Source organism: Melospiza georgiana, chromosome 5 (genome assembly GCF_028018845.1).
Source record: "Melospiza georgiana isolate bMelGeo1 chromosome 5, bMelGeo1.pri, whole genome shotgun sequence".
In the NCBI taxonomy this organism is placed as follows: Eukaryota; Metazoa; Chordata; class Aves; order Passeriformes; family Passerellidae; genus Melospiza; species Melospiza georgiana.
The window spans coordinates 33,395,807-33,512,738 of NC_080434.1; the positions used below are offsets into that span (position 1 = coordinate 33,395,807).

General features: G+C 42.2%; 5 protein-coding genes across 11 annotated transcripts; 2 read left to right on the top strand and 3 right to left on the bottom strand.

Moving 5' to 3' along the window:
- Nucleotides 1-2,701: 2,701 nt before the first annotated feature.
- On the top strand, nt 2,702-11,138 carry NOCT (nocturnin). The gene is made up of 3 exons (XM_058024423.1): nt 2,702-2,882; nt 7,924-8,193; nt 9,022-11,138. Exons 1-3 carry the CDS (start codon nt 2,702-2,704, stop codon nt 9,855-9,857), a joined length of 1,287 nt encoding a protein of 428 aa, XP_057880406.1. The 3' UTR covers nt 9,858-11,138.
- Nucleotides 11,139-15,277: 4,139 nt separating this feature from the next.
- On the bottom strand, nt 15,278-43,623 carry ELF2 (E74 like ETS transcription factor 2). 6 transcript variants are annotated; one of them, XM_058024772.1, is made up of 9 exons: nt 43,537-43,623; nt 37,821-38,016; nt 36,709-36,874; nt 22,612-22,725; nt 21,467-21,640; nt 20,419-20,505; nt 17,937-18,129; nt 17,222-17,575; nt 15,278-16,990 (listed from the first exon to the last, which is right to left on the bottom strand). In XM_058024772.1, the coding sequence occupies exons 2-9, from the start codon at nt 37,890-37,892 to the stop codon at nt 16,363-16,365; spliced, it is 1,788 nt and encodes a 595-aa protein (XP_057880755.1). In that variant the 5' UTR covers nt 37,893-38,016; nt 43,537-43,623; the 3' UTR covers nt 15,278-16,362. The 6 variants fall into 6 exon arrangements, with proteins under 6 accessions (XP_057880755.1, XP_057880757.1, XP_057880756.1 ...); XM_058024774.1 differs by lacking the exon at nt 43,537-43,623 and adding an exon at nt 42,999-43,047; XM_058024773.1 differs by lacking the exon at nt 43,537-43,623 and adding an exon at nt 39,994-40,084.
- A 7,079-nt stretch (nt 43,624-50,702) lies between these two features.
- MGARP (mitochondria localized glutamic acid rich protein) lies at nt 50,703-70,516 on the bottom strand. The gene is made up of 6 exons (XM_058024044.1): nt 70,356-70,516; nt 68,856-68,959; nt 67,680-67,782; nt 63,281-63,562; nt 53,373-53,421; nt 50,703-51,844 (listed from the first exon to the last, which is right to left on the bottom strand). Exons 1-5 carry the CDS (start codon nt 70,438-70,440, stop codon nt 53,375-53,377), a joined length of 621 nt encoding a protein of 206 aa, XP_057880027.1. The 5' UTR covers nt 70,441-70,516; the 3' UTR covers nt 50,703-51,844; nt 53,373-53,374.
- A 1,011-nt stretch (nt 70,517-71,527) lies between these two features.
- Nucleotides 71,528-74,235, bottom strand: NDUFC1 (NADH:ubiquinone oxidoreductase subunit C1). 2 transcript variants are annotated; one of them, XM_058024286.1, is made up of 4 exons: nt 74,116-74,226; nt 73,277-73,380; nt 72,389-72,468; nt 71,528-71,691 (listed from the first exon to the last, which is right to left on the bottom strand). In XM_058024286.1, coding segments are annotated over exons 1-4 (246 nt in total). In that variant the 5' UTR covers nt 74,177-74,226; the 3' UTR covers nt 71,528-71,690. The 2 variants fall into 2 exon arrangements, with proteins under 2 accessions (XP_057880269.1, XP_057880270.1); XM_058024287.1 differs by lacking the exon at nt 71,528-71,691 and having other exon boundaries at nt 72,388-72,468; nt 74,116-74,235.
- A 448-nt stretch (nt 74,236-74,683) lies between these two features.
- NAA15 (N-alpha-acetyltransferase 15, NatA auxiliary subunit) lies at nt 74,684-109,611 on the top strand. The gene is made up of 20 exons (XM_058024061.1): nt 74,684-74,802; nt 88,006-88,090; nt 88,922-89,026; nt 89,665-89,822; nt 91,570-91,704; nt 91,879-92,032; nt 94,355-94,474; nt 95,129-95,224; nt 95,359-95,465; nt 95,868-95,940; nt 96,641-96,810; nt 97,276-97,428; nt 98,970-99,098; nt 101,560-101,773; nt 102,556-102,749; nt 104,379-104,487; nt 104,856-104,954; nt 105,642-105,785; nt 106,221-106,318; nt 108,147-109,611. Exons 1-20 carry the CDS (start codon nt 74,749-74,751, stop codon nt 108,345-108,347), a joined length of 2,598 nt encoding a protein of 865 aa, XP_057880044.1. The 5' UTR covers nt 74,684-74,748; the 3' UTR covers nt 108,348-109,611.
- The last annotated feature ends 7,321 nt before the right edge of the window (nt 109,612-116,932 follow it).

Genomic DNA, 116,932 nt, shown 5'->3' on the forward strand with positions numbered 1-116,932 from the left:
GGATATCACAATCTTTCCTTTGATAATCAAAAAGGAAATGAGTAACAAAGACGAACAGATGAAATTACAGATGAGAGTAACAGAACTAGCACAAGCCTCCAGGGATGAAACTGGGATGCAATCAGTCAGAGCCAAGAGGGTTCAAACCATCAAAATGGTGCAAGGGATCAAATCCAGCTCTAGAAACGAGACAGCAAAGTCTGAACAAGGAAGCAAATCAGGTAGAGGATGGGCAGAAAGAAAAGCTACTTCTGTCATCCCAGAAGACTCTGGATATTCTCCCAAGTTGTCGCTGAACCCCTAACAAGCCCTTCCAAAATCTGGGCAAGAAGAGTGGTACCAGGTGGCAAAAGACAAACAATGCACCTGCCTTCAAAGGGGAAGGAAAGTTCTTTGCACTATGAAAATTGTCATGAAGAACAACTTGACAATGACAACTGTGGCTGGAATGGAGAGTAACACAAAGACAAGCAAATTTGTGGTGGGCTGTATACAGGAGCTGGGGCAAGGAGAGACTTGAGGAGACAGCAATAAAGAAAGATTTAGAAGACATGATGTGAAAGAAGAATGTTTATTTTTTATAGGGGAAAACAAAGACCAGGCCCATGAAAAACAGTCTGCAAGATTAAAAGACTGCTAGAACAGTGACAGGGATTAAGCAGTGTGGCCCAGGCCAAGATGCACCTCCTGCACTGGGGAAAGCAGGATCAGCTGTATGCTTGGGAAAGATAAGCACCTAGAAAGTCAGAGATCTTATGACATGCCAGGGGAAAAGACAAGTCCCATCTTTCTGATGGCACCTTGCATTTGCTTCCAGCCCTGGAGGCCAATTTAGTCCCTGGAAAGGTCAGAACTGCTTTTCCCCCGTACTCAGAGGCATGCCTACATTCCTGCCCAAAACCAAAACAGACCAGAGTTTTCTGGAAGCTCAGGAAGGTTGTGAAATCCCCTTCACTTGCAGCTCAGAACGAGGTCACACGTCACACACACAGGCAGCCTGCAGGTAATTAATCCTGAAAGCGCAAAGAACAGAGGAAAGATCCTCTCCAAAACCTGACCTCTGCTCAGCAGTGGAGCCCAGCCTGTCACGCTGCTGAACAGAGGCAACTTTTCCGAGGTGGCTCTGGAATGGTCTTTTCCAATGCTTTCACTATACTTTTTCATCCACTCAGCTCCTGAACTGCCTGGCAGTTGCAGAGTGGGTTGTTGGCTCCCTCTGGTTACTGTGACAGGACTGGAAGCATCCTTAGCCTCTCCAGGGCCCCTTTTTCTGGGTGTCCCCATCCTGTTGAACAGCTGGTGCAGTGGGGGGCTTGAGAGCCACCAAGAGAACACCCCCAGCACCCAAACAAAACCTTCCACCCCGATGATCCTGGAGGCTTTCTCCCACCTAAACGCTTCTACTGCTCTCTCTTGTCTCCAGAGGATGGCTATAACCAGCCTAAGCCCAGCAGGCAGCAAACTGGAGAAAAAAACCTTGACAGCAGGCACTGAACACCAGAACACAGGGATCAGCTGCTGTGCCCGAATGCCATCTTTCTGTCAAGAGAAAGCCTGAGAAAAAGAGGGATGAGCCAGGGGCGCTGAAGCAGAGCCAGGTGTAATGCCATGCTGCCAGCTTGTCCTGGTTCCTGTAGCAGCAGCAGCAGCATCCCTCACAGAAGGCATCTGCTTCCCCTGGTCCCCTCGGCAGTTTAGCAAACACATAAAGAATCAAGTATTTCTAGGGAAAAAAAAAAAAAAAAAAAAAAAAGTCCCATTTTCAGCAGGAAGCCCGTTCAGGCTAGCTGCGGGCACTGCCCTAATTCCAGCGCAGGAACTCGGGGCCGCCCTTGGCCCCTGTGGCCTGACACAGGGCGCTGGGGCAAAGAGGCCACGGGAAGCGGGGGAGACAGCAAACAAGATCACCCACCCCCAGCTGCCAGCTTTGGGGCCCAGACCCCCCCTTACCGGGGGCTGTTCCCCGATACTCCCCCCCAGCCCAGCGCCTCACAGGCTCCCACAGGGCGGGGTGCCGAGCTGAGGGAGCGCCCCGCTCTCCACGCGGTCCTGGGAACGTGGCGGGCCTGGGCAGGGGGATGCTCGTGTCCGAGGAAGCCATCCCAGTAGAGAACAATATATCCCCAGCGCTGCAGGACCCGCCCGGCTGCGCTGGGAGCCCGGCGGCTGCCGAGCCCCGCTGCTCCCCCAGGGCCGGGCCGGGCCGGGCCGGGCCGAGCCGAGCCGAGCAGGGCCGGGCCGAGCCGAGCCGAGCCGAGCCGAGCCGAGCCGGGCCGGGCCGGGCGGGGCAGCCCCTGAGCCGTGACGTCTATGGGAGCAGTGGGCGCCCCGTGCTGACATCACCGGCGGAAACCTCCCCCGGGCCAGACCACTCCACGGCAGGGTAGGGGAGGCGGGAGCGGCCACGGAGCGCGTCCTTCCTACCGCAGCGCCCTCCGCCAGCGACAGCGGGACGGTCGCGCAGCGCGGGCTCGCCGGTCTTTGCGGGCGGGCTCGGTGTGCGGGCGGCGGTGCCGGGAGGGTTTGTTTGTACCTTGTCACCCCCCCCCACGGGTGAGGGTGGTAGTGCCCGAGGTACGCGCCGCGCGGGGCGCCGCCGCCTGTATAAGCGCGGCCGCGGGGCGGGCACGGGAGCTGCCGCGCTCCTGATCCCGCCCGGTCCCGCCCGATCCTGCCGGTGCCGCTCCGTCCCGCCGGGAGCATGTACCAGAGCTCCGCGCGCTGCCTCTGCTCGGCCCTACCCGCCCTCTGCTGCGCTCCCGCCGCCGCCGCCTCGGCCTCCCGCCTGCCGCGGCCCCGCTGCCAGCCGCCGCCCCCCGGCCCCGCCGCGCCGCGGGCAGCAGCGGGCGGCTCGCCCGCCCCGGGGACGCCGCCCCGCACAGGTGAGTACGGGCCGAGGAGGGGGCGCAGCCGCCCCGGGATCCGCGCGGGGTCACAGCCGGAGGCTGATGCCTGGTTGGTGCTGTTGGAGCGGGATCTGGGCTGTGCTGCCCGCGTCAGCGTGTCTCTTGTCCCCTGGCCGGCCTCCTCTCCGGGACTGGACCGGCCCTTGGGCTCTAAGGCAGCGGCCGTGGCGTTCTCCCAGCCGGTGAGAGCGGGCAGCATCCCGCGGCACCGCGGCAGGCGCTGCCGGAGAGCCCGCCGGAGCTTTGGGCGTTTCTGGCTCGGTGCCCTCCGGGTGAGGGATGGAGCGCCCTGTGCCCGCACGTAGGCTGGGTGCGGGAGTCAGCCCGGTGTCGCTGCGCTGGCCTGTCCGTGAGCCAGAGCGTCAGTGTCCGTGTGCCGCTGTCAGGAGCCTGCTCTCGGCTCGCTGAGCTGCCCTCTTTAGCTGCACTTGGTGTAGGATGAGCTTGACTCACTCGAGGCTCACTTTTCCCTCAAGGCAGCGTGTGGGAGCAGCCCAGGTTACCCTCTGGCAGGCAGCAGCAGCCATCACGTCCCTATTTGCCTCTACCGTCAAATAATTACAGCCCGTTCTTCGTTCCCCACATGAGACCTGAAAAGTGCCCGATGCCCTCGGGTGCCTGTGCGGACCCCACGCACCCCTGAGCTCGGATCCAGCCCTAAGCCGCCTCTGTTGGCTCTGGCCGTGGCTCAGAATGCCATCCGGAGCCATTCCTGCTGACAGCTGGGGCAGCATTCACCGTGCTCCTCACTGCTGCCGTGGGCGATAAGCCCAACTCCTTATCATTGAATGGCTTGGGTTGGAAGAGGCCTTAAAGGTCACCTGGTTCCAGCCTTCCCTCAATGGGCAGGGACACCTCTCACTAGCCCGGGTTGCTGAAAGCTCTATCCAGGCTGGGCTTGGACACTTCCAGTGATAGAACAGCCACAGCTTCTCTGGGCAATATGTCTGAGGCTGTATGACACATCTGGCATGCAGGAGATCCGCTTTGCCCTACCGCCTTCAGCTGGGGCTGGGGTGAAGAGAGTTCCTTCCCTGTTGCTGCTGTGGCAGGAGGAGTGTGGAAGCCAGGCTGGGGTAGGGTGCTTCTCTTGGTCCTGTTGATGCCAGGCCAGGATGCCATATGGCAGGATCGAAGCTTCATGGCACTGCAGGGAAGAGGAGCATATGCATCTGAGAGCTGGCAGAATCGAGTTCATGATTAATTAAGCATTCATGAAGATAAAGGTTTCCAGAGCTTGTGATTCCCTGTATTACTGGAGGCAGGATTTGAGGTTCACTCTTCTTTCTGGTGTTGCCTGTTGAGAACAGGCAGCTTCTGCCTTCCTCTGGTGAGCTCTCATTGCTGTCCCAGACAAGGTTGTACATGTAGTATGATACCTTGGTAGTGTACATTTTGTCACATGGGGATGGCGCCTGTCATGTTGTTCCTGGAACTGGGGTTCCAAGGAGGGCATTTCTGGCTGCTGCCAGCTCTAGGGCCGTGGAGGCTGATGCAGCTCCAGACTGTGGTGTGTGGAGTCATTGACGTAGCAGGGAAAGCTTTGTGGTGAACAGGGTAGGGCTTCTGCCTGAGAGTGGTGCGGGGAGGTATGACCTGAAAGGAAGGGAAATGGGAATGTTGTTCACCTTACCCAAAAGGTCAGGGTCCAACACCCTTCTGCAGCCCTCATCTCTGAAATAAAGTATCTGATGGCTCATTGCCCGAGATCCTAGAAGTTCCTCTCTTCTGTGCTGGATGGAGCAAGAAGCCTGCCAACTTTACACCCTGTTCTAACATTTAACTGTCCGTTTGAATTCTTCCCTTACCCTTACTGTGCTGAGGTGCCACCCTTGCTGAGGAGAAGGAACTTTTGATTTAATCACCTTGCATAGTAATTGCTGAGTTGGTGTTCCCTGTTACATAACACCAAGAGAATCACTTTCATGTTTGCTATCCACTGCTACAGTGCAAGCTCAGAAGCCTGCTTCCTTCTCAGGGAGGAAAAAGAGCTTCAGTCTTCTCTTGAGGGCCCAGAGATGATTGTGTGAAAGAAGGCTAGACTGTAAATTAAACACATTCAGTCCTGGCATAGGTGGCTTGAAAGTTCTTGGCTGAAGCAGGGGGCTCCTTGGGAAGATTCCAGCTTGAGATGACTGCTTATCTGCACAAGTCTGCCTGTGCCCCCACCAGCACCACAGTGTCACAGTACTGGCAGCACACATTGTCCCAGCAAGTTCACTTCACTTGCACTGTGAGATTGCAGAGTGGTGACCTTGTGCCTGTATTGTAGCTGGACTGCTGTGGACACGGTTCAGCATTGCAGAAATAACAAAAAATGGATCCTGTGTTTGGAGTTTTCAGGTTTGGGTTGTTGGTCTGGCCCCTGTTCTGCAGAACACCTCAGTCTGTGTTGTCAGGATTCCAGCACTTTGGATACAAAGGACTTGTGCAGATAAGCAGTCATCTTAAGCTGGAATCTTCCCTGCTTCAGCCAAGAACTTTTGAGCCACCTATGCCAGGACTGAAAGTGATTAATTTACAGTCCAGACCTCTTTCACACAATCATCTCTGGGCCCTCAAAAGAAGACTGAAGGTCTTTTTCCTTCCTGAGTCATGACTGACTTTAAAAGCTGTCAGATCAGCTCTGGGCCACAGTACAGGCTGGGCTGTGCTTTACAGCCCATAAAGAGCTGGATACACCGCAATCCCAGGGATGATGAGATTTAGACAATGCTCTGGCTTTGTTTGCAGCTTGGCAGGTGGAGGCTGAGCTTAGCCTTGATCCTGCTGTAACAGCTGTAAGCTGCTCAGGGCTTTGCCAGCAGGCCTGTGACTCCAGCTGTGTTGCACCTACCTTCAGCATCATCCCTCTGACTCAGGTCAAAGCCACAAGCAGCCTAAGAGCTTGCTGATGGCTTCTTGGAGGGTTATTATTATTATTATTCCTTTGGAGAGCCCCGCATGAGCCGTGCTCCTCATCCATGGCACGGCACGATGCAGGATGCATGTCTGATGCAGCAGAAAGCACTGTGCTTATCTCCACTTGCAGCACTCAGCCAGGGCTTGTACCTGTCCTAAAAATAGGTGAGTGGCTCCCTGTGGAGCATCTATTAAAAGCTCTACTGATTTCTTTGGGTTTCTGCATGGCGGCCTGGCAGCCCTGCTTGTGTGTAATCTGCACCCTTCTGTATCCAGCACAGAGCGCGCTTTCATCCCTGCTCCCACTCCCCTCACAGCTGTGGCAGGATCCTGCTCAGGGATTTTGTGTTTTCCGTCACTATTAAGGGCACTTCTACTACTTCAGCAGTACTTGGCTTCTTGAGAAGAAGTAAATTTCTCTGTAAACTGAGAAAGGCTGCAGAAACAGAAACACTACACATAGCTGCTGTGGAAAGATGTGTGTGTGAGCTCAGAATCGCATCTCAGTTTGAGGAACTCCTATTCCTTTAACTAAAAGGACAGAGATGAGGAGAAATGTCCTATATCTAATCTAAATTCCCATTTCACAACTTTCTTGGAACTGTTCCATGGGCTTACACATACAAAACACACATTAAAGCAAGTAGTTTTTAGTATCTTTTAAAAGAATCCATTTTCCTAAGTACAAGGATGTGGGGCTTATACTGGAGAGTATTTCTTTTCCTCCTGAGTATGTTTATTGAACTGTAAGGGTGTCCATCTTACTGCCTGCCCCTCTAGCCTGTCATTACTGTATGTCTGTCACCAGATCTTAAAATTGGTGGTGCTGTAGTTCAGTCTGAGCATGCAGGTGTGTTGGGTAGCATGCCAAGTCTTCTGCAAGATGTGATCACAAGATGACAATTTCATCCTCTTCCTTTTTTAAGTAACTCAAATGTACAAATAAACCTACTTAAAAACCACTGTGGGCCAACAGCAGTGCAACACTGAAGTTCTTTTGCTCAAGATTCCCTTTGCAAAAGGCATTCAGAGTAAATAAGTAAGTTGAGACAACAACAGAACTCAGTCAGCATTGCCTCTTATGCAAGTTGCTGTGGTGCAAGCACTGTCCTTCCTGCCTTTGCGTTTGAAGGAGCAAAGCCCTCCCTCCCTGAGACGGGGCTGGAGAGCTCTTGCACACACAGTGTAGCAATACCACAAAATGTGCACAGGGACAAAACAGAGCAGGGACACATGTGCATCCCCATCCCGTGGCAGCTGTGAGCCCGTGTGGGATGGCGAGCCCTCCCTGCAGGAGACATGGGGCTGGGTGAGGGCCAGCTGCGTTAGCAGGGAGAGCTGGAGACAGCAGCTCGTGTGGGTGAGGTGGCCACAGGAACAGGAGGTGGCTGGGCCCAGGGAGGGCTGAAAACTGCTGAGCTGGGGCACAGCACAAGAGAGTGAGGAGACAAAGGGAGAAAGGAGGGTGGGGGGAATGAACGTAGGGATGTGGAGCTGGGAGGCACCACCTTCTCCACTCCACATCCTGACGTCTCAGCCAGCAGAAGCATCTGGCTGCTTCATGGCCATGACAGCATTACTGCTTTGGGGATAAATGACACTGATCAGACACTGCTGTTAAATACCAACCTGAGGGTCAGTCAGGTTAACTGGAGTCTGCAGCCTGGAGGCATCCCATATGGACACAGGGTGCCAGGCCATACAGAGTGCCCTCTCCATCAGAAGCAAATGCTGCGCATGAAATAAGGAGCAGGCAGCATTTGTCCACCTGCTGGGCTCTCTCCTCTGTGAACAGGGAAAAAGTGTGCTCTACTGTGTTTTCTACAATATATGCAGAGTTAATCTTAGCCCTGCTATTCTGGTTGAAAGAATTCTTTGTTGCCTTAGAAGACAGCAGCATGATGCCTTAGAGCAGGCTGTTTGCAGGCTGCAGCCCCTGATGACAGGCAGAACATGAGGCTGCACAGGACTAACCCTCTTTTGCATCCTTCTTGTTTTGCCTCAGACTCGGGAACGGGCTCCTGCACAACCATCAATGGCTGGCACTGCAGAGAGGTACCCAGGTGATGAGGAGAGCTGTGGTGGACCATCTCTAACGGGAGTTTTTCCCTTGCAGTGTGTTCCATGGGAAACAGCACCAGCCGGCTCTACAGCGTGCTCGCCAAGACGCTGAGCAGTGGCGCCGTGTCCCAGCACCAGGACTGCCTGGAGCACCTGGACTCAGCACAGCTGGATCCCATAGACCCCAAGGATTTGCTGGAGGAATGTCAGATCGTTCTGCAGAAGCGGCCACCCCGGTTCCAGAGGAACTTTGTGAACCTGAAGAAAAACACCGGCAGTAACCACCGCCCCATCCGGGTCATGCAGTGGAACATCCTCGCCCAAGGTAGGAGATGCTTGTGAGCTCAAGGTGTGAGCTCGAGATCAAATGCAGCCATGAAAACCCTGGCAGAGCAAAGGGAGAGAGGAGTGAACTCCTCTACATGAGACACAACTGACTGAGGGCCAGGGGGGAGTATTTTGAGCACTTGAAATAGTGGCTTTCCTTTTGTCCCACAGGAAAGGAAAAAAAGGTCTCTCCTTGCAACTCTGATGCCAAAGGTAGCCCCAAATTCCCATCTTAACTGAATAGTGTATTCTAAAATCTGTGACCCATCGGTTTTAGATGGTTGTTAACCCCAGAGAAAACCAATCTTTTTCCTAAGTTTTATTTGTGACGTTTCTCTTCAGTTTCTGATTACCTTATTGGTGAGCTGTCCATAAATTCAGAGCTGCTACAGGAATTCTTGATGCTTAAAAATAATTTTAACTGCTGGTTTTGAATCAAGGCTGTAAGTTGACGACTGCAGCAGCCTCATCTTAAAATCTTTTGGGTGTGGGAAATTTCCCTCATAGGGACTGCCTTAATCTTCTGCAGTCTCTTTTAACCCACTTCATTTTATTTTGGCTTATGCTGCAGCAGCCACATGTGGGAGTACTTGCCCTTGCGTAGTGGGCAGAGGGGGAGAAAGTCTTAATATATCTTTTATCTGTAAAAGGAACTTAATTTTTTTGGAGCAACTCCATTGACTTGAGATGGGGTTCTCACACCTACTGGCAAATCTGGTACCCTTAGAGTCACCAGCATGTAAACTGATAAAACCTGAAGGATGACAGGCTGTTTCAGCTATCATTAACTTTTGGGTTTTTTGTTTACCCTCCCTGCTAATTCCAGCTCTCGGGGAAGGCAAAGACAACTTTGTCCAGTGCCCCATGGAAGCTCTGAAGTGGGAGGAGAGGAAGTGCCTCATCCTGGAGGAAATCCTTGCGTACAAGCCCGACATCTTGTGCCTTCAGGAAGTCGACCACTACTTCGACACCTTTGAGCCGCTCCTCAGCCGCCTGGGCTACCAGTGCACGTTCTTCCCGAAGCCGTGGTCGCCGTGCCTGGACGTGGAGCACAACAACGGCCCGGACGGCTGCGCCATGTTCTTCCTCAAGGAGCGCTTCGAGCTCGTCAGCAGCGCCAACATCCGCCTCACTGCCATGAAGCTGAAGACCAACCAGGTGGCCATCGCTCAGACGCTCAAGTGCCACGAGACCGGCCGGCTCTTCTGCATCGCCGTCACCCACCTGAAGGCCCGCACGGGCTGGGAGAGGTTCCGCTCTGCTCAGGGCTGTGACCTCCTCCAGAACCTCAAGAACATCACCCAGGGAGCAAAGATCCCCCTGATTGTCTGCGGGGACTTCAACGCGGAGCCAACCGAGGAGGTCTACAGGGAGTTCTCCAACTCCAGCCTCAATCTGAACAGTGCGTACAAGCTGCTGAGCCCCGATGGACAGACGGAGCCCCCCTACACCACCTGGAAGATCCGGCCCTCTGGAGAGTGCCGGCACACGCTGGATTACATCTGGTACTCACAGCATGCCTTGAATGTGAACTCAGCCCTGGGCTTGCTGACTGAAGAGCAAATTGGGCCCAACAGGCTGCCCTCATTCAATTACCCTTCTGATCACCTGTCCCTTGTGTGTGACTTTAGTTTCAATCAGGACCCTGACAGACTGCTGTAATGTCCCAGAATGCCAGCTGCTATTGCAGTGTCTGAACTCTCCAGTCTTTTATTTTAGAGAAAACCTTTGAAGCTAGATGCTGTTGAAAGATGAGGAAATACTGTTGACTAACCATTATTTCAGGCACTTGTTTGGAGTTACACTTGCTGTTCAGCCCTCCTTAATGTGCAGCCTTCGAGGGAGGAAGAAGGAAGCCAGTGTTCTCATCGTACTCTTCTTGCCGCTTCAGGGTTTGAAAACTAAAAGGCAAATGGCTTTATTCTTTCACTGAGCCCCCTGTTTTAAGGATTTAATCCTCTAATGAATGTGGAGGCCTTAGTATTTAAATCAAAACATTGTGTCTGTAAAACATCTTGCCCTGACAGCATGCTGATTTTATTTATTTCTTATTAAGCTTCTGCAAGTACCAAAGGGAGTGAGGTTCAACTACCCAGTGAGATTACCTTAAATCTTTTTCTGTTGCAATACGAAGGAAGTTTAATGCAGTTTAGACAAAAAGCTAAGCTCATAATAGTGTGGTCTTGTCATTTTTCCATGACTTGAGATGACAAATTCATGACAAGTGTGAGGAAGGACCCCTCCAGTAAGAGCAGGTGAGGAAAGAGAGGCTGACTATGACCTAGAGTAATGCCCTCACTTTTCCAGAGCAATGTGCATGTATCTGTCACACACATACAGCCTCTAGGCTGTCCAGTGACTGTACCTTCATCTCTTCTGTGCTTCCCTCTGGAGGACACAACTAAGCAGGGACTATTTCTTCCTCTGAGTATTACTTTTCTAAATGGTTTAAATTTGTAGTCTTGTCAATCTTGCTGTTTCAGTAAAAGGCCAGTCTTAATATTGAAAGATTTTCTTCTATTTATCTTCAGAATCTAAAGCTACACTGGAACCTGTTATAAGATAAAATTTATTTATTGAGAGAAGTTGGTGATCCTGCATCTGATTGGAAAGCATGGAGTGAGAGTGTTCAGGAGCCTCTTCCTGTGACCCAGAGAAACTCTGGCAAAGCATCTGGGCTACAGCAGAGGTGTGTTAGTGCAGTAACTCCTGTGATGCTCATTGCTGACATAGGAATTGCATATATGGGTTGTAAACATGCCATTATGCCAGAAAATAGCATAGGAAGAGATGGGGTAAGAGGGACAACAGTTGGAGTTGTGCTGACACTTAGATAGTTGAGGAAGACATGGCAGGGCAAATAAAGCAGTATTTCCATGTGAACTAGAATGCATAGTAACTCTTAAATGTTCCAGCTGTTTGTTAATAAAACTCTTTGGAAAAAAGTAATGTCTTGGCTGCTGTCTTTCTCACTTTGCTGTCCCAAGTTCCTGTTGCCAGGGAGGTGACCTGTCTCAACTAGTTTGAGCTTCAAGTTGGTGCTGATGCTTCCTCTTCCAAAGCTCTTTTCTCCCACCCCTAACCCTGGTCTCAGAGTGGCATGGCTGCTTTGCCTTCACAGCACACACTCTTTCTCCAGCTTGGAATGTCCAGATTTCACAAGTCTGAAAGGAAGGGAGTTATGCTTAGCTGTTAAGCTGCTCACTCTTCTAGTTAGAGAGGAAACCTACACTGTATTACTGTAAATATTCCCCTCTCCATAAGTGTTTGTTAGTTAACATCTGTAGTCATCTGCAGCTAAACACTTCTAAAATCAACATCACAATAAGACCTATAAGATAGTACGTTGAGTAGGTCAAATCCTTGCTCATCTACCACAAAAAAACCACACCAGAAGCTGGAGCTTCCATCCAGACTCCTTTTGGCAGTTTCATTTCTCTGGAAGAAACTATACTTGTGGTAGAAAGCCCTGACTTGAGAGCAAATATCAGGTCTGTATTTAAAAACAAACTACACCATAGTCAAAAAACCCCACCACTCCCACCAAACATGAAATCACTCCATGATTTCATTTCACTTTTGTACAAGCAGTTTCATTTTCCTCAGGCCAGCCAAGGTGTCCATCAGTGTGGCCCCTTTCCCACTTCCAGAGCATAGAGCCACAGACCCGATTATGGGAGGCTTTTTACCAGCAGGAGCTGAACTATCCCAGCTGCAGAATTCCCACTGTCACTCTCACAGTGGAGTATATGGCATCTATGATTCTTAAGACATTTTGATTTATACCCTTGCTTGCATCCCTTGCTTAATTCTCCTAAACAAGAAATCAAACTGGTGAGAAAGAGCATGATTTGTATGGTACTGCCATCACTGCAGAAGCTCTGATGAAGTGGAAAGGGCTGGGATTCTTCTTCGTCCTGGACACGTTACAGTAGATGTTCACTGCTTCAACTCCTTAAAGGGTAATTTTGAAGGCAAAGGGGGGGTGGAATAACTGAAAAGGCTGGAGACTCTTCCCATCTCAATGCAATACTGTCCTCTCAGAAAATCCCTGCTACAGTGCAATGTTGAACCCTTTCTGCTGCATTTTAATGAAAAGGTAGATAGGCTGGAGAAATTAACTGCTAAGTTCCCAGGCAGCTTCACCCTTTTATTCCAGTACATGCCATAATTTATTTGGCAGACTCTTTTGGAAAAATTAAATGGATTATTGCTTTTGCTTTGTTTTATGCAGCGAGAGACAAGCCTGCAGCACTGAAATACTTTTGCCAGCTATAAATATCAGTACACTAAATATTTTTCAGAAGAAGCAGAAAGGATGTTTTTTTCCTGTGTAGCAGGATGACTCTTAACAATAAAAAATGTCTTCCAAGCTCTCCTTGTGAATGTATGCCTTATAAGCACACCAAGGCTAAAAAAAAGGCTCCACAGATCCCTTGCTTTCATCTTGAATAAAGGCTGCCTTAGCTTTAGCAGTGACACTTTTCCCTCACTCTCAGGCAAGCTGCAGGAAGAAATGACCCACTTGTTTAATTTGTGAGAGGCAGAAGCTGCTGCAAGCTTATTAAAACACTATCTCTCCTGGAGAACAATTAGATCCCAAATACATAGCGTCATTTGGATCTTCCTAATAAGCTTAACACCTGCTATTTGAATTGTCTCTACAAGGCAGAATTGCACTTGGCTTGTTCTGGCAGTAGCAATCTTCACATGTAGCTGAGATCCCTGCTGCACACGACGTGCTGAGTACCAGCTTGAGGCTTCAAGTGCCTCTCCATTTTCTCCTCAACTTCTGACTGCCACTGGCTCACTCATCCCTGATCACCTCAGATGGAACTCCCCAAAGCCCTAAAGTTGATGAAATCAATTAGCAGAGGATCCCAAGTTCAGCCTTCCTTTCAGCACACTCTACCCAGAGTTGTGCCAAGGCCCAGGCCCCTTCGCTGGGAAAGATATGCAAGAGAGAGCTAACAAAACCAGTTGTCTCTAGAATGGGATTCTCCTCTCAACTTTTCTCATTTTTGATACTCAGACATTTATTCTGAGATACAAATTACAGCTGAGGTATTTTTCCCCTCTGGATTACACACCACTCTTTTAATTCTGTAACTTAAAACAGTGGGCTTGAAAAATAAAAATAGTTCTTATCTGCAGAATCAGTGGTACCAAGTCTGTGTGTCTCAATGCCTTCTGTATAAAGCATACTCACTTCACACAAGTTTCATTCTACCCACACATCTACGAGTTTCCGCTTGCCAAGGATGAGTTAAGCCTGGCCCCTACATGAACCACCAGATTCAGATGTAAAAGGGAATCCTGCTTTCACCCATGTACCAAACAACAGGTTTTTCAATGGGATTTCAAAAGCCTGAGAGTACACATAGATACTAAACTAACCACTTCAATATTCTAGTGTTCCTTTCATCTGTTTCAAATGTCACAAACCCAACCAAGGCTCCCTCATCCTGAGGTCACGTCCTCCAACACCACCAGCAAAAACATCCCTATTGACAGGATCAGGGTAAGCCCCCTCTCCATTTCAGTTACAGCACATCCTCACACAGACTGAGATTCTCACAGCACTGCATGAACTCCAGTGTGCCACTCGCTGGTGGCCAGGGGAGAGAGCCAAAGGACCATCACTGGCTCCGTGGCAACACGCAGCACTGGCAGTGTCTCAGAGCTGCCTACCCCACCAGCAGGGGAGCTGGGTGCCTTCATTCCTCCAGTTTTTGCCATTACATAATGAAGTCTTGGCATTACAAGGAGGTCATCAGCTGGAGATCCTTATCTGATTCCAGGAAGACAGTTTGTCCCCATTTGACTTCCACTGTATCTAAATTAGGTGTTGGAAAGGTCTTAATTACAAATACTCGACATAGATACTTCATGCTCTGAGATACAATCAAGTAACAGCCATCTAGAATTGGGTTTCTTAGAGACTGGACTTGCAACAGAAGCTTTAAAAACACTGGTTTCTCTCATCTTTTAGCTCAGATCTGTACCACCACCTGCCTCTCTTTACACTGCTCCATTTCCCTTTACTCAGAACATTAGTGCCTCAGACTGTCAGATCAATCGAGTGATTGCCCAGCTTCCCCTACTTCCCTTTCCTACCTTTCTTAGGAAAAAAGTCATCTTCTCTCTCCATGTCCTTGTGTGAAGGGCTATTAGTCCTCTACCCCATGCCAGAAACACAGTTCATGTGTAAGAACTTTTGATTCTCTGGATTGCTGCGTTACACTCACTTTTTAATTGGCTTCAGCTTCATTTTGCTCCTCAACTCCACTTCCCTGCTGAAGAGAATGAAAAATAATTGTTTTTCCAGAAGCCTTTAGTCCCTCCAGTGCTGGCCTGGCTGTGTGGAGATATTTCCACTTTTCTTACCAGTTGAAGGGGAGAATGGGCCTTGCTGCTTGAACTCAACAAGTAACCTGCTTCTCAGCATATAAAGTAGTTAATTCTGGTGTCTCTCAGCATTACAGAAGGCTTCAGCTCCAGACAGCTGTTAAAATTGCTCCGACAGCTGTTAAAATTGCTCCTCCAGGCATGAAGTACCTAGATGATGATTCAGACTTCAATTAAATTTCAAGATTACCCAAGTTCCTGCCCTGAAGACTTTTCAGCACATATCACTAGGAACTGGGGGTCCATTGGCTACCTGACTACTCAGGTACTCATGTGCTGTGACTACCATGACTACCCACAGCCTGATGTGCCAGTGTGGTGCCCCTGAAATCAGGGTAAGCTGTGCAGATGGACTGGAAATACAGAGCCACCATCAGGTGTAGCTGGAGGAGCAGTTGGGTAGCTCACAGAGCCCATGTGTATGACCACCATAATGAAAACATCAAGGAACTGGACCCCTGCCAGAAGTTACCTCACCAGCTACTGCAAGCTCCACAGGTATTTACACAAATGAGTGAGAGAGCTGGTCAGCCCTTTGAAGCAGGGAGGAGTCCCAAAATTTCACACTGTATCATCTATATTAGGATGAATGCCTGGAAGATTTCAAGTAAGAAAAAAGGTTAACAGGTTAGCAGAAAGGAAGAAGGAAAAAACAAACAGCACACCAAACACCATTAAATTTTCTGTCTGTATTTCATTAAAACCTACTTGAATACACTTTGAAACAAGAGTACAACAAAATAGAATATACTTCAAATGTTGAATATACAAACTATTATAGTTCGTTCTGAACACTGGTACTTCCCTCTTAACTTCAACTAAAAAAAATTTACAGGTTTAGAACTACCTGACAAAAGCTCATGCTGGGCGTGACCTTTGAAGTGAGAGTAGAGCTGAAACTGAAATGTATGCACAGATGTCAAGGCTACGTGAGAGAAACAGGCATGGTACAGCAGAAGGCAGAAAACCTGCTGCTACTTTGTCCACGATTAAGAAATTTAGACAGACTTTTAACTACCATACAAAATATGTTACATGTTATTCTATAACAATACTGTGCTAGGTACAAGGTTTTTAAAAAATTTGTTTTAATAAAAAAGCTTTACACAAACAAGCCATTAGCTTATTTCAAGAAAGATAACTGAAAATCAGTCTAAGGCTTTCAATTTGAATCTGCTTAAGCTGTATGATACAAAAATCCCTCCAGGCCTCTGTCTTCTTTTAGAAGCTCTTTAATCTCCTTTATTTCACTTCCTACAACACCTAGTAGCATAGTTTTTCACATAGCACCAGTTGAGTACTGTGGGCACACAGTAGTAATCGCTGGTATGCACATAAAATGCATCAAATTTGCCATTTGTGTAACAATGAGACTTTCCTCTCCCCCTGAAAACTAAAAACCAAGGCAAACCTCTCACACAGCTCTCTCTTAGTGTTTCAGGTCTTAGTGTAGCTTGGTAACCGGTAGCGTAGTGAAATTGTTTGGTCCCTTTTCAGTCCCTCTCTCTTTCATTCTCCATAGGTTCAGCTGTTTCCCAACTGGAAGAGGCAGTTTGTAATCAGTGTATCAGCGTGCTTTAAGTCCCACTGAAACACGGGAAAATAATTTTTTTCCAGTAAGTCTTCAACATATGCATGTTTATTAACATTCCACAACTCTCCTTTATGACTTGGTGGGGCATCCACATCCCTCCCCCAGTCACGTCAGTATATTCAAAACCGTAACAGTCAGAAGTCCGTGCTGGAAGAAACCTATTCTTCATTTTTCACACGTGATGATTCCTTCTGTTTTCATTGTTACAGGAAGGGCAATGGCTGAGGGTGTACTAACTACTACTACGTGGGTTACAGTCTTGCTTCCATCCACTGGCTTCTCCTCCTTTACCAGCTGCAGTGTTTTCACTTCACATTCCTGTTTCAAGGCGGCCGTGTCTGATTTAACTTCTGGGCCTTTGAGAAGGGCACTGATCACCCTGGGCGGAGTCTGGCCCGAGGCCTGCTGAGCAGGAACCGACAGTCTCATTACGGGTGTCCCATGAGCTATGGACACGGGGGTCAGTGCTCTAACAGCCAGCGGGGCTCCCACGATGTTGATACTCCCTGACCCCGACAGGCTCGTTTTTGTTTGCAGCTGACACTGCGTGAGTTGCGTGGCAGGGATCGTGATGATTTTGGTGGGCTGCATTGTGATCTTGTCTCCATTTTCAGCAGAGGTTGGCATCACAGTAGGGATTGTCTGGATTACTACCTTTGGGGTTGTTGCTGTGGTTGGACTCGTGTTGGTTATTAACGGTGACCCTGCATTTACTGACTGCACCGCCACAGTGGAGATTTTCTGTCCCAGAGAGGTCATGACAACGGGCACTTGCATTGCCACTCGAACAGTCCTACAAGATAAACGTGTGTGTTTAGGCCAAAACACAGGGCACCATCACAGATGACAACAAGGACAGGCAGTTCCAAGAGAGACAGGTTTTTAACTGGTTCTTAAAAAAAACCAAACCTAACCGTAACAAAAAAATGAAAAAGCCAAACCAGCAAACAAAGAGCCCAACTCCAAACCTTTTGCACATCTAGCAACAGGACTTTGTAAATTTAACAGGTCCATTAACACAAACCTGGGAGCTGATGTTGCTGGGACAGTAGCAGTGGTAGTAGAAGGATGAGATGAGGATGTGTCATGAGCTGGTGAGGCAATATTCACAACTCTGGTGACTGCTTTTTCTGTTCTGGTACAGCTTAACTGAGAGGAATTTTTTCCTCCACGTGCAGAGGTTGCTGCTTTTAAAAGGTTTTCTGCAGATAAAGACACTCTTTCCAGGGACTTTTCATCTGTAGGCATTGATAAATCTTCATTGCAGGACTCACTTTTGTCATCATCTATGACAACTATATTTTTTGGCATCTCCTTAAACTGATACACAAGCCTCTGTCCCTCAACCTTTGCCAGGATTCCTCTTTGATAGTAGTATCTGCAAGTAAAGTACAATTAAGTATTAAGCAACATTTTAAAGAAAATGTCATTCTGAGCTAACAAGAAAACCTAAGTAATCACAGTAAAATCTACAGTGTAAGGAGGTATGGAAAGAAGTTCTTAGAACACACTGGCAAATGATCTGAAGGATGTACCTGAAAAAAATCTTGCCTTTCAAATACATACTTCAGGAATTAAAATTGCGAATTTACTGGTAATATAAAAAGTTACAGGGACTGCAAGATGAAGGCTAGATCTGCAAAAGGGCAGTTTTTAAAATTTCAGAACCTTTATATTTCTCTGGGCAAAAATAAGATTTTAAACTGTAATAGATAACCTAAGGATCTAAGAGTTTTTACCTGAGAGCTCTTCCCATAGTCTCATAGTTCATGTCAGGCTTGTTTTTGTGTTTTCCCCAGAGTTTGGAGACAGCTTTTGAATCCACAAGTTTAAATATTCCTTTCTCTCTCTGAGTCCATTTAATATATCGAGGACATGTATTTTTGTCCTGAAGAAGGTCCAACAGGAACTCCCATAAGTATGTTGTATTTCCTACAATCAGAAAGCATTTTTGTGTTAGAAAACCACTTTTAAAGATAACAGAAAGTTCTCCATATGACCTGCATTACAAGCCATGTTACACAGAGGATGTGACCTGCATATAGTCATTCACTCTGTTAAATTTAATGAAGTTTCCATAAATATTTACATTCTGAAAGAGCTAATCCAAGTGATTAACTATACAACACAGGAGCCTGCCTGTTCAATCCAATACCCATTTTCTTGAAAAGAAGTATGGGAGGGTGTTCCAAGTCAGTACCTATCTATGCAGCAGGACGAGCGCTAGAATTTTCTTCTCATATTTGATTAAACAGGGCATGAAATGCCAGTACATTTTATGACACTGCAAACCAGGAGGATATAAATATCTAATTTTTAAAAGGCATACAACCTGCAGCAACAAACCATCTCAACTGTGGTTAAGTTTGTCAGGGATCTGGGACTCTCAAACTAACTGGTGGCACCCCATGTTCTAACCCTTCCCAAGAGCTGTTGCAAAAACGTAAGTGGGCTTCAGGATTAGAAAGCAAACAGGAACTTCAAGAGAATAAATAAGCTGTAGGGCACAATTAAATCACATTTACAGCTGCCTAACTTTGCACCAGAAAGTATCCAAAATGCACAAAATAGGAATGTCAACAAGGGATCCCCTTTCCAAATGTGCACAATCATCTCTCATTCTCCATGACTTAACTCTGATAGTACTAAACTGTAGAATAATTCCTGATTTTCCAAACCCATGCTACATATGAAATAGCCTACCTTTGCAAGTGCTTTTTAAAATAAGTAACAAAAATTAAATCCAGTTAAAATATATTTTGTAGGACATCAAGAAAAAAAAATTAATTTATTCCACTTGTAGTATAAAATACGGAATGAGACACTTCATGAGAACAAGAGATATATGTAGTTCATTAGGAAGTGCCAGAGAAATAAAATAAATTTAAAAGAAAGCTAAAAAATCTCCTGAAAACCACAGAGCAGTACCATATCCCACTTTATAAAACAAGAAGCTATAGAGCTGAATTCACCAGCACAAAAAGGAGAACAGAGAGAAATACAGGCCTCCTTTTTCAAATCATTTGTCCAGGAAACTAGGACCTAGGACAACTGGAAAGTACTGTTCAGGTAAAAGAAAGCTGTAATACTAAAATCTGAAATAGAAAGAAAGACAAGGATTCAAGAAGACTACAGAAAAAGGAAATAATTAAGCAAGAGGTATTTTTAAATATAGCAGATACAAAATCTGTCATCTCCACTGAAGTCCACTGCTACACCAAATCTAAAGCAACTCTGGGCACTGTAGGGAAGTTTAATCAGTGTTTGCACTGGTTTCCATGAGCAAACATCTCCATGAAGTCAGTCCCATTCTTCCTTGCCCTATTGACAAAGCTGATGACTCAGGAGCTGTAGCCAGATAAGGAATTATGTAAACAGCAGAGACCTTGCTTTTAACCAAATGTCAAAACAGCAGTGGAGCTGACCACCACACACTCCTTCAGCTGGCATGCTGCTACTCCAAGTCACTAAGCTGTTACTCCCAGCCACAGCAGCATCTCAGAACAACCACCAGTGCACCAAGGGGAGGCAAGATCCAGATGTGTCACCTGCAGCCAGGGAAGAGCTGATACATGGCACACCACCCCAAAGGTAACCTGTGAGCTCACGTCTCAGTCTGTCTTCTTGCTGAATGTGGCAGGGGCTTGGAGCCCAAGAAAGGAACCTCTATTTATCAGGAGAAACATCAGAACTCTTCTGCACATAATGCTCCACTCAACCAATATAGAAACACATCATCATTTGTTTTTCTCCTTAAACTAAACTGAACCTATATTCCCACTGAAGTTTGTCAATTAAATAAGAAATCATATTCCCAGCCTTATTACCTTTACTTCCAACCATCACCTTACTAAATGCTCATGTGCTGCTGTCTCTACTTGAAAGCAAGTCTTACAGCAGTAGCTTAATAAATTATGTTTGTAGCACTAAGTTGAAACATAACACAAAAGACATCACGAGTCAATAACCACAAAGTAAAGCAAATAAATAATGAGAAAACCTATTAACTGAGGAGGGTACTAGAGAAGACGCCTAGAGCACATCCTAGATACATCCTTGAGCTAGATCTTGTACAAACAAATTTAAAGACATTGAATAAAACTCTAGTAAAATAAGTACAATCTCATCCATCACATTTTTAAAGATATGTACATTTCCTGTGATAAATACCATGCAGATACATTGCTTATTTTTAAAGACTCAATGAATGGAAAAATATACCTTTGCCTTCTCTAGGTTTCTTCTTTATACCTAGATCTGGAGAGCCATCAGATAAAGCTGATTGCTGGGTCTTGGGTTTACGGCCAGCTGCACATAACACATGGGGGAAAAAGAAGCATTAATCATATGCAGAGTAAATTTTATAGTTTGCCTTTGCTGAAAAAAGCAGTTTGTGTATTTCCCCCCTGCTGTTTCCTTGCCACAGATATGGATAAACTTTGATTCTTAGATTACTACTGCACATCCAGTGCATTTACCATTCGGTTGCTTACTTCATGGGCAGATTTAACTCAATTGCAGACAAGTTAAAGTGCATTTTTATTAATTCTAAGACTCAAAGATCTTGGATTTGTATCATTTTATCAGAACATTGCATTTGTTTCCCTCTAAATTACAAGTAAATGTTCTATCTCAGCATGTCTGGAAACTATTAAATCAATGTTCCTAAAGCTATGTGAACTGTATTGATGCCTCTAACAAAACTGCTAGACCAGAGAGAGCAACCTTACCAAGTGCCCACCTCTTATGTGACAGCAAAATGCTTAGAAATCAAACACTGTTCTGAATTGATTCTCCTCCAAGACATGCCAATTAGACAGGAAAGAGAAAAATTTCACAAATAAGATCTTATCATGATTTTGTAAACTGATTTATGTTTTTTTTTAAGTTAGAATTTACCCTGATGCTTCATTGCATGAACCCCAAGTCTACCATCTCACCAAATATACCCACATTTCACACAAAGTGGCTCCCCACCACAAAAGTCCTCTTTGAATACTCTACCCTTCCTCCACTTTGTGTTAAAACACAGAACACAGAAACCATCTTCCTTCATGGCTTGTCAAAGCCCACACTCTCGCTCCCTCTTTTTTTCTTGATGCAGACCCATTTTTCTAAGAACTCGCATTTCAGACTCCCATCAATCTGTTTGTAAGAGCAAAGAGATCAGACCATCCAATCCATCCTCCCCTGTATCAACTGCACCATCCATGGCAGTGGACAACAGAAGAAAAATTTTGAGATTGCTCCTATGAAAAGCCATATGTACCCTTTTTCTTTTTCAGTGGTTCATGGATATCAGGGGAAGTTGGAACAGGAGACACATCCATTTGTTCAGATTCCTCTGTTGATACTTCCACCACGGTTTCTGTGATCACATCAGGTCTCATGGCTGCATGGATGAATTCTGGGGTGGACACACAAGGAGGGACAAAAACTTCCACTACAAGAGAAGAAAAAAAGAATATCTGATTAAGTTTCTACCTGATTTTATTTGAATGTATCTTACATAAAATTATTTTAAACAAAGCATATGCAACACTGTATAAAATTTCTGCTCCAAAATCCTGTCACCTTGAAAATCAATCCAACTCTCCGAAACATGCACACTTGTCAGTAGTTTTAGGCAAAAACAAGTACCACACCAATATTCTTCAGAACCAAACTCCACTTTGCTTTAAACAAATTAGAGCTTCATCTTTGATCATTACTCTGATCTCCACTTCCTATTTTGTAGCTCTTGCATTTCAGTTTGATCATTATTTCATCCAGCATATATTAAATAACTTCAGAAGGGACATCAGTTAAAGTAACCATCAACATTAAAGTTTGGTTTTTCAGACTGGTAACACTGTGCAACACATTGGTTTTGGGTATTCTTTATAAAATGGAAAGATGAATAGAAATACTTTTCCCTTAAAATAACTCTATTTCAGCAATTTAAAATGTCAGATTCACAGAACCCAGAAGGGCTGGGGTTAGAAGGGGACCTGGTCCAACTCCATGCTCAAACTGTGCCACCTAGAGCTGGTTGCCCAGGATCCTGTACTTTTTAGTATCTCCAAGGATGGAGTCCCCATGGCTTCTCTGGTCAATCTGTGCCAGAACTCTGTTACCTGCACAGTGAAAAAGTATTCCATGATCTTTAGGGGGAAAAAAATTAACTTTAAATATGCTGTTACTCAGCTATCTCTTCCCAACAAACCCTCTCAGATAAATGATTTTATCTGTCAGTATACATGTTGCAGGGTGGAGAAATCATGTAAAACTCAAACAAATCAGTAGTTTTTAAATATGCAGGCAAATGTTTAAACAGCATACAGCTCTTCACAGAAACAGGTTTCCCATTTTGCTTGTCTTACTGATTAGTAGAAGGAGAAATGGCTCCCAGAGCAGAGACTGTGGCTGACATACCAGGACTCCTGGCATCTCTCAGGCAGGTAGGAGACTCCATATGAAGCAAGGCCTCTGCAGCTTCAATTGTCTTATCTGTGCAGTGCACATTACTGCCATGAACTGATGCTTCTACTGCAGAAGGATACAAAAAATTATGAGAACAGGTTACTTATACAAGTCCACATGTATCCCTGTACAACTACATTCTCAATCTTTAACACAAAAACCACAGGATTATCAGATGTCTTCACACCTTTTATACCTTCCTGTCAACAGAAATATTTAGGGAAGACATAAGACAAGCAGAACTGACACTGTCACTTCCTAGATTAGATTTCTAGTTCACAAGCAAGCTACTCATTTCCATGAGGAGTTCAAGAGCTTACAGAAAGAGACTGAGATTTGTCTTCTGCCTTCAAATTAACCAGAAAAAAAACAGATGAGGATGATTACAAATTAATGCAGCAGAACAGAGAAGCAGCACCATCTCCAACTATTATCCCATTAAAATCTAAAGGTCACCTCTTCAAATTTTCAGTCTTTTTGATAAATATATACATATACATGTCTATGTATATACATATATGCAAATACAAGACTAGTTTCCAAAACATATATCCTATTTTCTGACATTGAAAATAATTTTGAGTTCATTTTAGCAGGTTGGTTGTTAAAAAAAACACAAAGCACAACAAACAGTATAAAGACTGTGCTTTATGCAAAAACTAAGGGAAGAAGGTAAAAAAAAGTTATTTTTCCAAGTTCTGAAAATTTAGGAGAACTAATTAAAAATAATGTAACTTCAAGAGAGCACAGTTAAGTTTGACACAGTGCAGATCACAGCACCAACACAAAAAACCCCAATGTACCATGCAAAACCACAATTCTATGCAAAGCTAACTCCATATTCCTCACCCCTGTAAAGGTTTGGAAAAGTGGTGAGTGCAGAAACACCTGTTGCCCATTATCCACCCTCTGGCCAAGGTAGCTGTCTCTCTTCAGTTGCTCTTTCCATTTATGGCCATCTGCTCTAAGCTGAGCCACTCCAGCCAGGCAGCCGGCAACCAGGAGATCTATCTTTAGCCTGAGCACAGTCACCTATCTCTAGTATCACAGAACTAAAGAAGATTTGGGAATAATTCTCCACAAAAACTTCAAGGCACGGATGCCGTTACTGAAAAAGTCTGAGAAATACCTCGAGGTTTGTTTAGTGAAAAGCAGGGAAACACAATGCCAGAGTTACCTCTGACTTAGGGAAACACCAGACACACAGAGATTATTCCCTGCAGGCTCACATGGGGAAGCCTTCCAGCATACTGCAGTTCTCACGAATGCAGGGATTAAAAACCTGAAAAATTTACTAGCCAGCAGATTAAACATATCAACCAGAAGCTGAAAGTGGACGAGATGTGGAAGATGCAGAAATGCAAAACTACAGGTGACAAAGTTCTTGCTGCCCACCTGCAGACTGGCTGATGGGATTCCCACCACAGCCTGTTAGCCATGGCCTGGGATGCTATTTAGAGGGCTTTATCTTTTGGAACAGTAGATGCCTGTTAAGGCTGGCATTCCAGCACTGCTTCACCCCAGGCTGTGAACAATAAAACCTGACCTAAGAGCACAGGAAAATCAGGGAAGGGTCTTTATTTTGCACTCTGTCATTGGATACCCAGTGGCCACCAGCAGGAATTATGCACCATGAGCCCCTTTCCCCAGCTGCAAACCCTGGATGCTCCCCATGCTTGGCCAAGTGTTTCCTTCCCAAGCAGCTGTTTGGTTATATCCAAAGTCCTAATCACCTGCACGGTAACAGAACAGCCCTCCTGCAGCAGGAAACCCTCTGACTAAACATTTCTCTTCCTAAACAAAAGTTTCAGTGGCACAGAACTTGATTACTAAGTTTCCCTCATCTACCTGATAAAAATTTTCACTGATTATCAGAATACAGGAACAATATTCAGATAGTTGATAAAAAATGTGTAAATCCTACAACACTACTGAAGTTAGAAAATTCAAATCAGTATTTATATATGTTATTATTTTAATGCATGCAATAAGATTCAAAGCATGTCAGTAAAGCTTCTCCAACCAGATAGCTGCTTCTGTGCCATTAGGTTCAGTATATAAAGGACTTTTGTAAAGAAATTCAAACTCAGATGACAAATTTCAGTTTTAAGAGGGTATTGAATTCACTACCTCCTAAATGCTTAAAAGCATACAAAACTTTCCTACAGAGAACAGTTTAGATGCTGCACCACAACTAAGAGGTACTTAGCAGAGGGCAGGAACCAGGCAAGAAACAAACATAGCAGAAAGCCACCTATGTACTTTTCCAGCACTAGGACATTCTGCTGAAGGATCAGAGGGGAGGAAAAGGACATACAACCAGCACTGGGGACTAGGACTGCAGAACTGTAACAGAAAAGCAAAGGAGCCACTCAACCTCTCTCCTAAGCAACCCTTCAATGTCCAATAAAAACAGCACTATCTACTCCTCAAAGCCTCTGACACTTGAAAATACACACTTCACAAATGCTTTTCCCATGGGAGCTACTTGGGACTCCACTAAGACTGTCACCTAAAACATATCAAGCAAAAAATAGTAACACTCCTGGCTTTGGCTGAACAACACATGCTGTCTGTCTGTCACGAAGTTAGCAAAGTAATCTAACATTGCCAGAAGGACAGCTATTAAAACACTTACTAAATTCAGTTCTATTACCAAGTTTAAAGCCTTCCCAGCTAACTAATTCTCCTTTACCCAGTACATGGGTTTTAGCCTTAGAGGCATTTGTGAACATCAGGAGTTTGCATTTCCTCACAGGGAATGTTTGCTGCACCAACACAGTGGGAAAGAAAAAAGAGAAATTTGTATCTAGCATGTCAGAAATATATTTATGTAAAATACCTTTCTGACATGCTAGAAAATGTCTAACAAAAGACAGCATGTCAGAGTGCTCAGACAGAAGACATGGTACCCAAAACCAGCTAAAACACCCATCCTAAAAGATGAAGTGAGGGAACAGGCTCTCTCAGAGAAGGGACAAGAAAAAAACAGGCAGCTCTCCTTGCAAATGACCAGACCAAGTGTCATCAACTAAATTATACTTGTAGCACAACAGTTCTCACAAAAAAAAGATGGAGAGAAAAGGAAAACAAAACAAGTAGGATTCCACAATTAAAAAAAGACAACTTCCCAAGACTTTGATATACAAGTATCACAGTTCTAATTAAAGACTGAAGTGTGTCACCCACTTCTCTAAAAATGCCCAATTCTATTTCTATTATATTTATGCTATTAACTATATTCAAGACCTCCAAGCTAAAATAGACTGCATTGTTTCAGTAAACAATACAAGGGGAAGGTCTGTTATATTTTACAATCATTTCAGAAAGAACTGTAACTCGCCCAAATGAAGCAAAGTAGTTTATGTGGATGGAAGCAAATTTTCCACACTTCTGTAACTGAGTAATGAGAACTGCCATTTACTCATCTAGAACACACAAGAGCTTATCTTCCATTCTTTAAAATCAAATCTCATCTTACTGCTTTTATTAAAGACTCTGAGTCCTTGGCACATGATTTTAGAATATTTAATTTAAAAATTTTGATCTATTTATAGAAAAAAAACTCAAAAAACAAATTCAGATATAAAGTGTAAATAGATAAGTAGGCTAGTTGATATCTGTCTTCACTGTTGGCCTAATGTTTGCTAACTCCACTTTCTACCCAAATAGTGTGTATAGTAGATTATTCAAGGTTCTCAACAGCTGTTACAAAATACTAACCTTGGTAATTAAGTCTGAAGGGCTGTACTTTGGATTTACAGAAAAAAACTGTGGCAACATACTCATTTGGTAACAATGTCCCCCCCTTTTAACATAAGGCTAACAAATTTATTGAAAGCAATTTATGAGAGTGAAAAAATGGATTGATATTTTCAAAATGGTATTCTTTTGCACTGCACTGCAGTAGCACCTGCAATAGCTTACCCTTTAATGCTGTCAGGCAATCAAAGCAACATTTTATTGAAGAATTCACAATTCCAAGCATGGAACTCAGTAGAGTGACTACCTATACACTAACAGACCTCATTAAAGTTTACTGGCATTCATGTGCTTGTTTTATTTCAGCATTTAAAATCAGCAGTGGAAGTCAGCAAGAGTGCTCAAACAACATCTTAATTAAAAGCAGTTGAATTGCCTCTATAGGTAATACCCAGAAATCTTTCTGTATGCAAAACCTGACTTGGAAAAGAAAACATTCTTCAGTTTACTGCTTGTTTCAGCAGACATTTATTCAGAAACCAAAAACCAATTTCTTGGGTTTTTCAATACTTCCCTAAGCCTGCCTCTGCTCAAGACTCTCAGCTGCACACAATGTAAGGATGATGCCTAACCCACTGCATAAAGGCAGATCAATAACAAAGATGAGAGCAACCATCTCAAAACACTTGTTTCACTGTGAGCCATATGTTATCGGCCCAATATTGACAGAAATATTAACTACAAAGCCAAAACATAACTTTGTAAAGTAATTTAGGAGTTGCTCTTACAACAGGCAATTAAGAGAACTGTAAGCAGTAATAGTTTTGGTCCATCTTATTTCCCACAGTTATTAAACACTGAAGTTTTGTCAACACTGAAACCAGCAGCCATGGGAAAAAGCAACATGTAATTATTATAATTCCTTAGGATAAAGAATTCCTCGCTTAAATCCACATGATAGCTACATACAAAACGAAGTAAACTGAAATGGTATCTTGATAGTATGATGATGGGAATACTAGATATGCATAGGAATCACTCACTGCAATGCAAATATGGAAAAAAAGGAATAAATTGGTTGGGCTAATGAAATTAGTATGACAAAGGACATCAAAAAGAGCAATGCAAAGGCCATTCGTTATTTATCTAAGGGCTGGCTCTCAAGCAATCTAGTTACAGTGACTTAAGAAGGTGTTGACACAATGACCAGCTACTTAAACGTTCTCTATTCACGGACAATCAAAAGTAAAAAACAACTCACTGAGACCTGCAGAAATCAAAGTTGTTCGGCTGGCAAAGTCAAGCTATTGCTCCATCTCAGACCCAAGTGTCAAAATGCTTAAGACCTACTCCGTTATGCAGCACAACAGTTTTTCACTGCTTTGTATTGTATTTTTACATGTCTGGGGTGTGGGTCATCCTCCTCCAAAAAACCCTGGGTATTTTTCCACATTGAGTAAAATAAATGATGATGATGATGTGACTTGGCCCTTTCTGAAAACATGTCTTAATACACTGATAAACGACAGAGCATTTATCTTTAGGCCTCTAGAAACCCACTGCCATGTCAATGCAAAGCCAGTATTAAGCTTGACTCTCTCTGAAAACTCATGTGCAGCTACTGCACAATTTTCATTACCGATAATGCCATGCACTGTACTGTTTATGGTTCCAAGGACTACTTTTAGAAGTTCAGATTCATGATGTAAAGGCAAAAATAAAATCAGATCTAGTACAATTGCGGTGGAGAACTGAATGCTTGACACTGCATTTGAGCTTTGGGTCAGTGGTAACCTTGCTCGTTCTCCAGGGCTTTACCACACTTTAAGACAAGTTTGCGATCACCGGAGTATCCTGTCGTCAGACGGACATAACGGAACGGAACGAGGCCAAACCATGCAGGGCTCAGAACACAACCCCGAACAAGCGCTGTAGCTCGGGCAGACGGCCCTGCCCCGGCAGCGGCTGCGCCCGGCGGCTGCAAGGTCCGGCGGTGCGGAGAGAAAGCGCGGCAGCGGCAGGGCCGGCATTCCCGCCGCGGGGCAGCCTCGGCCCGGCCCGGCCCGGCCCGGCGCACCGCCCGCCCGTGCCCCGCCCGCCGGGGGCGCCCGCAGGCAGGCGCGGCCACGTGCGGCGGCGGCGCGGCCACTTCCGTGTTTACAGTCGGCTCCCCCCGGTGCCGCGCGCGCCCGCCGCGCCGCCACTCCCGCGCCCGCCGCGCGCCCATTGGCGGCCGGCGCCCCCCGCCTCCCCCGCGCGGGGCCCCGGGGGAACGCGCCGCTTCCGCTACGCGGCGCGCGTGGGGGAGGGGGCGCCGCCGCCCCCCCGCGTCGCACACGTGGGGCCGCGGCCCTGCCGGCGGCGCCTCCTCCCGCCCCGCCGCCGGAGCCGAGTTTAAAAGGGCACGGGGGGCAGGCGCCGCGACAGCGGGGGACGCGAGCGGGGGTGCGGTGCCCGGCGAGACCGGGCCGCGGCCCTGCGTGCGGTGCGCGGCGGCACTCGGCCTGCCCGCTCAGACAGCGTGGCGGCAGCGCTCGGAGCGAGGAGAGGGCCGGGAAAGGCGGGAGGACAACAGCCCCGCGCACTTCCTGGTTCTCGCCCCAGCCTCCCAAACCCCGCTAAACTCCTCCGCGCGCCCCGCCGCAACTCCCGGCGGTGCCGCCCGCGCCGGGAGGCAAGTGCCGCGGGCCGGCCGCTACCAAGGTGATCACTTCCTGATTGCCCTCCATTGCCTCCCGCTCGCCGCCGGAGCGCGACGTGCGCCGCGTCCTCCCCCCGCCCGCCCCGGCCCGTCCCCGCTCCCGCCCCGCGTCGGCCCGGCGCGGCGCAGCTCACCGGCCCGAATGAGGAGGTCGAGCTGGTTCGTGGGCCCCTCATGCACGGACGCCGCCATGTTTACGCTGCCGGAGCGGCTTCACATTGACGGGCGGGCGCGCGCAGCGGCCGGCGGCGAGGCGCGCTCCCGCGGGCGGGCGGGCGGGCGGAGCGCTCACCGCCACGGCGCGCGGCGGCAGGAGCGCTTCCTGCGGGGCGGCGCGCGCGGTCCTTCCGCTGCCCGCCCCAGACAGGAAGTGCCGCGCCGGCTCCCGCCGCAGCGCGGGGGAACCGCCGGGCCCCGCGGCCGCCCCGCCGCACGCACGGGCAGCGCCTCCCCGCGCGGCCCCGGAGCCGCCCCAGGGCAAGGACGCGGCGCAGCCCCGCCAGCCCCGCACGCCGCCGACGCCTTCCGCTCCATCTCCCCGCAGCCCTCGGCCATTCGCGCCTCCGTGCCCCGGTGACGCTTTGTGAGCGGGGCCAAACCGCCTACCGGTGTAACCCGGACAGGCCTCACCGAGGTGACCGCTGACGCATTAACAAGATTTCTCCTTGACAAGTCCCTGGGGCATCTATGTCAGTAACAACTGCCGGAAAAGCTCCGTGCCTGCAATCCACCCTATCTCTGTCAGAGGAACAGGGCCTATTCCAGTTAGCCAGCCTTCATCTCGGAAAAGATTTGTGGGGTGAAAAAAAGGTTTCATTGCTCTCTTAATTAAAAAAAAAAAACAAAACCCCAAAGCACTACCACCACTTTTTGGGGTTGCATCCTCTCTCCCCTGAAGAACACCTGTGTCACTCACTAAGGCCACAGCCCTGGACAGAGGCACCAGTCAGGAGAAGACACTCTCCACACTTCCTACCCAGTCCATGCACTAATGACTCCCAGGGTAAAACTTGAGAGCTGCATACAAAGAGCAGCTGTGCCAAGAAAACCCAAGTATGTCTCACACAGAGCTGTGCATGGAAATTACACACAGGAATTCCTTCATTAAACCACACACCTGAGCAGGCCTACAATGTTAAGTCAAGATCTCACAAACACCCACTGCCTACAGAGCCTTCCTTGAACACATCATCTGCACAGCTCAATTAAAAGAAGGTGAAGAGATCCAGCTGCAATCTGACTACACAATCTCTTCCCTTCTCAAGTTTCAGCAGTCCTGGAGCAGAAGGAACAATTTAGAAACAATTTTCCCCAGCACCGAAATCACAAAATCGTATCCAGCAAAAATCAACTCCAGCTGGTAAATTCAGTGCTTCAAACTCTTGACAAATACTATTCCTCCACTACAACTCTCAAGACACTATAGGAATACATTTTCATGACAGTATTTATAGATAAGGTTTATAATATGCAATTAAAAATCAGGCATTTTGTAGATAGCACTCATCTATTCCCGGGTGTAAGGAATTAAATTTGTTCAGTGCCTCATCCGATAAAGAGCAAGACCTGCAAGCAACATCATTCACTCTCACATTCAAGAGAGGCCATGATACCTAAGGATAGGCCTGTGCTACAATTTTGCCCATCAATATCCTTCCACAGTCAGAAGCACGGACAAAAAAGGCACCTAGCCAGCTGTGAGGGCAAAAAGCTCTCATGCAGATCCAGCTTTGCCAACAGCACAGTGCTCCTGTCAGCTTTTGTTACTCAGAGAGCTGGAACAGCAGTGCTAACAAGAATTCCTCCCATCAGCACATTTCCACTAGGGGACTCTGCTGTATTCTCCAGCAGAAATTTTCCTATGGAGACAAGCCCAAGGACAAGAAAAGGCATTCTAGGCAGGCACACACTTATATGTGCAATAAAATTTAACAGTTGTTCATTAGAACATCCTGAGATTGAAGTGGAAGCTTTACATGGTGCAGTTTAGCAACACCAAGCTTATGTACAGAGTACTGGAATAACCCTGTAGTCCTGTCATGTTGTACACTTGCGTGTACCTCCTGTTGTTAAAAACTATAATTTACCCACATTCCAAGCAATAAAATACAGTTTGAAAGTTTGTCTCTTTAGATCCAGATCAAAAGCTGTACTGAGATGCTAAATGCCTTTGAAGATCCATACCATGTCAACAGGAATTCACACTACCATACTTCAGAAAAGGTGCACTCATAGTTTTTTCCTTTTTTGATTGCTGTGTAATTCAGTGAGGATTGTTTACTGATGGCAGCTTCCAGTCAAAACCTGAAGTGTTTGACTCATACCCAATAAAGTTTTGCCTGAGATGTTTGGACTCCTTGAATAAGTGCATGCAAGTAATGGGCACTGTGTAACTTCTGACAAACCTCATAGGTCCAAAATTAAAAAAAAGCCCAGAAAGTATTGAACATGAAGTTCTTGATTTAACACCAGTTTCTTAAGCAGCATTTATTTACTACTGCAAGCACAGATTGAGCACAATGTTTGCCAGTGTGCATGAAATGGACTTGAACAGCTGCACACAATTCTATTCAAATTCTGATCTAATAGAAGTAGCTGCTGTCTTCAACAGCAGGCCATCACTGCTCATAGCTATTCCTGCATTGCAAAGGTAACCATAGAAAGAAGCATTTTTAACAGTTAAATGCCAGAAAACATACAAGATGATGCAGCCATCTGTTTTATCAGCACATCAACATAATCATTACCATCCACTGCGGATTTGACAGTAGAAAATGCCCAAACAGCAAAATAACCACAAAGTGTCCCTGGAAGATGGAGGGAAATATTGAGGAAAGTGGTCCATGACCATGCCAAGCTCATTTTCTTAACTACACCATCTGAAGTCTAACAATACCAAAGTGTGTCACAATCTGTGCCTTTGAGTGAACTCAGGGTCCTGATGTCACTGAATAGTGACAGCAATTAATGATTCCAAACAGAAAAAACAAGGTATCCTCAGGATTTGGCACTACTTCTGACAAACTGAAACACACTTACTCAAAATAGCAAGTGTCTACATTTCACCATTATTACTTGTGCATGCAGAGTAAGAAAATTCAGCTGTCTTGAAAAAATTAAGAAAACCAAACTACCAACCCACAAACAATCAATATTTACACTTCCCTGCTTTATAAGGAAATTCTTTCCTGGGCAGTCTATCAGACAATGATAGGTCAAGTATTTGCATAGCACTCTCTGTGATTTTACAAAATTAACAGTATTTGAGACTGGTAATAGACTGGCATATAAACTATGCTACACTTGAGCAATTTCTCTGTCCCAGATGCATCAATTTGAAGTCCTTAAGGCATTTCTGATAACAACAAACATCTATTCTACAAGTCCACTGAATGTCTTTAAGGACTAAATGTCCGTAACAAACATGGCTTTATTCTCATCCTACAGCTTGCTGACAACTACAATCCCCTTTTTAATATGCAGATCACCTTTAAAAATTATTACTGTCAATAGTTTTCACTATTTTTTTGATCAAGAAACGCAGACAAAATAAACAGAATTGCAGCAATTGTTAACTTCAAACACACTGCTTCTTAAAAGAAAGCAGCTTCTGGTATTATGCAAACTACAAATGTTTTGTTGAATAAATCCTAAAACTGAAGGGCTAACTACTTTTAGGGGAAAAAAACTGCAGGAAATGAAAGCCAACAGAATTTGAGTATGATTAAAAACTTGTTAAGAGGGATGTATCTTTTATGATATAAACATGTTCACTGTTGCAGTAAACAAAATTTTAAGGCTGTAACTCAGTTCTCAATGATTTAAAGGTACCACTCCCAAGAATATCAAACAAAAAAAGAAAAAATTTAAATACTGTCAAACTAACAATTTTTTTCCCCTTCCAATCATTACAAAAGGCACTCACTACTTCCACAAAGAATGTCATAAGGTCACATGAAATGACCCAGATTTCCATCTTTTGTTTTTCCTAGAAAACTCCTTTTTCTATTCCAAGCAAATAGGCATATTTTTCTAGAATAAAAACAATGAACCACTAAGTTTTTCTTATTTGCTGAAAGACATCCGGGTTTTACTTTAGTAGTTAATGGATTCATTTTACAGTTAAAGGATTAATTATAAATAATGATCCTTGATTCAAGAATCAAGATAGATTAGTGGGAAGGAGTCTGATAGGGGGCAAAAACTCACATACTCCACTAGAATTAACTAAAAATTCATGAGTACTTATAATGATCATGTAGTCTATTTTATTTGAATTGTGGTTTCATAAATGTGAGAAGTTTTTTAATTAAAAACAAATTGCAGACCCTGATTCTGCCCTTGGCTCAGCACAACCTGTCCTTATAGTGGACACAGTCTCAAATCCATTCACAGAACAGCAAACCACAAGCAGAACCATTCAGTGATCAGCATAGATCATCTCTTTAGTGCCCACACAAATATTCCCACAGCAGTTTCCCTACAACATTTTTCACACAGGGTACTAATCCCTATCTCTGGAGGCTAGAATAATGCTATATTTTAATAAATTATGCAGCTTTAGATTAACTGCAAGGTAGCCCGAGGCTATTTGAATGTGTGTTGTAATGCTCTAAACCACATAAATCAGTAGCCATTGGAATTGCCAATGAACTGTCACAAGAAAGAGAAAAAAATCAGGCCCATGGCCAACAGGAAAGATACTGACAAAGGGGGATGTATTATGTGAAAAGGGATCCTTTTCAAGTAATGCCAAGGATTCTTTAAGATGGATCTCAGTATTTACAGTGCTGTCTGTAGAATCTAGAACCACAAAAGGTATTAAGTCTACTCATTCTTGGTGCAATGATACATTTATCAAATAATATGAAAATTTTTGTAGCAATTAATTCTGTCATTTAGGAAGTAGAATGTATTGAGACTACTTTAGCAGTAATTGATTTCTGTACATCTTAGAAGAAAAATCTAGCTGTTGTACCTCTCTAAATTGGGATAGTTAGCATAATAAAGGCACATACTTCAAAAAATTAGCACCTTAAAATGCTCTTTAAACATTGTACCTTGTTTATTGCCTTAGCCTGCTTTCTCATTACAATTACCATGGCACCTGTTCCCACCTCTCCCCTACAGTAAATTGCTACCTACCCACAGCCCAGTATCTACTACAAAATTAAAATTTAAAAACAGCACACTCAGATTCACTGTCCTGCAATTCACTGCTTATTAACAATGGTGCATCACCAAAATGAATGTTCCTCAGGGCTTTCATACTTTCTCTCTGCCCATCTTACCTCTCTGTATGAGAAACAATTCAGAAAGACTCCTGGCTGTATCTGCTGCTCACAACACATGCCCCACAAGACTGCCTCCCTGAGAACAGCCCAAACCAAGCACTCCTGTCACCAACACTGGACATTAGTTCTGTGCAAGGACCACTACTCACTGTCAGGTGTAACTACACCATGTAAACCACACTGGATTAAGAAGGGTATACACTACACAAATAATACTTAAAAGATGGACTGTAGGAACAGATGTGCATTCAGAGTTTTTAAAATCTTCATTAACTTTAATTTCTCCTCCACTGTTTACTGGCTTTTCAAGGCCTATTAATTCTTAGATCAAAACTATTAAAACAAATAAATATTTGAACTGATTTAAATATATCATGATCTTATCATACTAAATTTTTAAGAACATATTAATGTCAAACTGTGAAAAACAAAAGCAACACAGAAAACACCAACAAACTACATGCAGTCAAGACACATCTCTGACCACCTCCAGCCACAGACACCAAATTATCAGATCAACTGCCCTATAAATTTTAACACTATACTTTCAAATATCAAGGCTTGGAAGCACCCATGTCCCTTTCTTTGAACAGCAGCTTACATAAAACTATTCCTATAGAAGAGCTACAAGTTTTTCACTGTAATTTCCCTCCATTTATTATGGCTGTAAAATTATGCTTAAAAACAGAAAGAGTTCATTTGCAGCAGCTCTTTATCCTAAAAGAGCTGTTCTGTTAGCCATTAATTTAACAACTTTTCTACAAAAATCTTACTAGAAGCAGCATATTTAATGTTTAAAAAACAACTTCTGAATACAAAAATGTTCAAAGTATAAGCTCTTTAAGGTTTCCCAATATAAACTTAAGTTGTAAAACTCAGAATACTCTCACTTCTCACTTACCTTATCCTCAAAAGTTTTATTACCATAGTCAGAAATTAAATTTAAGAAATACATTATTTCATAACTTCTCTTTACATTTCTTTGTTGAAATTCTAACTAGCATATTTCTTTCAAAACACGTTTCAGTAAACTGGAATTGTAAGTATTGTCCCAAAACCTGCATCACTAACTCATGCTCACCTTGTGAAGTTGATGCCTGTGATTTTTGCTGCAGTGCTACAGGATAACATCCAACTTGAGAGGGATGTATGAGCAATTGCATGCACTGTTTACTGAGAAATCTGCACTGAAACTTACCTAATCTGATAGGAATGAACATAGCCTTAATGAGATGCCAAGTTAAGCAGCTGGGACAGTCTCTCACCTTTATTTTGCTTTCCTGACATCATGAATTTGAACTCCAGCTCTAAATAAGGCAGCTGCAGGAGAGGAGCAGATGCTACCAATGTCAATGGGTCTCACCAGTTACATATGGAGTGCCCAAGGGGACTTGTCCATTGGCTGCAGTTCCATGTGCTCCCTACTCCAACACTCTGCTAATCCAGCAGAAATGTACCTCAACAAAAATACAAAACAGTTGAGGATCTCCTTGCTATTTTTCTTCTTGCAAGATTAACATAGAGAAGTATGAGAAGCAACACAAGAGAGCAAGAGGGAAGGAGAGCAGGAATCACAGCCCAACAGTCAGAGGTTATTAGGCTGCTACAGCAGCACAGCTTTTGTTCCTGCAGACACTGGTGCCTCTCAGAAAATGCAAACTTCCTGATCATGTATGTTCTTTGGAGAGATGGTGTACAGAAAGATTCATCTCATCTAAACAGTTAATCTTTCACAGCAAAGCTCAGCTCCTTTCTCCATTCCTAACTTGTTATTTTATAGACAGATGTGTTAATTTCAATGTATTAGGCTTTTCACTCATAAAGGGACAGCCCAACTCCACTCCCCCTAGCCACCCACTCCTGCAACCGAACCAGCAATAACAAACTCCTGCACCAAAAAGGCAGGACAGGAAGGGACAGACAGAAAGGGACAAGAGCTGGAGGATGGGGTAAACAGAGCCACACAGTTCCTACTTTCAGCTGCCCTGCCCTTGTGTGCCTCACACACAGCGTAAAACTGAATTCCAGCTAACATCATGGCTCAGCTGATTGTTAAACACTCCAAGTTTAGCTCTCTAGTAAACTCCCTGCATAAGTACATAGCAAAGACACAACTGAAGATCTGCCTGCTCACGAGGGAGGAGACACAGTGTTACAATGCAGCATTCTGAATGCAACGTGACATTTTCACCTGCCAAGGTGATCCTGGCACCAGTGAAGCCTAAGCAAAGCTAAGCTTCGAGGAAAAGATGTGACCCCACGTCAAGACCTCCATCCTGTGGATAGACACATTCCTTGCGGAATTCTAAAAGTACAAAAACCTCATGTAAGAAAAGAATTAAGTCAGTCTACCTGTTTCCACAGTTTCAGTCTCAATTTCTTGTTCCTCTGCTACATCTTGCATCAGGTAAGTCTCATCATCATAAACCAGGACCTGAGCAGCGTAACCCTGTTCTAGTCTGGCACTAGGAACTGGCTCCACAACCACTGCTGGGAATTCAGAGACAGGCTCATTTTCCTATAGAAAGGAAAAAAAAGGAAAGAAAAGAAAAAAAATGCTCTAAATACTGCACTATTGAACTCTATGTCAATATTTTCCTCTTATGTTCTTAAATGCTTTACGAAATAATGATAATAATTTCAAATATTTTTACAGGAAATTTTCTTCCAAAGCAAGAGATTAAAAGAATAACAGATAGTTATCAGCCATTAGAGGGAACGTTCTAAATCTCAAAGTTTTCCTTAGTTTAAGGAAAATTTAAAGCACCAGACAGCTTAAGATATCAGAAAAGGGCACACCTTCTGATGAAGACACTGAGCTGTGGGAAGTGTTTCTCCTCCCTCTGCTTGATGAAAGCTAACAAAGGCTTTGACCATGCACTGCAAGATACCTACACCTGACCTGTGTCATTCAAACATGTTTTGGTTATTTACACAAGAACTGACTACTTCAAAGCCTATGTGCCATCTCTACTTATTTAAGGATGAAAATGTCTGTAAAAGCATATACAATCAGTTAGTGCTGCAGAGGTAGAACCGTGCCAGATGATCTTTATTAAAAGCTACCAAAGAGTAGAATATATTTATTATTTTTTGATAAGAATGCAAAATACAATAAAATATGCTGTGCTGGCTAACTTTAAAAGAGGTCTGTGTATTGTTCTGCTCAACTTGTTCTATATCTCATATCTGAGATGTTTAAAGAAAGCTTATATATAGAATATAAGTTTGTAAACCCAGTCTACAGTTGTACTACAGACTTCAAGACTTCCTGCTTCCACTGCTGTGACAACAAACTCTTCTACTAAAAGGTATTTGAAAAATTGCTGCACTCTTCTTCTTTACATAACAACCTCAGATCCATTTCATCTGTTTTCACAGCAAGTTCACAGCAAAATTTTCTTTCAAATTAAGATAAAAGGTTTCAAAGTTTGATAGTAAATAAGTGCTATTTATTTTCTGACCTCTTGATTTTTTATTTCATTGCTGTCAAACTCCAGGGCAGGGCCTCCATTGTCAATCACTACTGATGTCATGGTGCATCCCCCGAAGAGTCTTTGAGAACTGTTATCTCTCCTGAAGATACTAATGCTGATAACCTCAGGATATCAAAGGCTTGGATTCACAGTCCACTGCTCTTAAACAGCTAGGCAGAGGTTGCTGAAACACAAAATAATTTTAAGTTATTTGCATAATTTATACTCAAAAGTCTTCTCTTGCATGCTGCATCTCTACATCAAAATAGGGCATCAGCAAACAGTGAGATCAGTGCTTTGTAACAAAAGACAGAATTTGGCCCAACATTTTACTAAAATCCATCCATTAGAAGGCTACACCAATCACTGAGGTTTGCAAGAAAACAGGACCATCTAATATGTATTGAAGAAAGAAATGCTCATCCAAACTGCAATGGGCAAGCTCAGTGAGTCTGCTTTTCAACAGCAGGGAGCTGGTTTAAACTAAACTCATCTTGCACATTCAGGGAAACACTTGTGTGGATTCATGCAGGGTAACTGGGCTTCCTACAGGCAAGGTTACACTAACAAAAATTACAAATGCTGATCATCTCCCCAGCCAGATACAAACTAAGCAAGGAACAAGCACAAGATACATTTGAAAAGAAAGAAAAAAATATACACAATTTAGAAAAAAAAAAGGCTTTTTTTTGCTCACTTAGGTTAATTTGTAACAGCACAAACCTCCCCCCTCAAAGTTACTACTTTATTTTCCATTGTTTCACCACTTTTTGATGAAGAAGAAACTAAGAGTTCCTCTGCTCCCCAAACAAGACTTGGGCTGAAAAGCCTTTAACAGGCAATCCTTGGAGCCACAGACACCCGTCACCCTGCAGACCTTTTAGAACAAAAAGCCCACTCCTTACCTATCCAAAAGGCTTTAAATTCAAAAAATACGTTAAGTAGAAAAACAATTGCTTATGAATACACTAAAATAATCATTCAGAAGAAAAGAAATAAATTTTATTGCAAAATCTTTTCTTCTTCTACAGTTTTCCATTTATACACAGAATAGAAATATTGCCAATGAACCATAACCCAAAATAGAAGGCCAAAGAAATTAAATTGCATATTAATTTAGAAGCACAAACCTTCTAACCTGTTTCAAACATCAGCACTGTTCCTGCAACTCAGACTCACAGCTCAGTGAACATACAGTGCTTCATATGGTTCCTCTGCTTAAGCACATCACAAAGCTAATTCTCATGCACAATATTAATGCAAACAAACAATCACTGATAATAAATATTGATGCAAATAACTAAAACACTAGACCACATCTACTGTATATTTATATTTTAGGTACTATAGTCCCACACAGCTGGCCAAGTAACTGCCAAATTGCATCAATTGAAAGCACCCAATACTGTTTACAAGATCAGGCTCTCTCTAGAACTCTGTCTCCTAGGTTACAAAGGTTTCAATCACTTTTATGCTGATCTATCTCTATATGAATCACTGATTTCCTATAGAAATGAAGTTAAGGCAATGCAGAAACATAAATGATAAGTCTCATTTTCCAGCTGGGGCAGAAATCACAGTAAGGACCTTACAGGGGAAAGAAAGTACACAGAACAATGTGTGAGATGCTGAATCTCAGCATTCATTAACAGAACTGTATCCTCAGACTGAATATGTGGAATAGTTCATCAAGGTACTCCAAGTCTTTATACAACAGGATTTGAGCTTCATACTGGCGTTCAGCCAGCAATGTTTCCAAAACTCTGCCAGGGCAGAGAAAACAACAAGCCCACTCGTCAGCACGTGAGAAGGTGAAAGGGTTTCAGTTCAGCCTGGTTTGGGAGGTCCAGGTTAGAGCAGACGCTCAAACACGCACACACCTACATTTATGTGAGATTCCCACAGACACAGCCCTTCCTCTATGAGCCAGCATCTCCCTTGTCCCTCTCCCTAAGGAGTGTGTCTCAATGGAAGACTTCTTGCTTCTCCCTCAAATTTCAGCAGGACACTGAATCTATTCCCCATCCTCTCTCTAGCAAGTCCCAGCTCATTACATTGCTGTAAAAGGAAAATGCTGTCTGGTCACTACAGGAATCAGCTCAGAAATTCACATTTCCCAAAACTAAGGCAGCCAAAAAGGCCAAAAGACAACTGGACTTACCCTCCTAAAGTAAGAGATGGTTCAGGTTTGTAAGAGACTAGGCTGTCCCCAGTGATACAATTAGCAAGCACAGAAGCTGGTTCAAAGTACAACTAGTTTTGAATTACAGAACAACCTGCAGAAAGATTAAAAAGAAAAACAAAAAACTGCACACTACAAATTTAATTCCTCTCTGGATAGATGCTCACAATAAAGCAAAATACAGAATAACATCAGAGGGGAAAAAATAAATTTAACATTTCCAAAAAAATTACCAAGTCATGTTATTACAGTTCTGACGTCCACTCCTGTTCTTCCTGGCAATGGAAAATTCACAGAAAAACTAGTTCTGAAACATTTGGAAAAACCCTTATGACCACAAAAACATCCTTGCTGTTATTTTTATACATATCTCATGGGAAAACAAAAATAAATCTACATGCGCCCATCACCATATAATAAAAAACAAAACCCCAATCAAACAAAAAATTCTGAATCTTGAATACTTTGCCCCAACAGCAAGAAGTTTCTAACTATTTACACTACAAAACACACACCAAAGACTCAAATTTTTTATAACTTTCACTGGGCAAGACAACCAATTAGAGCAGGTCCTCAGAGGCCACAGGGCACTTGCAATAAAGGCTGCAAAACACCACTTCATTCGCAGACTGAATAGTACATTAATCTGACCTACATTACGTATCCAAGGGTGTGCCTACAAGAAATCCAAACTATTCTCGTGAGTTTCTGACACAAAGTTTAAAACTTTCAAATCACAACTGTAAATCCTAGTAAAAACAAAATCACAACTGTGATGAACACACATCCCAGTAAAAACAAAATCACAACTGTGATGAACACACATCCCAGTAAACACAGTATCTGAAGGTGATTCCCCTGTGCATAACTACCTATCAAATTAACAGGGAAGCAAACATGCAGCTCAACAGAATAAAAGATAACAACTGAAAAACTGTGTAGAAAGGATGGTAGAGAAAGTCATCTCTTCTAGGCCACACTTCAAGTGAAGTTATTTAGGACTAATTTTAAAACAAAACTCTAAATATAAGTCTGCAAATAGCTTTAGCACACGTTCATTTTAATTATAAAAGGAACTAGCAAAAAACCCCTCAAAACACAATGCTTGAAAAAAGATGCCCATACACAAAAAAAAGACCAACACACAGAAATCTGAGCAGCAGAGGCAGCTGCTCCTCCAGCACTCAGAACCACCACAGGAGCACGTGGAACAACATCCCCCTTTAATTCAGGTTGCAATTAAATCCTGAGGAGATTCATGCAGATACCTCCAGAGATGCAACTGGGTTTTTTTGGTTTTTTTTTTTTTTTTTTTTTTTTTTTTTTCAAAACAGCCTTCTTTTGGTTTAATCAAAACCAAAAAAGTTAAGAAAGTTGGCTTGAAAATTAAGTTAGTTGCACGAGCAGAAGTACATCGGCCAAGATCACTGCAGAATCCCATCAAGAGGAACAATATATGGCTTTCTAAGGGCCCTAAGGTGTTCTATGTTTCATAGGCAGTAAATGCCACTATCACTCTGACACAGAAAAACCACAGCACACTCTGTAACACATTTCATGTTGACTGAAAAGTCTTTTTAAAGATGTTTTCCTAGATCATATTTACAGCTCTGGCTACTTGATTCATACTGGCACGTGCAGAAGAAACAGCAAATTGCCTTTCTTTTTCTCAAACTCAACGAGTCTAAGAACTGAAAAATTAAGTTACTGAAAAAGCTGTCTGAGCAGAACAAAAACTCGTAAGCTTCTTGCTAAAGTTTGTTGCACAGGTTATATCCAAATTAGGATACAAAGTAAATCCTTGCATCCACGAGGTCAGGGGAGCATGCCAACCACACAGTCTACAGTACCTCACAATTCAGACCAAGCACTAAAATTCATAAATACAAATCAAAATAAGGGATGTGCAAAGTAGTCCCAGCCACACCACACTTCATAAGTTTTCATACAAAAAAAAAAGCAGTAAATTTATTCCTGAATGCACAGAAACTGTTATGCTGGATCAAATTAATGATGCATCAAATCCAGCAAAACACCAGAAGATCTCCTTCCATACATATATAATCTGAACATCCAAAGTTTGCTCTGAAACCTCAAAAGCTGAAGCTGATGAGCCCCAAAACATGTAAGCTTATAATCACTTAGAAACTATTAACGTTCTGCAGAAAGCTTTGTGGCTTCAGCAGGCTGCTCCCGGACCTTCTGCATCTCATCCCATTAGCAGGCTCCCTTCCCACTGCTCTCTATTTAAAGACACCCGGTAACCTTCTCTTCCCTCTGACACAAGTCTCACTTGCACCTCTCTTTCCAGGGAATTGATTGTTGGTCCTTAACAATCATTTCCACTCCCCCACGAGCCAGAGTAGGGAGGAATTATTCATCAGTTTACATAATAACGCAGCAGAGACGATTAAATTAAATGGTGAGGATGTAAGTTTAAAAAACAAACCCCAACACATGCTCTAAAAAGAAGCAGTGTACAAAAAATCCATAATTAGCTTTGGCAGTATATTCGAGAGGTCAAAAACTTGTAAGATTTAAGTTAGACAGCTTTATGATGGTAAAGCTCCTGAGTAGCTTATGAGACTATTGAATATAAAGATGTGTGTAACAGTCTAAACTTCAGGCACCTTCTGAACCAGATACTACTGAAACCTGAGAGATGAAGAATGTGTCACTGATGGCACCACACAAAAGAACCATCCTTTTCCCAGCACCCTTCTGAAAGCACTGTATATGAGATGGAATGAGTGCAGAAGGAAGAGCAATAAGGACTAGACACAGAACCAGTTTTTAAACTTGCAGTGAGGTTGTGCTGTCTCTGCTAAAGAAGTTAAATGACAAAAGAAAAGTCACACGAGAGGCAACAGCGACCAGCCATAAGGGGGGGAAGCAGGCAGAATGAAAAACTGAATTATTCAAGCGGGGAGAGACAAGAGAGAGCGCATCCAAGAAGGTAACAGACAGACACGACCTGGGCTCACCCAGCACGGCGTTTCACGGCCGCGCTATAATGAAAGCCCGCCGGACCCGCGCTGTTATCAGCGGCGCGGGCAGGGGCGCGCACGGCGGAGCGCTCACGCATGACAGCGAGTGTCCGGCGCTCCGGGCTGCCATGTTCTCCCGACGCCCGTGTAAACAAGGCGCTGCCCCTCGGCGCTGCCCCGCCGCCTCCCGGCCCGGCGGCCACGCTGCCCGGGCTGTGTGCGCTGACAGCTCCGGGCACCGCCCGCCGCCCCCTCCGCCGGCGCGGACCCGCGGGCAGCGGGCCCGGGGGCGGCGGGACGGCCCCGGCTGCTCCGCCGCGCCCCGCGCGAAAGCGAAAGTGCGGCTGCGGCGGGCGGGCGGCGGGTGGGAGGTGCCGCCGGAGCGGCCCCCGGGCCCGCCACCTCCAGGCCATCCCACACAGCCCGGCGGCCTCCCCCGGGCCGCCGCGGCCCCGCGGCCCTTTGCCAGGGCAGCTGCCGCCTGTCAGCGCCCGCCCGCCCGCCGCGGAGGCAGGAGCCGACACCGCGCCCTTACCGTGGCCGTGCTTCGGGAGGCCGCGTCCGTGGCCCGCCCGGGCCGGGAGCAGGAAGCGGCGGCACCGCCCGGGCAGAGCCGGGCCGGGGCCGGGCCGGGCCGGGGCCGCCCCGCGCGGGAGGGGCGGGGGCGCAGCGCGCGACCTGCCCGGCCCGGCCCGGCCCCCCCCGCCCCGCCGCCGCCGCCGGGCGCGCGGGGGCGCTGCGGGCATGCGCGGCCGCTCCGCGCCTGCGCGGGGCTCGCCCGAGCCGCGGAGCGATCGCGGGGCCGTCCCGCGGAGCGGCGGCCCCTCAGCCGGCCCTCAGCCGCCCCTCGGCGTCCCCTCAGCGGCCCCTCGGCGGCCCCTGCTCCCCGCCGCCGTGCCCCGAGCCGAGGGCAGCCCGTGCTCGGGACGCGGGCAGGCTGCGGGGAGGAGCGGGCCAGGGTGCCGCTGCCCCGCCGCTGTGCCGAACAGGTGCCTGCGCCCTCACCGCGCTCCGGGCCGCGGGCGCGGGGCTGCCCCGCAGCGGTTCTGCCGCCGTGCCGGGCCGGCTGCGGAGCCTCGCGCGTGCAGAACCCATGCGGGCAGTGTGCTGGCAGCGCAGTGCTGAAATGCCGGCCCGCCCCTGTACCCCGCCGGCTCACAGCGCTGGGTGTGGAACCAGGCAAATTCTTCATCCAGTTCTTGTTGTTCCCTGGCAGTATGAGAATCGCTGTGTGGTAAACGCCAATCACTTGTTTTTAAAAGTTTAATAGTAATAAAATCGTTATTTAAAAAGTAGTAATGCAATTAGAGTAGTAGTAATTTGGACAAATTGAATTAGGACAATATGAGACAATAAGTACAAAGAGTTACGGACGTCCAGGTACCTTTTTCTGAGGAGCACGAGCCCGAAAAAGGACCCCCGTTAACAGAGGATTAACCCTTAAAAACAATAACTTGTTGCATATTCATACACTTCATACATGATGCATAAATTCCATTCAAACACAGGATTCTGTCTGATCATCGTCAACTTCTTCCTTCTAATCCTAACAGCGCCTTCGAGGTGCGAAGAAGTTCGTTTCTACTGATAAGAGGGCAATAAATTCTTTTTCTCTGAAAGATTCACGTGTCCTGTTGCTGCTATCTCGCTGCAAGTCCTTTCTTTTAAAAAAGCATCTTACATAGCATAGTTTCTATTTTAACAATTTTTATAACCTAAAACTATATTTACCACGCTACTTAAGAGAATTAATACAGCGTTACTTTCTAACACAACACATATAACATTCATTTTAATATTTGTGAAAAGCCAATAATGAAATACATGCATTTTTCACACTCTGCATTTGAACCTGACTGGCTGTGAATAGTAACCACCCAGCTCCCTTGGCCAATGGCTTTAGAAGAAAAGTCGGTAAGGTCAAGAACCTTTTGATACTCAGCGGGGGTTGTAACACCACTAAATACATAGGAGTTACATGATTTGAGCAGGGGAACAATGCAATGCCAAAACAAACCTGTTTCAGGCAGGATTTTATTCTTGAATAAATTTATCCTGCTTTTAAAAAGAAAGAATTACATAGAAATAAAGGAGTAAGTGGGGGGTTTTTTGCTGTATGTGAGGCTTTAAAATACAAAAGTTGAAATATTTTAGAAAGAAAAAGAATCAGTATGAAAGAGGGCTTTACCTCATTTTCACTTAGAAAATACATGGGATATATATGGCATGTTGCTTTTCTTAATTTAGAGGTGGCACATAACACAACACCCACTTCTTATACAGGGAAACTGTCTGAAAATTGTGAAGAAGAAATTCCATTCAGAGACTAGCCAGTTTATTTTCTGTTGTTTTGGTTTGAAGAAAAAATACAGAATGATTGTCCTCAAGGACCTTTTAATTTCCATAGCATTATACTTCAGCATTGAAAACTACTTTTGATTTAGGAGCAGCCAATTCACGTTGACAGTGGTGAGTGAGGATATCTCAGAACGGGTACAGAACACAAGACTCTGGGAAGAGACGTGCAGAAAGGCAGTGGGGTAGAAATCAAGCCATTAAAGGCTTCTCATAAAGTAACAACTTCAGACAATTTGAAGTGTCCCTTTCTCTTTGTTTGTAACTAGAACTGGTGCTTTGTGTGGCTTCCTGCTGCTGCCAGTACTTGTAGTAAGTGAGGAGAGGTGAGGCTGACGTGATTTTGATTTCATAGAATGCATTAATAATTTAAATGGTAGCAAAGACACTCACATCCAGCATCATTGTGTTCCCAGAAGCAAGAACTGTAAAGCCTTGAGCACTTAATCCCAATTTGACTCCTTTCTCTTCATAAGAGCTCAGCACTGAACAGGTTCCATTGGAAATTAGTCACTTACTAAAACAGCAGAATGAAAGCATTTTTGTGTTTTGGATTTTCTACAAACAACAAATAAAAATAAGCAAACAAACACAAAAATCCAAAACAAACAAAAAACTCAAGCCAATTTTCTTCAGTGGGAAAAAAGGACACATTATGAATTTCTCCTGTATTGTTAAGCTCCAGGGTTTGGGGATGAGGGATTCTTTCTCTGTCCCAGGTTTTAGCAGCCTTACTGCTTTTGATTTACTGCCCTCTTCTGCTTGATAGTGTGAGTTACCCAATGGTTAATTATGCTCAATTAGCCCTCACTGGATAACAACATTTCCCACTAACTACTCAGAAAGAACATAGCCTTATGCAGGAAGAAGGAAGCCAGGAAAAAAAATCTCATATTGTGGGAGAATGATCAATGAACCCCATGGGCCTAAGTAATTTAATTATGTTATAGTGAAAGTATGATTTTCATGCATATTACTGCCTCTCCTCTTTGCTTCTCTGTATTTCCCTCTTTAATTGGTTTGCATACCACAGTCAATGCTGAACTGAGAAGAAAACACATCAGCAGCTGAACTTCCTGAGAGGAAACACAGCAACCACAACAATTTTAACACTTTTCCTAGGGCACAAGCAGAGCTCACACATATATATTTTTGAAGATCTCTAAGACATGAAGGTTTTTAATTCTAAAAGAAAACTATTTATCACTAAAAAAGCCTGTTTAGAGCCTGTGATGTCGGCCGTCTCCTACCCCCTCATGTGTCCCAGCCCACCATGCCCTAATATGAAGCCCAGACCCCCGCACTAAAGCAGCACAGAATCTGAAAAATATAAAAGCTCAAACCTGAGTCATCAACCCCATGTCGTAAAATGGATTTATAACATATGTTGAGGCATAAATAAAAAATAAATTGGTTTCTCTCAGTAAACCACAAGCAAACCTGATGGAAGTGAAGGGACACGAACACACCCTATTGATGATCATTGGTCTCAAATTTATTGATCCAGCTTACATACTTTTATAGTAGTGTTAATTAAGCTCAGACATATTGAAAAACCTAAGCTCATCATTGGTTACAGATTACATGTCAACCCCTCCTTTGTGGCTACATTCTCAAAATACTTGTAGTTTTCTTGTTGAGGCTAATATTTGTTTTTACATCCTGCTGTTGACTACATTCAAGGGCACCATGTTTTTCACTGTGTTTTTCTTGTTATTTGCTCAAGGACGCAGTGTTGTTGTTTTTCTTGTAAGGAAAAGGCTGAGAACTTAATGCTTACAGCTGCTTTTTACTGCTTAACCAGCTGTATATGATCATGGCCTTTTTCCTCAAGCCACGTCTGCACAAAAACTGTCCACATTGCCCCCGTTTTCTTTTTTGTGCAAGGAGGTTAGTCTGCCAGGTTTTTTCTATCATTCTACTGACCATATTTTGAATACAATAAAAATACAAGGCAGAATAAGCAAAAGCATTAAAAGCACACCCAGTATCCCTATAGCATATGTCACAAGGTTCCTCAGCCACGGTCCAAGCAATGGCTTTTACCCCAAAGGGTGTTCATTGGTTAAAACCACTCTCAACTGAGCCATAATGTCCCGCCTTATAAGGCATTGCACCGTAGGTGGTAAATAGGAGTATTGAAAAAATAGTTGTTAGCTGTTTTCCATCTATGCGAACCCGGAGAGGAGGAGAACGGCTAGCCAGGGTAAAGCCTCCGACCCCGGCCACTGTGGTGGTTGCTGGCTGCAAAGGCCAGTGTTGAGGCCAGCAGCTAGGACTAATGATGCTGGAATCTGCTCCAGCGTCCAGCAAGCCTGAAAATGATCTTTTCTGTCCTTGAAATTCCACTTCCACTCTTTTCTTGGGTCTCTCAGAAAGGTTCAAAGTCAGCAAGATAAGTCCTCCGGTGGATCCAAAACCATTTTCTCCCCTCTCTTGTCCTCTTATAGCCTGTAATCCCTTAGTCAATTGTTCAAGTGGCACCAGCTGAGCAATCCTCTGTCCTTTATTAATTTGGAGTGGTGGAAAAGGGGTATGCACCATGACCATAATTTCTCCTGTATAGTCCGCATCAATGATGCCAGGCAGAACAAATAATCCCAACATAGACGCAGATGATCTTCTGAAAAGCAAAGCACCCAGCTTGACCCTGTATAACAATAGGTCCCTGAATCCCTGTCGGGATTTTTCGTGGGTGCGGGGTCATCAGCGTAACTTCTACGGCAGCTGCCAGGTCCAAGCCGAGGCTCCCTGTTGTGGTGGGTTGGAGACAGGATGGGGTGCTGCTGCTGCAGCGACGACTTGTGTCGGTGCGCGGTCGCTGCGGTTCGTGCTCCTGTTGAAGCCTCTCTGTTGAAGTCTCTGCCTGCAAGTGCCCGTATTGTGGGTGTCCGAGCGGCATTTTTGGCACCAACTAGCCGTTGGAGCCAGTGCAGGTGATGCTTGAAGTGGTGCAAGAGCAGCTAACACCTGATTTTGAGAGGTCTTTGCTTGTTCTTGTAAGCCTAGCCCTAACTGTGCTACACATTCATTTACAAGTCCTTGCCAATGAGCATTGAATAACAATTGCTGATGTCGAGTAAATATCAATTTAGCTATTCCGTGACAATCATTTACCAAGAGAAGACTGGTATCAAAGATATAGTCTAACATTTGTTTGGCTGGCTCAGTTTTCACTCCAAATTGACTAACAGTAGACCTCAGCTGAGATAGTAATTTCCAATCAAGGGCTGTAATGGTAGCCTGCATGGCCCCTCCCTGCTCTGTGGACTGAATACAACAGGACAAGCTAGCTGGGTAGCAGCGCTGATAACCTCGTCATCCCCTTTCTCCATGGCGTCTTTTGCCAATGCAGCCCAAGCCTCCCTTCACTCCCTCGCAATAGCCTCCGCTAGGTCATTCTCCGCCCCAGGATTCGGCTCATTGATTTGTGGGAGCTTATCGGGTGGTCTTGGCCATGGCTCCTGTTCTTCAGGGGGTGTGGAAGGCTCACAAGCGTACTCTATACCCAGTCCTGCCGAAGCAGAGGAGGACGGTGAGGCAGGCAAAAACACCGTCCTAACCTGCAGGGGCTAGGGGAGTACGCGCATCCTGATTATAATCTTTATTACGGCCATGTGCAGCTGTTGCCTGTTCGGCCGCTTTTCTCTCAGCTTGATGTTGTAAAAGCTCATTGTGAACCACCCTCCATAATTTACCTAGCTTCTTGGCAGTTTTATCATCCTCTAAAATAGCCTCTCACAATAAATCACCAAATTTATGCCACTCTGTTAACTCGTGAACAGTGTGGGGGTTAATAAAAACTCCCTTAGCATACCCATAGACTAAAAGCCCTGGTAAATCCTTTTGTAAATCTATTCGCCTAACCTGCCATTTTTGTAAAAAGGCAGTAAATAAATCATATACTGCTTGCCTCTCCATACCTAAATCGTCAGTGCTGTTGCAGCTCTTCAAGGTTTTGGCAGCACGTATCAGCCGGGCTCGTCTATACGACGCCCGGGGCTCGGCGCATCTCAGCTTCTTTTTTCTCCTTTTTTTTCCGTGCTTATCTGCCATCCCGGCTGCTTCAGAACCCGACCCGAGGTTCTTCGCTCCTCCGTGGTCTGTTGCCGTATCAGGTCGAGGTCACCATTTGATGGAAGTGAAGGGAGCCAAGCACATCCTATTGATGATCATTGGTCTCAAATTTATTGATCCAGCTTACATACTTTTATAGTAGTGTTAATTAAGCTCAGACATATTGAAAAAGCTAAGCTCATCATTGGTTACAGATTACATGTCAACCCCTCCTTTGTGGCTACATTCTCAAAATACTTGTAGTTTTCTTGTTGAGGCTAATATTTGTTTTTACATTCTGCTGTTGACTACATTCAAGGGCACCATGTTTTTGACTGTGTTTTTTTTGTGATTTGCTCAAGGATGCAGTGTTGTTGTTTTTCTTGTAAGGAAAAGGCTGAGAACTTAATGCTTACAGCTGCTTTTTACTGCTTAACCAGCTGTATATGATCATGGCCTTTTTTCCTCAAGCCACGTCTGCATAAAAACTCTCCACACAAACCATGCTGTTTCAACACACTGTTTAATTACCTGTAGTTCATGCTTTCAGAGAGGTGAACTAGAGGGGCTCACTGACACTAAAGGGAGGTGAAAATCCTTGCCAGCTGTTCTCACAGATAGTTCCTGACAGCAAAGGAGCAACGTGCTGTTGGGACAAATTCTGGAATCTCAAGCTTTGCTGTGGCCTGTGAAGTGTATTGTCAAGACCAAACCTTTTCCCCCAATCTCCTTTCCTTTAGTCTTGCATGGTGTCTGTTCTCTGCTGTGGCACTACTCTCCTTTATGATCCATTTCAACAACATATTTCAAAATTTTCCATGGTTCATCGCAGCCTTTGTGTAGCAACCCAAAAATTCACTTTTTGGAAGTGAAGGACAGAAAAATTTTAATTTATGTGGTATTCAGACTCCATACTAGCAAGGCTGAATAAACAATGGCCAGACCTCTGCAAATTGCAAAATATCACTGTTGTTACCCTAAAATATTCAAGTGCTGAAGCAGACCATGCTGTGCTGCACGCCTTTTTTTTTTTTTTTTTAATTAAACAAACCTAAACAAAACAAAAGTAAAAAAAGAGGAACTGTGGCATAAAGCATGGACAGGCTGTTTTGGGACTCTCACTGTTTTTTTTAATGGAAAGGACGAAAAGCTTTGGAAACCATAGTTTGTGAATCAGTCATTCAGGCAGCTGTTCAGAGGGCTAACATACTTTGCCATGTACCAGAGCAGTTCCAGAGATAAAGAGCCATTCAGAAAAGCTTACATTTTACCAGAAACCCTACTGTTAGATCCAGTTAAAACAGCTTCTTTTACTAGGAATTAATGAAAATGAATAAATAGAACATTTAAGTGCATACATCCATCACAGCATTTTTAATCCACAAGACAAACATAGACTCTTGTCCAACAAAATATCAATCTAAGATTTTTATTCCAGTAGCTTGGTCTACACAAATTGCTTTTAATCACAGAGGCCTTATCCTTCAAGTAGAAGGCTGTGGTTTGTCTTCTTGAAGCTTGGGAGCCTGCTTTTCCCTCTGCATTATTCCAGTTATTCCTAAGTAGATCCAGGAGCAATAGGCTATATCTCTGTTGGAACACTATTGTAATTTGCTTTAGGATGGGGGAAGGAGCATGGGTTGCTTTGTGCCATGTGTAGGAGGATGCTGTTGTTTCTCTTTCAACATTTTCCAAACTTCTGCTCGAAGAGAAGAGTCAGACACACCTTGTGAAACACACTTCCTATACAAATAGTACATTATGTACCTTATTTGACTTATTTGGCTCTGGTTTAGAACCATTGCCATTCTGTGATGGCTGCAATGGGTTTACTCCTGGATGTTACTGTGCAAGGAGTGGTAGCATCTGAAATGTTTATGCAGGGGGAAAATGAGGTCATGTGCAGCCAGATGCCCTATGCTCACAATCACAAATCCAAACTCAGGAGCAAACACGTTGTTATTTTCCCTGTGATCTAATTTAAAAATGCTAACAGGTACTTTTATAATATTTTGGCTTAACCTTTTGCTTACATTTTAGCATGGGATGTTACAAATGTATAACTACGCACAACAGTTTGGGCCAAAAGGAAGAAATCAATGTACACATCAGGACAGCAATGACATAGAAGGAGTTCATCTGGCATCATACTGCTTCTCTTAGCACAGGTATTTAGGGCATGCTGAGTGGCTTGGCTGGATGCTACTCTCTACAGCAGAGTTGTTAGTCACAGAAGCGTTTCTCTAGGCAGCACAATTCATCTCTTGCAGCACTGGATAATACTGGCCAGAATGGCCAGTGTGTGGTAGGACAAACTGCACAGTTTCTTTGATGTCTCCAAGGAAGAGTATGATGAGGTTTCACACAGGAATCAGCTGGTTGATTGCTACAAATATTTGCATTAAACTTCCCAAAGGTGTCCACACTGCTTACTGGGGAAAAAGAAAAAAAGAAAATCTCATTTAGAGTAAGCAGCAATAAATGGTGTTTAGCAACAGACACCGTTCAGCAGGTCATTTTCTTTGCAAACATTCAAAGCACACTGTGACTTTGACTGCAGGTTACAGTGAAGTACAGAGTACACACAGCACTGATGTGTGAATCATGCTGGTCTGATGGCTCAGGGAAACTCGCTCTGCTGCCATCATCAGAGCCCAGTTCCAAGGAATCCCTCACGTTCACCCACATGGCTCAGGCACAAGTGAATTCCCCTGCATGCTGGACTTCTACAAATAGTTACATGCTTAAATTTAAGCACAGGGTAAACCAGTTGTATGTGCTGAGATTACTGATACAAGTAGTTCCAAAGCAGCATCAATAGGGGCCCAATAGCCACACTCAGGAGAATGGCTGAACATCTTTACTCAGGCATGCTCTGAGCATCAGTTTAGGGCTGTATCTGAGGATTTAATCCACTACTACTTCCTCTATCCCTTCACCAAATAAGCAGTTATTTTTTTAAAGAAGTTAGCTAGATAGTGATTTGATTCTCATGTCAACATTCTTTTAATTTCATTTTCTTTGCCTTGAATTCCTTAAAAAGTACGATGTGTTTTAATGCAAAGTCAGAGTTGAGCTTCATACTCCAAAATGTTTACAATCAAAACACCAAAAAAACCCCCCAAAAAAACCACCAAAAAAAAAAAAAAAAAAAGAGACCCTTTTGTAAACTCGTGTTGCTATACTCTTAAAAAGTTTTTTTTTTGTCAAAAAGAGTCCAAGCAGTTGAAGCAGAATTGAGTAAACCTGTACACTAGTAGGAGATTAATCTATTTTTTCATCTATTTGTCTTCTCTATACCACAACATTTATGTGTTCCAGAGCAGAAAGAATTTCTTGGTCATTTGGTTTTCTGATGTGGTACCCTAAGGTGCTCTTAGCTTTCAGTTTGAGCAAAAATAAAAACCTTGAGAGGCACACGCTTGCAACTTTTCTGACAATAAAATAATAGATAAAGCCACATGAGAAAGACACTAGCAAAATAGAAAGGATATTCAGTATTTTTCATTAGCACAAATTGCAAGTGCAGAGAGACTAATAACGAAAGAATTTATTTAAAATAAAACAGTGCAGGGGACTATTGCTTTATTGTATAGAACAATATTCCAGAAGTCCAGTAGCCACATATAATTTAAACCAAATATCCAAAGGACGTTTTTTGCTTGGAAGAAAGCTACAACTCTCAGGTCTTTATCCAGTTTGCATGGGACTAAGATAAAGCTATAAATAAACACACACTGTGACAATTTATATAGGATTTGCTCCCTAGCCCCTTAAAGATGCCGGCAGTTGTTCCCAAAAAATAAGAAATACTTCAATAAAGTTACTTTTTGTTGAGAGCAGAAATACAATTTCACCATAACAGTGCATGAGCATTTACCACATACTGCAGTTGCCACTAACTGAGAACAAAAGATGGGTGAAGAGCAGAAAACCGCATGCTGCAATTGTACTGTGTACCTTTAGGGCTCTTTAGCAACCTCTTCAGTTGTCTTCTCCTCGTCAGAAGCTGCAAATGGAGACAAAATACCAATGAGAAACACTGGAAATTATTTCTTCAATGGCAAATAGTTAACCAAGTTGTTTCCCTTAGTCCAAAGCATCCTTGGACTAAAGGGATAGAATTTACAAAGCTATATTAGGTATGCAGGCAATTTTCCTTTTATCTTTTTAATTCTAATTTTAAAAGAGTTTAGAGGCCAGACCATTCTAAACTCCTGCTTAAAATCTCAACAGTGATGATTCTAACACACATTTTTCTTTGCATTCAATTACATCACTCAACTTCAAAAGCAATTGTTTATCAGATTGTTTATAGTGGCATTAAAGCACTGCAAGCTTTATTCATACCATTCACACTTTCTAACATAAGACCTTTTACAATCTATTCTGACAGCTCAGCTCTAACTTTAGGTTTAGAGAGGCAAAATTCTTCTAAAAATTATTTTACTGCTTGCTAGTCACACTAATTAATTCCTCATCTTTCTGATCCCTTTTTTTGTGAGTTTTGCATTGCAAGTAATACTTTTGGGATTTTTTTTTTTTTTTTTTTTTTTTTTTTTTTTTTTTTTTTTGTGTACACCCTTGCTACTTCCAAAGGATTTATTACCTTTTCTAAGATATTAGAACCTGCTTGACTTTTCTGGTGAAACCACACTTCTAAGATTTCATATCAAGTTACAGATTTGGTTTGCTTCCCTAAGATAGAACAATATAATCATGCACCATATTTTTCTTTACACCAATGAAATTTAGGAAAATTCTGTCTTTCAAATCAAGGCAGATGTTGATAAAATGTGTTGTATACAGCACAAGGGGAATTTTTTGTTCTTAATGAAGTTCACATCCAGCCACTTACTGAGCAGGGCGCTGAGCTCACCCCACTGCCACGATCAAATTTAGCAGCCTCTTTCTACTGCACCACAGATGGAACTATTTTCATGTATATAGACATAGGCAAATATTCTCTAATGTATAAATTATTTCTTGCAGATACTGTCGCTTTGTTTTCTGATTTCTGTCTAATTCGTAGGACATTACATCTACACTACACATAACCTTGGAAAGACATCATGGGTAGTTTTAATGTAAAAATATTCTAGCATCAGGCTGAAGATTCAGGCTGCAATGGCCAGCTGGCCATTTTTCAACACTCCATAAAGCATAAAGCAGTCTGTCTCTATAAAAAGCCTGTAACAGGTAATATTTAGTAGTAGGCAGTCTCCATACAGAGAACACATCACCCTAGTTAAATACAGCATATTCTGAACATCAATTATTTCACTTTACTTTTCAGAATGCTTTCTGGATTTTGAAGAAGCAGCAGGAAAAGAAATGCTCAGGAATTGGCACTTTTGCCTTTATAGGGAAAAGCCATGCAATATAAATAGTACATTTGAAATTTGGAACTTTAGATATTTTACAGCAAGCAATACTTGATGTAATGCCACATATTCGCTATGGTAACAAGCTGCTAGGTTTCAGTTTATAGCATCAAACATTCAGCTTATATTGCCAAAAGTTCTTTCTCTGGCTGATAGTGTTTAATTTTTTTTCCCTTGTGAGTATTCTCATTTCTTTTGCACTAAGAAGAGTAGATCAGTAGGCAACTAGAGGGAGCACCACAGTCTTTTCTGCTTTTTAACAAAACCTCATTTCCTTTGGATGGGAATTGTGTTTATTTGTCTTCTACATGAATACCTGCCTTAAAACCAAACATTAACCACTTGTACTGAAAAAATTGTCTCTGGTCTGAACCTTATGGCAATCAGAAAGGCAATCTAATGCAAAAAATATGCAAAGTGTGACAGAGTTTAGGCATTTCTCCTTTGTGTTTCCCTGTTTCCCAGTGCTATTCACACCCTCTTTTTTTTAATCTGCATGCATTTCATAGTTTTTCAATCCAGTTTAATCTCTTGCAATTGCTCCATGTAAAATCCTGCAGTAACACCCTATTTCATACAAGATACTTTAATCTCTGCCTGGTACAATGGTGACTCATTTTCCATAATCCTTGGATGAAGGATTTTCTGTCTGTTAAATTATTGTTAATAAGGCTTTCATGAACTCTGCAGCAAATAATGGAGGTAACTAAAATCACTCCTAACTTTTGTTAGTTCAAATACTAAAATATTAGGCTTCTTTATTCTTTTCAAAATATTTGTAGAGGAGCTACAGCATCTTCACTGGGTTCTGTGTTGTTTCCTGAATGATGATTAGTTTGACAACCTGAAGTCCCTGCATTTCTTCATGCAGTGATGACTATGATCCATTTTGTCTGTTTATGCCAGATTTCTTACAATTTCCACAGGCTGTAAGTTAACAAAACAATCTGAATTGTTCAACTGCTTCCCTGCAATGAGGACACGTGGCATTTTAATGTTATGCTTTCCACTGAATGCCCAGCTGCTGTATTATCCTTATAGAACAATACCACTCCAGCTCCTTGACATCTTCACCAAAACACCCACCTGCAGCATTCCTGCCAAATGGATCTCAGCCAAGGGATAATTCCATCCTGACCCATACAATTTACATCCTGCCACAAATTATTTTGTTTCCCTTCATATCCACAAAAGTGGGACTCATTGGGCTCCTTCTTCATTCTCTGGGGGAAACCTCCCCCTGCACACACATATCCTTCATCAAAAGCACTGGAGTTACATGGCTTCACTATATTCCTGCTTCATTTGGTGTGCTATGATTCCCCCCATCCTAGCAGGATCTATTACTCTACAGAATTTACAAAATATTGCTCTACAGTATACACAAGGATTACTTCACAGTTTCATACAAGGTGCTATATTGCTAGCAAAAAATCTCACCCTCTGCATATATATATTTTTTTCCTGAAAGTTTATTTCTTTTCTCTTGAGCTTTTTCACTGGCTATTTTTCAATTTTCTCCTGGGATAAGTAGCTGCATTCCAGTATTGCTGGCTACAGGTTTCTTCAATTTTGCCAGGCATTTAGGTATACCATAGCACTTACAGGTCTGAATTAGGACCTTAACTTTCCCGTGTTTCAACAAAAGACAATAGAAAAGGACTTAAAGCCTTGGAGGAGTCAAACTAATCACATTTGCTAACTGTAGCCACGCGGCATGGCGTATTGCACCAACAGCTGTTGCCAAAGCACTCAGGACTTGGACACAGCAGGGATTTTGAGGGCAAGCATCCCCAAGAGCTACAGGAATTCCCAGGCAGTCCTGAGCTCCTCTGCTTTAGGAGAGAACCATGTGGAGAAGAAATGCAGCCTCCCAAATTGCACTAGCAGGAACAAAACACGGCTGGGCAAGAAGCTCCAGTAGCTTATTAGCACAATATACAACATTTCACCTAGAAATGTCATTTTTAGGAAACCATCCTTATAATTTCAGTGAAAGAAAACCCATGAAAACCTGCTTCCTATGTAAAGCAGTAATTCCTGCAGTCTTTAAAGACAATTTTTACAAGCTCTGAACTTGCAGCCCTGAGAGTGAGTGCAGAGCTACACACTTCTGTGCAGCTCTGAGAGTGGAAAGCAGCTCAAATGCAGGGTGATTCTGCATGCTCGTGATGGTCAGTTTGAATTGTGTGAAAATTTGTGAGCTCAGCAGAACAGAGCGACAAGATAAGCAGGGACTTGTGTGCCCTGTGTGACTGACTCATCCCTGCTGCAGCTGATAATAAAAAATAACACACCCAGACTGACTTTCCTGCTAATAATAAAGGGAATCCCATGCAAGTGCACTGACTCCCAGAACCCAGATCCTACTGCTTGCACAGCCTCTTCCCCAAAAGCCTTCAAGCTTTTAAAGCAAGCTTTCCAACTTTCCTGGGGCAGTTTTTATGCAGAAACAGCCTGGGGTTTTGTCTGGGATGTAAAGCCCTAGTGCCAGCTTACAGTGGCAATCATGTCCTACAACCCAGTAGAAAACATGATATAAGATGACCTTGAAACAAGGAGGTGGAAGAGATACAAACTAATTTGTATATTATTTTTTTAAATCTTACTGGATTTTAATCTTCTACCTTGTATTTTTAAATGGTTTTCTAAGTATGTTTTCCTGATTTACAATAAGAGATTAAGAAGACAGCTGTTCCAGATTTTAAAATGAAAGCTGTATTCAGTCTTTTCCTTGCTTGGGGAGAGGTGAGGATTCCTTCCAGCACGACAGAAGTTTTATAATGAGGTTATACAAGATAACCCAGCCTTCTCAGGACTTCAGCCTGTATTTCTTCCCTCAGTTTTGCATTTCCTTACCAACCCATTTAAAGCTAACATACTTTGATTCTAATCCTAATTGTTCGATTCATTTAAAAGTGATCTTTCCACCTAGAAACAACAACAAAAAAAAATTAAACAGGCACTGGTATCCTGCAATTTTTAAAGGTATTTAAAAATACACTCTTCTGAGTGAATCACTTTACTTGAAGCAGTACCCTTCATATGATGATTTTTTTTCTAGGCAGTCAAGATGAGGCTGGTATCTGTAATGCCAAACACCAGGTTCAATTACTTTAAAAATATTCTTTGCAGAAGAATTTGGTTTTATAAAGCTAAAACAACACAAGTTATCCAGCATCATACAAATGGAATCCACCTGGAGCACGCAAACCAAAGCTGGAGTGCAAAACAAGGCTTTAATAATTCAAGCTGCCTGTAGCATAACCAATGTCACACACAATTCCAAAGGTGGGCAGGGAGGAGGGGGAAAGTCAAATTTAACTGTGAAATTAGAAACAGCATTTTATTTACAGTCTTTTAGAGACCATCTCACATTAGAATATGATGCTTTTGTTTACAGAAAGCTTCCTCAGTCAGGTCCATTGAAGGTCTCAGGATGTCCCCTGAAATGTTAAGATAAGCAGAGCAGAATATTCCTGGTTCATTTTAATAGTTTAAAGACCTGCTAATGGAAAACTGGCAGTGGAATAGAATTGACTTTTAAAGAGTCAAATTCTGTCACGTTGGAAAAGTAATTCAAGGATTTCTTTGAGAAAACCTGCAAAACAGAGCACAAGAAGCTTGGGCTCCACACCTTCTCCCTCTGTTCATGGGGGCTCAAACCACATCAAAAGAAACAGGGGGAAATAATAATCACTGATACAGTTTGGGACAAAACAGGCAAAGCTATGCAGCTGTCCCTGTAACACGACCAAGTGCTTCAGGTGCCATTGGCCAGGAAGATCCAGGGAGCTCAGCATGGAGGGCTTGCAGACGCCCATCAGGAACATCCCATCACCAGGAGTGTCTCTCAGGACCATCTGAAATGTTCTCTGTCTCCTCTCTGGCGTTCTATTCAGTGAACATTTAGGATTCCAACCAGATGTTGGAATCATCTGGTTCCAAGCAAGTTACTCAACTTATTGCTTGGAAAGGAAAACCACTTTACACCTACATTGGCCTTAAAAAAGAAAAAAGGTCCTGGGTGCTTGACCACAGACTAATGCCTCTGTGCAATACTGTAAAATCAGCACTTGAGCTCCACACAGGGAAAAATAAACGTTTTAGTTCCAAGCAGAGTCAAGGCAAGAACAATTACTTAGAAAAGCACTGATTATTTTTCAGTCTGATCGTTCCCATCCTTGAATGCACAGGACAGGAACTCGTGGCTGGCAGCTGCTGAGCTGTGTGTGGAACCACCTGCTCTGATCGCGCTGGTACTGGGACACAACATGAGGGCAGCTCAACCCCAGCCCTCCCTCACTCCAGCCCATGGGCATCAGGAGTTCAGTCCCTCTGGCATTCCAGATATTCCATAGGACAAACACAAACCAAAGGCTCAGAGCCCAAGGTCTTTGGGAAAATGATGAGCAAAGGAAAGCTGGGATTTCTCATAAACCTGCCACTACACAAATATGACATATTTTCCTTTTTGCAAGCCATCCACAAGCAATCCAGATAAAAATCCATGAAGTCTAGCTGAGAGCCTAAATCATGGCATTATGAAGCCCATTGTGAAGAATAAAAATTTTCACCACTCCATACAGAAAGAGAAACGTGTTCAATGAGCCAAGCACATCACAGGTTGTTTGTGTCTGATGTAGGTCACTAGCTCCCAAGAAAAGCCTCATTAGCTCTTACTAATGATCAGAAGGTTCCCTTGAAGAGAGTTTATTCTCCAGTCGTTTATTAGAAAAAGATTCAGAGATCCCTATAATGGTCACAATAAAAGCATACCAGCGCATGTCACATTAATCCAGAATAGTTTGTAATACCTCAGACATTTCAAGAATATTGTTTTATATTCTGTAGCATGGAATTGTAGCAATGAGAAGCAACTCACATTGTTTGTTTGTTTGTTTGCTTTAAACATGGAACAATCTTTAGTTACTGATTGGAATGGATCACAAGGAAAACTAGCATAAGTTAATATAAACCATGTGCATGAAAAGCACCCTAATAATTTGATGTATTAAATTGTTTGGGAGTTCTAGAAACACTTCTAATCAAGATATTTTCTTTAACATTCCTCATACAAAGTAATGCATCAAGTTTTATCCACTTTATCCACAGTTTTTAAAGGAGCAAATTTGCTGTTTGAAAAGGATGTTTTTCTCTGCTACAGGAAACATTGCCCAAAAATTAATTTCAAAATCCCCATCGTTCCCATTCTGGTTTGAACTGCCACCATAGGAAAACAGCAAGGGGTCCCTATTGCTGTCTTTTCTCTAAAGTAGGAGACTAAAAATATTCCAATGGTGGTTGTATTTACAGGAAAATTTCAAACACAGGTAATACTATGTACAGTAAGTTAAATGCTAACAGATTTTGTTGTACAAAGTGAGTTGTTGCTTTCCAATTTAAATACATTCAGTTATTTTTTAAGGGTTTTTTAAAGTCTTGGCAATGAGCTATTAATACTAGTAAAAGCATCTATTTTCTCATTAATAGTGACATTCATTTAGGCATTACTATTCACTGTATGTCCTTCTACCATTTTTGAGAAGCTGCTTGCCCCCTTGTTCTAGAATAGACAAATAGGAAGACAGTTGTTTTAGGCAGTTCTCTCCCACTTATTTGTTTGCACTCAGCTGGGAACTTCTAGGGGTTTTTCCATTTTACCAAATCTTCCTCCCCAGCCCAGTGCATGCTGTAAAATTCTATTTGGCTACGCTGATCAAAACTGAACAGACTCTCCATGGACCAGCTGGGTCTTCAACTCTCAGCTCTTGTGAGCTCTTCAACGCTCACAACTTTTACAGAATTTTTTTTCTAAATATTATTCACTTTCTTCCAACAGAGATTTTCCAGTTATGCTATGATGACTCATCTAAAACTCAGTTTTATGAAGGAAAATCAGGAGGAAGAAGAAGAGACTAGTGGCCAGTGTATGGCAATCAGGTAAGTGCAGCAGTCCAAGAGACAGATCAAAGAAAGTGATAAATGTGAAACAGAACTACCCAACAGCAGTTCCAGATACAGATATTTCCCCATATGATAATATTTACATAATTCAACTTTTGAGGGCCTAATTTAGTTAGATCAGTCTATCATAATCAGTAAAGGGAAGAAGTGCTCATTCCTCCACCTCACACAAACAGATGCCTAGAATGGTGTGCATGTTCTACTGAGCAACATCATTCTGAAAGCCTCTCAATAATTATGAGCAATTGCAAATCACCCTGAGGACTCTTCAGTAATTTTCTAAGTACCACCAGTGTCAGCACACCCAGAATTTGGTAGTGCACCAAGCCAAGCCAGCTTGCACTGATTCTATCAGGTGCTTTTGTCTGCCTGGCACCACTGCATGATGGGCTCAGCAAAGTCCTGTCCCAGAGCAGCAGCTCCTGTGCAGAGCAGCCTCCACTTGTTTCTCTAGGCTGCACACAGCTGCCATTGCAGCGTGTTTGAAGCTCAGCATGGAAAACACTGGCACATTCAATTCACTCACTAATCCTCCCCAAACCCAGGCACTCACTCAAATGGCCTTGGAAATAACAAACAGAGACCATGTCCTTCAATACTTTAAAGAATAGGGAAAAAACCTGTTAGTGAAGTCAGGAAGAAATCTGGGAAAGCACAGTTTGGGGCTAATTGCTTCTCTTATTTCAGTTGATAATGCCAGAACCTCAAGCCTCAATACTGGAGTTGGAGAAGAATTTATGGTGGCAACCCAAACACCAGAAGTCACAGATGCCTAATCCAAATAGCAGTTTGCCAATCGGTGAATTTTACAGCATTTGGTTTGTCTGAAGAAAAATTTAATTTATGGTCCCACACACAGACTACACTGTGAAAGGAGAGCAACAGGAATTTAACCAGTAACCAAGAGTGACAGCTCAAGCAATAAAAAGGTAGAGAGAATTAGAATTTAGAGGAAGTTAAAACCTTGGGAACAGAGGAACATAGTTCAGTACTCATTTTGGTAACAGTATTTCACAGAATTCCAGATTGGAATTGTGGATTGTAAATTGCCTAACTTGAGGCAAGGAGAACATTCCAGGCAGGTACCATTGTAAGCTGTCTGAAGTGGCAGAAATATTTACCATGTAGCAAATCCTACCTTATCTAACCATGGGCAGTTATTCATAGATAAGCGCTGTCAAAGGAATACACAACCACCTCCAGATACAAGCAAGTGCTTAGGAAATTAAAGGGAAATTTTGCAATTGCTCTCTAGAGCAAGAAATGCTGCAATACATTTTTAAACATATCTCTTAATGGCTGTAATTCACCAAATTTAACATAAAACAGACTGCTTCCTTAGAAATGGAAATTTTTAGGGCTCTAGGTATTTTAACTACTACCTTATAAATATTTCTATATGTAAGCAGTAATAATCACAGCCAAGGTACTTACTTCTACTTTCTATAAACTGTATTACAGCGGATCACACTAGGAATTGTTTTAAAATGTTATTTGTAATAGATGGTTTCAGAGACAAGCAAAGGAACTAATCACATTTGAATTAAAATCACATTCATACACAGACCTTTCATAAAACTCAGCAATCAGAAGTGCTGCACTATTTCTCAAGTTTATTTGTTAAAAAGGCAATTAAGATGCATCCATTCCTCACCGGAGTCACCAAGAAAAAAGTGAAAATCATTCCAAATCTGCTAATGCCTTTGATGGTACTGTGATAAACGCCATAGATTAGCAGTCAAAATCTTTTTAATCTCAGTTTGATCTGTGTTTTAGACATATCCTCTCAAGACTAGCAGTAAAAAGAAAATTTTAAAAAATACTTTAAAATCTGACAAATTAAATTACAATCCTGTATCTTGCACATTTTATGGATAGTTTTACATTTGTATTATTGCAATTTTTTGAAAAGCACAATAAACCAAAATATTTCAAACACCCTGACAGCTCAAAATACTGAATGTTTTGCCACTTACCAATTTCAGTGTTTAACAACAATTTGAAGTTTTATTGTATTGTGAAAATTTAGTCTAATATATCCTTAGAATTGAGACCATGACAGCATTTCCTTTGCTATGCAAGATCCTGTTTAAATTACATTGATAGAACAGATATAATTATTCAGTGTGAATATCTTTGGAGTGGCTAGTGAACTAAAGAGTTTAGATTCCTTAAAAAACCCTTGAGAACTACGTCACTAAACAACTGCTTAACTGATCACGTTATAAGCTCAACTTAATATCTTAAGAAATAGGATGGGGTAGGGAAATAAAACATTTGACTCCACTTGTTTTAGACAGTAACTCTGGTGCCAGAGGTGGGATGCTTTTAGAGACACTGATTTAATAAACTTAATTACCTTATGCTCATGATAAGTCAATCTTAATGCCTGAATTAGTTTTCACTGCAGGACAAACTCCATTAGGAACACTGATGCTCATTCTCAGTGTTCTGTAAGAGGCAGAGCTTTAGAACCCACAACACACACACACTCAAGAACTACATTCATAAATTAACCTTGAACTGCAGCAGCTTCTGAATTATCAGCAAGTTCCAAATTAGCATCAGCTTCTGAATTAGCAGCAGCTTCCTGCTGTGCCTCCTCCACAGCATGGGATTCCTCTGGAGCCAGCAAGTCATTCTCCCCTCCAGCTTCTGGGGGCACCCCAGAACTCTCATCCTGTGCTGTGTGTCCAGCACTCTCCTCCTGTGCTGCAGGTTCCACAGCAGCTGCTGCCTCAGCCTCTTCTGTGGCCTTCTCTGCTCCAGTGACCTCATCCACCTCTTCTGCTTCACCTTCTAAGGATTCATTCAATACAATAAAGAGAGTAAAATGCATGCATGCAACAAAAAATTCACCAAATACTTTTTATCATCATCATCCTCGTTAAATTTGAAGTGGGAAGCTAAGATTTGGGATCAGAATTAACAAAAAAGATCAATAATTAATCCCCCATATTGTCTAATGTGACATCAAAAAACTAAGAAGAGGAAACCATATTCTTAATTACTGATTTCATTACACGTTTCAGTGATAAGAAAAGAAACTGTGGCTTAAAGCAAGCATTGGGGGAGCAGTGAAGGATAAAAAGGACAGTGTCAAGTGTTGCTTCAAAGCACTCTGCTGAGAGGGCCAGTGGTGGTACACACACAAGTGCCAGAGGGAGCACGACTCTGTGGAATTACCACGTGGGGAATAAGACATTTGGTCTTATATAGAAAATAACTTGCTAATTTCAAGTGGTCAGAGCTCACTTTTTAGATGTATGACCACTTATGACTATTTTCTTTTTACAACTCACAACTCCCTTTTAAAGACTTGTTTACACCACTATGGGTCCAACTCCTTAGGACCTGAAAAACAGTGTTTCCCAGTCATGCATCACTTCAAATTCAGCTGAGACAAGTCATGAAAAACTAACCGCACAAAGCAACAGGGATGCTAAACCACCATGCAAACATGCACTAATATCAAGTTCACAAAAGAAAAGTTATATACCAACTGTACATCACAAGTTCACCACTAGAACCAACTCAAGATGCAAAAAAAAAAAAAAAAAAAAAATAGAACTGGAAATAAGTTTGTAACAAAGTGTCAACTATGTGAGAATGGAAACAAAAGAGCTTAAAGAGACATAGTCAGAGTTTGTTTGATTCTTTTGTATCTGTTTAAAAACTAAACAGACCAGTTTCATTTCTTGGTCTTCTTATGCCAGTGAAAGCCTATAATTTGGTGCTCAGGTTTCAAGACAAGTCCATTCATTGCTCGGTAAAAATCAAAACTTTGCATTATGCAACCTGATCATGTCCCTTTAAGAAAACATTGTTTTCAAAACCCCTTAATTCATCACACAAAGAACAGGCTAACAGCCAAGATCAGCATTCAGTACACTTTATTGGACAGTCAAATATCGAGTGCATTCATTCAGAACAGCCAGCTTCTCCATCTCAGAACTGCCTTCTACAAAGCAGATTCAGTAATAAGCTCAATATGGTTTGGCCTTGCAAACATAGGTAGTTCTTTAAAAGTCTCACACAAATGGAGTTTTACAATAGAAGGTACAAAGTCATCCCAAGGTAGGCTGCAATGTACTCAATGGTAAACGATTGTCCTTTTTTTGTATTTAACTTCCTCAGGTTTGGAAAGAGATTTCCCTTGTGTCTGGAAAGTGTAAAAGCAGAGCATAGATTAGAAAGTCTGGAAAGTGTAAAAGCAGAGTATAGATTAGAAAGATTGAATCAGCTTGCAACAAGTTAAAAAGAAAAGTCATAGAGAAAAAAGAAAGAAATCAGGAACAATCTTAAAGGACACGAACAACAAATGGAAGACAAAACTCACTAAATAAGCAAGGAGAACATCCTGCAAGCCAAACATCATTTTACATTTGAAATGATGTCCCAGATTTTTTACTGCTACTTTGAGTCAGGCCTCTTCAGGGGCTTTTTAAATCCCTCCCTAATTTGAGAGTAGCTTTCAGTTAAAACGAGCCACAGAAAATTTGCTATCAGATCTCTTTCTAAATGTCTGTTATCATTAATTAAAATACTATTAAATATAATTTCAACCCTCTAATAAACAAAGAACCCTCGTATAATTCTTTCTCTTGTTTTGACAGACTTGTTTGCTATGTACAGTTCTCTGTAATAGACATTTTGGGTTCAGGCACAAGGGGAGAATTTTTCCCCCACATGAGAAATCACAAAAATCCTATCAAAAGAATCTCTGATCAGCTGCTCTCCAGCATTAAGTTCTTCCACCTAGGAAGTTCTTTTACCAGAGGCAGTAAATATGCCATGAACATGCTGCTTGGCATACTGCTTTTCTATCCATCACTTCATATGGTTGCCAGCTCTGCTTTAGACCTTACTTTAAGCTTGATTTAATGTGCCCCTAAAAAAATACCAGAATACTTTGAGAACAGAATTTTTAACTGCTCTTATCAGCAATGCTTACTGGGAAAAAGTATAAGGATTGACTCTAAAGAATGCACAGGGAAAGAAACTGCAAAGGCACTTCTGGGAAAAGCAATGCTATTCCAGCATTCTGTGACAAGGTAAACACAAAAATATGACTATGCAGGGAACAGGAGAAAAAGGGGAGGAAGAAGGGTGATAACTCTTTTCAGAATGCACACAGAGGATTCTGTAGGAAAAGTAAGAACAGAACTGATGCTCATTCTTCAAGTTCTGTTCTTTTGGGTGTACACAGCTGGGAATGAAGAAGGATTTAAAAAAGGAGCTGATTCAACAGTGGTTTTGTACTGTGAATTGGAATTAACTACTCAGAAGTCCAACTAAAAACTCTGGGTTGAGCATTTATTCAGAAGTCAAATATTGAAAATAATACAGGAAACAAGTTTCAACTGTATTCCCTGAATGGCCTTAGAAACATTTTGGACTTCTTACTATCAATAAAAAGGGAGGCAGCAATCATCTGCCACTGGTTGTGACATTGATGTGACTTATGAAGCAGCAGATGATGGGATGTCTGGAGAGCACCCAAGAGCGGTTGCTGAGCACTCAGTGCTGTGGGTATTTCACTCCAGCAAGTGGAGAGGCCAGGGCCAGAACTCAGTACCTTGCAGAAGTGCACCTTAGGAGAAAAGAGACATCTCTGGGAGTATGTTGGAAGGTTTGCTTAGTGCTTCCCCATTCTCCCAGCTATGGCAGTCAGAATGTAACGAGGGTAATCCTCACTTCTGTCCTGAACAGCAGGACACCAGGTCCCTGGGAGAGATCCACTTTGGTCCTCATTACATTTTCTATTTTAGGGACAACGAAGGATTGCAAATTGTGGCTGAATTCTCAGCATTTGTTTAAACAATTGAGTTTTAAAACTAAACTGCTTTCTTTTTTGGAAATTAAGGTATCTTACTACTTTAAATCTTAAGGTTTGTAGTTTTAATGTTCTGAAACTAAAGTATGTGTTGTAGAAGTTCAAGGCTAACAACCTCTAAAGGAATAATTATAGAGGCAGACAATTTAAACCATACTCTCACACTGAAGACAAAATTTAAACTCCTGATACTTTAATCAAAGGTATTCTTTGTGTGCATGCAAATATATTAAAGGAATTCTTAGAAGCCAACAGTATAAAAAAAAAAGGAAGAGCTTCAAGTGCTCTGGCTTCAATGCTTCTTTTAAATAACAACCAAAAAAATATTTAAATATCCTTAAGAAATTTTCCTAATTGTTTTTCCTAGCAAGGCCATACTTGCCAAAGTTCTACCTTTTACATTAGTGCGAAATTAACATCAGTTAACACTAATTGATGTAGACAGGGACAACATTCCATTACAAGTATTTGAACTAACACAGTCTAATTATTCAAGCATGAAGAGCTAAGTAAGGATTTGCTATACATTTAGGTAATGCCTGCATTTCATCTAACCCCAAATTAGAAATGAGAAAATCAAGGTTGTAGGACAAAAAAATCGATGCAAGTTAATTTTTTTTTATGTAGGTTTTTTCCTCTATTGAGCTGTATTTCCTGATGGCATGTGGCCTGAAGCCAACCTGTTGACTAAGAAAAGATATTATCTTCTCCCCCCCACTAAAAACAAAAGAACAAAATTGATTTTGACAGCATTATGTATTCAGTCAAGTTTCATTAAGCTTCCAGTAAATCAAATACCCATTATACAATTAATAGTATTCACACATCAACTCTTTCCATTCAAAGAGACTCCACAGGTGGACCAAAGACCAGATTAATGCCTGAACATTAAGGCCACTACCAAAATTCGTGCAGCAGGAGCTTTGTAGCAGAACAATACTGTACAAGCACCTCTGTCTTCAGTCCCACTCACGCAGTTCAGACAAGGACGTGGACAGTGCTAAAGCCTGATTAGACAATATAGAAATCTGTTCCAAATCCTCCAGTATCCAGGGAACAAGAGAAAGGAGCTCAACTCACCCTTTCTTGACAAAGGATTGCTTTTCTGCTCCTCGGCTCTCTCACGAAGAATATTTGTATCTTCAACAAACTTGCTGCGGGGTGAACTGACTACTCTGTAGGCCTGAAAGGGAATTGTACCTGAATTTACAGCTACATCCCTACAAATTTACCAAACAGAAAGAGGCAAGAGGGAGAGAAGGGATTTTAAACAAGTGCTACTGCTCATCTTAAAATCCATATAAAATTTATCCTAAGATAGGCTAAAAAAATTAATAATCTACTAAATGAATATATTTATGTATTTCATATTTCTCCATTGTTAGAAAGCAAATACAATATACCATGCAGCTTTTGAAGTGCTGCAGTGCTTCAGGAGTTGAAAACAGCTTTTTAAAAGCTAATTACATCATGATTTCTATTTTTGTAATGTGGTAAAAATGTGACAGGAAGATACTATGTTATTCATCCAGAAATGCAATCATACATGCTTGATATTTTGAACAAACAGCTACTTACCATTCAAGAGGATTACTTTGTGGGACAGGGACATATGTACCTCTCTGGGGTGTGCTAGGCACTATCTCAGGTCTTGGGGGAGAGGGTAGAGGGAAGCTGTAGAACGGAGGATTTAGGGATGTGAAGCACAAAATCAGACACATTTAGAAGCAGGGAGGAGAATGGTTACCCAAAAGCTTAACAAAACCAGATGCTTCCAAAACTTTAACATGCTTCCAAAACTTTAACATGCTTCCTTGCAGTAACTAATGCTGTTATCTTCCTTTTTTGTGCCCACATTAACAAGGTTCGTATCTTCCCCCTGCAGCTTCAGATTGCTTATTTCACATCTGCCTCGCCCACTTCGAAACACTGCAAGTGTTTCTGGTTGACAAGACAAGGCAAGGGGTTAGAGACAGGTGCCCTACTCAATCTTTGGAAACATTAATTTCACATAGTTTTAAGCATGCTTTCCATTAAGAGTGACCCAGCACTACTTATCAAAGTAACAGTAGAACAGGCAAGCAATAGGCTTTCACCTTCACTAAATCCTCTTAAGCTGATTTCTAAGTTAGGCTGCACTTAGCTGCAATATCTGTGTTCATTGATGGCTTGCATCCTGACCATGCTCTAACCCAGCACACACCTTGTACCATGCCAGCTCAGAAAGCACACACAGCTCCATCCCCAAACACTTACATAAAATAAACCACCAAAAGCAGCAACACCAGCAAGGAGATAGATCATCATGCTGTCTCTAGAAGAGCCAGGAACGCTCCCAGATGACATCTGGCGAGGAGGCGCTACAAAAACCATTAGGGAAAGTGATGTAAAGTGCTGCTAAAATATGATCACAAAAATGAATTATGGAACCTGAACCCTGTATGGGAAAGGATGATTCAAAAAGGTTATAAAAACAGATGTTGATGCATATTAATGTATCTTATGACTGAGTAACACAGGGTGTGGTGCTCCATGGCTGAGCTCTTCCTAAAAGGTGTTTTTCTGTGAACTATGTAGTCTACCATCAGCTTCCAGGTTCTGAGCACAGTCTATATAGACTTAGGAATGTTTAATAAAAAAAAGAATGTAAAAAGCTCCTGATTAAGGTAGGTAAAATAATTATCTGTCCTTATTCCTTATGATCAGCAGAAGTAATGAATTCTCTCTTCAGGGTAATAACAGGGAATTTTTTAAAAAGCTTTTTCATTCGAATTCACGTTCTTTCACTCTCAGACTGCTGACACTTTGATCCATACCCTTCATCTCATGAATTGGCCAACAGAGCCAACAGAGAGGTAGAACTACAGAGTTTTTTACCTGACTTGATACATATTAACTGTAACAGCAGTGCTACCCATTCATTTGTTATAAACTGATTCTTACTACAGTCTTGGATTCATCCGTACACCTCAAAAAGATAACCATGAAAACCACACGTAATTCTCTTGGTCAACAAAGCTTTCTGTGGAATTTTGTGACTTGATCCCAGATGAGAAATGTCTCATTGAAAAAGCGCTCATGAAAAATAAAATAGCTCAGGGCATTGCAATTGACAGCTGCAAAAATAATCCCGATGTCAAAATATTGCCATGGTGTGCTAGGTTATGTTTAGCATCATCTGTCTCATGACACAATTCTCAGACTGTTCTCCAATAGCCGGGCATCCTCATGGCTTTGCATACATTTATATTTTCGTTCAGCAGCAGTGTGTCCTTAACCCTCCCCCCGGGGCGGCCAGCTGTAGGACAGTGATCAGCAAGCTGCCATCGCCCAACGCGGCTGGCAGATTTTTTTTTGCCAGCGGTTACACAACCCCTGATGCGCCAAAAGCCACGGTTGTGGCGCACCGGCTCTGCTCCCGCTCCCTGCCGGGGCCCCGCCGCTGGGGCTGCCCTACCGGGGGGATGCACCCGCTATTTTAAAGGAAGGGAAGGCAGCAGCGGCCTCCGCTTTGCCATGGGCCGGGGGCAGGGGGTCCCGGGCCAGCTCGGCTGCCGGCGGAGCTCTGCAGCAGCCAGTGCCGGAGCCCAGCATGCCGGAGCCCAGCATGACCGAGCAGCCGCGTCCGCCCCCGCCGCACCTGTCCCGGCCCCGCGTCGCCCCCGCCGCGCATCCCCTCAGCCGCCGCCTCCCGGTCCGCGCCCCGTCCCGCCATCCCGGGATCCCGGGAGCGCTGCCCGGCCCGGCCCCGCGTACCACGCTGCTTGAGGCGGCTGGCGGCGGCGGGAGCCCTGCTCAGGCGGGCGGCCAGCGCCTGGGAGGCGGCCCTGCACAGGGACATGGTGGCGAGCAGAACGGAGCCGGCTCTGCGCTGCCGGTGCGGCGGGGATGCGGCGGCAGAGCCCGGTCCCGCCTCGGTGCCGCGGGGGCGGGCCGAGCCGCAGCCCCGCCCCGCGCACCTGGGCGCCGCTCCCGGCCGGGGGTGCCCCGGCGGCGGCGGGGACGGAGCGGAGCCCCGGCTGCGGCGGGACGGGGGAAGCGGCGCGCACGCTGCGCAAGGCCGGGGCTGCGACACCCACCCGCCCCACGGCAAGGGAGCGGCGTTCGGAACCGACCGCAACGACTGACCCGGGATAACGGGATGGCATGGACCAAGGAGAGGGAAGATAGGAAGGAGCTACTGTTTCACTTAAAAAGGAAATTGTCCAAGAGAAAAAACAAAACCAAAGAAGAAGTCAACTACATTGACGGCGAAGGGCGCTCGGGTTAGGCACGGTGCCAAAGGCGCTCGGTGCGAGCAGTGAGACGCTCGCTCTGTGTAGTGAATCGCTGCTCTGGGACCATGCGGACTGTCGCAGCGCAGGGCGTCTCCGGGTCAGACCTGTGCAGCTCTCCTTGTCCTACCTACATTGTTGGGCAGCAGCCCTGTTTCCCCTCCTCTCTCTGTACAAAGCTCCTTTGTTCCCTAATGATCATCTAATGCCATCACACTCTGCCACGATGGCCTTTTCCCAGCCTTTGTCCTTGACTGACCTTGAGGCGCGAAGAGAGGGCAGAAGCGTTCAGAAGGCAGAGCTCACACCCAACACTGACACGGGCTGGGCAGTCCTTCCCTGGGGGCACCTCTCAGGAACGGCCAGTCCCCAAAATGCTCACAGGAAAATGCAGATTTTAGCATTTATACAGATCCTATTCTTATATTTGCTTATTTTATAAATTTAGCAGTGACAGTGATGGCAGAGCAAGACTACACTTCTGGAACATTTACTGAACTTCTTCTGAACTGATGTTTAATTTTATAATATACCCTCCAGAATAGCAAAGGCAGTTTTGAAAATAAGACTGATAAACTAAGAAATGGAAATGAAAACATAAAACAACTTCAACCAGCAGAATGAAATATTAATGGTAAAGAAAGTAGTTTCAGGTTTCTTCTAGACTTTATAATTTATTTTTAATTATGCACATGAAATGTATGAACATACAAGTAATTAGATAACCTTTTACTTCTTCTGTGCTCATTTATTCATAGGACAACAACCACATACACTTGGCTCTGTAGTGCACGTCTCTTTGTGACCATGTCATCAGCCTAAGAAAAGAAAAGAAAAAAATCCTAGCAATAAGACAAATAGATGTGATCAAAGTGGCAAGAAACATCTCATAACGTCCTGCATTTTTACCTGGAGAGGAATGTTTATGGGGAAAAATAACCACAGCACCACAAGGTTTTCTGTAGTATAAGGATTTTTTTCATGTTAATTCCTCTGAGGCCATAATCCCCAAAGACTTCTTAGCTGGCAGAAACACAAATGATGTTTTTTTTTACTGAAAAGGGGACAATAACTACATACACTTTGCCCTATAATGCACATCTACAGGAACAGACCCCACTGTACATACATTAAAAGAAAAACCAAGATGAAAAGATAAGCCATCATTAGTCACTCTTGTTTCCTTGCCACTGAGCCATTTATAAGGTATTCAATTTACAACTTTTATTCATTGCAGACACTGTAATAGATGTGTTATTTTCTAAGAGTTTGCATGTTCAAGACAGAAAGCTAAGAGGGAATACACACACAAGTGAGTATATGAAAATACAGATCAGCCACCTTATCATTTTAAAGCTGGGAATGATTTAAAAGAATAGTAAAATCCAAAATGCGAAGTACTGAGGAAAAAAAGAAGACTATAAGTCAGTTCAGTATCTTGACTTCCAAAAGATGTCAAAGACCTTCATCATTTGTGTTCAGCTAAGTCAAAAGCATTGGTATGTGCATACTTACTATGAACATTGTTTACACTTATGTGCTCTCGCTTTTCTTCTTTCATATTCCGTTACATCCTCATTGTGCTGCTTGATAAGCTATAAAAGGGCAGAATATTATAAACAGCTATACAATTCACAGCTGGATCCAGACAGCAAAGACAGCTTGCAGAATATGAAATATTTGTGAACAGCATGCAAACCAGTATGTAACTGGGACCGTCCAGAACACAACATATCTAAATTAACAACTGAAAAAGGTGTGAGAACAATGCCTCGTAGGACAAACATTTTCTCTTGACCACTGCCAATGAATTCACCACCCCCAAAAAAGGGGGAAACCCCAAAGGGAACCCATCCCACCCTGAAAACACTGTCACCATGGGGAGTGCTGTTGATCCTGCACGATTCTACTGCACCCTGCTTGCTTTAACACCACAAAGTCTGTGAATTCTCTGAAACAGAAGTATCTTACATCTGCACTTTGCTCAGGAAAAAGGGGTCTTAATCCATTGAAATCAGCTAAAACCACCTTAACCAGCTGAAAAGTGAGAACGCATTGGTAGTGTGATAAATACAACATTATCTGGGCACATCCCTAGGTCTTCTCTCTTTTTGGAAAGACCATGGGGAAAACAACGCCAAAGCATTAATCCAACAGGCTTGAAGAATTAATTCTCTGTTTGCAACAGAGAGAAGCTTAAGAAGTTGTTCATTTCTTAAAATAAGAGCACAACTTAAAGCTGGGAAAACATAAGTAATGAACATAATCATGCTTCAAATTTGAGACCTGCTATGACCATCCATTACCTCAGTAAACTCAATAGTTTGCAGTCACTGCATTCATGTCACTATTATGATTTTAAAGGAATAGTTAAGTTCAACAAAACCAAATGAAAACACTTACGAGAGCCCACAAGGCAGCACTGGTGCCAAACGCCAAGCCAACTCGCAGCCAGTTCGGTTGGGCATTATTCACTTTTTTCACAACAAATGCAGAACGAGTAAAAGCTAAAAAGGCACAAGATTACAAATGCATTAATATTACTCAGGGTTAGACTATCAGGTTCTTACTGACATCCGTGCAATCAGGGAAAATAGCAAACCACAACAACAAATCCCGAACGAATGCAATGATGAAGCGGTCTCCATAACACTTACACATAACATAACATCAACATAACATTAACATAACGAGCCGATCCGCTCGCAGGATCCCCGCAGCACACGCTCCCTGACCCGCCGGAGAGGGGACGGGCGGGCTGCCAACACCTCAAAGCAGCGCTTTTTGCCCGTTCCCCAGCCACGATAACAATTTCTCCCCGCATCTTCTGCTCCATAAGGATGCCTCTCACAGTCCCCTGCCCGAAGCCCCCAGCCCCGGGCCTTTCCCGCCTCCGATCCCCGCTAATCGAGCGCGCTACGGGCACAGCCTGCCAGGGAAGGGCCGGCACCACCACCGCGGCGAGACACGGTGAGCCCTCCCCCGGCCTGGAAGCAACACCAACTTAAAACACATAAAAAAAAGATTTAAAAATAGCTAATGGGCTTCGATTAAAAACAGTAGAAGGAGAGAAGCTACCAACGAAGCTTCCTCTACCGCCAGACGCGGACTGGCTGACGGGGACGCCGCCGCCTGACCAGGCAGCACGGCTCCCGCGGCCCTAGGTCAATGGGCCGGGCCGGGCCGGGTTGAAGCCCACCAGCCTGCCCCGAAGGGGACCTCCTCCCGCCACCGCCGCTCACCAAGGCTGGGCGGTGCCGCCACCAGCCTCCAGCGCCTCACCGCCCTTAGGCCCGCCGCCATCTTGTCGACCGGACGCGGCTCCGCCCGCGGGGGTGGGACCACCCCGCCCCGCCCGTGCCCCGGCGCCCGGACGGGCGAGCTCCGCCGGGCGAGAGCCGGCGGGCCCTGCGCAGCCCGATGGCTCTCCGCTGTTTCCCGCCCGCCGCCGGCACCGGGCAGTGGCGCCGCCGCTCCGAAACCACGCCGGGCCGGCCGCGGCTCGGCGGCGGAGCGCACACAACCGGCGGGGCGGGGCCGGCGCGGGGCCGCGGCGCATGCGCGCGGCCGCCGTGACCCGGCTGGGGAAGCGCCGCGCTGCCATTTTGGCGGCGGCTCGGCGGCCGCTCGGGACCACGTGAGCGCGCCCGGGGCTGGCGCGGGGAGCCCGGCGCGCGCGGCGGCCGGAGGGGCCCGGAAGGAGCGGGAAGGGCCGGGAGGGGCCGGGCCCGCGGGCGGCGGCAGCGGCGGAATTCCAGCGGCGAGGTTCGCGGCGGCGGCGGCCGAGCGGCGGAGACGGGACGTAGCCCGCCCGCCCGCCCACTCAGTCTCCTCCTCGGAACCCCTTGGCGGCGCCGGAGCCGGCGGCGGGGAGGATGCCGTCCGTGAGCCTGCCGCCCAAGGAGAACGCGCTCTTCAAGCGCATCCTGGTGAGTGGCGGAGCGGGAGGCCCGCGCTCGGCGGCGGGGAGCGGGTCGAGGAGGCCCCGGCTCGTACCCTGAGCCGGCGGGGAGCGGAGTCCCGGCGGCACCGCCCCGGCCGCGGCTCCCTCCGGTGGGGCAAGCCGGGGCCAGCGCCGCCCGCGCCCCGTCCCGCCCGGCCGGGGCAGCGCCGGGGCCGCCGCGTCCGCCCGCTCGCCCCGCGGGTCCCGGCGCCGGCCGCGGTGAGGCACCCCGGGCTCCGGGAAATGCCCCGCCGCCGCTTCATTCATCGCTCGCCTTGCAGAGCCGCTGTCCTGCCGAGCACCCACCCTGGGTTCGCTTCATTTTTTATTTTTGCTTTCTTTTATAACTCACTGTTTTGCTGTAGGTAATAATCATGTTTGTTGGTCGGTAAGAAGATGGCTTTCGAAGGAGGAAGTGGAGAAGGATGAAGGTTTTGAAGTCTTCTTGAAGTTTAATTTGCAGCCAGCTCCTATGGAAATTTGTAAATCGATTTTGCTGGGTGGCGGCTGGCATATGGATGAGAGAGCATTCAGTGTAATTTAGGCGAGAAGCCTGGTTTTCAAAATAAGGTTAAGGTGGTCTACAGTCCTAATACCAGCAAAGGGGGCCCAATTCAGCTACATCTTAAGGAACTTGTTTCAGCTTTCATGCGGTGTTGCTGGGACATTTATCTTTCTAAGGACTTGGGTTGAATTGGAAGTGTCTTAAGTTTGTTAGTGAGCAGCTTCAGTGGACTTATTTACCAGATTTTGGATCCAGATTAAGCTGCTTTCTCTCAGAAGAAGTCGGTTTAGTCTAAAAATCTCATGTTGTCTTTCAGAAAGACTTAGGCTACTATTTTGAGTCATTCCGAAGATCAGAAGTAGGATGAGTACTGTTGTCCTCTTGGAGCAACAGCTCTCTTAAGGTTCTGTAAACTTCTGCCACTTAAGTGGGAGGGATGTGTACAGTCTTCTGTCACTTCTGTTTCCAAAATATTTTGTGGAAACTGAGCATGTAGAACTAGAAAGCCCTATGCACAGCCATGTGGCCGTAAGACATTCAGTTTCAGTTAGGGTTAAAAAGTAAATATGAACTATAAATCTCTGAAAAGATTCAGTCATGCTTTCGAGTTGGTATGACCTTGTACTGAGTGTGGTTTTTCATGTGTTATGGGCTGGGGCAGATGTTGCCTTGCTGCTCAGTGATCCATCCTCCTTTGCATTGAGAAGGGTTTGTGTGATTACAGGGTACACTGAATCAAGGAGCTTCTCCCTGTTTCAGTCTGAGCGGGTTTGGTTGGTTTTTTTGTTCCCTTTTTTTTTTTAATTTTTCCCTTTGCTTGGATGTGTCTGAGTACTTGTGTGGAGGGCAGGAACAAATAAGGAAAAAGAGTGTCTTTAGAGAAAGTGCTGGCTCAGCAGCCTTGCATTCAAAGCTTGATTAAGACTAGAAAAGGTGTGCCCCAGTGCAAGCAGATGTCTGTAAGCTTTTTTTCAAGCTGAAGGTCTTTAATAAAAATCGTGGACTCTGAGGTGTCTGGATAGGCTGAAGCTGTTGTATCATTGTGAGCTTTTCCTGTGTCTCACAGGGATGAGCCTGGGAGACAGATGTGCAGTCTGGTATTTAAGACTGCCTTCTGATGTGGTATCTTTATAACACGTGGTGAATAGAAAAGGCTCAAAGCTGGTTTTCATCACACTGAAAGTTTTGCTAATGAACTGCTTGTATGTCCTGCTACAGATAGTGACCCTGCTTTGTGAAGTTTTAGTTATGTGTTTGACTTGAATCAGTGAGACATCTTTTAGGGAGTCCTGAGTGCAGACCATAAGAAAAATGACTTCCCTTGTGTGCCTTCCCTCTTCCCTTCACACCTCTGTCATGCTGCAGCCTCTGCTCATTGTACACGTTTTCTGGAGACTGTAGCCCCTGTATCTCTGGCACGCCGTGTGGTGCTCTCTAGGAAGCAGCAGGAGGAGCTGCCTGGGCAGCCCTGAGCCAGGAGGGAGCTGGTCCTGGTAAACCCCTGGTGCCTCCTGGCCCAGCCAGGCCGTGTGTCCTGTGCAGTGTGCCTGCGTGAGGTTTGTCAGCAGGTGCTTTGGGAACTGGCCCAAGGGTTACTGAAAGGATGCAATACCTTACAGACACGGAATTGCTGGTACACAGGCTGTTAACAGAGGTATAAACCCATTCCCGTTCTGAATTCCGTGGAGATAATAAACACAGGACCTGAGTGGATAACTGCCTTGTATTTTTGCGAGTGAGCATAAAGTTGGGGTGTTTTTCAATGTGCTTTGTGTGTGTTTTCAATTCCTGAGGCCTCATTTTCTATTTTTTTTTAAGATATATATACCTGTAGCACAAATGTTACCAACCTGCCCAGCTTTGCATAGCAAAGGGCAATAATTAGCTCTTAGAGTTGGGTTGTTTTGTTGGTTCAGTAGTAAGCGTCTTGCATGGTCAGTACCTTTCTCATGTGTAGGGGTTTGCTCAAAGACAGCATTTCCACTTACCTGACAAATTCTGAGTTCAGAAGTGTGTACACTTTGTGTGTTCAACACACTGTAACTAGACTAATCTCTTCTAGTCACTTTACAGGCATGTGGAGTTTCTAATAGAAACATTTTTCCATTTGAAAGACATTTTACAATTCAGAGTTCCTGTAGTACAGCAGGAAAGAGATCTGCATAATTAGCTTGAATAAAAAAAAACACCCACAGGATTAGCAATCACTGTTCTCCTTAAACCTGCACTTCCATTTAAAATAAAAGTGTCTAGCTCATATATTTTTTATAGTTTTGACTATTTGCTGTTATGTCTACAAGTAGATGCTCTACTGCCTAGAGATTCTGAGGAATTTAGAGCAAAAGTGGATATCAACATTTGAACATCTAAAATAATTGAGTCTTTGTGATTCTTTTGAACACACATAATTTCTAGGCAGTCCAGAAATTACTGCAGAATAATTCAGGTGGAGGCAGGGGAAAGGGTAGAATAGTGAACAGAGCACAGGAATGGTTAAGGTGGCATTTTGATACACATAAGGCTGGATACACTATGAAGTAATGGAAAAAGAGATGTATTCCATTTCCTTCTACCCCCACCCCCCTAGTATCAACTGTAGAACTAGTAGTTGTAGGATGTAAGATTGACTGATTTTTAATTAAATGTAGCTGATGAACATTCCTTAACCCTTCCTGGAATTTTGCCAAATTATTCATCTGCTGTATCTGGTCAGGAACAGTTCATCAATGATGTTCAGTTTTATTTCACAAATCCCAAAGACAATACTCAAGTTTTCTTTGGATGTGGAAGTTAAATATATTTATTGAAAAGGTGTTGAAGAGAAATTAAATATAGAGCCATATATTTTGTGGAAGAGTTTTTTCAGTCTCTTGAAACATCAGGATGAAGTTCTTGGAGTTCTGGCAGGCTGAGGTGGTGCGAGTATTTTTCACCATGCATAGTGAGCTTAGCCTTTGATGAGCAAAGAGGAGAAAAGTCCAAGTGTTTCTGAAGTGAAACATCGTTGTGTTTTATGTTGGAAACAAGCAGTTGGGCTGTGTGAGTGTGTGGAGTCCTTGTTTAAACAGTTCCACTGCTCACAACTCTGCTTTGTGCTCCAGAAGTCATGTTCTAAGGAAGGGGATGCTGTACTGCTCTGAGCTGGTGTGTATTGCATTGTGTGCAGATCAGTTTCCCTGTTCAGGACTGGGGATTAGCAATCATGGCCATTTTGACACATGGAAGCTGTTCATCTTCCCTCTCTGTCCTTTCCTTAGGTGCTGTGCAGGCTTGATAGGGCATGGCCAGACCCATGTGCTGCTGTGGGGCACTGCAGTAAGCAGAGTGTCTGCTGAGGGACAGGGACATTTCCCCTTCCTGTGATCATTTTCACCTGCACATTGCAGTGCTTGAGGGCATTGTCTGTGAGCTGGTGGGCTTCCTTTCCATGCTGGCTCTGAGAAGTGCTCTACCAAGTGATGGAGGAACTTGCTGGTGATAAAAAGCCTGTTGAACAACCTCTCTCCCGTGCCTCTGCTGTAAATATGCCAAGGCCTTCCTTCTGGGCCATCTTCCTGTTTCTTCATTCCAGAATCTACTCCCTGTCCCTGCACTTTGAAACTAGACAGACCAGTGCTTCTCCTTTACTAACACTCTCATCAGCATGAAGCCTTTCAAAATTTGTTCTGTCATAGAAATTCAGGTGCTGATTTTAAGATTGCTGAGGTGACAAGACTTGGAAATCTCTTCTTAAGTCATCTTAATTCAAGATTAAAGACTTGATTTCCAGAATTTCACTTTTATCAGTAACCAAGTAAATTCGTTTGTTTGCGGTCATTGTTGCATTTGCATGGCTGTACAGTAATCAAGTATGCACACCACTGGAATTTTATAATATATTGTCTTTCTGTTGAAATATGGAATTACTAACATGGCTCTTCCAATTGCTTGTCTGTTGAGATGTCAATTACTTCATTTTTCTTTGCCAAGAGGAATACCCTACTTGGTCAGTAGTAGTAGCAAGAGAAATGGTGTCATGGCAGGAACATTGGAATGGAAATACAGGATAGGCTTGCTGCTTTAAGCAGAATCACTGATCTTATTTTTCAGAACTATTTCTCAAAGCTGCTTAAGAAATTAATTACTGTTTGAGACTTTAGGATGCCATTGAGGATTCACTTGAGCAATACATGTTACTAAAGCCTGTTCATGAAATTAGGCCATTTTTTGTCACTGGAGCTGTCAGAAATTGTAGAAACATGATTCACTGCTGTAAATTTCCAAGGAGCAGCATAATTTTATCTGTTTTGCTGGTGAAAATAAAAGACTCATTAACATAAACATTGTCAGTTGTAAGATTACAGCCAGTCTTACATTGTTAAGGCTATAGATACTCTTAATTGAACCCAAAGTGGTTTTAATTGGGGCAAGGGAGTTAATTATTTATATGCTACTACCCATTATTTTGGATAGGATTTGATGAAGCTGTGTTTATTTCTGTTTTTGAAAGGTTTTTGTAATGAGATTTTGTTGATTGGACTTTATGTGGATGTTTCAGGTTTAAATCTCTTGTCTGCAACAGCACCATGTCAATGCAGCGGGAGTGGGTGTAAGGAACTATGCATTTTCTGATTTTGCTGATAGGGGATTTAGGGAAAATTAACAATTATTCACTGCCACCCTTAAAAGTGAGGTCAGTGGGGCTTGCTGCAGAGATTTCTGTTTGCTTTTGTGATACCACAGAATCAAGTTAGCAAACCTTGTAATGTTAAAGAACAACTTTCTTATCTTAATAGGCCCATTTAACTATTTCTCAATGCTCAGTGCCACCAGACCTCATCTTGCATATCTCAGTGCTAAGGGTGAGGAGTACTCTAGGTGTAATACATAGGTGGAAAATGCCAGTAGCCTCACCATGTGTCTTGGATTATTTTGTGAGATACATGGATACTTCAGCTCAGGTCTCAGTCCAGAACAGCCAAGGCTCCTTTAGACATTTTTATGCCACATCTTGGAATTTGGATTGGTACAATTTGTTGTTTCAGATGATCATTAAAAACCAACCATATCCTGTGCATCCTGGATCTCTTGTGAGGTACAGTGGGTTTCTTGATGAGTTCAGGGAGGAAACCTGAATGTGGAGGCTGTGAACAGAAGTCACTGTATTTTAGCTGACAGGGCCGAATTCATGGTAATTCTCCCCAAGAAGAGGTTAATGTAAGCAAGCACAGGCCAACAGAACTGATTTTGAATAGAGTTTTTTTTTCAGCAAGTCTGTCTTCAGTGAGTGAGGATTTCTAGTCTTCTAGAAGAGCTGTAGTTAACTATTTATCAGCTCCTGTTTCCAGCTGAATTTTCTGAAATAAAGGAATAAGACCAATTCAGAAGTGTAGACATAGCATAGATTTTTTTTTTCTGCCTTAGTATTAAATGAAAAGGTTTACAAATTTCTTAGATTCTTCCTAACTAATTTGAATTTCAACTTTTTCTATTCCTCCGGTTGTATGCTACCACGCACCGCTAGTTAGGAAGATGTCAGTGACTTACAAAAGGTAAAGCATGCTGTGCAGAGGAGGATTTATTAATCCATTGAACCAGGCAATTGTTGAAGCTGTTTGTTACACTGAACAATTCAATTAATTAACATGTCAGAGCAGTGAAAGAGGATAGTTTGTTTCAATTTGACAGCAGAAAACGATGCCAGTTTGCTCCAGAGCTTTTCAGCATTAACACAGTTGCAAGATTTGTGTGGTTTCTTCAGTCCTTGGGTTTATATATCTTGTGTTTGTCATGAAATTGAATATCTTTTGCCTGGAGCTGCTGAGCTGTTTGATATGGTTAGTGCTCAAAGAGCCCACTAATTCATGGTGAGTAGTAGCTCCTAATGCTTCCAGCTTTCGGCATCTTCTTTACTGCATTTAGCTTGAGTTAGTGCACTTTAGTGACTTGACCTGGTCTCGTCTGCCTGTAGAGAGGAACTGTGCTGGAACACAGCCCTGAGCTGCCCAGCACCTGAGTTCACTGTCTGGGAAGTGCTGCCTCTGAGCCGTGCTGGAAGAAGTAGATAGAATCAGAGTGGCAGATGGGCACTTACAGTGCAGGATATGCACACCTTGGGTGATTCAAAGGCCAGGGATTCCAGTGCTTCCTGCTGCCAGAGATCTCACAGCATCCTAGTTGCCAGGGGATGCCCCAAGTGCATCCATGGCTGCCACTGGGAGAAACTGGGGTCCCCTAAGAGCACACTGCTCTAGTTGAAATGGTTTGTTGTGGAACCATAGAATCATTTGGGGACCAATAATTTGGTTGGAAGAGACCTTTGAAAGTCGTGTAGTCCAACTCCTCCTCCACCATGGATGGACTCAAGCCTCAGAACCCTAGGGAAGAGGACAGCAGTGACAAATTTGTGAGTTGTGTTGTTTGAGCAGCCCCTTCTTCGCTGTGCTTCTTCCTGGGGGCAGTGAGATGCTCACCTGTGCCCATGTGTAGATCAGCTGTCCTGGTGACTCTTGTATGTGAAGGGGAATTGTCTGCAGTATGTTTCCTCTGATGGTGCCACTGGCTGTGTCACTTGCTGAAGGAGAGGGGCTGACTCCAGAGAAGTTCAGTTTGCAGCTTTGATGTCTTCTGGGGCTCAATCTCAAGAAAATCGTATTCTTCAGCTGGTCTGTCACAGCACTGACTAAATGAGGATGCTTACTTCTACAGCATTATTTCTGAGTGAGAAGAGATTTCCTGTGGGGGTTTTGGTGGGGCTTTTTGTTTGGTTGGTTTGGGTTGATTGTTTTTAAGTATTGGGGCATGAGGTAGTTTGCATTCATTTTACTTCAGTTACGTTGCAGATGTGGTGTGTTGGGTTGGAGTAAAAAGTGTGACCTGGTAAAACACAGAGTCTTAGAAGAGAAAACAGTTAAAAGTTTTTTTAATGCTGTTTTTTTTCTAAAATTCTGTCTCTTTAATGGAAATTACACACTATTTTTGGTTTCTGTTCAATTTCAAAGGGCATAACAATTGGTAATGTGATCCCATTCCACCCACCTGGTTCTGCTATATTGATTTAATTCTCACTCTGCTCTTTCTTGTGCTGATTCAAGTAAGAATAAAAAGAAAGTAGTCAATAATGCCCCAGTGCTTCCACTTGTGAGCTTGGGGAATAGATGATACTTTCTTGTCTTTGATAATTACTCTAGAGGGAAAACCTCTAGTCTTGCATGCTTGCAGGTGAGATGACAAAGGTGGTTTCTCCTTTATGTTGGTCTTCTGTGACTGCTTTCATCTTGCTCATGAAACACTTCTGGGTGTGCTTCTCACCTGTTTAATCAGCTGCAAAATCCAGGCGGCATAGACTCCTGTGAGTGTTTTTGTTTTCTTTCACTGCTGCAAATTAGTTTTAAAACACTCTTGAATCAGCTGGGTTGTACCTCTGTATTGATCCTCAAGTGTACCTGCTTGAAAGGGAGTTTTCTGCTTTGTGTTGTGATTGAGGTGATTCTTTGTGTAGGTTGAGTGGTACTTGGTGGTAGATTCACTGTGAAGCTTCTGATCAGGCTCATGGTAACACCTGATGTCGAGCTGATCTTAACTCTTGGTGTTACTGAACGTACAACATACTTCAGTCTGCAGTGTAGTTTGTATAAAATTTCTTATAAATAGCACGTTTAAGTCTGGATGGCTGTTAAATTATTTACCTTAGTTTTCAAATGTCTGGAGGATGTGAAGACTGCTTTGTGATAAAAGGATTTGCAGTCCTTGGTGTGAATATGTGCAAAATATTTCATGTATAAATGGCAGAGTCCAGTCTGCTGTGTGCTGTGTCCCTTGAGGGAGATATCTGTTTGTCAGAATACTTGACTAATATCCTTTAGTTTTAGTTGGAAGCACATGTATTTGACCATTAAAATGTCTAGTTTGAGAGGGAAGAATTACTTGGCAGGTAAAATACACTGCTGGCTTATAGGTAGCTGTCGTGGGTTTGATGCTGGCCAAATGCCAGTGCACCCACAAAAAAATCATTCACTCATTCTTTGGTATAGTTGAGCACAGCAGGTGGAAAGAACAATTATAAAGGAGCTCATGAGCTGAGGTAAGGATTGGAAAGAAGCATTTTACAGGCAAAACAGTAATAAAACTTAAAAAGGTGTTTTCACCTTTTCCTTTTCTCCAACTCGAGGGAGAATTGGTGTTCAGTCATCAGAGCCTTTAGGAATTGGCTCTGCTGGGCATAGTAGAAGTTTCAAGGACCCTTTCTTTCCCAGAAGCCTCTGTGTCTTCCTCTGCCACCACTAAAAGCCAGATTGTGTTAACCTAACACAGTAGCAAACAGTTACAGAGCCTAGTCATGTGAATTTCAAAAATATAAAATCTCTAAAATGCTCTGGTCACAATGTATTTGCTTATACTGTATATAAAGAAAACAGTGCTGAATTAAGTTTGGATGGAAGTAATTTCTGCTATTGTAAGCAGCTCTTAGTGCTACTGTAATCAGTAGCATGGCCCTTGTATAACAACCTTGTGGTTACCTTGTTCAAGAATCCATGTCAGTGTTCACTGCCTGTAGGTTTGGCAGCAGGGTTTAGAGAGTAGATGGGAGAAGATTCAAAAATGGAAAGCTGGGGCAAGGGAGCAACAAACTCCATGTAGCCATGAGCTGTGACTTGATGTAGATAAGCTGTGAATAGTAGGAGTCTCTTCACCTTCCTTCATGGCTGCCACCAAAGAAGGAACGGGGAGGAATTTATTCACATTTGGCACAGTGAGCCGTGTGTGTGTAAGGCATCTGCTGGCCAGAGACTGAGTCTGCACTGATGCCTTAATGCAGTTTAGAGAACATCAGAATAAAGCCCTCCTGCCACCTCAGACTTGGAATTGTAGATAATATGGGCCATCTAGTAATTGCTGTGCCTTCTGATCCATTGAATAAATACTTAGTGGGGGAAGCAATGTAAATACAAATTGTCACTTACCTCCTATAGCCTTGCATGATTTCTAAGGAATCAGACTTTGCCTGCCTCATCTTACTAATTCTTTGTGCAATTGTATAAAAGCAGGTGTTATTTCCTTCCTATAAAGACAGAAAATTAGTTAAGGGATATAAGAAGAACCTTGGTGTGTTTAGAATAGGTTTTAATTCTGGCCACAGCATGTATACAAAAGTTTGTGAGATGTCTTAAAAGATCTGGTGACTTATTAAACTAAAAGCTTTGAAAGGCAGGAAATGTGTAATAGATTCAGTACTGATGTAGAGTCAGATTCTGTTCTTCTGAAGCATTAGCCTTCTTAACCTTACTCTTTTAAAGTTTAGCTTTCATGTTTTCTCATTGCATGATGTCACAAGTTGTAGCTGCAGCCCTTGTCTGTCAGGCATCACAAGCACACTGTCCCTGCTGGCTTTGAAGTTTACATGTGCAGGAATTTAGCTTAGTGCAGGCAGCTGTGCTCCTCAGGCCATCTCTGGGACAGAGAAATGTGTCACTTCTGCAGAACATCTGTCCTGAAGCAGGGGCTGGAGCTCTGGGAATGACTGCTACAAGCTGTTCATCTGGGAGGAAACAAGCTACCCAGATGAATAAAATTCCTGTTTCCAGGAAGCCTGTATCTTTATGTCCCAAGAATACTTGACATGTCACTGTTCCTGCTTCTGTGATTTTTTTCTTTTTTTTAAATTTAATTACTTGTTCTTTTTTCTTCTCTCACTCAGAAACTACTACTTGCTTAAGGATCTTCTTTCCCAGGCTGTGTGTATATTTGCTGTCTCCTTTTTGTTAAAAGATTTTTGTTTGAATTGTCTGTTCCTTGAAACTATGGGTTCACTGATGTTTGTACCAGCCGTGGTTGCATGCGTTTCTATCCTGGCGTCCTTGTGTCTCATTCCCACCTTAATTTGAGTTTGCTAGTCCATAATCTCTCTGGAGGATGAGTTAAGTATGTGCATAGCTTCAGGCAGGGGAATCTCAATGTGCTGTTGGGCCCACTATGAGGAAACAGTCACTTCTTTTTTGAAGAGCTAAATGTGACCTCAATTTCATTTGCTCCTTTCCTTCCATTGTCAAAGCATACAGTATGCTCACAGAACACATACACAGAATAAGGAAACACATAAAAAAACACAGTTTGAAGTGTTTGCATTAACAGAATGAAATAACCTTGAAAGTATTAACAAGAAAACTTGGTGAAATTGTATACAGGAAATCATTCCAACTTGTCTTGATCTAGAACTGACTTGTCAAAGGAGGCCTTTGATGCTTCACTGGGGAGTATACACAGCCATGTCTATATACAGAGCTATATTCTGGAGATAAAAGTATATCCAGATTGTTTCCTGATAATTTGTTGGCCCTATCCAAGTGGTTTCTGAGTTATGAGATGTAAGTATATATAAACTTGTAAATCTTTCCTCCATGAAGCCTAAAGGAAGAATTTGTTAAAATTGTCGGTGACTTTGCTCTGTTCCAAACTACCTTGCATTGTAAGCTCTGTATCACCCTAGAAAACTTTATGTGCAGATATTTCCTGTCTTTAGCATGTATCCCATATGACTTTGCTTAAGCTTCAAGGTGGGAGCCTGGTTGTTAGAATACATTAAATGGAACCATTTAGTGATAAGATGTCACGTTCATAGCCAGCATCTGAGCAAGCTGTGCTCAAAGCCAGACTGCAGAAATCCAGAGTGCCGCATCTGCTTGTGTCAGTGCCTTAGTTGCTGCAGACACCTTCTTCAGTTCCTGTGGCTGCCCCACTTCTGTGACAGGTTCTGCTGCTTTTCACAACTACCTGGGTGGGGGCTCTGCTTTTCAGGGAGGAGGCCTGCCTGTAACATTTATGACTGATGGTTTCAATTAAAAAAAAAAAAAAAAGAAAAAGTCTGTCAGCTTTGACTAGTTGGCTGATTATAGTGACTCAGCCAGCTGCTTGAAAGCTGATAATGACTGGAAGGTGTAAGTAATACCCAGTCAGGTTTAATAGGAAAAAAAAAAAGTTGCCTGTACAGATTTTCTCTTACCTAACCCTTCAAATGTTCTTTTGCAGTGCTGACTTCTCCTGTCCTTGGTGAACAGAGGGAGTTGTCTTTTGGAAGTGTTCGAAGTCAGGGCTGGATGGGGCTTTGAACAAGGTGGTGTAGAGTGTTTCTGCCCATGGGGGTGGGTGGAACTAGATGGCCTTTGAAGGTCTGCTCAAGCTCAAACCATCCAATTCTTTTGTTGATCTGCTCCTCTTTGAGTACATCTGGCTTGCTCTCTCTGGGCTCTTCCTGCTCCTTCTGTTTCCATGTGAGCAATTCCCTTTCTCCTAAGGGTGACAGTGTAGGGGGAGCAAGATGGGTGGTGAGTGATGCATCTTGGTCTTCAGTCATTATTTCACCTGTATGACTTTAATGCTAGAAAATAATACATGCACTTAGTGTTCTGCCATTTTTTATAGCTTTGAAATTTATTGTTGGTATTTCCAAGTGAAAACCAGACACTAAACATCATCTTTCATTACGAAGAGCAGCATAAAACACAGACGTTGTAAATATGCCATTTTCTTTTTTAAGCATTTCCCCTAACATTCATGTAACTCTTTACAGTTTTATTTTTAGAACTGTCTGCTTGAAGGGAAGACCTCTTGAGTCTGCCTTTCCTAAATATTTTTGTTGAGAGTGGTTTGAGGACACATGGTGTCCATATGTGCTTATGAATGCTCTTGGATAATTACTTTGGAGCAGTGTGAGGAAAGATGGAATCCTGAGCGACAACTTATTTAGAAGGACCTGAAAACTGAGCTGTACCCAATTTTTACACTCCTGTCCACCATCCTGACACCAGAATGAATCAACCAGAGTCAGTGAGATCCTGTTATGAATGACTTTGTAATTAATAACAGGATTAATAGGATTTGGGCTGGTGCTCAGTCAGTGTGTGCTCCTGTACTCCTGGGCTCTTAAATGTTTATTTCATTACAGAAACATTAAATGTAAGAGGTTCCAAGCATTTGCTGAAGTGACCTAAAATCTATGAATTGGTGTTTGTAATGTTATTTCTTCTGCCTTCTATTTAAATATGAGCAGAAGTAGTATATTTACATAAATAAAATACTAAAACTAGTTTCAAAAGGTCATGCTGTGTGCTGCAGTGCATTGTGGTCACCTTACATAATGAATGAGGCTCAGCCAAAACAGTTGGACTACGAAAACAGTAGAGGAATGTTTAAATTTCCAGTATGGCAAGATAATGTTACTATATACCAGTTTTGAAAGTCTGGGTGTATGAGATACATGTTGTAATCAAACTCATCCTGAGAGGTTGCTGTCAGAGGTAGTTTAAGCCAAGTTCCAGTGATTTTTGTCTTTCCAGCTCGTGTGCTTGTTGGAGGTTGTCTCGTGGGTTTCTATTCAGGATAATTGACCAGAGTGGGTTCAGTGCTTACCTTTTGTGTTGAGGGAGAGTTGAATCTCTTCAGGCACTTGAGATTCCTGTGGTGTCTTTGAGATTCTGCTGTATGATAATATGTCTTCACTTCTACATTTAAACTCATGGTGTTGCTAACATCTTTTTTTTTCCTGACACTGGAAAGAATTTTTAAACACAAGAAGCTCAATAAACAGGATTCATTAAAATATTAGTACATTTTCTAAAATCTGTATGTGTACTGATGCTTCATTTCAGGCATGCATGAACACTTCCACTCTATAAGTTTTTTGAAAAAACTTATTTTGTTTTTCAACAGAGGTGTTATGAACATAAGCAGTATAGAAATGGGCTGAAGTTCTGTAAACAGATCCTTTCCAATCCCAAGTTTGCAGAACATGGAGGTAAGTGTTCAAATGGCATGTGCTCTCTTTTTCACTGTACTTTACAGTAATTATTTTAATTTTTTTAACCTTTCGCTGTTAACTTTTTGCCCATAAAGCAGTAAGAGCATCCAGGAACGTGTATTAAGCACTTACTGTTGGTAAGATTTGTCATTTTAAAGACTTACCTTACCAGCAGTCAGAGCTTCCCATTCTTTATCATTCAAGTCTAAGATTCATGGAGCAAGTTTCCTAATACAAGTATGCATTAATAAAATCACTTTTCATGGGAAATCGATATTCACTCACATAAAAGTGACAAACAAAAGGAAGAGGCTGAATATTGTTTAGTATTCTGTCAGCTGTGGGATGCCAGTTTTCTGAAGGAATAGTTGTATTTTAAAAAAAGAAAAAGGTATTTATTCCTTCACTGTATTTTTAGTCAGCTCTTGCCACTTAGTGAAAGTCTCTTTGCACTGTTCAGAAATGGCTTTGTGGGTTTTTTGCAACTACTGTGGTATGGGTAGATGTGTAGAAATATCAGAGTTGTGAATAAAAAAATCTCCATAAGCTTGTAGAACAGACAGGTTTAAAATAAAGCATTCCTTCATCTTTTCATGGAAGTAATATAAAAGGTTTATTGCTGTGTATGATATACTTAAGTGAATAATCTGACAGTAGAGTTTTCCATGTGAGAAAAGAATGAATTCTTGATAGTGAGAACTGAATCTAAATTTGCATTTATACTATGTTTAGGGCTGCTATATGGAGCTTAAAACCCATGAAAATGAATAACTGAATCACCCATGAAATGAATAAAGAATTAAATAACTTAATCTTTTTCTTTTTTAGAAACCTTGGCAATGAAAGGACTGACACTGAACTGTCTAGGGAAGAAAGAGGAGGCTTATGAACTTGTGCGCAGAGGCCTGAGGAACGACCTGAAGAGTCATGTCTGTATCCTTTGTGAAACAGGGCTTTTGCTGGTCAAATGAAAAATTGAAAAGCTTCATTTCTGCATATGCTTCATTCATAGAATAACAATAAAAGCCAGTTTAAAGTTCAGATTGGAAGTGCAGAATTTTCAATTTCCAATAAATGTTTTGTCTAAGCTCTCCAAAGTGCAAATGCTTTGCAGTCCTTACACTCCCAGTTAGCTTACATATTATTCTGGCATGAAGTGTGTGTTTTTTATCATTAATCTGCAACTGTAAACCCATGGTGGGCATTTAAGCATGTGATTTGCTTTGGAAGCATGAGTGGTTGCCATTACATTGTTAAAAGAATACTGGTACACTTAGAGTTCAGGAAGTATCAGCATTTCAGCTGTCTAAAATTGTGTTTGAGTAAGCCTAAGAGTGTTTTCAGAGATCCTGTTACTTTATTTCCTCCCCCAGTGTGTGAAAAGTAACGTTTACAGCATATTGTACAGATTGTATACATATAACTGGCAAAGTCCTGACAAAAGGAATTGTACTGTTCCTGTCCATTTACAAAACAGCTTGAGAGCTTGTTGCCAGCTGTTCTGTCCCTGCCCTGTTGGAGCTCATTTGTCCCTGCTCAAATTCAGAGGAAGCCTTAACAGAGTTTTCCAGGTTGGCACGTCTATGGCCTTCTTCAGAGGTCAGACAAGAAGTATGATGAAGCTATCAAATGCTACAGAAATGCACTGAAATGGGACAAAGACAATCTTCAAATCCTGAGAGACCTTTCTCTGCTACAGATTCAAATGAGGGATCTTGAAGGGTACAGGGTGAGTATGCATGCTGCATTTGATGATCATCTGGGGAACTGCAGCAAAGGGGGCAGATTGATTAATGACACTTTAAGAAAAAATAGTTAGGTCCAGAGGGTTAAAACTTTATGCCACTCTTTCACTTCATAAAGTAAAAGCTGATGTGCTACTGGGCAATTTCTATAAAATACAAAGATTTAATGGCAAATTAAATTATGCATTTTCAGCTCAGTGCAGAATTGTTTGCCTTGTGGAGGTTTTTTTTTTGGTGCTGTATAACCCAGCTGTAGGCAATCTCCAGTCTTGTTCTTTTCTTGAGAGGATTCCTGTAGGTAAGAGGCAATGTGTTCAGAACTTGACTTTTATTCAGGCGAAGGAGCTTGTATTTTTTAGTAACTTTGTACTATATATCCCTCCACCTTTATATCACTGGCCCCCTGTTTTCTCTTAGCAGTAGGTAATAACTGAAAAAGCAGTGTACTGCTTGAAAGATCATATTTGGTTCCTTGCCAGCTTGGGCATTAGTGAGTGCTCAATTTTTTTGTCAGGTTTTCATCTTTTTAGGTTTCCCTTGCACCTCTAAAGTTGTGTTATTTAAAACACATTAGTTGGTCTCTTCATGTAATACTTCCTTTTCAAATTAGGGTAACATTTGTTATAGCCAGGAGAAAATTCTGTGCTCAGAGTTGTGTGGAACCATGAGCTAGCACAGGTCCTCAGAGAACTTATTCCTCAGTCAGGACAATTCTTAATCACTGATTTTTTCATAGTAATTTTTTTCATTTAGAAATTTGGTTCTGCTCTTGCCAAGACAAGATAGCTAGAACTTAGTGTAGGTGCCAAAATGCACATTTGCAAAATGTGTTTGCAAATTTCTATTTTCTTGGCTTCTGGATAAATGTGAATGCAAATTTTGTAATCTCTAAACATACAAGTAACACATGGTTGCCAAATGCATTAAGGATTAAATGTTAGGATGCTTAGAAGTCAGTAGTTCATGGCTAATCATATGCTGGTCTCTGAAGAAATGTGAATTTGCTCTGAAAACTGGGAATTAGATTGTGTTTTGATCGTTTTTTTTTTTTTTCCTTTCCTTTAAATTCCAGCCTCCACTTCGTGAAAATATTTTGAGTGATCACCATTCTATTGAAACAGCTGTAACTAGTTTTCATTCTTTGTTAATCCCTACTTTTGACAGTTTAGACATTTCTCAATGGGAAGTAACTTTTTTCCTTTAAGTTATTTGAAAATGCCTTTCAGCAGTCTATAACAAAACAAGTTGTAGCATTAAAATTGCGTGATACCAAGCAAATCTGTTGTCTTTTCCAGCTGTGATTATCCTCTTGCCAAAGAACAGGGATGTGTTTGCGTCACCTGTGTTGCCTAAGAACACTTCCAATTATTTAAATACATATGTACTTTCAAGGTTAATGTGAAACACTGGTAAATGTTCCTGCAATTCAAACCAAGTATCCTTAATTATGTTCTGTTCATAAGTGGTTAGACAGGAAAAGCATGTGTGTCATGCATTAACAAAATTAGTCTGACTCATCAGGATTTGGTTGGACATGTTACTTTGTGAAGGCTTACTTTTTTATTCAGTGAGCACCATTGCAATTCAAAGTTCATTCTTTCTCTGGTTAATAAAATGCATATACAAAACTATTTCGCAGTGACTTCTTAAATACTAGAATATTGAAGACAGGATCTTGCCTAAAGGATTCTGCAGAGTATCAGAGTAAAATCAGCAGCTCCTTTTTTGCAGGAAACAAGATACCAGTTGCTTCAGCTCCGACCCGCACAGCGAGCATCATGGATCGGTTATGCCATCGCTTACCATTTGCTGGAAGACTACGAAATGGCAGCGAAAATTTTAGAGGAATTTAGGAAGACACAGCAGGTAAGAGGAGAACATGAAGTTGCTATATGGAGTGCTGCGGAAGCCAAAAATAAAACATTCCTTTCATGATGAGAACTTCATGCGTGACTAAACTTTGTTTAGTCAAATGAATTTGATCCCAAAGTTTAGAGTTAGAAGGCTGATCTATGTCCTGTGTCTGGCTTTCCTGTGTAGACATCACCTGACAAAGTGGACTATGAGTACAGTGAGCTGCTGCTCTATCAAAACCAAGTCCTCCGGGAAGCAGGGCTTTTTAAAGAAGCCTTGGAGCATCTTTGTACCTATGAAAAGCAGATCTGTGATAAACTGGCTGTTGAAGAAACTAAAGGTAATCACTTTCTGAAGATACATTTAAACACATAGCATACAGTGGGATGTCTGTACTGTCAGGTTTTCCCATCTTTTGGAACTCAGATTTGTTTTTAGCTTAATTTATTTAATTTTGATGTTATGTAGGACTGCTTGTCTCACAGCTTATTCAGTCCCTGTCATGCTCTTGTCCCAAGCTGGTAGCTCATCAGTGAGGTACAGACGTGCTGTTCTGAAACTTTTAAGCAGCCAGGTGTTTCAGACAGGAGATCCTAAACTGATGTGCTGAAGGTCTGTGTGAGTGTACCCTGTGCTGTTACAGCTTTGATAGTGGCCCTGACAAGGATAGCACGTGCTGCAAAGGAAGAATCATCTTTGGTACAGCAGAAGGCTTTTAAATGTCCCCAGTCACCCTTGCAGCATGTAGAAATTGGCTCTTCAGTGAGGCTGGGGGAGCTTCTGTTGTACTATTAAAAAACCTGGTGTATAATACTGTAACAGATCAGTACAGTATTGTAGCTTATATTCCACACATGGAATTGCACAGTGATACAAGTTCACTCTAGCAGCTCTCTTAACAGGTGCACTTCCTTAAAGCATGCTTTCTTCCTTTTCTGCTTGATGCTTGTACAGTCTCTCTGTGAAACTGCCCATCTATTGAAGGTGCTGCTTGCTCTCGGCTCACACTGGAATCTGTTTAGATGATTGCTTAAAGAGAAGAAATCCTTTTACCCTAGTTTGTTCATGTAGATGGTGTAGCAAGTTCTTATTTCTGGTAATAGTAATCTCACTGTCTTGCAAAGGAACCTAGGAATTGAGCAGTGACAGTAATGGTAGGTGTGGTGTTTCCTCAAGGAAATTGATTGCAGATGACTCTCCATGGTAGCTGAATATCTTACTTGGTTTGCATATGAAAGGAGATGGACATAGAGACTACAATATCACAGATCATTTTTGAAACACAATGGTGGGACTTTTGGGGGTAGGAGTGGGGTTTATTTTGACTTTATTTTTTTACCTGAAGGATCTTTTGACATACTTTATGTTCTGTGTTGATGTATTATGCGACATAGTTAGTGTTTCAAGGTCCAAAGTCTGGGATGAAAATAAGTTTTGCAAATAGGACTCTATTAACAATAAACCTGAGACCAAAACACAAAACCTCCTTAGGAAGTTACCAGACAAAAGGATGGAAATACTCTTTGCAGGCTGTGTGCTTTCAGCAGGGTACAAGTGATTAATTTTTTGGGCACAGCTCCCATTGTGTTGTTTGGACTGGCTTGGCTGCTGTGTATTCTCTATTGTAATAAATGAATGTGTGCACATTTTAAATACACATGCAAAAGCCTCTGTGGATGAAGTACAGCAGAAAAACTCTCAAACTTGTGCTGATATTTGCTGGTCTTAGGAAAAAAATTAACTTTCGCCTCAGAGAAAGAATTTAAGGTTTATTTTCCCAATTCTGTCATTCTCAGTGAGTGAACATTTTCCTGGGCACTAGATTCTGTGCGTAGTCCTCAAGTTACTGTAACTGTGTAAAGCAGCATCTCTTGACAAAATTGCATGTTAATTGTGTGACATAGGGAAGAAGAAAGGTAAATTTGCATTTTCCTCTTTTAAACTGGGTTAAAAAAATCTTGCTTTAGTCTAGACTTGTATTGTTCACCTCTGGTGTGTAGTCTGTTCATGCCTTAACATTTGCCAATAGCAAAGCTTTGTTAAATATTTTTCCATTGTGAAACAGGAAATCTACTCCTGTTGCAGTTCCAGCACTAACAAAGATGCTTATACAATTGTTAGAGCTAATCTTTATCAATTTTAATTTGTATTGAAGTATCGTGAAAAGGAAACTTATTGGCATAATCTTGAAAATTCATCCATCTAATCAATGGCTTGATTAAAAACACTGAAGTTAGTTTCATGAAATACCAGATTGAAGAACCATTCTCTTACTTGCAGCTCTGCAGTTTGTTTGGTTTTCAAGATGCTGTATACATCAAATACCATGTGCTGCTTTTAATTGCCTTCTGCAGTAAAAACTGCACTTAAAGTAACCAGTCACTTCAGTAAGTGAGGAAAAAACCCCAAATCATAGGCATTTTGCATTAAATTTTCAAGTAAGTTTCAGGAATTATGGGCCAAGTTGTAAAAATCTTACTTTAACTGCAGCTGTTGTCAAAGTAAAAGCATTTCTGTCAGCTAATTTGTAATGCTATATGTAGTGCTTATTTTTTCTATGAAATTAGAATCTGGATGGAGCTAAGGATTATCCAGTCTTTTAGTGTAGAGGGATAAATGTTACACTTCTTTTACAATTTAAACCATCTTGTTCTTCACACAGGAGAACTCCTCCTTCAGCTTGGCAGACTTGAAGAGGCAGTTGATGTCTACAAGGGACTGCAAGAAAGAAATCCTGAAAACTGGGCTTATTACAAAGGCTTAGAAAAGGCACTTAAGCCAGGTAATGATTTGATATCTTGTAGTAAATAAGCTTTTTCTATATATTTAAAATTACTACGTGTATGAAAAGCTTGTATTGCTTTAAATACTAAAACTATTATTTTTAAAGTCCCCATTTAAATTTTGCTTTTTAGTCAGCGTGTGTACATACTGTCATAATGTTGGGGTTTCTTAAGAAAGACAGGAAATATTTCTTGCATTGTTGTTACCCTGCCTTATCCAAAATCATAGAATCATAAAATTGCAATACTCTTTGTGTGTGGTTGAAAGAATAGAATTATTTCTTAGATGACAGTTTTAATTTTGAATTTTTTACTGCTTCTGTTATCTTAATGTTATGTTGTAGCTAATAAAACTGAATGGCCTTCTTTGAAGGTTTTAGACAGCAATAAAGCAGGGGCTGTTTTTAAGATGAGAGCTAAGCAGTTAGTATTCTAGTGCTGGAAGAGGAATTAGCAGATACTGTGTACCTTGGAGTCATTCAATTCATTATTTTTAATAAGAATAAGGAGGAAATTCTGTTCTTTAGGAAGCTATTATATATATTATAGTTGTTATATATTCTGATTCCTTTTTTAGTCAGGTATAAATCACTTTCCCCTTTTCCTTCTTGTCTGAATGCAAGGGGAAAGTAAACTGTAAAATTCTCTTCCAGCTAATATGATGGAGAGACTAAAGATCTATGAGGAGGCCTGGACTAAATACCCAAGGGGACTAGTTCCAAGAAGATTACCATTAAACTTTTTGTCTGGTAAGTGCATGTTTTGCTGAGCAGGTAGTGATCAACACTTGTGTTTCTTAGATTCTGATTTAAAGGTATAAACAACCTGCAATTGATGAGTAATGTCTGGTAAAACAAAATCAACAGGTCTTTTTCCTCTCAAGGTGAAAAGTTCAAGGAATGTCTGGACAAGTTCTTAAGGATGAATTTCAGCAAAGGTTGTCCACCAGTCTTCAACACTTTGAGGTCATTATATAAAGACAAAGAGAAGGTAAGTGTTCTAACCAGTTTTTGTGTTCTACCTCATAACTGTAGTGTATTGAAGAGATGAAGGAAACCATTTTTCCTCAGTGTTCTCTCCATGAGCACTGCTTTACATGACCTGATACAGTGGAGAGAAGAAAGTAGTATGTATGTGGGCATACGTGTGCCAAGTTGGTAAATGCAAAAAACTTAAAATTTAGTAATTTTAAGCTGTGTAAGTGTTCACCAAGGGAGGCCTGGTTAAAAATAAAGTGAGATTGAGTACATTCTCAGAAGTAATGTAATTCAGGATATTGCAGAGTTTTCTTACCAAAATAACTAGTTTGGGTAACACCAAGTAGCTCAAGTTGAAATAAAATACTATCTGGCCTACAGATTATTTTTCCTGTGTCTTGTCTTGTACGTGTAGGTGGCAATCATAGAAGAGCTCGTGATAGGTTATGAAACCTCTCTAAGAAGCTGCAGGTTATTTAACCCAAATGGTGAGTGCTGAGACTGTTGGGCTTCATGGAAGTAGTGCCTGGTTGTAAGCACTGTGTGTCCATTCAGAGGTTGGGGAAATGGGACTGAAGAAACAAAGGAGATGTGGGGTTTTTGTTTTTCCCCTAATGCAGAACCATAGCTGTCAAATAGAAAGTCTCTATTCAAAATGTAGTCACTTGCTCTAAACTTTTTTCCTGGATCCATGAATTTAGTCGTGTCTTTGCAGACTTGAGTTCAAGTTGCTATTTTCAAGATTTGAGTTTATCACTGTTCAGAAAACTGAAGTTTGACAGCTGTGTCAAATCTGTTACTACAGAAATGCCAAACAAAAGGCAATATACTGATAGTACAATCTTCAAGGAAAAGTGTAGTTTTGGAGCTTTTGTTGGGGACTATGTTTTGTGTTCCTGGAGGTTTTGCATATCTGACTGCCCTAAGCAAATAGTTGGAACAGAGTGCACCTGCTTTTGACCCCCAACTCCCTTTTCCTTAAAACCACAGAAGGAGAAGGATATACCTAGGTCTTGGATGGACTTAAAAGCTCATGTACGTACCTAGAGCCAGTAGTTTGAAAGCTCTCCTAGGTCTGATAGAGAGACAGAATTAATTTCAGTGGCTGTGCTTAGAGCATTTTGCTTCTGGTATGTTGTTTTAGTAATAAACTGAACAAACAACCCCTCTCCATTTTGCTCCTGCCAGATGATGGTAAAGAAGAACCTCCAACCACTTTACTCTGGGTCCAGTATTACTTGGCTCAGCATTATGATAAAATTGGACTGCCATCCCTGGCTCTAGAATATATAAATGCTGCTATAGAAAGTACTCCCACTTTGATAGAACTCTTCCTTGTGAAGGCAAAAATCTATAAGGTAAGTTTGGCTTTATTCTCAGTGACCAAAGGTGATTTGTTTGTTAGGAATTGTAGTGAGTTTCTAGGTAAGGGTATTGTTAAGCTATTTGAGATGGGGTTTTCTGCTGCATATGAAAAAGCCACTATGTAGGTTTCTAACTCAGTAAAGGAGAAATGTGAATTCTTAGTTTAAAAATCACACTGGTAAATTAAATTGAGTCTTTCATTTATTCTTACCCCCTGTTTTTGTAGCTGCTTAAAACAATTTCTCAGGGTGCACTGTGATACTGTGTCAGAATGGGATTATCCAAACTGATTCTTTAAGCATTTTCAGGAAAAACATTCAGTGCTAAAAGACCAGTAATTCCATAATGAGGAAAGGTATTTAAAAGTCTAAAGAAAAACCTATTTATATCAAGCAGTGAGTAGATAAAACATGCGTGTTTTACAATTACTCAATCAACTTAAATTTCTATCTTTATAGCATGCTGGAAATATTAAAGAAGCTGCAAGGTGGATGGATGAAGCTCAGGCTTTGGACACAGCAGACAGATTTATCAACTCCAAATGTGCAAAATATATGTTGAAAGCAAACTCCATTAAAGAAGCTGAAGAAATGTGTTCTAAGTTTACACGGGTTTGTTGCACTTTTCTAGAAGTCTTTGGAATAGTGTGGGCCTAATCCCTTGTGGAATAACTTTTTTTTAACTTTGCAGTCAGCCTCACTATCATATTTAAATTCTGTTTCAGAGCACCTATGGTTGCTTGCTTCAGTTATGGTAGTCCATAGCAGGGTTTGAATTAATCTTGGATAAGCATGATGCCATAGGAATAAGTGAAAACTCTATAAAGCTTTGGTTTGGTTATTTTTGCTAGGTAGGAAAAATACAGCATGAATGTTGGGTTATGGAAATGGCATGATTTCATGCGTCACTTTTTGTCCCTGCTGTAGCCCCATTCGGATAGGTTTGATGGTCACACATAGTTACTTTTTAAAATGTACTACTTTGGTATTATTCTTTCATAACTGCAAGTCAAAACAGCTCAGTGAAATCTCTCCAGACTATTTGTCAAATTACAGTTTTGGAATACTGGCAGGGTCATTTGTGTGTTGTCTGTGGGAGACAGGCAACAGGCTGTTGGGATCTACCTGCAAAAGTCAAGCCTTTTCTGTTTGTTTGTTCCATTTTCTCCTCTCTTAAAGAGCAGGAGAAACCTGGAATGCAAGGTAAGTTGAAGGGAGAGAAGGGGGAATGGTATTTATGAAAGAAACCTGAAGGATGTTGTGAAATGAAGGCCATGTGGAGGCAGACATGAGGGGAGAGAAAGTTCTGTTTTATGTATGCTCAGTAGCTCCATGTGGGAGTTTTGATGCAAACCCATTATGAATTTAGGTTAATTTGACCTCCCTCAATGCCTTAAGCAGCTCTAAGATGATGTTAAAAGGAAGCATGCCAGTTACCCAAAACTGAACTTGAAAAATACTGAAAGAAATTGATGAAGTTGCTCTTTACATTCTTATTTATTTCTATTTGATCTTATGTCTAGTGCTCAAATACAGGCTTCTTAATTTAAAAAAACCAAAAATAATTAGAGGAGTCCTAGATTAAGCATACAGAAAATAGGACTGATACTTTTCCTCATTTTCAGTTGCCTAAATCAGGCTGTTTTGAACACTGCCTTTCTCTTTCATTGCTAAGTTCTGTGGGTCTGTGCAAGTATATATAAATACCGATTTGAAAGATAACTGTAATCCCATTTTTTGAACCAGAAGGTATCAAACTAAAGTGTTCCTTTTGCCATGCCTTACTCTCTAGTACTGATTGCATTAGAAATAATCATCTACTACTACTACTACTGTGAGGATGCTTAGCTCAATCAGCAGTTCTCTGAAAGATGCACATGGCAGTTTTAGTTGAGGGGGAAGAAAGTCCTGCAGGTGTTAGTGTCTTGTTGTGGGCTGGAACTTTTCTGTCTTTTTTTCCATGCTGTTTGTATTATATTAATCAACAAAGCTAGTCAATTTTAACTGTGGCATTTCCAACTTTGAAGACTCCAGTTCTGAGATTTAACATTCATTTTCTTTAACTGTGCTTTTAATGAGGGCAAGATAAAAGAAATAGCAGCTGATGACTCCTATGAGATTTATTTTCTGTATAATGCTGTTTTTGTTTTTAGGAAGGAACCTCGGCAGTAGAGAACCTTAATGAAATGCAGTGCATGTGGTTTCAGACAGAATGTGCACAGGCTTACAAGGCAATGAACAAATTTGGAGAAGCACTTAAGAAATGCCATGAAATTGAGAGAGTACGTATTCAGCTCACTGGCTTAGATTGGAAAACACTGGTTTAAGTTTACTGTGCTGCTATGTCACTGTTCTGAGCAGTAAGGGTGCATTTCATGTAGCTTCAGGAGGGATTTCATGTTCATTACTGGCAAGATTATATAGTTGCATTTCCTCCTAAAAGTGCCATTGTAAACTGTGTTTTATGAAGAGATTTTATAAAGTTACTTAAAGATCCAGACAAGAGGAGAAAACTGTCAAGAATAATCTTAGTTCTGGCAGTGTACATAAGAAATGGGTATTTAGATACAAATGAAGAGTATGTGCACTCTAAGTCCAAAAATAAGTGGATGAGCTGACCAGCCCATCCTTGAGTAAAGGACAGATCTCAGTTACGATTAAGGCACTGTTTTAGAGCTACACAATAAATGTTTAATTATTACCAAAAATATTAACTGTCTTCTTTTAAAAAAAGCTATAGTTTAAAATAAGCCATTGCAAAAATAAAGACTTCTTAAAGTAGAAATTTTATTTAAAAGGGGGAACACTTGCACATTAAATGTTGATATCCATAGTGAGGCAAACAACAAAATTTGGATGCACAGCTTTAAAAAGAAGCAGGTATGAATTTGGGCTTTTTTAAAGCACACTAAAGTCTAGAGAAAAGACCCAACAGCTGAGGGTGTAAAAGAAGTGCTGAAAGAGCAGAACTTAGTAGGAAGCTGTGCCTCTTTGCAAATAGAGAGGCATTAGGGGATTTCAGCACTGCTGGTCTTCTGCAGGGAGGACTCAGCTCTGGAACATTCTGATTTGAAAAAAGTGATGTAAAATTTTCAAAGTAACCTGGTCTCGTGAAAGGTGTCCCTGCCTGTGGCAGAGGGTTGGAAACAGATGACCTTCAAGGTCCCTTCCAATACACACCAGTTTGTGATTTGCCAGGATTGTGTTTTATTTGCACAAATCCTTTAAATAAATTAGTGTAAGATTTTTTTGTATAAGAAACTATTAGTCTTATAAATTGTCTAAGGTACTAGAAGAAGTCAGCAAATGAAGTGATAACTTAAGCCACCAAAAAGAATATTTCTAAGCATTTAAGTCACTGTGTTTAATTTATTTATTGGATTAATTGAAGGTGTAGCAAAGTTCAACCACAAGATAAGCAAATATGTTGAATTCAGAAACTATGAACAAAGCTTTTGTAAGAAAAAGCAGTGCCTGCTAAATCTTTTAGAGGGGCCAGTTATGCAAAGGGGCCAGTCTAGTTGATGAAATGTGTTCTGGTTTTCAGAAGCATTTTTATCTCATACTTTGCACCTAAAGGATCTAAACTGTCTCAGAAAAAGTGGGGAAGCTGATCTCATGATTTAATAGCTGATTCATGGCTGGGGAAACAGAGTAGGAGCAAATAATCAGCTCTTGCAAGAAAAGGAGTTTATCATGGAGATTACTAGGGCGTCTCTATAGAGTTTTCATTATTCCATCAATACATGATCACAGAAACAGACTGACAGCTGCAAGGACAACACCTGCTCTGTCTCAGTACTAAATGATTAAGCAGCCCATGAAATATAATGTTCAACAGTGTAGTCAGTGACAAATTCTCTGCCTATGCATAAGTAGTAAAAGGTCCTACAATATTGCTACTCAGGAATCCTAAAAACTATTAAAGATAATGTTGCAAAAACTTATGTGCAGGTGTGGAGCAGCAGTGGAAAGGACATGTGAGGAATTTAAACTCGAGAAGTAGTGCTTTTCTTCCATTATGTAAATCTGTCACAGTGTTCACATCTGAGTGTCACATCTTAAAAATGTGCTAGTAAGTCACCAGCTGGGGTAGGTTCCAAAGGAAGAGACCTCAATTAGCTTGTTGTGCTTACTCTTCTATCCTGAGCTTTGACAAACTAAGCTGAGTTTAGGGTAAAGTTCCTAAACTTCAGGAAGTTCCTAAACTAAGCTGAGTTTAGGGTAAAGTTATATGAGATGTTAAGTACTTGGAGAAGTTCCAGAGGGGAATGACTTTTTTACTGCTTCTTAAACAAAGGGACATTAGATGGTGTGGAAAGCAGAGCTTGAACAAAAGAAAGCACTTTCTCACATCTTATTTAAGAGTGAGATTCATTGCCATAGTATTTAGTAGAAATCAGAATTAATTTTTTGGAGTAAAAAAAAAAACAGAGCAGTTCAAGGAAGAAAAACTCCTCAAATGATGTTTAAGTGCAACAACTTTAAAACATTTGTCTGTTAAACTGGAAATTCTCAGAGGTAGTTACTTGTAAGACACTGAAATTGATGTATTTTTGTTCTGGGCTAAGATGCCTTCTGTTGTTCTCATTGTGACTTTATTTTTGGAGGGTTTTGTTAACGTTTGTAATAGTTAGTTGTATTTGTCAAACAGTAGGCTTTTATTAAATTATTATTTTGAAAGTCCAGGTTAGTATCTCATTGTTAATATTTGCTAACGAATGTTATGTTACATTGTGACAGCACTTTGTAGAAATCACGGATGACCAGTTCGACTTCCACACCTACTGCATGAGGAAGATCACCCTCAGGTCTTATGTGGATTTATTAAAACTAGAAGATGTGCTTCGACAACACCCCTTCTACTTCAAAGCAGCACGCATTGCCATAGAGATCTACTTGAAACTTCATGATAATCCCCTAACAGATGAGAATAAAGAGCATGAGGCTGACACAGGTATTCAACTCTCAGGGTTTATTCATCGTGCAGTTTCACTAATTAGTGGGTATTTTAGGTAGGTCTGTGATAGCAAAAAACAAAGTAGGCAAATTGCAGCTTGGACTGCGTGGTAAAGTAGATGTTCTGCTGGAAATTAAACTGATGTCTGCTTTATTGTGGTTATTGCAAAGCAATGATGGGTTTGTAGTGAGAGTTGTAGTTCTTAAGTAAAAATATTTGTGTTACAGAATGACTGCAAAAACATGAATTCTTATGTTGGTTGGTCCATGGAATAGGAGATTGAAGCAGATGTGCTTGGTAGTAACTTCTCTAAGCGTTTTATCAGTGTGCAGAAATTTCACTTGGTAGCAACTTAAATTTTATCATCTCTTGCTTCTGATGTAAAAATAATGTTTAAATAATCTATTTTTTTTCCTCACATTTCTGATTTGAGAGCAGCTTAAGCAGTTATGGCTTGGGGCATCTCAAATGGTACTAACAGAGGATCCTTCATGAGAGGATCCTTTAAGAGGAATTTGTAAAGTTTTAGTACTTTTCATCTCATTATACTGTTATTTTAATTTCTGTCCCTTGATTCCACTAAGGAATTTGTGGATTATGAAGCATCAGCATAGACTATGAAACAACCTATCCATAGTAAATAAGCTTTTACAAAGGTGATGAGAGCACTGCTTTTTAGTAGATATAGTTTAAAACAGGTGATGCTGTCTGACATCTGCTTGATGCTGTTAATTGTGAGACATCAGTGTTGTGTGGTTTTGTCCTTTGTGTGTGTACAGCAAACATGTCTGACAAGGAGCTAAAGAAGCTACGAAATAAGCAGAGAAGAGCCCAGAAGAAAGCACAACTGGAGGAGGAGAAGAAAAATGCTGAGAAGGAGAAGCAACAGAGGAATCAGAAAAAGAAGAAGGATGATGATGATGAAGAAATTGGAGGACCGAAAGAGGAACTGATCCCTGAGAAACTGGCAAAGGTGCTTACCAATGTAATAATAAAGTCTTAGGAATTTCTAGAAAAATTGTAGTAAGCACACATAAAACTTAAAAGCCATTCAAATAACTTGTAAATTTTTTTTTTGGATGGCATCTCTTCACAGGCAGTGTTTTAAAAATAATTCCTTTCTAGGGCTAGTTGGTTAGATACAGTGTCAGTAGTGTGGAAATCGCAGTTTTTGTGCCTAGTTCTCAAAGGCCATAACTGAAGTCATAAACATTTGCTACATGTGGAATTATCTCCATATATTCTGCTGCACTACCTTGTTGATTGTGCCCTATTTCTAGCTGGTTGTGTGGAAGTCTTTCTATCCTGTCTGTAAGGTGATTATTATTCATTCTTTTATGCCCCCTGATATGCTTTTCTGTTTCATTTCTTTATTCTGTTCACATAGTCTGTCAAAGAGGAGACACTGAAGCACTGAATGCTTTAACGAGATTTGTTTGCACAAACAAACAAATGTTTTGAACAAAACACGTTTTGAAACAAACATGTTTTGAATGGGGGGAAAAAGGAATAAAGAAGCTGTAGTAGTAAATAGTAGACTAGACTGAGATGTATTTAGAGATCTGGATTAAGAACTATAGAGAGCTATAAAAGGGAGGTGACTCAGAAGACTCTTCCTTTGGCAGAAGTTATGTCTGTAAGGAGCAGGAAAGCACTCAAAAAAATGTAAGGGAAAGATAAGTAATTTTTCCAGTCTCTATAATTTTCTTACAGCAATAGTAGTATAGATTGCAAGTCTTAATAGATCCATTATTCTGGATCTATATTCATACTGTTCACACTGAAGTGAGTTGTATTTGCTCTTGAAGGGATATTTGAAAGTTGAGTCAGTGAACTTCACTCTGTAGCCAAGAAACAAGTGACTTAAACTTGACTAGTTATTAAGAATATTGCTGGTATTTCCATTGTGTAGTTCACTGGTTGCAAGAAGCAGAACTAACTGCAATGCTAGTCAAGATGGAAATGCAGCAGCATTTATTGAAATTGAGTTCTGTAGTACAGAGATGTCATGGGGTACCCATGAAAAATCTAGCCAGTCCCCAAGATTACAAGGAACAGTTGCAGCTGTGTAATGCATTTCTTTGGCTAATCTAGCTATGTCTGTAATATACAGATGTGAATATAATATGATTCCAAATTCTGTATCACAGTATTGTATTGTGATATTGGCTGGGACTGTCACTGTGACCTGGCAGCTTTTAGGACCCTGTCTGAAGCTCACATGAGCAGAATGTCACGGGTGTTTATCAGTCATTTACCTCAGGCCCATGTATGTAGTTTGGTGTGGGCAGCCACACTGCCCTTTCCAGTGCAGGTTCAGCTCCAGGGGTGTTCACCACGGCATGTGACAGAAGGAAAAGAATTGTATCTCTCTAGCAGAACGTGCTTTGTAGCCATCAGAAAGCAAATATTTTGGACTTCTTAGTCTGTGTTTAGACATTGAGTAAAAGCTGCAGAATTTGTAACAGAAGCAATTCTAAGCATCTTCTGCACTGCCTTAGGAGAGTAACTCTCTGATGTGACTCAGCAATAGCTGGGTTTTGTTGTTGTACTTACTAGATTTCAACTTTGACTTAGGTGTGTCACTTCCTTGAATCTGTAGGTTGAAGCACCTTTGGAAGAAGCCATTAAATTTTTAACACCCTTGAAGAATTTAGTGAAGAACAAAATAGAGACTCATCTTTTTGCCTTTGAGATTTATTTTCGAAAAGGTAAGTGAGAGCACTTAATGGAGGCAAGCAATTTGTGAATGGTAAAGGTGTATATTGGAACTTAAGCAGCAAGTACTGATGAGGTGTGAGGAGCCCATCCCTGTCACGGCACAGAACTTTTCACTGGACTCCAGCAATGAGCAGTATGTGCAAACCAGAGTTTGAACATTTGGTGATTATTTGGTGATTATCCACTTAATTCACTGGTTAAACAGATGCATGTTATTAAAAATGGCTTTTGCGGCACACTCGGCTGTAAATTCTTTTGATCATTCTAATTTCAAACACTAAATACTCTTGTAACACAGTGCAGTGGTTTCCTGCCACAGGTTTTTGAACACTTGTCAACACTTGGTTTTTCTTTCCAGAGAAGTTCCTTCTGATGCTTCAGTCTGTGAAGAGAGCCTTTGCCATTGATTCCAGTCATCCTTGGCTCCACGAGTGCATGATTCATCTCTTCAGCAGTGGTATGTGTCTGTTTGGTAGGACTCCACCTGTGCACACTGCCAGGTGATGCCAAACCTGGTTTTTAGCACAATTAATTCAAAATATTTAAAGCATGTATTAGAAAACTGATTCATGCTAAAATTCAAGTATGGTTATTATGATTGCATCTGGATTTAGGAGTCATTCCAGTATTGTTAAGAGTTTTTGAGACTGTGAGCAGTATGTGAAGCCTGAGAGAGAGAGAGACAGTGAAGAAATGGAAATTGCAGAGTGAGGAATGGGACTTTTCTGCTGACAGCCTGTGTCAGCATGCAAGGAGAGGGCTTAGAATTCTGTCCTTACTGGTGAAAGTTGGAAGAATTCTCTCCCTGCCCCAAAGGTCACCCTTTCTGATGGAGGCTGCAGAGTAGTCTCATTTAGGAACAGACCTGTATGACCTCAGCCTCTGAGCCTAATAGGTTTTAATTAGTAAGGGGGGGAGAGTATATTAATGTAAAAAAGCTCTGACTTTTTCTAGGCATCAGGTAAGTGCTACAGTTAAGCTTCTTCTAACACATCCAGTATTTACCTGATCTAATTTCATGCACCTTCCTTTGAGATACTTTCCAATTATATTAATAATGTAAACATGAAAAATGCTAAAATAAAAACATAAAAAGTATTTTGTTGTGATTACCTGTGCTCACCTCAACTTTTTTTTCCAACAGTATCTGAAAGTAAGGATCTGCCTGATGCTGTTAGAACAGTGTTAAACCAAGAAATGAATCGGCTTTTTGGAGCAACTAATCCAAAGAACTTCAATGAAGCTTTCCTTAAAAGGAACTATGACTCACTGCCACATAGGTTATCAGGTACTTTGCCCTTTTCCTTATTCTGCCTGGTACATTTTCTGTGCTTCTCTGGCAGTGGTATCTCAGTATCAGCCCCAGTGATGTAACAATCACTCCTTTCCTCTGGAGTGCTTTCTTCTCTGTGTTTTTCTGACAACATGATTGCCAGGTTGTCTGTGGTTTTCCTTAATTTTCTCTTTGTGCTGCTGAAGTGGGAATGTGGGGACCTCTGCCCTGTTGTTTCTAATGTGTGCAGAATGTTTGTTTTAGTGCTTTGTTTGGAGCTTCCCTTCTACCTGCGTAGGTATCATGCTTTATGCTCCAAGCTGGTTCCATTTGGAACTACTGCTGGAGAGTTCAGTCCCCCCTCTTCCTCATGTTATCCCTATTTTATGTTTGTGTGTAAGATGATTTTGGTCATCCACTGGGTGATGAATCTTTCTTTCCCTCCTGTAGCTGCCAAAATGATGTACTACTTAGATCCTTCCAGTCAGAAAAGGGCAGTGGAACTGGCAATGACCCTGGATGAATCCCTTATTAACAGAAATCTTCAGGTAACGTATTTATAAATTGTAGACAACTTCTGTTGTATCTGTGGAAGCTTTAAGCAAAATTTGGAGGTAAGAGGAGGCTGAAGTCATGGTTGTGCCTTATCATAACACACAAGAAGGTTGAGTTGTGAAAGAAAGGGATGTCAGGTTCATCTGAACCAAAATATTTAATATCCTTTTTGCACACTTAAATTAATTTAGTTTTGTGATAATAGGAAAACAGCAGCAGTGGAAGCCATATTATTGCTACAGGTAATGGGAAATCGTATTAAACTTGAGAGAATTCACAGGGCAAAAGAAAAGGTAGTAGTTTGTCTGAGCTTTGGCTGCCACACAGGCAACTGCTCACAAGAAAAGGAGTGGCACGGACTCTGGGAAGGCTTTCCATGGCCAGCTTCCTGCAAGCTGTGGGAATTACCGTAGGTTTAATAAAAGCTGCATGTGCCCAGTTATGCCTTAGCATGTAGTTAAGTGAAAAGCTCACCAGTGAGTCTTTGCTTCATTCTGGTGGTCATGGAATAATCTCCCTTTGACACTGCCTTTAGCATTTTTCATAAACTTGTCTTGTTTGGGTATTGGTTTTTGGATGATTTGAGTTTTCTTTCTGTTTGAGTGGTCTCAAAGAGTTTAATTTAGATTATAAGTAGATTTAGCAAACAATTAATTTTTAATTTGCCTTCTATTTGCTGGGTTTTGCCTGTGAGTGGAATTCTGGGAATGGGACAGGGAAAGATGAAGTGTGACCAAAACTGCTTGGTTGTTCCGGAGCTGCAAACTTGGCAAGACTAGAAAAGAAGCTTTTACCAGCTCAGCAGTGCATAAATGCATTCCTGTGCAGTGCATTGTGATACAACTGAAAATGTTGACTTTAAGCATGTTTGGTGCCAACATGAAGGAAGAGTTGGACTTCTTCTGAACTTCTAGATGAGAAATTAAAAGTGCCCTAAAAGTGGAGGAGGATCTAAAGGAGTCTAGGTGTTTGTTGAAAGGCATTTTGGTGTGAAAAGAGATCAAATTTATTACATTTCATTGTATAAAGACCAGGTGTCTCAGGGCACGCTGCAGCTGTAAAACCAGATATATTTCACCTTTGGTGGATGCCAGTGCTACAGAGAGCAAAACGGGTCCTTGAGGAGAGCTCCACAACCCTTCAGCAGGAGGACAGAGCAGTTAATCCCAGTCCACAGAACAAACAAAAACTGTACTAAATGTCAGAGGAGCAGGAGAAGGCTGCCTGGCTGTGCTAATGCCTGCACACAGCCATGGGCAGGTGTTAAATGCTGTCAGGCTTTAGTGGAGCTCACTAGGTTGGTTTCTCATGGTTGAAATGCAGGCTGCAAAAAGTTACACAGGAAATCTCCTTTTTCTCTTCTAAATCATTAACTGAAATCTGAAAAATGTGGTAATACCAGAGTAATTTGATGCGATTGAAAGGTATGTTATGTGTTGCTGCAATGGTCAGTATGTCCCAGGAATGGTGGGGTTCTTGGTTGTCAGTTAGCAAGAATGGGTTTTTCTTAGGAAAATAAGAAACAGGTGACAAATTAGTATTTCATTTTACAGTCAATATTTCTAGCTGTGTTTTAGATCCCTTTTTAAAGTGCATTCTTTCAAATCAGACGACACTGGTATTTCATGCTGTGTTTAGTTAGAATGTCATTTGATGAAAGGTGTGTGGCCTTTTGAGCAGGTCTGTGTCAGAAATACTGTTTCAAATGTGTCTTGGGAAATTGTTCTTATCTGAGAGAGCAGAACTGCTCTTTGAAACTTGTGAGTGTTCAGCTGAACGTTTAAGAAGCCATAACACTTGTTTATTTTTCTCTTTAATTAGACTTGTATGGAGGTATTAGAAGCTTTATGTGACGGTAGCCTTGGAGACTGTAAAGAAGCATCTGAAACTTACAGAGCAAATTGTCATAAGCTTTTCCCTTATGCTTTGGCTTTCATGCCCCCTGGATATGAAGAGGATATGAAGATCACAGTTAATGGAGATAGTTCTGCAGAACCTGAAGAACTGGCCAATGAAATATGAACAACTTTATTGCAAAAAAATGACGTTGGACCATATCTGGTGTATAATATTTTTGTCACGCACCTGCTGAATTGTTCTAACTTACACAAAGAACAGAAGGAAAAAAAACCCCGTTGCCTTCAAATAGTTTTACTTTTTTTTTTTTATCCTGCTGACAAAGTATATATATAAAATATCTAACATATTACTGGTTATAGGTTGTTTGGTTTCTTAAAAATTAAAAGCTGCTAAAATTGAAAAAAAAGGAAAAAATAAACAACCCTTTTCCTCACCTACCCACCCATGTTTTTAAACTAATTTATATGAGACCTGGAGGTGTATAGCCCTCAGAGCAGGTGTGTGGCAGAAATATTAAATTTAAATTTGTCTTGTGAGATTACTGTTATCTCAGACAGCGAAACTGCTGTTTTAGCACTGGATTCTTTCACTGAGCACAAAGAGTTGATGGGGCTTTAGCATCTGACTGATTTTGATACGGGGGATGATTGTGTCCATAGGAAGTATGCAATGTGAATCAGAATATAGAGAGAAACCCACAACATACTTGTTACATTGGGGTGCTTGGACATACGGATATCAGCCAGAATTAAGAAACATAGTGTGTTCAATAAGCTTGTTGTGTCTCTGAAATTCACTGTACACGATCAGTTCGGTGTTCTTGCACCACAGTTTTTACCTGAAGGAAGGAACCAGTTACAATGGTCTCTCTTGGAATTAAACTCGGGGTGGGGAGGGGAGAATCAGCATTGCTGTTGTTGAGATGAACCTTTCGGCATAGGTTGGCCAAACTTTTTAAAACTGTAATGCAAGAACCAAATAAAATTATGCACTGTGATGTGGCACCAATTAGAAAGATCGCATGCATTTTTCACGTAGAGTGAAAACAAAATGAGAACATACTATGGCTTGAAGTTGTAAAGAGGAAAACTCCTGACTACCATTTTGACTGATCAAGAGACTAATAGATTAAAACCTCAGCAGGCCTTGTTCACGTTATGCAGAAAAAAAAAAAAAGTGCTGCAGTTTAGATACCTCTGGAACTTTTCCACAGTGTCACAGGTTTGTAATACTTGAAGCCCTACATTTCTAAGAATATATTTCTTGCTCAGTTGTTTCAGGCAAGCCCAAGACTTTGTAACTTTTAAGGGGCCCAAGATTTTTTTTTCAATAACAGACCAGCTTCTTATTCCTGCAGTTACAGATGTAATTTCCTTTGTCAAACATAAGGTACCAAATATAATGCAATAAAACGTTTTGAAAAACACCTGTGTGAATATTCCAACCGATCTATGTTGTACTTGGACAGTGAATGGGTTTGCTGGAGTGCAACTCAGGGCTGCCTCATTGTGCTGTCCAGTCATGCTAACAGTGTCACTGCTGATGATGGGTAGTCATTGAGTATAAAGTGCAAATGCATTCTGTGTAAATACTGAATGTCTGGGAAGTCCTATAACAAAATGCTTTGCTACTCGGCTTCTAAGTTCCACCAGTGTTTCCAAGTCAAGCTTCAGTCTATAAGTCTACTGTGTTAATAATATAGATAAGTACTCAAATGTTTTCTTTTGTAGGCTCATCATATAAAACAGAGCAGAAATAAACTACAGCTTACAAAGTGAGTGCCTTCTTTGCTGCAGGAGTTCAGTTACAGAGTATCTGTTTTGTGGATACACAGCCTTCCTCTTCCACATAGTGGATCTTCAGTGATTGACATGTACAGTTAAGAGATCCTGGAGGACTTGCTGGGGTTTGTAGATTCCTAAGTGTCAGAACAACAGGCTTTTCTTCATTGTGTCTTCATCTCCCCTTCTTTTCATGGCTAGCCTATCCTGGTGTATGTTTGCAGTATAGTTCCCATTACAAGTGTGGGTTGCTGTATTTGTATATTTACCTGCTGGGCTTTTAGGGACTGGAATACCAACAGAGCCTTTAACTGACTCGAGTATTGATGTCTTGATCTCAGTGGTTTCTGCAGCCTGAGGTACTTGGACTGCATGTCTTCTGCAACTCCTGGAGATGGTTCAGTCTTGCCTACACAAGCTGTGAGATTTTGGCCTTGCCTCTTGAGTATTGCTGCCCATTTCTCGGCTGCTGGAGGCAGATGAGTGCTCACTCGTAACAGATTGTGAATTGCATCAAGCAAATGCTTTTTTTTCCAGATACTGGGGGTTTTGGGCGCTGCCTATAAATGGGATTATTTCTTTTACTTTTTCAATGCCTGTTTTTGGGTTGAAATGGATGAACTAAACTGGAAGTTACTCGTTGTCTTTAATTGTGCAAATGGGGAAAAGGATGCTTCAGTGGGCCTTCCAGAAGTCCTCATCTACACATCTATTTTGATTTTCCCAAAGACACTTCATAGCTTTGCTGAAAGGCATGCACACTGCTTCAGAGATGGTGCTTTTGGATTAAAGAGGGTACTCATCCCCTTCCAGAAGACTGCAAGCCCAGGACAGAAAACTAAGCCAAGAGTTTGCCTGAAAATGGAGGTTCTTTAACTGGCAAAGAAATTGTTATTCCTTCATCTTCACATCTGTTCTGTTAGATGCAAGACTGACTTCTGAGGAAGAGCTTTTAGAGCTGGAAATGAAGTTGAAATCCAGTGCAGAGTCTTCTTTGGTAGCACAGAGTGCTGTGCTGCAGTGGAAGCTTTCCTTTGTGTGCTGAGATCCAAAATTGTAATCACTGGTGCTGGGCTGCCAGAGCAGGGGAGCAGGGAGTGCAGTTGTGGTCAGTGACCTAGAGCATTGGCATGACACAATTTAGTTTGATTCTTCGTGATTTTCACTGGAGCAGGAAAATGTCACCATCAGTGGAGCCACTGCTGATGACACATGATACGGGTATCTTTCCTGGGTACAAAAAAATTTGTGACATTAAGTTTTGCCTAGATAAGAGAAGATGGTGTACACTGCATGAAGCAGTGCCAGAGTTATTCATGGGCTTAAATTGTAGGGAATGGAAGTTGTGGTTTTCCCTGTGATGGTGGGTGAGGTACTTGCTTCCTCTGTGTAGAGGGCAAAGCGTGCAGGCGCATGTGTGAACAAGCAGGTAAAATAGCCTCAAAATTACCTATTCAGTAATTAATTTCTTTGCATATTAAATATCTTAAAATCTATATTTGACCTTTTTGTTTTGTTTTGGTTTTTTTTTTTTTTTGTTGGCAGGGTTCTTAATATTTGCGTGTTCATAGGGGGAAGGCTTGTCCTGATGTGTGCTGTCTCAGCCAGAACAGAGGGAAGTTTGTCACCCAGATTTTCCCCTAGCATGGGGAGCAAATTCACATTTCCCAGGGAGCTCTCTAGGGCTACATAAGGTGTTTATGATCAGCCTGTTACATCTTCCTTTAGCATTAGGGTTTGCAAGGTTTGGAGGTGCTGCAGCCATAAGAGTAGACTCGGGAAGTTGGTGTAGAAACTCAGAGATTGAATTATATTTTCCCTGAAAGAAAACACTCATGAGGGCAGGGGGAGATGAGGCCTGAGGAGCCAGAGGTGCAACCACCAGTATCATGTGAGCAAGATAAACAAGAAGAATTAAGGTGTCTGTCTAATGTGATGCCTTTGGGGGTTGGAGCAATGGTGCCATCATTCCTGCAGCATTCCCATGTTGTTGCCACAGTTCTGTTTTAGACATGTACTACTAATGCCAACAAAACCACTTGATACCATCACCCAGCTCGATAGACCTGGATAAAAATTGTATTTTCCCCTTTTTGTGATTGCTTTAACTGTTTTTCTAAGTGTTCTGTACAGAGTATGTAGCTAGCTTTGAAATCTTTTCCCCTAAGGAATTTTGCTTTACAAATGCCATTTTTACTGAAGTGTAATGTAAAACAGCTTGAACTGTGTGGAAGTCAGAGTTACACTCGTGTGGTCACGCAGTGCTTTGGGGTCCTGTGAAGGAAAATGTAGTGCAAATGTAGTGCAATTAGAGATGGTTGTGTGAGTAATTGATTCGAGCCATCTATAAGCTCATGAATGAAAGGTCAGGTTCCAGTTGGAGGAAGGTGGTTGCTGAGCCTGAGGAAAGGCTTTTGCTTCCAGGAGCCTTCCAGTAATCAGCTGTCCTGGGATGAAGCGAGGCACAAGGGGTGTATGATTTTACAAAACTTCTGGCTATGCCATCATGATTCTGTTTCCTGGAAATGAAAGCTCCAATCTGCAAACACTAATTTTAATGGCTGTGTTGGGCAGAGACTTTCCCAGAGCATGCAGCCAGCAGTGGGAATGGCAAGGAGCAACTGATAGAGCAGCTCGCCAAAAGAAGACTGAAGTGAGTTGTAAGGAGCTGACATAATAGAAATTCCATTTTAGATTAAATATAAAATGGCTTTTTTATTGCTAGGAAGATGACTGGAGCTGTATATACTCTAAATGCAGTCTTCCCATGCCAAGGAAGCTGTGAATGTGTATTCTGGAGTGGTACAAGCAAAAGCAGTAGTATGTTCACAAATACCAGTTTTGTGTGTTAGTCTCCATGCAAACTGTGGCAGAAAACTGGAAGGACAAAAATTGTCCACTTTACAAGAGACACTATCAAAGAGTTTGTAATATTGCAAGAGAAATATTGCTACAAAGTCCAAAGCATCTTAGAATAGCTTCCCTAAGATGTTTTAATTAAAAGTGTTAAACCTGCTAACTGTTCATAATGAAAGACAAAGAAGTACCTTGACAAAATATTTCTGCCTGGCACTGCCCATTCAATATCTACCTCTACTAGTCCTAGTCTAGTTTGGCTACTGCATAATTTTAGCCATTTAGCATCAAACATATGAAAAAGTGTCATTTACCTGGTTGGTGAATGTATGATAAGGGATAACATTTAGTTTTAAACTGTAATGCAATAAACCACAAAGTTAGTGATTAAATCCTGTTATTGGTTCAGTGCAGCAGCATATTTATTGCTTCATTGCTGATCCATTCAAAACAATCTTAATTCTGAACTCCACCAAGTTACTTGCAATTGTACTGGGATTTGCTCTCCCTTCCAGCCTTCCTAACTGGTTCACAATGTTGTACTGTGTTTTTACGCTCTTCTCTGGTGGTAGCAAATATCAAAACTAGCAGGAAGTCAATCAAAGAATAAAAATGCTGAGTTCTGTTTGTAAATGAGTGCCAGTGTTTCCTTGTAGGGTTCAGCGTCCTCCTTGGCTGCCCCACCAGCTTTGTGATAAAGGATCCCTCTGCCGGTGCCCTTCATTCCCCTTGTCTTCCTCCGGGCTGATGAGCTGTTAGTGGGGGTGCAGCTCTCCAAAAGGAAAAACTGGTCTGTAGGAAAAGGCTGCGACTCCCTTCGGAGCCAGGCTGGGAAAGAACCACCTTGGTAAGGAGCTGTCTGTCCTAGCCCAGAAATAAACTGTATGTACAACAAAAACCATCCTTTGATCCTTGAGGCTGCTGAGAGCCAATGGGGGATTTGAATAAATGGGTGTTCAGAGGCAGGCTGAAGGAAGAAGCATTTGCTGTTTTCCTCAGATATAATTTTGGGGGATTAAATAAAATAAGGCTTCTCTTCCCCACCCATAAGCCCTCCTGCTCCCACAGTTTTCCTGATTCAGTGTGTCCCAGAGTATCTTGTGCTTTTAATCAATTACCATGCAAAATAATATGATGATGCTGCCAAATTGTAGTAAAAGTAGCTAAGCAGTCTGCTGATACTGCAATACAGGAACCTACAGCGTGTTGTGCACCTGGCATTTCAGATTACCTAGAGAAAAAAGTTTGTTAATTACTGTGTGTAATGAATGACAGCTCTGATGAACCCTGCCTGCAAGGAAGGGGGGTGTGATACTGAAGTAAGGGCAGCAATATCCTCACATTGACCCCTCTGGATGGGAAAGGGGGGCTTGCTGCAGGAAGGGCTCCTTTTGTGCCCTCCTGAAAACCACCACCCCTAAAAAACAGCATCCCTTCCTTATCCATGCCCTCATCACTTCATTGTTCTTCTGTGGGAGGGAAAGGGCATTTGTGCTGGGAAACTGCCTGCCTTGAACTTGTCAGAATTGGAAACTGCCCCCTTCCATTCCTTTTCCTCACTGGAATCATCAAACATTCACAGTTCTGCATCTTACTTCACTTGCAGTATTAGTCAAATATCTCAGTGAAATGTAACTGTTTGAGCTGGGGAAAAAACCCAATCTTTGCTTTATTGAAGAGTGAAATTGTTTGTCCTTTTGAATTCTTGTTTTGTCCCTTGATGAGCACCTTTTCACCATGTCCTTGATGTTCTGTTTAGGTACTGCAGGACCCTGCTGGCACCAAAACCATCCTGTCTTTTCTAAATTATTGACAGGTACACAAATTGCATAGAAGCTATGTGAAAAACCTATGGTGACCTAAATTTACCTAAATGGAGGGAAATCCTTGTGCTGCAGCTAAGCTGAAGCTGAGGAGGCACACTGAGCTCAGAGCCAGGCTGCGGGCACTGGCTGTTGCCAAGTGTTAAGAAGAGAGAAAAGACTGAGGCCGCTGGAATAAGTAATAAGCAAGCAGTATTTATCCTTATTTATAAGGATTATATTCTGAATAGAGTAAAAAAGTGTATAAATCTCATATCTGAAAGGACATCTTAGCAAACCACCAGGAAAATAAGCTTGTGTCTCATACCTATGCATACTCCCAGATGCATGGGCCCCATCTGTTTTGGAGATGTTTTTTTTCTTTTTCTACATACATTATAAATTGTTCTTCCTGGTGAGATCACAGCATCTTCAATAGCACAAATACATCCCAGTATTTACTTTTGAATATTCCCCCATCCTGGGATCTCTGGGAGCAGCTGTCTGGGACTTGGGGGCTGCCTGGGTGAAACTGTGAGGCTCAAATGTATTTTTATTCAATGTTTTAGTTGAAATCACAGTAGGACTATGCCCTGCATTACAAGAGTGAGCCTGGGAAAAGAAGGAAAGCTTATTCTTGCAGAAATGAGTAACAAAACCACACCCTGAATAAGGGCGTGGAAGTGAGTACAAAAGGCACATTCTGGCAGCTGCAGTAAAGCAGCTGTGTCAAAACTTCATTTCAGGTGAGACATTGGTGATTTCAACAGGGTGTGTTAACACTTGCTTTTTCAGTCTGACATACAGGGTCAGAACCCCATCTTCCCAAAAAGCTGTTCTGTGCTGCTCCAACATTTTTGCCATCCATATTTTGTCATAAAGGAACGTGTTAGGGGGGGGTAAAACTCTCCTTAAAACTTGCAGAGTCAGGTCTTGCAATAGCAGAACTTTTCCTTGCAAAAGCATAGGACTTTTTCTGGCAAAGATGGAGCATGTGAAGCCTCACACCAAAGCCCCACAAGACGTCTGAAGTCAGAGATACAATATCTCTGCAAAACTTTAAACAAAGCTATAAAGAGACTCTAAAACCACTTTTAAACTACTTGTCATTAAATCACCTGGAAAGTTTTTGATCAGAAAAAAACCAAGTGAGTGAGACAGCCTTAGACTTACCTTTCCCCCCCTAATTTGTTCCTTAACTTAGGACCTAGTACAGGCAATTTTTAGATATTAAACACTCTGCATTTTCATGGGACCAACAGGTTAAAATATTCCTTCAGGAGAAAACAGAAATAACTATTCTTGAAATGCTAAGCAAGTCCAGAGACTCGCAACTATTTTCAGAATCCCCTTTCTTGGAAAGTTCTACATCTGCTAAATAAAAACAGCCGTGAATTTAGGCTCTTATATGTTCATTCACTGAGCACATCTGAAGAGCACATTAAAAGTACCTGCCTTGCAAAAGAAGAAAACCAAAAGATTTTTCAAGAGCTTTTATAGCAAGAAGCATTTTTACTTTATTCTTTGATGAAAAATAAATTCAATTATATTTTCTGGTTTCCAAATACATTAGAAAGGAAAAGGAATATCAGAAGAGGACTACGGGGTGGAGGAACATCTCGACAGTCTCAGGGATTGGTCCAAGAGAGGGGGAAAGGGAGGGACAAAATGTAAGACGGGCACTGTAAGTGAAGTTGCTTTGAACTCAGGATGTTTTAATGTTTTTCTAATTTAGTGTAGCCTCTTGTTTTTATATGAGTAATAATGGGTTGCTCAAAGCACTGTGCTCCAACCACATGGCAGCTGATCTCTGGGAGGTCAGGATCATTTATTATTGTGCAGGCAGAAACCCCAAGTGGTCAGGGGCAAGTGCAACAGTGTAAAGAGGAGGACTCCCAAAGGCTATTTATTATTAGGTATCTGACCTAAACCTTAGGAATTCTGGCTCACCTGTCAGTTTGCAAAGCCCCTGTTAGGGCACCAGTTCTCCCAACTACTGTAATCTACATTTGCTTTTCAGTGTAGTGTACATTTGCTTTTTCAGTGTAGTCTGCTTTTCAGACCATTTCCCAGTGACAACAGCATGGGTTTTATTCGATAGTAAATTTGGGAGAGAGAAAGACATAGAAAATAGGTGGGGGGGACAGAAAGAGCGTAACAGGGACAAAATAAAGAAAATATCACTCACCACTCCATGGATCCCAACGACGCTCCATTGATCCTTTCCAGCTGGTCTTCTTTGTGGTGAAGGTCCCTCCAAAAGCACAGAATATCTGCTCAGGCCAGGTAGGAAAACCCAGGCACCTCC

Bases quoted from the DNA above. Each gene is read 5' to 3' on its own strand.
- NOCT (XM_058024423.1), top strand. From the start codon at position 2,702: ATGTACCAGAGCTCCGCGCGCTGCCTCTGCTCGGCCCTACCCGCCCTC. The intron at 2,883-7,923 runs GTGAGTACGGGC...TTTCCCTTGCAG, and splicing joins GGGGACGCCGCCCCGCACAG to TGTGTTCCATGGGAAACAGC. The intron at 8,194-9,021 runs GTAGGAGATGCT...TGCTAATTCCAG, and splicing joins GTGGAACATCCTCGCCCAAG to CTCTCGGGGAAGGCAAAGAC.
- MGARP (XM_058024044.1), bottom strand. From the start codon at position 70,440: ATGTCCCTGTGCAGGGCCGCCTCCCAGGCGCTGGCCGCCCGCCTGAGC. The intron at 67,783-68,855 runs GTAAGTGTTTGG...ATTCCCTTTCAG, and splicing joins CTTTTGGTGGTTTATTTTAT to GCCTACAGAGTAGTCAGTTC. The intron at 63,563-67,679 runs GTGAGTTGAGCT...ATGAATCCTTAG, and splicing joins CAATCCTTTGTCAAGAAAGG to AAGGTGAAGCAGAAGAGGTG.
- ELF2 (XM_058024772.1), bottom strand. From the start codon at position 37,892: ATGACATCAGTAGTGATTGACAATGGAGGCCCTGCCCTGGAGTTTGAC. The intron at 20,506-21,466 runs GTACATATGGCT...TGTTATGTGCAG, and splicing joins ACCACTGAAAAAGAAAAAGG to CTGGCCGTAAACCCAAGACC. The intron at 18,130-20,418 runs GTATATTTTTCC...TTCTGATTGTAG, and splicing joins GAAACCTAGAGAAGGCAAAG to GAAATACAACATACTTATGG.
- NDUFC1 (XM_058024286.1), bottom strand. From the start codon at position 74,176: ATGGCGGCGGGCCTAAGGGCGGTGAGGCGCTGGAGGCTGGTGGCGGCA. The intron at 73,381-74,115 runs GTGAGCGGCGGT...GTGCCTTTTTAG, and splicing joins GGCGGCACCGCCCAGCCTTG to CTTTTACTCGTTCTGCATTT. The intron at 72,469-73,276 runs GTAAGTGTTTTC...GCCCTTTTATAG, and splicing joins GTGCTGCCTTGTGGGCTCTC to CTTATCAAGCAGCACAATGA.
- NAA15 (XM_058024061.1), top strand. From the start codon at position 74,749: ATGCCGTCCGTGAGCCTGCCGCCCAAGGAGAACGCGCTCTTCAAGCGC. The intron at 99,099-101,559 runs GTACGTATTCAG...ACATTGTGACAG, and splicing joins AATGCCATGAAATTGAGAGA to CACTTTGTAGAAATCACGGA. The intron at 106,319-108,146 runs GTAACGTATTTA...CTCTTTAATTAG, and splicing joins TTATTAACAGAAATCTTCAG to ACTTGTATGGAGGTATTAGA.